Raw genomic sequence first — 121,896 nt, forward strand, 5'->3', positions numbered from 1 at the left:
TCCATAGGTGGTAAATATATTAAAATATAGTATGAAAAAGGCACATAACCAATTAATGACGGTGGTTTCCCTGGGGAGAGAGGAAGGGGAAATGAACTAGATAAGAATTTCAACTTTATATACAATGTTCTATTTCTTTATTATTTAAATGAGTGAGAAGCAAAAAATGAAAAGGCTTGCTACATTATTCTCTTACATCTTTATATGTTTTAAACTTCTTTATACATTAAAATAAGCTGGAAAAGAATGATATCTAAGGTCTCATTTAGCCCTAAATTTTACATGCAGAACATATTAGAAGGAAAGCATCTGTGGCTCAATCAGTTGGGCTCCCATCTACCATATGGGAGGACCTGGGTTCGCGTCCCAGGGCCTCCTTGTGCAGGCAGGCTCACCTGCACACTGTGGAGAGCTGCCTGGCCCACAGGTGCAGCAGAGCACCACCTGGCCCTCAAGGGCCACAGAGAGCCAACTCAGCAAGGTGACCCAACAAAAAGGGGAGACAAGCAAAGACAAAGAAGAGTGCACAGCAAATGGACACAGAAAGCAGAGAGCAAGCAAGTCGCAAGGGGGGAGGGGAAATAAAATAAATAAATACAGACACAGAACGCACAGGAATGGACACAGACAGCATGCAAAAAGCCACATAGGGGGGATAATAAAAATTTTTTTTTTAAAACCTATGAGAAGCATGGTACATCATCACTATATTCCATTTTACTATTAATGGAACCTGGCAATATATTGGGCTTCATTTTCAGGGAAGTTTTGGGCCACAGAGGGGTTCAATGGTGGTGGGAGAGGAATACTGGTGTGGGGAGGTTATTGGTGGGGGGCGCATGATTAGGAGGGAGTTCTCCAGGGCATATGTGCGGGCTGCATAAAAATGTTTGGATATTTTCAAAGTGGTTACAGTTGAAATGACAGCTGGGGGAATGCTGAGTTCCTGGCCAGGGGAGCTCTGTCACATTCCCTAACAGAACAGCAACAATCCTCTGAGTGCAATGGCTAAGACCAATAAGGAAGGATGGTCCAACAATGAACCCTTGATACTAATGACTATGCTTGTGACCCTGTGCGCCTGAAATAAGAACTAGGCCTAGAGCTGCAGGATGCCTAAGAATTACCTCCTGAGAGCTTCCATGTCACTCAAATGTAGCGAGTGTCGAAGCCAAACTCAGCATGTAAATGCATTGCCTTCCCCCCAGTGTGGGACATGACTCCCAGGGATGAGCCTCCCTGGCACCAAGGGATTACTACCAAGTACCAGCTGATGATGTGGCTGGAGAATGACCTTGAATAAAAGGGTCAACTCAGACCAGCAGAATATCTCAGCCTACATGTAATATCAGGAGTTAAAAATGCTTTTTGACCCTGAATAAAAGGGGGAAACGGAAAGGACAAATGAGTTTATATGGCTATGAGTCTCCAAAAAAAAAGCCAGGAGGTCATCAGAGGGTTGCCCTTATGCATACCTCAACAGAGTCCCAGAGACAGGTAAAGTAGATACAACCCCAGGTATTGGTTCTTGTGAGGGCTACAGAGACCCACAGGTTCTATGGTCATGGCAGATTGAGTTTGGTGCCATGTCAGTTGGCCCTCCCTACTTTGGAGTTTGTGTTCCTGAGTGTGATGGAGTTGGACTCAGGTGTGATCTTTGTTCACAAGCCTCTCTGTCACTTTTACCAGACCTGTGGTTGGCGCTGGGGTTTAGTGTATACTCAGGGGACCTGAGTCTCTGGACTGTCCATGTGATAGCCAGGCCCTGAGCCTCAACAGACTTGCAACTCCTATCCGCTGGTTTATTGGACTTACCCCAGCCAGCTAACAGGGAGGTGAAGGTCAACCACCATACCAGGGAGCCAAGAGTGCCTACAACTGCAAACAGGAGAACTGCATCCATCATCCAAGTGGAATCTAAGCACTCTCTTGATACAGAGGTGGAGTGGACATAGCCATCCCAAGGTCCACAGAATGGAGGAGTGGAGTATGGATTGGAGTGGACTTGGTGATGCTCTATTCTGGAATTGTTGTGATTAGTGATGGAAGTAAATGTGGCGTTGAGATGGAGAAAGTGGCCATGATGGCTGCAGGGGGTGGGGAGTGGGAAGAAGAGATGTGATGTGGGGGCATTTTCAGGACTTGGAGTTGTCCTGGGTGGTACTGCGGGGACAGTTACTGGACACTGTGTGTCCTCCCATGGCCCACTGGGTGGACTGGGGAAAGTGTAAACTTAAAAGTGGACCATTGACCATGTGGTGCAGCAGTGCTCAGAGATGTATTCACTGAGTAAAGTGAGTATCCCATGATGTTGGAGGAGGTTGTTGTTGTGGGAGGAGTGGGGTAAGGGGGGTGGGGGTATATGGGGACCTCATATTTTTTTAATGTAACATTAAAAAATAAATAAATAAAGACAAAAAAAAAAAAAGGAAAAAAAAAATAGAAGCATGGTACAGTAAAAAGATTTAGTTTCAAATCCAAGATCAGTTTGGAGACTTTCTGTTATGAGGACAAATACATATACAACAGCAGCAAAGAAGACAACTGTCCTGAGCATAAGGGAATTCACTGGCTCGTGCGCCTGAACAGACAAGGGGAGCATCAAGAAGGGTTTGAGCCAGGACCCGGCTGCTACCATCAGGTCCATTTCTCGGTTCTTCTTTCCTCTGGCTCCCCATATGGTTGCTTGATAGTTGCAGAGTGTTCAGCTTTACATGCTCCTACCTCCAAGCCTGGGATGAAACTGGGTCCCTGCATTCTTAGCAGAAGTGGTCAAGTTCCTTCTGTAGACTGGTTTAGGAGTCCTGCCATAACTGAACCAATTGCTGTGGCCAGGGCCATGGGATGTAGTGACTGGTTGAAGCCAGCTGGGGTCAAAAACTGAGACTGGGAATGGGCCTAATTCTGGCTGAACCACAGGGCTGGGATTTGGAGGAGAGACACCTGATGTAGGTAATAACAAGGTGCAACATTGAAAGTGATAAAAAAAAAAAATGTGTTTCCTTTCTAATTCATTTTCAATTCTTCTAGTTACAGCAAGAACACAGCCTCAGCTTAGTGCTATCTTTTTAGCCCTCCCTGCTTCTTAAGCTCTCTTAAACAGAAATGGGGCTTTAGGTTCAAAGCCTTTAGCAGGCAATAATATTGAGCTGTAGTTTAATAACAGTATTTTGTGTCATTATATTTATTCTTAGAGTTACTTCCTATTACAGCAAGTGATCCTGATTTTCTACATAGCAGCAATGTCAAGTTCCCATTTTAGATCATTTTAAATTTTAAAAAAGAACGTTGATTTAAACATAAATATTATGTGAATGCTATTATAGCTTGTTTGCAAATATGACAGGAATTGTGAAGTAGGAGGGCTAAGGATAAAGTCTAGAAAACTGTAGCTTAGTTCTCTTTTTACATATGTGGAAGCTAGTACCTAGAGTGGGTGCAAAACCTGCCCAAAGCCACAGAAGATTGCGCTAGAAGCAGGACTCACCGTCTCATGATTCATACCCAACCCATTTCTACCACAGTGTGCTGACAACATTTTTTTAAGTGTTGGGGACTTCTGGGAAGATGGCGGACTAGAAAGGCATGGAACTCTCTTTTCTGCCAGAAAGACCGCTAGAAGACAGGCTGAAACGGCCTAGAAAAAGATCTTCTAGGGTTTAGGACACCAGGTGTAAGCTGGAGACTGCCCAGAAGAGAGAGGGACAAAGGAGGGGAATTGTGAGGACAGCAAAACTGTGAGTTGAAACCAGCAGCAGCTGCTGCCAGCACCCTTTCCCAAACTAAAGACACTTTAGAATACTCAGGCCTCTGGGCCTGCAGCTACAGACAAAGGGGGCTCCAGGGATCCACTGCCCCAAGAATAGCGGGGAGAGAGGGACATAGCCTAAGGCTAACTCAGGTTCTGACCCACAAATTTGGTCTGCTGGGTCCTACAAGCCTTTCCAGGATGGGTGGGGCCATTGTTTGCAATGGGAGCAAGAAAGGGGCTAAAGAGATTTGACCCTCCCAATCTCCTTCTTTACCAACCGGGGAATGATTGTTGAGGAATCAGAGGAAAGTGGAATTATTTCCACTCTGGGAAAGGGGAGGGGGCTTCCAGAGAAGGCTGGAGAACTGTCTCTGAGAAAGTTTGAATTACAAGGCTCTTAGCCTCCAGGCAGGAACCTATATCACAGTGATCCCTTCAGTGTTGCAGCAAACACACTCTGACTAGGCACTGAACTGAGAGGGCTGCCAAGGAGCACCATCTGCTGGGAGACCAACACGTACATGTGAGAAAATTAAAAATAAATTAGGCTTTCCCGACCTTTAGAGCCTCCCTCCCTCCCGAAGGCCCTAGGAAGTGGGTCTGCAACCCATTACTGAGTCCAGAGTCCAGTTTTGAGCAACTAACATGGACAATCCTAATGATCCAGGTCAAGCCAAGAATCAAAGAGCAGCAGTAAAAATAAGCCGCCTGCCATTAAACCCCTACAAAAGAGAAAGAAATTAAGCATCTGAGTAAATTACCATCCTAATCAGATGCCTAGACATCAGCAAAAACTTCCAAGCCATACTAAGAAAATGGAAGACATGGTCCAAGAAAGGAATATATCAAAGCCCCAGAAGAGATGCAGGATTTGAGAGAATTTATTAACGAGATGTGTACAAATTTCCAAAATCAGATAAATGAGTTGAACGACAATATGGCTTAAGAGATAAACAACATCAAGAAGACATTGAGCAAGCACAAAGAATTTGAAATCCTGAATAGAAAAGTAACAGAGCTCATGGGAATGAAAGACACAATAGGTGAAATCAAAAACACATTAGAGGCATACAACAACAGACTTGAAATGACAGAAGAAAGAATAAGTGATAGCAAAGACAAAACAATTGAAACTGAGAGAAAAGAACAGAGAGAGAAAAGAATGGAAAAAATTGAGCAGGAGCTCAGAGAGTTGAATGACAACATGAAACACAACAATATGCATGTCATGGGGATTCCAGAAGGAGAATAGTAGGGAAAAGGGGCAGAAAGAATGTGTGAGGAAATAATAGCTGAAAATTTCCCAACTCTTGCTAAAGAAATGAACTTAAATGTTCAAAAAGAGCACCGTACCCCAATCAAAATAAATACAAATAGACTACTCCAAGACACATACTATTTAGAATGTTAAATGTCAAAGATAAAGAGAAAATTCTGAAAGCAGCAAGGGAGAAGCAAACCATCACATACAAGGGATGCCCAATAACACTTAGTGTGGATTTCTCATCAGAAACCATGTAGGCAAGAAGATAGTGGTATGATACAATTAAGATACTGAAAGAGGAAAACTGCCGGTGGAGAAGTCTTTATCCAGCAAAATTGTCCTTCAAATATGAAAGTGAGTATAAAATATTCACAAACAAACAGAAACTGAGAAACTTCATAAAAAAAGAATCCACCTTTGCAGAAAATTTTAAAGGAAGCCTTAGAGCCTGAAATAAAAAGACAGGATAGAAATACTTAGAGGAGAGTATAGAAGAAAGAATAGCAGAAAAGATAACCAGAAGAGTAAAAAGATGGATGAAATATGATATAATATATGAAAACCAAACAATAAAATGGTAGAAGTAAATAAACAATTTACAGTAATGTCATTGAATATAAATGGATTAAACTCCCCAATCAAAAGATATAGATTAACAGAATGGATAAAAAAACATGAGCCACCCATATGCTGTTTACAAGAGACTCACCTTAGACTCAGGGATACAAACCAGCTGAAAGTGAAAGGTTGTAAAAAGATGCTCCATGTCAAGAGCAACCAAAAAAGGGCAGGGGGTGGGGGGAAGTAGATGTAGCTCAAGCAGTTGGGAGCCTGCTTACCACTTGGGAGGTCCCGGGTTCAGTTTCTGGTGTCTTCTAAAAGAAGATGAGCTGATGTGATGGACTGATGCAGCAAGCTGACTCAATGAGCTGATTCATGAGGAGAGACAATGAGCAGGGAATGAAGGTGGCTCAAGTGATTGGGTGCCTCTCTCCCACATGGGAGGTCCCAGGTTCAGTTCCCAGTGCATCCTAAAGAGTGGACACAGAGAGCAAACAGACAGAGAGATCAGACAGTGAACCAAACAATGAGTGGGGCAGGAGGACAAATAAATAAATAAAATAAGAGGGAAAAAAGAGCAGGGATAGCTATACTATATTGGACAGATTTTAAATGCAAAAAAATTATAAGAGATACAGAAGCTCATTATATATTAATAAAAGGGACAATAAACCAGGAAGATATAACCATCATAAATATTTATGCAGCTAACTAGGGTGCCCCAAAATATATGACACAAACTGGCAAAACTGAAGGGAAAAAGAGACATCTATACAATAATCATTGGAGACATCAACACACCACTCACAGCATTAGATAGAACAACCAGGCAGAGATCAACAATGAAACAGAGAACTTGAACAATATGATAAAAGAGTTAGCACTAACAGACACGAACAGAACACTGCATCCAAACTCAGCAGGTTATACATTCTTCTCAAGGGCCCATGGATATTTCTAGGATAGGCTACATGTTAGGTCACAAGGCAGCTCTCAATAAATATGCAAAGATTACAATTATACAAAGCACTTTCTCAGATAATAATGGAATGAAACTGTAAATCAATAATAGACAGAAAAAAGGTAAATTCACAAATGTGTGGAGGCTATTCAGTACACTTCTAAATAATTAGTGGGTCAAAGAAGAAATTTCAAGTGAAATCAGTAAAAAAATTGAAACAAATGAAAATGAGAACACAACTTATCAAAACTTATGGGATATAGCAAAGGCAGTCTTGAGAGAGAAATTTATGGCCCTAAATGCCTGTATTAAAAAAGAAGAAAGAGCTAAACTCAAAAGATATAACTGAACAACTAGAGAAACTAGAAAAAGAACAGCAAACCCATTCCAAAGCAAGCAGAAGGAAAGAAATATTAGTAATAAAGATTAGAACAGAAATAAATGAAATTGAGAATTAACAACAAAACCAAAAGATGGTTCTTTGAGATCAATAAAATTGATAACCCCCTAGCTAGATTAACAAAAAAAAAAGAGAAGATGCAAATAAATACAATCAGAAATGAAAGGGGGGAAGTTACAACTAACTTAATAGAAATAAAAAGGATCATAAGGGAAGCAGATGTCATTTGACCGTTGGGCACCTGCCTACCACACAGAAGGTCCTGGGCTTGGGTCCCAGTGACTCCTAAAAGAGGATGAGCAGATGCTGCCCTCGCTGCAGTGAGCAGATGCCACAAGCCAGCAGACATCACAGCTTGCAAGGAGCAGAAGTGGCTCAGGCCGTTGGGCACTCACCTCTCATGTGGGGGGTCCCAGGTTGGGTTCCTGGTTCCTCCAGGAGGTAAGCAAACAATGAGCAGGCAGAAAAGAGAACCATCTGGGGCTGGGGATACATAAAGGAAACAAAAGTATTTCATAAGAGTATATTATGAGAAACTTTATGCCAACAAACTAGACAACCTAGATGAAATGGACAAATTTCTAGAAATGCACAAACAACCTACACTGATGCTACAAGAAATACAAGAAGTTAACAAACTAATCACATTTTTAAAAAGATTTCTTTTATTTATTTCTCTCCCCTTCCTCTCTGTAGTCTGCTCTGTGTCCATTTGCTGTGTGTTCTTCTGGGTCTGCTTGCATTATCAGGTGGCACTGGGAAAGTGCGTCTCTTTTTCGTTGTGTCATCTTGTTGCATCAGCTCTCCGTGTGTGCAACGTCACTCCTGGGCGGGTTGCGCTTTTATCACGTGGGGTGACTCTCCTTGCGGGGTGCACTACTTGCACATGGGGCATCCCTCCACGGGGGCGCCCTTGCATGACATGGCACTCCTTGTGCGCAGCAGCACTGTGTATGGGCCAGCTTACCACACAGGTCAGGAGACCCTGGACATCAAACCCTGGACCTCCTATATGGTAGGCAGATGCTGTATCAGTTGAGCCACATCTGCTTCCCAAAACTAATCACATTTAAAGAGATTGAATCTGTCATCAAAAATCTCCCAACAATACTGGTATGGGATACCAATGACAGGTGATATGTGGCTGACAGGGAGCTGTACAGAACATATGTCCAGGATGCATGGTAATGTTTGGATATACTCATAGTGGCAACAATTAAAAACCACAACAGGGGGGGTACTGGGTTCCTGGCCAGTGGTGCTCTGTCGTGGTCCCTAGGGGAGCAGCGACAGTCTCCCAGGAACAGCGGCGGGGACCGGGAGGGAGTGAGGGTTCAACAGTGAGCCCCTGATGCCAATGACTATGCTTGTGAGCTGATAAACCTAAAATAAGAACAAGGCCTAGAGCAACATTGTGCCTGGGAATTTCCTCCTGCCAGCCTTCATGTTACTCAAATGTGGCCAGTCTCGAAGCCAAACTCAACATGTAAATGCAATGCCTTCCCCCCAGCGTGGGACATGACACCCGGGGATGAGCCTCCCTGGCAACGAGGGACCACTATCAACTACCAACTGATGATGCAACTGGAAAATGACCTTATACGGAAGGTTCAATGCAGATCAGCAGAATATCCATGTCTACATAAAATACCATGACTTTAAAATGCTGTTTGACCTAAAGTAAGGGGGAAATGGAAAGGAGAAATGAGTTTATATGGCTACAAGTTTCTAAAAAAGAGTCTGGAGGCTGGCAGAAGGATTGCCCTTATGCACAACTGAGCAGAGTCAGAGAGACAGATAAAGCAGATACAACCCCCAGATATTGGTTCCTTTGAGGGCTAAAGAGACCCATGGGAGTTATGGTCATGGCCGATGGGGTTAACTACCAGGTCAGATGGCCCCTCTTTGGAAATGGTGTTTATGTGTGATGAATCTGGACTCAGATGGGATCTCCCTTCATAAGACTTTCATGCTAATGTGCTGGAGGTGCAGTTAATGTTGGGGTTTAAGATATATTTAGGGGATTTGAATCTCTGGACTGACAATGTGATAGCCAGGTCCTGAGCCTCAACAGACTCCAGCACCTACAATCTGATCTATTGGACTTACCACACTCAGCTAAGATGGAGTTGAAGGAGGACAACCACCACACCATGGAGCCTAGAGTGATTACAACTGAAAATGGGAGGATTGCATCCAGCATCCATGTGGAATCTGAGCCTCCTCTTGACATAGAGGTGCAATGGACACAACCAATCCAATGTCCACATAGAAGAGGTGGCATTGGAATGGGAAAAGTGGACATGGTGGACGATGGGTATGGGGAAAGGCAGGAAGAGATGAGAGGTGTAGGTGTCTTTGGGACATGGAGCTGCCCTGGATGGTGCTTCAGAGGTAATCACCGGACATTGTAAATCCTCACAGGGCCCACTGGATGGAATGGAGGAGAGTATGGGCCATGATGTGAACCATTGTCTATGAGGTGCAGAGGTGCCCAAAGATGTACTTACCAAATCCAATGGATGTGTCATGATGATGGGAACGAGTGTTGTTGGGGGGGGGAGGGGGGGGGTTTGAATGGGACCTCACATATATATTTTTAATGTAATATTATTACAAAGTCAATTAAAAAAAAAAAATCTCCCAACAGGGAAGGGGACGTGGTTCAACTGATTGGGCTCCCATCTACCATACGGGAGACCCTGGGTTTGCTTCCCAGGTGCTCCCTGTGAAGGCAAGCTGGCCAGCACCTGCAGAGAGATGACGGCCCGTGCCCGCGGAAAGCTGGCGCACCAAGATGCTGCAACAAAGGGAGACAAACAGACACAGAAGAACATGCAGCAAATGGACACAGAGAGCAGACAGCAAGCGAGTGGTAAGGCAGGAAGGGGATAAATAAATAAAATAAATCTTAAAAAAAAATCCCCAACAAAGAAAAGTCCAGGGCCAGATCACTTCACAGGTGAATTCTACCTGTTTAAACTTCCAAAAAATTGAAGAGGAGGGAAAATTACCCAAAACATTTTATTTTTAAATTTTTAAATTTATTTCTCCCCCCTCCCCCCCCCAGTTGTCTGTTCTCTGTGTCCATTTGCTGCGTGTTCTTCTTTGTCCGCTTCTGTTGTTGTCAGTGGCACAGGAATCTGTGTTTCTTTTTGTTGTGTCATCTTGCTGTGTCGGCTCTCCGTGTGTGTGGCGCTACTCCTGGGCAGGCTGAACTTTCTTTTGCACTGGGCGGCTCTCCTTACGGGACGCACTCCTTGCACGTGGGGCTCCCCTATGCGGGGACACCCCTGTGTGGCACGGCACTCCTTGCGTGCATCAACACCGCGCGTGGGTCAGCTCCACATGGGTCAAGGAGGCCCGGGGTTTGAACTGCAGACCTCCCATGTGGTAGGCGGATGCCCTATCCATTAGGCCAAGTCCGCTTCCCCCCAAAACATTTTATGAAGCCAATATCGCCCTAATACCAAAGTCAGATAAAGACTACAAAGAATCTCTAATGAACATAGATGGAAAAATTCTCAACAAAATTCTTGCAAATCGAATCCAACAGTATATCAAAAGACTTACACATTATAATGAAGTGGGATTTTATTCCTGGTATGCCAAGCTTATTCAACCTAAGAAAATCAATCAATGTAAAACACCACAGTAACAAGGTGAGGGGAAAAAAACCACTTGATCATCTTAATCGACACAGAAAAGGCATTTGACAAAATCCAGCATCCTTTCTTGATAAAAACACTTAAAAAGACAGGAATAGAAGGAAAATTCCCCAATATGATAAAGGGCATATATGAAAAACCCACAGCCAACATTGTACTCAATGGGGAAAGATCAAAAGCTTTCCCTCTAAGATCGGAAACAAGACAAGGATGCCCACATTACCACTGTTATTCAACATTGCACTAGAATTTCTAGCTAGAGCAATTAGACAGGAAAAAAAAATTTAAAGGCATCCAAATAGAAAAAAAGGAAGCAAAACTCTCACTGTTTGTGGATGAAATGATCCTATATTTAGAAAATTCTAAAATGTCTACAACAAAGCTACTTGAGCTAATAAGTAAGTTCAGCAAAATGGCAGGATACAAAATCAACAAGCAAAAATTAGTAATGTTTTTGTACACTAGTATTGACCAGTCTGAGGAGGAAATCAGGGGGAAAATTCCTTTTACAGTAATAACAAAAAGACTCAAATACCTAGGAATCAGTTTACAGTTTAACCAAGGAAGTACAGGACCTATCTGCAGAAAACTACAGAACAATGCTAAAATAAATCAATGAAGACCTAAACAAATGGAAAGACATTCTATGTTCATGAATTGGAATACTAAATATCATGAAGATGTCAATCCTACCCAAATTGATTTATAGATTCAATGCAATACAAATCAAAATTCCAACAAGGGAAGTGGATGTGGCTCAAGCAGTTGGGCACCCACCTACCACATGGGAGGTCCTGGGATCGGTTCCTGGTGTCTCCTAAAGATGAGCAAGACAGCGAGCTGATGTGACAGGCTGGCCTGACGAGCCTGATGCCACAAGATGACTCAACAAAGAGATACAACAAGGAAACATGAGAGACATAACAAGCAGGGAATAGAGGTGGCTCAAGTCATTTGGCATCTCCCTCCCACATGGGAGGTCCCAGGTTCTAATCCCAGTGCCTCCTGAAAAGAAGAGGAACACATAATAAACAGAGACAGAGAGCAGACAGCTGGCACAAACAACTAGGGGGAGGGGCGAAATAAATAAAATAAAAAATTTCCACAGCCTACTTTACAGAAATAGAAAAGTAATTACCAAATTCATTTGGAAGGGAAAGTGCACCAAACAGCCAAAAGCATTCCGAAAAAGAAGAGTGATGTGGGAGGAATTTCACTGCCTGACCTGGAAATAGGTTGCAAAGCTACAGTGGTCAAAACAGCATGGTCCTGGCATAAAGATAGACACATTGATCAGTGGAATAGAATTGAGAGTCCAGAAATAAACCCTCACCTCTATGGTCAACTAGTTTTTGAGAAACCTACCAAGTCCATGTCAACAGGACAAACCAGTCTCTTGAACAATTGGTGCTGGGAGAACTGGATATCTGTAACTAAAAGATTGAAAGAGGACTCCTTCTCACACCCTGAACAAGAATCAACTCAAAATGGATCAAAGACCTAAATATAAAAGGTAGGACCATAAAACTACTAAAAGAAAATGTAGGCAAACATCTTTAAGACCTTGTGGTAGGTGATGGTTTCTTGGACTTTACACTCAAAGCATTCACAACAAAAGAAAGCATAGAGGGAAGTGGACATGGCTCAACTGATAGAGTGGCCATCTACCATATAGGAGGTCCGAGTTTGATATCCAGGGCCTCCCGGCCCATATGGTAAGCTGGCCCATGCACAGTGCTACCATGTGCAAGGAGTGCTGCGCCACGCAGGAGCGTCCCCACGTAGGGGAGCCCCACACACAAGGAGTGCACCCTACAAGGAGAGCTGCCCCGCATGATAAAAACGCAGCCTGCCCAGGAGTGGCGCCACACACATGGATAGCTGACTTAGCAAGATGACACAACAAAAAGAGACACGGTTTCCCCAGCGCCGCCTGATAATACAGACAGGCACAGAAGAACACACAGTGAATGGACAAAGAGAGCAGACAATGGGGGGAGGGGGGAGGGGGAGAGAAATAAATAAAATAAACCTTTTTTAAAAAAAGAAAGCATAGATAAATGGTACCTCCACAAAATTAAATACTTTTGCACCTCACAGGATTTTGTCAAAAGGATGAAAAGGAGCCAACTCAGTGGGAGAAAATATTTGGAAATCACATATCTGATTAGGGTTTAATATCCAGAATATATATAGAGATGTTACAACTCAACAATAAAAATTCAAACCACCCAATAAAAAAATGGGCAAAAGGCTTGAATAGACATTTGTCCAAAGAAGAAATACAAATGGCAAAGGAACACATGAAGACATGCTCAACATCACTAATGATTAGGGAAATGCAAATCAAAACTACAATGAGATATCATTTCACACCTATCAGAATGGCCACTATTACAAAGACAGAGAACTACAAGTGTTGGAGGGGATGTGGAGAGACAGGAACACTTATCCACTGTTGGTGGGAATGCAGAATGGTACAGCCACTGTGGAGGACTGTTTGGAAGTTCGTAAAGAAGTTGAACATAGAGTTGCCATGTGACCCTGCAATACCACTAGTGGAAATAAACCCAGAAGAACAGAGACCAGTGACCAAACAGCCATCTGCATACCAATGTTCATAGCAGTGTTATTCACGATTGCCAAAAGTTAGAAACAACCCAGATGTCCATCAACTGATGAATGGATAAATGAACAGGGGTGTATTCACACAATAGAATACTATGCAGTTGTAAAAAGAAATGAAGTCGTAAAGCATATGACAACTTAGATGAACTGGAGGACATTATGTTGAGTGAAGCAAGCCAGACATAAAAGGACAAATATTTTATGACTGTGTTACTGTCAACTAAATGTATTATGTAACATATTGTATGATTCCATTTATATAAAGTATAATTATAAATCAATTTATAAAGATGAAATTTGATTAGTAGTTATAAAGGGCTAGAGAAGGCATGCTGAGGGTTGTGGAATTTTTCTTTCTGGAGTAATGAACTAATTCCAAAATTTTTTTATGATCATGAATGCACAACATTGTGATTATACTAACAGTCATAGATTATTAACTTTTTATTTTTTTAAAGATTTATTTTTTATTTATTTCCTTCCCTCCCCCCAAGTTGTCTGCTCTCTGTGTTCATTCGCCGTGTGTTCTTCTGTGTCCGCTTGTATTCTTGTCAGCAACACCAGGAATCTGTCTCTTTTTTGTGTGTCATCTTGCTGCATCAGCTCTCCGTGTGTGCAGCGCTACTCTGGGCAGGCTGCATTTTTTTTGCACGGGGTGCACTCCTTATATGTGGGGCTCCCCTACATGGGGGACACCCCTGCATGGCATGGCACTCCTTGCGCACATCAGTGCTGCATGTGGGCCAGCTCACCACGCAGGTCAGGAGACTCTGCATTTGAACCCTGGACCTCCCATGTAGTAGGTGGACGTTCTTATCAGTTGAGCCGAATCTGCTTCCCGATTGTTCACTTTAGGTAGATCATAAGTATGTGAATAGATCTCAATAAAACTGTTTAATAAATTAATAAATGTGCAAGAATAGCCAGAAATAGCAGCTATGTACAGCAGGGGAAACAGAGAGAGATAGAGAGGTGAAGAATTTTCTTGTTTGTTTATTATTATTATTATTATTATTATTAGGGAAATAATGAAAATGCTCTAATAATGATGAATGCACAACTATATGATTATACCAAATACCATTGATTTTGTACACTTTGGATGAATGGTATACTTTATTAATATGTATCAAAATAGATTTTTAAGGAAAAAAATGTTCAGAAGTTTTAGCATATTTTTGAAAGGCATTTATTTTATTGCCATTTTAGGAAGAAAACTAATCATAATCATAGCACTGTAAGACCCATTTCAGACTTCTTGCCTCCAGAACTGCAAAAGAATAAATTTACGTTTTTAAGACATACTCAGTTGGTGATAATTTGTTACAGCAGCAATAAAAAACTAATCCAAGGGTTGAATGAGTTAACACTAGCTGGTTTATTCAGACAGAGCTCTATTACAAGGTAGAATGTAGTTTGCGGAATCTGAAGAGGACCAAAATACCAGCCATGGAAGCTAACAATAAAATTCTGTCAGGAGCCACGCTCAGTCATAGCACACACTGTTACAGGGAAAACATCACTGTGATCATCCACTCCTGGCACTGATATGATGATGTTAGGAATGACTGATGGAATTTCTGCCCAGAAGAACAACACAACTCCACTATGACGATTACCAGAATCTCTCTATCCACACATTATTGCTTCCTGACATTGCTCACAACCCCAGCCATGTCTTGAGTGAGCCTATCTTCCAAGGGGTAAATCCTGCACTTTAGCTGCAAGGGAATCTGGGGAATGTAGTTTGTTTGTTTTTGAATCTATATTGGAAAGGTTAGAAGTACAAAATTCAGAAGGGAAGGGAGCAGATATGGCTCAAGCAAAATTCAGAAGGGAAGAAGAGCCAACACTGTTACTATATAAAGATAAAAATCCTTAAAACCCATGTAAAGCAACTGACAACTATTGGAACTAATAAGAGAGCTTAGCAAGTTGAAAAAACATGGAATAATCAAAATTTAAAAGTCATGAAACAAAATACCCTAGTTAAAATAACCATAAAAGGGAGCAGGCATAGCTCAGTGGTTGAGTGCCTGCTTCATATGTACAAGGTCTCAGGCTCAATTCCTAATATACCTCCTTTAAAAAAAAAAAGTTCCAGGATGCCATCCACCCACAGAATATTTGAATGACTAGCAAAAACCAGCAGAGCCATCTTCGAAATCCAGGAAAACTGTTAAAGGGTTGTCATAACTGGGCAAGTGCTGAATCAAGACAAAGCAGCCTGAAAAACAAGGCGTACCCTTGCTGCCCACTCCCCTGTGCCTTGTGGAGCCAGCCTGCAAGCCTATTGTGGGTCCCTGGCCCAGTTCCACAGGGAGCAGAGTGGCCTTGTGCACATCCTGGGGTGCCTGTATGCTCATACCAGTCTATCAGGTGGAATCCTAAAGACTGAACCAGGAAACTTGTCTGGGCAGCCTCCTGGGATTTGTCCTGAAGGCAGTGGAGCAGCTTGAAGACAGCTAAAGCAAAGGACTACCTGCATTAAGTAACACAATAGGGCATCCAGGAAGGAGTCAAAGTCTATTTCAAAGGGAGTAGAGAGGGTATTTGGAACCGTAAACTTTAAACAGGGGAGTTCTTAAGGCTAAGAGCAGTCACAAGCCCAGGGGCAAAAAGGGAAAAAAAAGCAGGCTCCACTGCTCCCCTGCAGGCTCAGAAAAAACGGAGAGGACCCTGCCCTTCACATTCATCTCAGCATGATCTTCTTGATAGGAGGGCTAAGTTCTGAAGGAGACCACCAGCCAAAGCAGAGCTTTGCAAAGACTGTGAAAGGTGCTCTTTGCTTTGGTTTGTTTGTTTATTTTAGCCCTTAACACTCAAGGAAATCTCTGTCATATCACTAGTTGGGTACAAATTTCAGGTACAGACAACTCAGGGACAAAATCCCAGAGTTAACACTTTAAAATATTAAAATGTGCAGTGTACAACAAAAGATAACAAGACAAATGAAGAAGCAGGAAGTGATGGCTCATCCAAAGGAACAGGTAGAAATCTAGAAACCATCAACAAAGAGGACCAGACTTTGGACATACCAGCCAAAGACTTCAAAATCATGACTGTATTAGAAAGAAATATAGAAAGATATATTGATCACCTGGGAGTAAGGGAGGCCCTCCTTAAACAAGATACACAAGACAAAAACATAAAGGAAAAGATTGGGTAAATTATTATGTCAAACTGTAAAACATTGGGAGGCAGATTTGGCTCAATGGATAGAGTGTTTGCCTACCACATGGAAGGTCCCCGGTTCAAGCCTGGGACCTCCTTGACCCATGTGGGACTAGCCCATGCACGGTGCTGATGCGCGCGGGGAGTGCCCTGCCACGCAGGGGTGTCCCCCGTGTAGGGGAGCCCCATGCGCGGGGAGTGTGCCCTGTAAGGAGAGCCGCCCAGCGGGAAAGAAGGTCCAGCCTGCCCAGAATGGCGCCGCACACATGGAGAGCTGATGCAGTAAGATGACGCAACAAAAGGAGATGCAGGTTCCCGTGCTGCTGACGGGAATGGGAACGGACACAGAGGAACGCATGGTGAATGGACATAGAGAGCAGACAACTTGGGGGGAGGGGGAAGGGGAGAGAAATAATTTTTTTTTAAAATCTTAAAAAAAAAAGTGAAACCTTAACACAAAACTAAGATTAAAGACAAGTGACATAGTGTGAGAGAAGATTTACAAAAGATTACTCTCCAGCTCATTAAGGAAAAAACAACTCAGTGAAAGAAAGGGGTGTGTGTATTAAAGTATATATATACCTCACATATATACTTTATATTTCTGTGTGTGCGTATATACAAAAGAGGAAATACAAATAGTCAATAAACATGAAAAATACTTACCTTCACTATGCAAATTAAGATAGTACCATTTTTCACATATGGGACTGGCAAAATAAGTTGTCATCTCCTCTACCGTGGGTGGGAGAGAGTGGTGGATAACTTCCACTTGCTCCCCCAGATCTGTTCTCTACCCTTCTCCCCCTCCTTTGCGCTTCGGGAAGTCAACCTGCATGGGTTGTATCAACAGGCTCCCTGGCCCTTCCTGGTTGAGGTGGGCTTAGTAGAGGACCAGAGGGGAAAGAGTGACATGAGTATTTATTCCTCTGCTCCCTCTCTATGGGACACTGCGGCGGCTTGCTCGGTCGGTAGAGGTGGGGTCTGGCTGCGGACGAGGGGTCGGTCCAGCTCTGGACGAGGGGTCGGTCCCGCTTGGGACGAGGGGTCGGTCCAGCAGCAGACGAGGGATCGGTCTCACAGGGGTTGCGCGGTTCGGCTGACGGGGTCGCCCGGAGAAGCAGGCGACGAAGGGGTCGCCCGGAGAAGCAGGCGACGAACTGGGGACAAGGGAGGCCAGGCCCTTGTCGGGGGCTCTCAGGACTGGAGGGCGCACGGCAGAAGAACTACCGCGGAGACAAGGTAAACACGCAAGTCCACTTTACTGAGGGAGAGGCAACAGTTTTATAGGGGCTGGGGAAGGCTGATTGGTCGAAGCCACGCCCTGTTCTGATTGGTTGCTGGCGAAAGGTCAGTGGGCGGTACTGGACGGGGGAGGGGTGGTGGTTAGGGATTGGCTGTCGCTGTTGCTGGGGGAAGTGGCAGGGTTTAGGGATTGGTGGCTGCTGTTGCTGGGGTGGAGGGCAGACTTGAGTTTCCCGCCCACGCCTGGCTGTTGCTGCTGTCGGGGGAGGGGAAAAGGGCAGACTGGAATTTTCCGCCCTGCGCCTGCGCAGGGAGAAAGAAGAAGAAGGGTGCCGCCCTACAGGCATTGTGTGGCGCCATCCGGGAGGAGGGGCGGCCGCGGAAGCATGGCTGCCGAGAAGGGGAGACCCGAGGGCACTCTGCGCCCATGCCGAGCTCCCTTCAGGGGTGGCAGTGAGTCCGACCAGCCACCCTATTATGGGGGCAGCGGCTTGGCCTGCCGCGGCTGCTCCCCCGCCAGGCCAGCAAACCACACTTCAGCCAGAGGGGTGACCGCAGGACACACATTGGGCTGGCTTCATCTAAGCCTCCCCATGACTTGCTTCTTCCTGTTCTAGAAACTGCTCTCTCCCCTTGCACCTTCAGTAATAGCCCCATTGTTGCCAGTCCTTGGGTACTGCACTATTCTTTGTAAACAGTCCCTTTATTAAACTCACCTTGAAATTATCCTAATGGGTATGCTATATTAGGATACAGAGAGAAAACTGGCACAGTTCCTATGGAGAACTATTCATCAGCAGTTCCACTTCTCTGTACTCACCTAGAGAAACACTTGCATATATGTCAAGGAGCAAACACAAGGATATTTGTTACAATATTATTTGCAATAATGAAAAATGAGAAACAATTTAAATGTCCTCAAACAGGGTAATAGTTAAATAAACTGTAGTGCATTTGTATTATGGCTTACTACACAGCTTTTTAAAAAGGAGATAGGTCTATTTATACAACATGAATAGATCTCTAAGACATGTATTTGCATGAAGGAAGTAAAATTCAGAACCACAACATGCAGTATAATAAATTATGTTAAATTATCTATTTGTATAGTTCCATGTACTCTATAAAGTATGGGAATATCTTCACTTCCTCTCTGTATGGAAAGATTAGACATCCCTACCCCCCTGAAGTTAGGCTCGGTCACATGATTTGCTTAGGTCAATGAAATGAGAATGAAAGGGACCTGAGATTTCCAAACCTAAGCTTTAAAAGTGTCCACTATTCTTTCTTTCCCCTTTGCCATGAGATCAGCCTCTCAGCTGCTTCTTCTAACTATGCCCAGAGCTGCAGCTGAAGTCAACCCATGACAAACATGAGAGACGATCAAGAAATAAATCTTTGTTATAGTAAACCACTGAAAATTTTAGGTTGTTTGTTACAGTGGCATAACCTCAGCTATCAGGACTAATACATGCTGGTACAAAATTGATACCTGGTTACTTATGGCAAAGAGAAATAGCACTGGGAGGGGGTGGTCATAGGAACTTTAGTGTTCATTTTTTAATATTTCTGTTTTCTTACAATAAAAATATATTCACGCATCACTATTAATAAAAATACATTACTTAAAATGAATACAGAAGGTATTTTCTTACTTAAAATTAAATGCTAAAAAAATCTCTCTTAAAATATACACACAAACACCCAATAAATTAATGGTTCTTTATGCCCAGCTGGCACTCTGAAGAAGGAGACTGGAGGCGGATAGCTCTGAGAACTTTCCAAGGCTAGAGGAAGCACTGGAGCGTGACAATGACTTGTCACTTTCTCTGCAGGTAGAAATCTGCAAAACCTGGATACCCTGTGAAACTTATTTCTGGCTCAACTATGATAAAATTGAAATGCAGATTCATAATCTTTTTTTTCGTTAATGATGCCTCCCAGTCTAGTGACCTTAATTACATGAGAACAAAGGAGATTAGCTGACCAAAATTCAATTCAGTGAGTCTAGGAAAACTCTGCTTCCCAATTCTGTCTACCCTTGTCTGGCAAAGTTAATAAGAGCTATGGAGCCTCTGTTTCTGATTACATCTGTAGACCTCTCTGAAACAGAATTTTACCCTTGTTCCATTAAAATGAGAAGTCAAAATTGGCTGGATGGTGTAGCAGTTTGATATAATTGATGGATTCCAAAAAAGAAATATTGGATTATATTTGTAAACTGGTCTGTACCTGGGCGTGATTAAATTATGATTAGGGCTTTGATTGGGCCGTGTCAGTAAGGTGCTGATACAATGTCACAGATAAAAGACACGGCAAAGGACAGAGTTGGAGTTTTGAATGTTAAGAGTTTGGATGCTAGAGTGTTAAGCTGGAGCCTGGGAAGTAAACACACAGGAGAAGAACACAGAGGAATAGAGATGGCTCCTTAGACATGGCAAAAGCTCCAGGGAAAGAGACAGAACCATTTGCCTGATAGTCTACAGCTGGCCTTGAGGAGCTGAGCCTGGAGAGAAATGAACACTGGGAAGAGAGGAACCCAGGAAGCCTGAATCCTGGCAGATGTTGGCAGCCATCTTGCTCCAATATGTGGCAAAAGAATTTGGTGAGGGAAGTAACTTATGCTTTATGGCCTAGTAACTGTAAGCGTCTACCCTAAATAAATATCTTTTACAAAAACCAATTGATTTCTGGTATTTCGCGTCAGGACCCCTTTGGCTGACTGTCAAAGACCTCATGTAAGTTGCCATGTCAAAGATTACCCTGCAATTTCAATTTCTTGTTCAAGCCAAACAGCAGCCCTCTTGTCTTGAAACCTAATTTTTGAGCAAAATGAGTGTGGCCAGACTCCCTGGTCCAGTGCCCAATCCCTAGCTTCATGTGCGTCAGGCAGGGATGATGGCAGCAGCAGCAGGAGTAGCAGTAGCAGCCCCTGACCTCTTAATCACAACTATACTGACTTTGAAACAAAAGTTCCCCCAACTTCTGCTACTCCAGCTCTTCAAAGCACTGAATTCTCTATATTAAATCCCTTTCTGCTTAAAACATATTAGAGTGGTTTCTGATTCCATTTCCTGCACAGAACCCTGACTGAATAAAATTTCAAAAATAATGTTCAGAAAGGAGAGTCAAGGATAAGAAGATTAAAAAAATAGGAGAAAGAAAAAATAAAATAAAATTAGAGAATCAATCCAGGAAGTCAAATATCTGAATAACTGGAATTCCAGAAAATGAAGACATAGTAAATGGAGAAGGGGAGGAAGTCTTCAAAGAAATAATTCACAGAACTATCCCAGAACAGAAGGAAATGCGGTGGCAGATGAGGCAAACTTCATAGCCTAATTCTTCAACTTCTGAAGCTTTGTCTGTATGATGTGCAGTTTGGCATTGTTGTGGAGAAGAATTGGGCCCTTTCTGCTGACCAATGCTGGCTGCAGGCATTGCTGTTTTCAGTGTTATCTCATTGATTTTGCTGAGCATACTTCTCAGATGTAGTGGTTTTGCTGGGATTCAGAAAGCTGTAGTGGATCAGACCAGCAGCAGACCACCAAACAGTGACCATGACTTTTTCTTTGGTGCAAGTTTGGCTTTGGGAAGTGCTTTGGAGCTTCGTCTCAGTCCAACCACTGAGCTGGTCATCACCAGTTGTTGTATAAAATCTACTTTTCATTGCACGTCACGATCCGACTGAGAAATGGTTCATTGAGTAGAATAATCAAAATGACGATTTTTAAAGTTTTCAGTCAGCTCATGAGGCACCCATTTATCGAGCTTCTTGACCTTTCCAATTTGCTTCAAATGCCAAATGACCACAGAATGGTCAACATTGAGTTCTTCAGCAACTTCTCATGTAGTTTAAGAGGATCAGCTTTGATAATTGCTCACAATTGGTCATTGTCAGCTTCCAATGGCAGGCCACTACGCTCCTCATCTTCAAGGCTCTCATCTCCTTTGCAAAAGTTTTTGAGCCACCACTGTATTTTACATTTGTTATCAGTTTCTGGGCCAAATGCTTTGTTGATGCCACAAGTTGTCTCCGCTGCTTTAAGACTCATTTTGAACTCAAATAAGAAAATCACTCAAATTTGCCTTTTTGTCTAACATCATTTCCATAGTCTAAAATAAATATAAAATAAACAGCAACTAACAAGTCATTAGCAAAAAGACATAAAGGGAAGTGGATTTGGGCCAATGGATAGGGCATCCACCTACCACATGGGAGGTCCAAGGTTCAAACCCAGGGCCTCCTGACCCGTGTGATGAGCTGGCCCATGCGCAGTGCTGATGTGCGCAAGGAGTGCCATGCCACGCAGGGGTGTCCCCCATGTAGGGGAGCCCCATGTACATGGAGTGCACCCCATAAAGAGAGCTGCCCAGCATGAAAAAAGTGCAGCCTGCCCAGGAATGGTGCTGCACACACGGAAAGCTGACGCAGCAAGATGACACAACAAAAAGAGACATGAATTCCAGATGCTGCTAGCAAGAATACAGGTGGACACAGAAGAACACACAGCAAATGGACACAGAGAGCAGACAACTGGGGGGAGGGGGGGGTGGGGAAGGGGAGAGAAATAAGTTTAAAAAATAAATCTTAAAAAAAAGACATAAAGCAAGAAATGCACATTAAAATAATGTATAACATAACCACATTTATTTAAGAATGTATATCAATATCAAATGGTAAATTTCAACAATGCAAGCTGCAATTACTTTTCCACCAACCTAATAGATATTATGTACCTCCTGATGCAATAGGAAATACACAGTCCTGTCTATTAGATATTCTTACCAAAAATATTGAACTAAAATCTAATCAAGTCTCTAGATCTAATTATCAGTTTAGAGGACATACAAAGATGGTGGCACATTTTAAAAGCACCACAAGGATCAACCAAATTCAGACTTTATGGGATAATTTATCCAGTTTCTTGAACAAATAAACTGTGTGAGAAAAGGAAGAGTAAGGGGAATTCTTACAGATTAAGAGATTTAAGAGATTTAGCAACTAAATGCAACATATAGACCTTGTTTGGATCCTGACTTGAATAAACCAAGATAAAAAGACATTTCTGAGACAATCAGGGAAAACTGAACCTGAACTGGGTTTTGTTTTGTTTTTTAACCAGGTTTTATAAAATAGTTAGGAAAGGCACCAGACTTCTCAAAAGTAGTATGGATGCTAGAAGTTCATGAGAACAATGACCTCAAAATTTGTTTTTTGCTTTACCCTCAAATTTTTGAAAAAATGATTTGCAACCTAGAATCTTATATATAGGCAAACTATCAATAAAGCATGAGAGTAGAATAAACATATTTTGAGATTGGGAAGGTTTCAAAAAAATTATCTCATAGATATTCTTTCTCGGGAAGCTGGAGAATGTTTTACACAAAGAAACAAAGTCAAGAAAGAGAAGTAGGGTCCAGGAAACAGGGTATCCAATCTAGGAGGAGAAGGAAATCCCCAGGATAGTACTGTCCTAAAACGAGGGCCTAAGCCAAATTGGAACACGTCGGATGCCTCCAGGGGAGATTTCTTCAATAAACTGAAATTGGTAGAAAATTTACTGAGTTTAGCATATTGAGAAGAGACTTACAGAAGATTTCACTGGAGTGTAAGCTCTGAGGAGATGAGGATTTTTGTCTGTCTTGTCACCTGCTGTAACACCAGGACCTAGAAGAGAGCTGTGCACATAAAAGATGCTTAGTAAATATTTGTTGAATGAATGTACTGAGAAACAGTATGTGCAGTAGGTAGAACAGCCCCTCAAATATGTTCATGCCCTAATCTCTGAAATCTGTGAATATGTTAAATGGCAGAAGGGATTTTGCCAATGGAATTGAGGTTATAAACCTTAAAACAGAAGGTTATCCTAGATTATCTGGTTGGGCCCAATCTAGTCACATGAGCTTTTAAAAGCAGAGAATGTTCTCCAGCTAGAGCAGAGGTTCTTACCCAGGGGTCCACGGACCTCCAAAAGGTCCATGGAAAGATTTCAGGGGATTTGTGAGCTTGAATTGGAAAAAAAACAACTTATTATCTGTATTTTCTCTGATCTCCTAACTGAAATCTAGCATATCCTTCACTTACGAATGCATGCTATAAATTACAATAGTATTCATTTCATATTACATTAGTTATTGCACATCTCAAAAAATCAGTTATGCCCATCCATACTTCGAAATTACAGTAGTTGACAGACCCAACGCTAGTTGAGTGTCATAGAACCATCTACTGCTACATTCTGAGAAGGGGTCCAAGGTTTTCACCTGACTGACAACGGGATCCGTGGAACAGAAAAGGTTAAGAATCCCTGGGCTAGAATGAGAGAGATATGACAGAAGGGGAAGTCAAAGAGATTAGAAGTGTAAGAGGACTTGATCCCCCACTGTGGAAGGGTGGGGGCAGGTGAAAAGCATGTAAAGGAAAGTGGGCAGCCTTTAGGAGCAAAGGCCAGAGCCTGGCTGACAGCCAGCAAGGAAATGGGGATCCCAGTCCTACAACAGCAAGAAACTGGATTTGGCCAATTACCTCAATGAGATTGGAAGTGAATTCATCCCCAGAATCTCCAGAAAAAGGGAAGCAGACGTGGTTCAACTGATAGAGCATCCACCTACCATATGGAGGGTCCAGGGTTCTATACCCAGGGCCTCCTGACTTGTGTGGTAAGCTGGCCCACATGCAGTGCTGCCATGCACAAGGAGTGCCGTGCCACGCAGGGCCCCCCCCCCCCCCGCCCCGTGTAGGGGCGCTCCATGCACAAGGAGTGCGCCCCGCAAGGAGAGCTGCCCCGTGTGAAAAAAAGCGCAGCCCACCCAGGAGTGGTGCCGCACAGAGAGCTGACGCAGCAAAATGATGCAACAACAACAAAAAAGAGACGCAGTTTCCTGGTGCCACCTGACAATGCAAGCAGACACGGAAGAACACAGAGCGAACTCTAGGCTTTGTCTCTCTCCCCACGTCTCCCTGGGCTCAGTGGCTCTGCTCTCGTCTGTGTGTTTATTTCCCAGGCTGCAGTTCAAAACTCTTACCTCCCTTCTCTGCGTTGCAGTTTATCTGTGGATCCCTGCCCAATAAGGGGGTGGGGACTCAACGTCCTACTGAGGTGGTCCAACCAAAGCTTTAATCATTATTTACTCAAGTAAAACTGAAACCTCTGAATTCAACATAATCTAATATGCCCAGAGGAACAAATCAGTTTACAAACATAATCCAATATCTATTTTTGGGTTCATAAACAATATCAAACAGCTACATATCCCCAAGCCAGGTTAGGTATACTTTGCCTAGACTCCCATTATGTGTTGCACATATACATTACTATGATTGCATTGGCCACATTAATATCTCTTTCTGTGTCTATCAGATAATATGCTTTCAACTGCAAATAAGAGAAACCTATCACAAGGTGACTTAAACTTTAAGGAAATTTATAATTTCACTAACTAAGAAGTCCAGAAAGAGGATAGCCTTTAGGATGGGTCATTTCCAAAGTTTATCAATGTCATCCAAGTCCCAGACTCTTTTTCTCTCTTCTCTGCCATCTACAGCATCAGCTTCATCATCAGACTGGTAACAAAATGGCAGTAGCATTTCTAGGCTTCAAGGTCATACATGATAATTTCCAAAGGCAGAGGAGAGACTTTTCATATAGTTCTCTCCATGGAGCTGTTTTAGTTTCCTCGGCTACTCAAGCAAATACCATGAAATGGGTTGACTTAAACAATGGGAATTTATTAGCTCATAGTTTTAAGTCTAGAAGCCCAAATCAAGGTATCATCAAGGTGATGCTTTTCTCTCAAAGACTGGCATTCTGGGGTTGGCAGCTGGTGATCCTTGTTCCTGTGCTCCTTTGTACATGGCAATGCACATGGCAACCTCTCCCTTCTCGTCCATGTACCAATGATGTTCAGCTTCTGGCTTCTCTCTCTGTTGCTTTCTATGTGTCTGAATTTCATTCTGCTTATAAAGGACTCCAGTAATAGGATTAAGACTCATTCCATTTGAGTTAGGCCATACCTTAACAGGACTAACTTCATCAAAAGGGCCTACTCACACACATAGGTATAGGTTAAGTTTAAGAACATGTTTTTTTTTCTGGGGTAAATATAATATCTCTAAATCACCACAGGAGAAAAGAGATTTCCCCGATTCTCCAAGCCAGTATACTTTTCTTCACATATTTATTAATCAGAATAAGGTCACAAACCCATTCCAAAAGCAATCACTGGCCAGGGAAACAGTATTGCCCTTGTACTGCCCCTAAAGCCATAGGTGGAACATGGGGTAACATGGGGAAAAGGCAAATATATGAACAAATTTGAGGTTCTGCTAGGATTTAAGAAGGGTGTAATGGAGCAACCAGTAGTGTCCATTCCAATGTCTATGTCACAATGGAAGACAATTTTGGACTCATCTCCGTATTTCTAGTCCAGATATATTTGTTGAAAAAAATAATTAAGTGAAGTCAAAGAAACAAGGATGGAGCAACATAGAAAAGCGAGTCCTCTGCTCAGAAGAGAATTTTGGAGAGGGAGGAGCACAGAAGATCCTCTCAAATGTCTAGAATAGGACTTGGCAAACTTTTTCCATAAAGGGCCAGATAGTAAATATTTTTGGCTTTGTGGGCCATATGGTCTCTGTTAGAACTATACAACTCTGCCACTATAGCTCAAACAAGCCACAGACAAGACATAAATGAATGGGTGTGGCTGCACTTTATTTATAAAACTAACGTGGGTAGGATTTGGACTGCTGGCTGCTGTTTGCTGACCACTGGCCTACAATCCAGAGATAGTGAAAGGGAGCTAGTCCATGCAGCCTGTTAGCAGACACCCAAACATGCCTTGCAAAGGTCACTTCTGTTCCCTCAATGCACTGATGATGTTATTTGTGGTGTAATCAATAGGAGCCTTTTGACCTACGGGGCTATTTTCTAGATGGGGGCGTGAGGCATAGCCATGTCACATTAGAGCTCAGAGACCTCAGCAGTCTGAATTACTGGTCTTCGGTCTGCCAAGGTCTGATCCCCATGGGGAAGATTTTGAACCTTACAGGGTTCAAATCCACAACACTCCCTCTCAATCTTGTTCAGGTTAAATGGTGATGTACTAGAGGGTTCAAACCATGTGGTGTAGTACAGAGGTCAATGACACAAATCCCTATAAGACAGATAACACAAATAAGGAAAGCAGGGCCAGGTTGGGAGGGGACCATTTCACTGTGGAAATCTAGAGTGGGCTGCCATTCCTTGGATCCAGCCAATTATTGCCACACAGAAATGTGAACACAGACATTTCTTGCCAGACAAGGCAGAAATGCAGATTTCTGGGTGAAATCTGCCCCTGCCCCCCAAGATGGCTCCCTTGTCAGTTTGCTTGTTGTTTTTGCTCATTGTCTGCTCGTTTCTTCTTTAGGAGTGACCAGGAACCAAATCCAGAACCTCCCATGTAGGGAACAGATTCCTAACTGCTTGAGACACATCCACTTCCTGCTTGTTTTGTTTTTGCCCATAGTCTGCTCATTATTTGCTTGTTGTCTACTCATTGTTTTTGCTCATTGTCTGTGCATTGTGTTTTCTCAATGTCTGCTCATTATTTGTCTTCTTTAGGAGGCACCAAGAACAGAACCTGGGACCTTCCATGTGGGAGGCAGGCACCTAATTGCCTGAGCCACATCCACCACCACCATCACCCCCTGGAAATGTTTTTTAAAAATGTTGGCAACTAATTCAAAATCTTTAGAACTACTGAACACAGCATGTTGGGGGAATAAAGAGTCATCCAACTGAATCTGGGTGTTTATGTAGGAGAGAAATAGGACATAAAGGCTGAAAGGTAAGGGCAGCTTCTGGAGAACCTGGAGAGTCACTCTAAAAGAGCTTATACATTGTCTTCTAGGTCTGAGCAATCCCCAACAATTTAAACCAGGAAGGGACAGATTAGAACAGCAATCTAAAAAGATCACTTAGGCAGTTGATGGGGGCAGGACTGAGGGTGAACACTTACTATTATTATAAATTCAGTAAAGATAAAGAAGACATGATAAAGGCCTCCTTACTTTTTCCTTTCTCCTACTAGACTACACTCCAAGACAAGACCTTGTCTGTCTGGTTCTTCTTTACTGTGTCTCCAGCACTAAGTGCAAAGCCTGGCAATATGGTTGATGCTCAATAAATATTTTTGGAAAGAATGTATGAGAGGGATAGAGTACGGAACTGAGGAGGCATTTTGAAGAACTGTGTTCGAGCATTAGTTGCCTTGGGAGGAGGAGAACGTTAATGGTGAGAGCAGTCATGGGGATGGGGCCATAGGAGGCCTGTTTCTTTCCCAGAAGCTTCCTCTGAGAGCCTTGGGAAGTAGCTCAGTGAAGACACAGGCTATGGTTTCAGTTTTTCTTTTTTGCGGTTGTATTATTACCATTACTACTATTATTTACACAGGCTTTTAAAAAGACCTCCTTGGAATTATGCTAAGTGAAATAAGCCAGACACAAAAGGACAAATATTGAATGGTCTCATTATTATGAATTAAATGTGAAGAATAAACACATGGAGTTAAAACTTAGACTACAGGTTACTAGGAGATAAGGTGAGGACTGAGAAGGGGTACTAATACTTTATATAGAATTTTCAATTAATTTGACTTAAAAGTATGGAAATAGAGTTGATGGTAACACATTATAGTGAGTATACCTAACACGGCTGGTTTATAAATGGGATTGTGGCTGAAAGGTGTATTCTAGGGACGTAAATGTTAATTTAAAGAAAACTAGAGAATAATCTAGGGACTGAATAATATGATGAACCCAGAGGTGGATGAGGATTGTGGCGAACAACACAAATACAAGAATGTTCTTCTATGAACTAGAACAAATGATGTCACTATTACAAGGTGGTAAGAATATTAGCAATGTGTGGGGAAAAATACAAAATGTAACTTATGGACTACAATTAAGAGCAATATTATAATATTCTTCCATCAGTGTCAAAGAAGGTGCTATTATCAATGTTAAGGGTAAAAAATATGGGGATATGGGATTTTTTTCTTTTGGACTAAGGAAAATGTTCAAAGGTTTATTGGGGCGATGACCATACATTCTGATGAAAGCGAGAGCCACTAAGTGTACACTTTGGATAGAATGTACAAGGCAAGGGACTGTATAACACAGTGATTCATGCGGTGGAAGATGGACTGTGGTAACAATACAAGTAAGTGCACGATCTCTCATGAACTATAACTAATGTAAATACTAATATTAATAATATTAACTAATGTTAACAATAGGAGGTATATGTTAAAAATATACCAAGTATAACCTAAGGACCAAAGTTAGTGGTGACAGTCTGATCATGTTCTCTCATAATCTGTAACAAACATTCCACAACAATGTAAGGTGTTAGTGGAGGGGTGATGTTATGGGAATTCTGTACATTATGCATAGTTTTTTGTAAGCTCACAAGTTCTCTGAAAAAAAAAAAAAGGGTCTTCACAGGTTCATATCCTGGCACTTCACGGGGCCTCTTCAGTCTACAAAACAAAGAAATAATAAGTAACTTGAAGGGCTGGAGGGAGGATTAAGTGAAAATTCAGAGATGAGCAAATTTGTCCTTTCCTGGATCTGTCTTCCCAGAGCACACAACATAAGAAGATGGACTTAAGCCCTCAACATCATGAGTATTACTTTTGGGGTAAGGTGGGAACCCACGATCCTCAGCGTCTCTGGACCTGCCCCCAGGGGAGTTCCATTTTGGAAGACAAGGCAACTCCTGCCCTCAGACCCACCCAACCCCAACTCCTCTTCTAGTGCTCCCAGTTCCCACAGATCTCATTTTTTGACCCCTGCCCCAAGTTCCGCCCTCTCCCCTCCCACCTCCTCTTCCCGCGCTCACCTTTCCCGTTCCTTTCGCCCGCTGCTCCCTCACCGCCCGGCCCTCACCTTCCCCCTCGCCCTTCCCCGCTCTCCCCTTTCCCGCTCGGCAGCATCCCTACCCTCGGCTCTTCTTCCTCCTCCCTCCTTCGACGCCCCTTTCGGGCTGCCGATGTAGCCCCGTGTCCCGCTTGCCCAATGAGAACACTGCGCAAGGCCGGGGCGGGGCTTGGGCCGAAGCGGAAGTGGTGATCGGAGCGGAAGTGGAGCCGCCGCCACCGCCGCCGCGGATTCCCAAGCCGAGGTAGCTGCTGCCGCCGCCGAGGCCACTAAAGCCGCCGCCGCCGCCGCCGCCGCTGCCGCCTGAGGAGCGGACTCGGAAAGGAAGCGGCCGCAGTCTCGGAGCTACGCTCAGAAGCGCCCTTGCCCCTTGCAGGCCTCCACGGTGAGTGCGGCGCGGGACCCGCCAGGGGCCCCCGGGGACCCAAGCCCGAGGCTTCCCTCCGGCGGCGGCCCCGTGGGTGGGCCTCGGGGGGAGCGGCGGCCTCCTCCTCAGGCCCTCGCGGCCGCCTGCGTCGCGGGCCCCGCTTTGCCTCGGCCCCTCCCTGTTTCCGGGGCCGGGCCCTTCGTCTTTAAAGGCTGGGGCTTCTCTGTCGACGCTGCGGCCCTGCCCGGCGGACGGGGTGCGGCTCCTTACTGGGCCGGAAAGGATGGCCGAGCCGTGGATCTCTGACCCTACCTCCGCAACTTCGATTCTCGCGCGACCCCTCCCTGGGCCTTGGACGGCGAGAACCGACCCTTTCGCCCTATCCTCTGTGTGCCCCTGTCCTTGCTTTCCGGTTTCCATAAATTAAAATTTAACCAAATGCGGATGGGTTGTGGAGCTCCGGAACCCTGCTAGACTTCCTCTGGATGAATAAGGGGTTTAACCACGGGAGACAGCAAGGAAGGGGTAAAACCCCCTCCCATTTTGCAGTGAAGCCATTTCATCCTCGTTCACTGGTTCCGGGGCCTGACCGGACCCTTGATGCCCTGGGAAGCACAGGGTTGAGGTTTGAATCAAGAAAATGCAATTGTTGGAACCGGTTATTGAATCAGGTCGGATCCCCAAGAAAAAAAAATCAGGGGCTGAGAATCAGAGTATTTTCCCACGGTATTTTAAATGGTCATTTAGTGCCAGGGTCTTTTGTGTCCTTCCTCAGTATTCTCCCATAATGTAGGCTAGCACTTTTGTTGGTCTGAAATTTGACTGGTGGCCTCCCTGGTGGTGGGGAAGCTGTGAAAGTTGATGTGGCCCCCTTTTCTATAGACGATGAGTTCGTGTATTTAGAAAGATGAGTATATTTTCTTCAGAAGATCAGTCTCTTGCAAATGGGGAACTCTCATGTAATGAGATTTTCAAAGGTGGCAGTGTTGGTAAGTCAGGTTGCCATCCTTCCTTTAAAAATGTGTGTCATTTGTCCTTTCCCTCTGCATTTCTCTTTGGTAGGGGTAGATAGCATAAGACTGATTTTATTTGCCCTGTGTTGGAAATAGAATTTGGCAAGATGATGCTCTGACCATATAAACCAGGCGACCCCAGGAGCCAAAACAGAAAGATGAAGCACCTGTAAGAATATGAAAATTGTCTGTACTTCTCAGTCTGTCTCAGTGGCTCACTCAGCCTTTTGCATTTTCCTGCTGGGAATTTTACTTGACTCATAGAGAATTTCTTCTTGATTGCTTCCAATGCACCCCATTTCTGGTTTGGAACATCTTAGTTTTCTCAGCCCCTTATTTTGTCTTTAGTCCATGCCCTTAGTAGGACACAGCACGATGAGGGTAAAATCTGTCAGTTTTACTGGACTCAAGTTAGAACTTTAAGTGTGGCCTTCAAAATGGAGGGCCAATAATCCAGTAGCAAATGCTGAATTATTTTCCTACCCTTTTCCTTCAGTGAGATAAGAAACCATTCATCCATCTTACAAATGAAGTCTTTATGAGAAATGAGGTGATTTGGCCTAGACCACACACCTAGTTTTTAGGTCGAATATCCTTATTCAGCACTAGCAAATATTTATGGACTGTCAGCCCCTGGAGTATAGCTCCTACCCTGTAATCCTCATATTTCCCATCCTGCATTGCTTGTGTTATGTTGAAGCCATTTTAGAATTGGAGCTCTGTAGATCAGGGAGGCAGTGTCCATAAAACTAGGCTGAGCAAATTCCCATGATCCTAGTTCCCTAGACAGAGTCTCCAGAGATTTGAGCCACTCTCAAAAAGTACATTTTGCCCATTTGGCTGTGTAGATTCAGAAGCAGAAAGAGCACTGGATTTAAAATCATATACATTGGATTCGGGTCTTCCCTGAATAACATCCCTGCTCTTCACCAAATTGCTTAATCTCTGATTCTTAGTTTCCCTATCTCCACAAACTGTCATGAGGCCTTTTTACAAACTGTAAATTGTTAAATATGAGCTTTTCATTTTTTTTTTTAATTAGAATTCAGAATTAATGGATTTTTCCTCCATTTGTACTCTGAGACCCAACCTTGCTTTTGCACACATGTTACTTTTTAAAATTGATATATTGTAGAATTTTATTTTGTGTATATCATTTGTAGTCATTCTGAGCCATTTTTCCCATCCATAAAATGGGCATGGTAACACTGTTTTTGTTGGGATGTTGTGACAAACTCTAATAAGCATCTGCCATGTAAGCTGTGTGTAGTATATGGTATTTGACCACATTCATGAACACTTGGATAGACATGGAATCCATGCTTTTGTGATTATTCACCAACTGATCAGCTTGAGACAATTAGTGTTCGAGAATAATAGCTACTATTTACATTGCTTCCTGTGTGGCAGACTTTGTTCTAAGCACTTTAAATATATTAACTCAGGTTTCCGTAACAGTCAACAATTATTAAGTACTGTTAATTCCATTTTACAGATAAGGAAACCGAGGCACTGAGAAGTTAAATAATTTTCCCCAAGTTCACACACCTGGTAAGTGCTGGAGCCAGGAATCAGACCCAGGCAGTCTGGTTTGCTCTCAGCACTCATGGTAGAAGAAGAGCACATGTATTTCTTCTATATGAACACCATTTAGTCCTTATTTTTTCTTTACATGTATCCTAATACTTAACTAGTAAGTGTGTTCTAACAGAAGTTTTTTAACTGTTTTGGAAGAGAGATATAATGTAATTTATTGGTGGTAGTGGGGATGATGGTGATATAGCTATTCCAGCCTGTAGGGATTGCAGAATACTGGTGTGCATCGAGAAACAACCTTGTGAAAAATCCAGTTTTTCTAATGCTCTCTTCACAGGTGGGAGAAAGTTCATTGATTACTTTGTGACACATTGTTCAACTTATTCATTCTTAGGTTCTTCATCTAATGAAAATTGGTTAGGATCAACATCCTTAATTTTTGTTGTAGTGCTTTCTCTGTAGATTTTTAGATTTTTTTTTTTTTGGAGGAGATGAGGGAATTTATGTACATAAGCAGAGAATAATTTCTTCATTGTAACATCTGTTGTGCCATCTGCTCTTTCAGTGGCATGAAACTAAGCACTTTTCCTTTAAATGAGGATACCTTAAAGAATGAGTTAAAATTTACTTGTAAAGACACTATAAGTTCCTTAGTTCCTTCATTTTTCTAGGGAGAGACAGCAATTCACAGAAGCTAGAAGTCAAGAAACTATGTAATAGCAACTTTCAAGCTTTAAAACCATTTTCTCTATAGGAATATGATCCTAGTAGTAATCTGCGTGTCATGATGGAGAAACTAGTGGTTAGGGCTGGATTTGGAGGGATTTTGTGAGGGGAATACTTAAGGAGGAAATAGAGACTACTGTGCTATCCATTTTGTGATATGTGTGTTAAAATCCAATCATCTTAATGCATTCTCTGCTAAAAGATCTATGTGGGCATAGTTATGTAATTCTAATATTTGTAATGACATGAAAATGATCAATGGCCTCTTTTGCCTCGAAAGAGTCATTCCCAGCAGGCTATAGGTTAGTGAGAAAAAAATTTTTTTTTAAACTAGCCAGTTCTGTTATGTAAGTTTTTTACCTGTAATGGTTAATTTATTTCACTGTTTTTCCTGAGTGCCCCAAGAAAAGTTATTTCTGAACTGCCTTGACTAGGACAAAAAAATTGGAGGCTACAATAAAGTAGATGAGCCCTGTCAGTTGTTGTTTGCCCTCAGACAAGAGCCTTACCTTAGAGTTTTGTTGACAAAACTGTCAACGACTGCCTTTTTTGGCTGATGTTGTTTTTAACTTTTGAATTTTATTTTGATTTTTAAAGCTAGATAAATTAGTGTAAGGCCAGTTCTAAAACATCACCGTAATCTTGCATTGCTCTTCAAAAAATTGTCCATTCTGTTTTTTCCTTAAGTATTGGGAATCATAATTGCTTAGAAGATAGGCTGCATAGAGGAAAGAGCATTGATTTTAAAATTAATTATTGATAATGATTGAAGCGATAAATGCACAGCTATGTGATTTTACCAGATACTATTGATTGTACACTTTGGATTAATTGTATGCTTTATTAATATGTATCATTAAAATCGATTTGTTTAAAGAAATTAATTATTGGTTTAGATCCCACCTCTGCTGTGTCTAGATGTATGACTCTGGGTGTTACTCTTGGCATCTGTAAAAGGGAACCTCATAGGATATTTAGGATGATAAATGAATTGATATAAACCCCTGACTGCTTTGCACATTTAGGTAGACCAGAAATGATGGATGTTGTTATTGTTGTTTACTAAGTCACTTAGCTGGTATGGCTTTTTGTATTGCTGATTGGACTTTTGAATGGAGTAGATAGGCAGGAAGTATTCCAGGGGGTGTTGAGACTCAGTTTGAATCTATAAATATAACTGGTACCTGAGAAATATTAGTTAAAAAGTATAGTGTTGTCTCTTGATTAGAACTGAGATGGCCCTTTTCAAAAGTAGTCTAAGAAGACTTAGAAATAGTTTGTATTTTGCAAGTCAAATGTGATATACTTACCTCTGTCCACACAGGAAATAACAGCCTCTTTCACCTTTGGAGGGGAAATGCTTCAGTTGATCAAATAAGTTTCATATTTCAGGTCATGTTCAGAGAGCCAGGCCTTATAATACACATTGGGTGGTCAAAGATAAAAGTCTAGGTCCCTACATTAAGTGCACATTCTAGTTTGGGAGCCAATAAAGATATTTACAGTAAATTATGATAAGTGCTATACTAGCAGTAGGTGTGGGTAAATTAACATGTGCCTTTCTTTTAAAAGCCTTAAAGGGAAGCAGACTTGGCCCAGTGGTTAGGGTATCCGTCTACCACATGGGAGGTCCGCGGTTCCAACCCTGGGCCTCCTTGACCTGTGTGGAGTTGGCCCATGCACAGTGCTGATCCGTGCAAGGAGTGCCCTGCCATGCAAGGTTGTCCCCCGGGTAGGGGAGCCCCACACGCAAGGAGTGCGCCCCTACGGAGAGCCACCCAGCGCGAAAGAAAGTGCAGCCTTCCCAGGAATGGCGCCGCCCACATGGAGAACAAGGACGCAGCAAGATGATGCAACTAAAAAAGAGACACATTCCCTTTCTGCTGACAACAACAGAAGCGGACAAAAAAGAACACGCAGCAAATGGACATAGAGAACAGACAACTGCGCGGGGGGGCAGGAAGGGGAGAGAAATAAATAAAAATAAATTTAATTTAAAAAAAAAAAGTCTTTAAAGAAAGTGGTCTGGATTTAAGAGAAATGAGGTATGTAGTGTCTCTTAACTGACCACTTGTTTTTTAGACTTTGTGTGGAATATACTCTGGCTGCCATTTAATTGAGTATTTCCAGTGTGCAGGCTGCTAAATGTTTGCATCTTTACAAGAACTCTGTTAACTAGATATGCTTGTTTTATGGATGAGAAAACTGAGGCTTACAAAGGTGATGTAATCTATGGAGTGAGCTGGACTAGCCTCATATATAAGTTGGTAAAGGTTAATCAGACTGGGTGGCTCCATTATGTTAATAGGCCCAAAACTTTTGAAACCCTTTTACGAGGTCAAAAGATAGGACTGTCTTTATGGATCACAATTAGCATAATGTCTTTTTTGGATTGATCATTCAAAGCCATGAGGGGAGTTTATTGTCATATCTGCTATTAATTCATATTGTTTTGACCTTGGGCAAATCACTTAACCACCTCCATTGTTGTAAGTTTAATGTTGACTATTTGGACATATGTTTAGCAATCTATGTTCAATATTCAACAACTGATGGGAGAGAGGACAAAGGATTTCCTAATAGAGATATAGTTTCCCTCCACAATTCTTCGTTCGCTGGATGTAAGTGCTAAGGACTTTATTTCAGATATCTTGGGCCTGCAATTGTTTGAATGGAATTAAATTTAATACAGGACTCTGAATTTTGTGTGTAGTATGAAACAAACATTTTTGAGAGTGGGTATTTTTCAGTGAGTAGTGTTCTTTGACAGCCAGAAGTACTTTACTTTTTCTGGATAACACCCACACCCACCTGGTTCCACTGACTTTCTTCGTTTCTCCTACAGTAGCTTGGCATCTGTTTTTTCTTCAGCAAAGTGACTCCAGAATTGTAATTTTATTTTATGGCACTGTGGATGCTCTGTCTGCAGCAGAATGGTACCTCTGTGAATGTTGTTGAGAATGTATTGTCAGTTCCTTATTCCATTGAAACTTTTGAACCTAGTTTTTGTTTGTTTGTTTGTTTGTTTTTCTCAGATGGCTCTGTGAGTTTCCTCTCTCCAGACTGGTATCTGTTCTCAATTATCTACTTTGGCCTTTGGTTTCTGTTGCATTGAGAAAAACACACATGTACTGTATCTGTTTTTCTTTCCCCATCTGTAGCTCCCCTTTTCTCTCTTGCACAGAGCCCTCCTTTCCCATAAAACTAGTCAAGACCCAGCACTTTTAAACTAAACCTCTTCCCTCTCATTCTAGCTGGTTGCTTCTCTAAGGAGCAACTTTGTCAACCTTAAATATGTGCTGTATTATGTTCCTATTACTAGAGTTTAAGTTCTCTGAGGGTAGGACCACACTGTTTTATTTGAATTTCTTTTTAACTTCTCTCAGTGAATAATCAAGAGTTCTTGGAAAATATTGGTAGCTTTCTCATTTGCAGTTATTTCCACACACATTGAATTATACAACGTTTTTGTGAAGTAGCTTAAGACAAGAAGAATATTTGCCTCTGGAGCCTTTACTCTCACCTGGCACTACATGGGCATTTTGTGTATGTTATCTTATTTGGTTTGGTAGCTCCCAGAGTCCCCTTTTAACATTTGAGGAAACTCAGGTTCAAATAAATTATTAAACTTAAAGTTCATTATTAATTGAGTTAAGCTTTTTTTTTTGCCCTTGGAAATAAAACATAGCTGAAGGGCCACAGCTGTCATTTTCAACACTTTTCCTTTTCAATACTTTTTTTTACATGGATTAGCAGTGGATAAGTTGTCTTCTGGATGTCTGCTAATGGTTAAAGGAAAGTAGCTTCTCAGAATCCTAAGCCCTGCTAGCAAAGAGCTCTTAAGCAAAAGAATTGAGAAAGAAGGTCCAGCTTGGTTCATAGATGCTTTTGTTACAGCATTTACTTTCTGACCTACAGTTTCACCTGTTTGAAGGAAATACTATTACTTTGGGGACATTTTTAGAATTATTTTTCATATAGCTTACAATGTGCAGCAGTGGCCTCTCCTTAAAAACTTCTTTTTAATTAAAAGAACAAAAAGTTTTATAAAAGTAATAGATACTTGCTGAAAATTTCAAAAGGAAAGGAAGAAAATGAAGATTACAGTATTTTACCAGAGTTAATACCATTGAGATAACCACTGTTAACCTTTCTGTTCTTGTTTCTAAGTTCTCTTGCGGTTTGTTTACAAGAATTAAATACTGTTGTGCAGTTTTAACAAATCTTTCTACTTTATTGTCTTTTCTTTTAATGACCATGTAATTTTGTTCTCTCCCACCTGTTGTTGAATATTTAGTTTCCAATTTTTCACTAAGCAGTTGCTGCTTTATCAGCAAAGACTTCACAGTTCTTTGACTTGGTACATCCAGTGGCTTAAAACAGATTGACACCCATCAAGTGGGTGTGCATGCATTGAATGTATATATGTATATACACGCATAAGTCCTATTCTCAACCCGTAAGCTGAGTCAGTGTCTTCCTGATGTGTGCCAGTCACAGAGAAAGTCTCTTGGCTCACTGGAGGATTAGACCCCTTGCTGCCTCCCCCTTTCCCCCCCTTTTTTTTTTTTACTACTATTCTTTAATTTTCTGTCCCCCATCTTCCCAGCAACTCCTCTGAGTTAGATACTTTTATCTCCATTTTATAGACTAGAAGACTGAGATTTCACAAGGTCATCTGATTAGGAAATGGAAGGTCATGCTCTTACACATACTCCTTTCTGTTCCACCACATATTGGTAGCCTGAATTCTTTTTGCTTTCCCAGTAATGACTTTCTGAATAGTTAACAGATACTTATTTGAACATTAGTTTTGTGCTTGGCACAGTTTTAGGTGTTAAATGAGAATTGTGAAGCTTTCCTTTGAAGGCACACACATGTAAAAAAAAAAATGGCAGATGGTACAAGACTCATCACCCGCACCACAGAATAGCATGAGGAAGCCCTAGACTGTGTAACAGGCTACAAGTGTATTTGGATTCATAGACAGAATGCATCAGTGGAGGCTGGAGTAGTCAAGGAAGGCTTTCCAGCCCTAGAAAGGTGGGTGGGTTTTGCAGGAGTGCATTCTGCGAAGGAGCTACAAAAGCAGACTTGGGCATTTTTGAGCATGGCATTTATAGGGTATGTGGTGGTGTCCAGCTGAGAGAAAAGTATATGTCGGAGAATAGTAGATGAGAAAGCCTAACAGGTGAGTGAGATAGAGTTTATATTTGATGGACTAGCCAAAAAGGAGTCATGATGTGGAGTGGAGATATGACTGTAGAGATAGTTGAGGAAGAATAATTTTGAAGTAGGGTGCAGAAGTACGAGGAAAGGTACAAATACAGTAGGTATTTAATGTTCTTTTGAAGAATAGGTGCTTTGAATTATTTGAGGAAAAAAGAGAACTACCAAATATGCACTTTTATTCTTTCATTTTGAGATCTGTTCATTCAGCAGATATTTGTTCCTGCTGATTATATATGGGAGGTATGCCCTACCAGAGCTTATGGTATAGTAAGGGATTTAAGAGCTAAATATAAATAATTTTACTTCTGAAGAAATGTGATGAGCTATTAGGAGAGGTATAGATGAAATTCTTTGTGAGATTATTTTCAGCTCAGAGCTGTGCTGTCCAGTATAAATAGAATGTGAGCTATGTGTAATTTAAATTTTTCTAATAGCTGCATTAAAAAAGTAAAAAGAAAAAGTGAATTTAGTTTTAATATTTTTTATTTAACCCAGCATATCCAAAACATGATTTCAACATGTGGGTAGTGTCTATCAGCACAGGTTTAGAAGATTAAGAAAGGGTCCATGGAAAGGATAGCCTGTGAGCCATGCTCTGACAAATTTTCTTTGCAGAGTAAATGAGAAAGGACATTCCAGATATGGGAAATGGCTCAATGAGCAAAGACATTGAGACAGAAGAAAACCATTTTGTCTGAAGCATTTACTGTATGGAAGGCATATTGTGTGAAAAAGTCTGTGAAGATAAGGTTGGAAAACCTTTACTGACGGGAAGAAATCTAACTCTCAGCTGTGGGCACCAGGGAATTTGAAAGAATTTTGAGCCGTAAGTGACTTGATCGGTTCTTCTGATATCCAAGAATTGAAAGGGGGCTGAACGCAGTTCAGTTCAGAGACTGAACACAGTGGGAATAGAGAAAATGTGGATGGAGATGTATTGTAGATGTAGAAATAGGAACAATTTCATTTCTTCTTTGTTTGCTGCCTTCCTCCAAACTGCTAGATGTTGTGTAACCATTTCCTGTTGAAATTGGTGTAGCTGCTTCAAAATCCGTGTTATATAAGTCAAAAGTTATGTAAGTAGTAGGCATCAGAATATTTAGCTATGAATTTTTTTGTTGTAAGTTGTGTGTGTGTGTAATTTTTAAAAAAATCAAACCAGTTATGGATACAGAATTTTAAGGTGTACATTCAGCCTTACTGTATCCTGATCATTCTTAAACTTCAAGCAGTTGGCACTGTACCAGAAAGACTGCGTTTTATTTTGGGAAATTGGAGTATACATTTGAGAGTCCTGAGGAGTAGTCAGAATTCTTTGGAGAAATATGATTTAACTTTTAATGCTAGGGAAAGAGTGAGAAAAAGGGGAAAGGATTTAATTTAGGAACTTAGTATGGCCAGAAAGTTTCTTGGCATCCTTTAGCAGTGTCGATCATTTATATTTCTCTGTTAGACTATTATGATACTGCATGAGCTAGCTTAGCTCTGAATTGGCATTTGGCCTGTACGTTATTGGACACTTTCATAGGTAGAGTTGTGCAGGTGCTGTTCTATGAACTTTGAGGTAAGCCACTAAGTTCCTGCTAAGTACGAATTAGTCTACAGACTGGAAATTTTCTAAAGTTCATTTGAGTCATTGGAAGTTGGATTTCTTCTTCTGTGCAGGAACAATGAAGTAGGATTATTTAATGATGGAGATACAGTCTTGATCTCAGAGACTTTATGGTTAAGAAAGTTACACATACTGAGAGTATATAATTTTAAAATAATAAACTTTTTTTAGATACATATCACAGTAAACTAGGTTGTTCCATGGTAACAATCTCAGTGGCTTAGCCCAACAAAGTTGGGTCTGTAGGAATCTTTGTACTACAGTAGCTCTGGGATTCAGACTGCAGAAACTCCAACTGTTTTCTTTTTAAAGATTTATTTTATTTATTTCTCTCCCCTCCCCCCCCACTCTCCCCCCCCCCCCCATTGTCTGCTCTCTGTGTCCTTTCACTGTGTGTTTTTCTGTGTCTGCTTGCATTATCCGGCAGCACTGGGAAACTGAGTCTCTTTTTTGTTGTTATGTCATCTTGCTGATTCAGCTCTCCATGTGTGCAGTGCCACCCCTGGGTGGGCTGCACTTTTTTTTTTCATGTGGGGTGGCTCTTGCCGGGCACACTCCTTTGCATGTGGGGCACACCTACACAGGGGCACCCCTGCGTGGCACAATACTCCTTGCATGCAGCAGCACTGTGCATGGGCCAGCTTACCACACAGGTCAGGAGACCCTGGAGATCAAACCCTGGACCCTCCATATGGTTGACAGATGCTCTATCAGTTGAGCCACGTCCGCTTCCTTCCAACTGTTTCCTGACTGCACCATCTAGAACACAACTGTTTTGTTTTTGTTTTTTTTTTAAGATTTACTTTATTTATGTCTCTCCCCTTCCCCCTGTTGTCTGCTCTCTGTGTCCATTTGCTGTGTGTGCTTCTGCGTCTGCTTTGCATTATTCGGCAGCACTGGGATCTGCGTCTCTTTTTTGTTGCATCATCTTGCTGCATCATCTCCGTGTGGGCAGTGCCTCTCCTGGATGGGCTGTGTTTTTTTCACGTGGGGCAACTCTCCTTGCAGGGTGCACTTCTTGCGCATAGGGCACCCCTACATGGGGCGCCCCTGCTAGGCATGGCACTCCATCCACGCGACAGCACTGTGCGTGGGCCAGCTCATCACACGGGTCAGGAGGCCCTGGGGATTAAACCCTCGATCTTCCATGTGGTAGACGTACACTATCAGTTGAGCCACATCTGCTTCCTACAACTATTTTCTGACTCCACTGTCTAGAACACATGGCTTTCTAGGTAGCTGCCATAGAAGAGAGACTAGAGGATTGTACATAGGCTTTTCACAATTTCAGCCTGGAAGTAGTATCATTTCTGCTTACATTTCATTAGACAGAGTTACCATATGGCACCTCCTAACTGCAGAGTGGTTGCTGGGAAATGTAGGGGAGCAAATGGAATATTTCATAAGAGTTAACTAACCCTGCAATAATCTCATTCTAGTGATGTGAGTGAAGATGTCAGATGGGTCAAAGTGAGACTTGCTTCATTGAATGTAAACTTAGCATTAGTGAGCCTTATAGAGGACATAGCTCTGAATATGAGTTAGATAATAAGCACTAAGAAGAAAATTTGTAGTTTTGAACTAGAGAACTACCTCTTCTGAATTGTTTAGATTTTGGGTGAATCTTACCTCTTATCATTTTGTTCCACCTAGTAAAACTGTTTTATGTGGTGGGGCCCTCTCTAGAATGTCTCCCTTGAACATCCAGAAATAACTTGAAGCAAAGCCATTTTGTGAGTAGAGAGTATACTTTTTTTTGTTGTTTTTAAATTGGTAATCATTTTTAGTCTTAAATTGTGATATAATAATGAAAAAAATTGTTCAAATAATACTAACATTCCTACTATTGTGTAAAGTGGTATTTCATCATATACCTTAGGATGTTAGCATACTTTATGCTGTGTACCAGATGGGTATATTGAAATTTAAACTGACAGCACATATAAACTAACTGATTATTGGTTAATATGTTTTTTTTAGCTTTGTGTATCTAAAAAAATTACTCTGTAAATAGCACCTATTAAATCAGGGAATTGATTATGGTGAGGTGAATAATTAAAGAGGTATTCAGTAATCAGTGTATAAAGGATTTGATAAAATGATATACTGAAGTCACAAAGATTTGTGTCTTGTTTCAGAAAAGCTTTTAAATGAGCTCAGTTATGGTTCAAGGCTGTTGCTGTGCATCTTGTTGAGTACATTTCCTATCTCTTGCAACCCCTACCCATATACAAAATTAGTTCCTGGTATTCATATAAATGGTTTAAACCTTTAAAAGTCTTCACTTATATTATGTTGTTTGTTCTCACAACAGCCCCAGAGAGTTGGTAGTCTTATTTTCCAGTAAGGTAACTGAAATTCCCAGAGGTTAAATGATTTAACCAAGGTCATCTATCACTAGTGGTGCTAGTTAGAACCCAGATCTGCCCATCATTAGTTTATGTTCTTCCCCTGTAGTGTGTCCTTGTAATAAATTTAGCAGATTGCAGAAGATCTCATAATAGCTCCCATTTTTCAGATGCCCTACTGCTTAATGGCCTATCAAAAATACCACTTAAAATCATATCATTTGCTTCAAGATTGATTGAAGCAACCATCATACTTGAAGTTTCTTTTTCTTTTATGGGAAAAATATAGGTTTGGTCAAAATCAGATAATTCTTGAAAAAGATCAAGTTTGAATCCTTGGTCCCTACTATTGTTGCCCTGGGCACATATCTTACCTTCTCTGACCCTCCATTTCCTCAACTCTGTAAAAAGAGGAAGAGATTGTTTTGAACACAGTTAATCCTGTAGGACTGTTGGGAAAATCATTTGACCAAAATAATATGAAGGCCTTAGCAAAGTGTCCAACCCTATAGGTGCTCAATATACAATCACTGTTGTTAATCGTATTTCACATTTAGGTATGCTTCTTTTTAGATGGATTGGAAGAAAATCCACACGTGTGTTTTCCTGGGTCCTGAAGACTGACACTTGATTGCTCTTGCTCTTGTTCTAGGGAATGACCATGGATAAAAGTGAACTAGTGCAGAAAGCCAAACTTGCCGAGCAGGCCGAGCGCTATGATGATATGGCTGCAGCCATGAAGGCAGTCACGGAACAGGGGCATGAACTTTCCAATGAAGAGAGAAATCTGCTCTCTGTTGCCTACAAGAATGTGGTAGGCGCCCGCCGCTCTTCCTGGCGTGTCATCTCCAGCATTGAACAGAAAACTGAGAGGAATGAGAAGAAGCAGCAGATGGGCAAAGAGTACCGTGAGAAGATAGAGGCAGAGCTGCAGGACATCTGCAATGATGTTCTGGTAAGAGGCCAGCATTTCCCTTTTAAATAATGATTTTTCACTAGTATTACTGTACAATGCAAATTCTCAAACAGCTAATGAGAGAGAGGTCTGAATATACTGGAAAGCTGCAGGCTATTTGCAACTAATTTTTAAGCATAGGATGTGATTTTTCTCACCTCCTGCTTGATCAGAGCTTGCTTATCACTTTGGGGTATTCTCTCCTATCAAAAAGGCCTTTAGTCAGCATCCCTCCATCTTTCTTTGAAATTGAGGCTAGATAGATAGGTTATTCTGTATATTGGTCTGAATAGTGATGTCATCTCAGTTGAGAGGAGACAGAATCAAGAAACTGAACTGCCTTTCAGCCTCAGTCATGTCTTCATGATATAAAGTCCTTTTTGTGCCTGAAAGTTAGTCACAGCCATCAGTTCAGGCATAATTTCAAAGCCAAATCAAAAATGGTTTGGGGATTCTCCTCTCCTGTGTTATATAAACTTTCGTCAGATGTTTGATCCTTTCTGCTTTCCCTCTGCCCGGTCTGGGGTTGGATGGGAGGGGTGTACATATCCTAGAGCAAATCATGATCATATTGTCTTTCCCTCACACCCTGAGCCCACTGGGAACTTTTTTTTTCTTCCAGGTGAAATCAGGTAAAAATGAACGGTGAGGGCTGCTTTGAAGGGAAAAGGAATTCACACTTGTGGATCTACCTCCTCCCCTGCTGGCTGCCTCTCCGAATTACTGCCCATGGCACCTTTCTTTTGAAAACCAGTACAAAGCTTGTCAGCCTTCATCCCTAAACCATAAGGAGTTACACACACCCTGCCTATCTGTAAAGAATATTAAAGTGACTACTGCCCCCTGCATCTTCTCACTTTGACTGACTAAATCCCTTTATAACTAAGCTTTTGCATTGAGCTACTCTCTTTATTAGATTCATGGTATAAGAGTGTCATGGCTAAATTTGTTTCCTGTTGGTAATTTGGGGGTTTGTTAATGGTGCACTAATTCCTGAATGTTAGGTACATCTGATATTCAGATGAAGTATGGCATGCATTCCAAAGGCAAGAAAGTTCCATAATTCCTGAAATGTAGACCAGCTTTTAAGAGCATCTGAAAGAATGTGAAGAAGAGCATGGTTCTTACTGCCTCTTAACCAGTTTTTCAGGATGCCACATTCTAAAACAACTCTTCGAAATATTGCTCTGTATACGAAGCGTGGACTCCTTCAGAACTACTTTTGTTGTAAGCATAAATGTTTAAAGGAATTTATTCTTAATAATAGTATTAGCTACTCTTTGAGTGCTTACTACATGCTAGGCACTATTTAAGTGCCTTTATGTACATTAGCTCATTTTTCCTCTTAAGTACCCTAAGAAATGGCTGTATACCCCATTGTATAGCTGAGGAAATCGAGGTTCAGGGCAATTAGGTAATATGTCCAGGGTCATACAGATAGTAAGTGGCAAAGGAAGGAGTTGAATCCAGGTCTGTTTGATTCTAAACTTAGTTCTAGGTAGTTTTGCTTTATTACCACCCTTTTTCTCTCAAAATGGAAATCTTTTTTTTTTTCTCATTACAGAAATAATAAATGATCTTTTTTAAAAAAAAAAAAAGAACAGGGAAGAAGAATATAAATAAGAAAGTAAAAGTCACTTCTAATCCTGTCACCCAGAGAACCGTTATTGGTATATTGTTTAAACTCAGATTCCTGTTAGATCCTTTGCATATCGTCAGTGTAGTTCTACATTGTCATTTTTAAGGCCTGCGTAGCATTTCATTGTATGGCTACATTTTAATCAACCTCTTATGGATGGTCGAAATGATTTAATCAACCTCTTATGGATGGAGGATCCATGCATCTACTGTTATGACCTGGGCTAGAACACATTTATAAACTTTGGATGAAAAATATCTTTTTTTTTTTATCTTCAAAACAATTATATAGAAGTGGTAGCACATATCTTGAGTACATAGTTTTAGCATCTTGTAAATAATATTTCCAAATTCTTAATAGAATGTGGATCATTTTTTTAGGAGCTGTTGGACAAATACCTTATTCCCAATGCTACACAACCAGAGAGTAAGGTGTTCTACTTGAAAATGAAAGGAGATTATTTTAGATACCTTTCTGAGGTGGCATCTGGAGACAATAAACAAAGTAAGTAACATTCTTTAAAGAAATTTGAGCAATTGAGAAACCAGTTTTCTGTCATGACTTGTAACAGTTTTTGCTTTGTTCACCGTAGACACTAACAGCACATTACTCAGAATTTTAAAGACCACAGCGTTGTGCTCACCTATGATGAATGAGGCTGTGGGAATTGACAAATCAGAATGAATCTAAGAGACAAAATATGGAAGGCATTAAAAGTGTGGTGGTGTAGTGCATTTAAAGAGAGCTTTATCCTGAGGATTATTTGGTAGCTCTTTTTTTAGAGGCAAAACTTTAAAATGTTGGTGATGTGAAATAGCCACAGTAATGTACTTCTTTTATCACATGTATTATGGTAATAATGATAATTACAGCTATGCTTTATTAGCGTCTGCTATCACCAGATAGTACAGAGTCTCATTTCTCACACAACCCTGTGCGTTTAGGTGGAAGTCTGCCATTTTCTGGAGGTTTTCTCTTGCTCTATGCCACAAACTTAGTGAATAAGAGGTGGGAATTAAAGTTTGAGTCCCTTGACTCCAAAGCCCATGATCTTTACACATTCTACCTGGTTAATGGTTTCATTTGTATTTCTTTACTACTGCTTAGTGCTTTAGTACTTGGCTTAGAATAAACATTTAACAAATGTTTGTTAAATGGTGGAGACACTGGTATCTGATTTGGGAGATCATTTGCACCAGTCCAAGTTTGGTAAAACAATTTGGTAGTAGATCCGGTGCATGATGCAACCTATGAAAGAACCCAGCCTTGAATATTTTTTCATCTTTCTTGTAGCCACTGTGTCGAACTCCCAGCAGGCTTACCAGGAAGCATTTGAAATTAGTAAGAAAGAAATGCAGCCTACACACCCAATTCGACTTGGCCTGGCACTTAATTTCTCAGTCTTTTATTATGAGATTCTAAATTCTCCTGAAAAGGCCTGCAGCCTGGCAAAAACGGTGAGCAAGACCCTCTCTGCTTTCTGATCAGAGTAAGACAGTGCTTGTGCTTTCTAATTACATCTGTTAATGTCTGAATGTAATTCATTATTTTAGACCCTTTTTTGAAGACTGTCTGGGCTGTAAGTATACTTTTATGAAATAAACATGGACCTATTACTTTTTTATTTCTTCTCCACCCCTTGCTGGTTTTGTTTGTTTGTTTTGTTGGATTACTGTTAAATTAAGGGTAAAGGTAGAGTAGTTTGCTGTTTCTTGTTAAACTTGTATCAAAATTTGAGGTTATGACTGTGTAAATGAAAGAAATCAGATCACATGTTTTTTCTTTGCTGTATTACCACCCATCTTTTTTTGGTAACTCAACTGCATCTTCTGCATATTTGTAGTTTTTCAACATACTCGCTGCTACTTTTAAATGTTTTAAATGGAAAAGTTCTTTGAAATGAATTTTCAAAGTTCCATCATTTAAATAAGATTTAATGATGTGAACGTCTCTGTTCTCCTTTTATCCTTCATAAACAGAGCCTTTGAGTTTTTGTTTTAAAACAGAGAAAAGGATTATTAGAAAAGTCTTTTGTGATAAAAAATTCAGGTAAATTTGCCTAGATTGAATGTGCTTGTTGAATTAAGAGTAAGTAAGACCTGTTCACTTATTAGGTACAGCCAAGTTCTTATCTAGGAATTTTTCATTGCTGGTGGGTGCTTTGTAAAACTGCAAGATTCGATGCTGAAACCATTAGAAAGCCAGGTAATAAGAGCTGACGATCCCCTAAGTACTACACAGGAAGAGAAGTTATGTTCACTTATTAGGAGAAAAAAATTGTACTAAACTAGCTCTAGAGAATCTTTGAATTTTGTGCTAATGTTTTAGGCATTTGATGAGGCGATTGCTGAGTTGGATACACTCAATGAAGAATCTTACAAAGACAGCACCCTGATCATGCAGTTACTTAGGGACAATCTCACTGTAAGTATTGTTTTAGTGACTACTTCTGGATGGTTTATAGTCTTGTTTTCTGTTCATCTATGTAATAATTCACTGTTATCGCAGATTTGAGAGGGGAATTGTACCCGGTTAAGTGTAGTTAAAATTGAAGTTGTTAAATAGCCTATAAGTGCTAAAGATTTGACCTTTGCACAGTCATTGCTGTCTGCGGTGATACAGGAAGACTTTTTTTAAACAGTTGAATGTGATAAGATTTTATTGACTGGGCCACCTCCCTGAGCAAATTTCAGTAGCCCTGCTTTGATTATAGTTTTATTTTTCTCTTGCAGCTGTGGACGTCAGAAAACCAGGGAGATGAAGGAGATGCTGGGGAGGGAGAGAACTAATGCCTCGCGTGCTTCGTGATCTATTCAGTGTCACTCTGTACCCTCCACGTATATTGCTTTGTGAGATGAAAAAAAAAAAAGGAATCTTATGTTGACTTTCGATTTTTCACAACCTCAGCCTAGCAAAAATGATCCATGGGATAAACAGTTGGTATTTGTACCTAAAACTCAGATTGGTTACATAAATGCCACGGCATTCTGAAAGTTTTGATTTTGATTAATATAGACAGGATTACTGTGTGTTTAGAAAAAAAAAACTGAACACTGTGATTATGGGGTTTTGTAATTTAGCAGAACTCTTATTGGTAGAAAAAGTAGGCCAGAATTATGTGTAACTTTTTGGAAAGTTTAATCTGATATCAAAATAGTCACTGAAATACAATTCCATTGTAAAGTTGTACAGAAAGTTATAGAAATTATATTGTGACGCTGGGACTTGGAGTGAGACCCTGTCATTTGGCATTTGAGTTGAACAGTAACTCACAGTAGTTCCTCCTGTTGTTCAGGGGTTATAGACACTTCACCAGTTTGGGCTGTTCTTTCAAAAGCTCATAACTGTAAATGTCCAATGTCTTCCTCTGAGGAAACTCGAGTCCTGAAATTGACATTCTTTGTGGCAGATAACTGGGTTATGACATCATGAAAAGGTCCAGTGCTCATATAACACACATGGCTAAACCCCCTTTCCTACACAGTGTGTTAACCAATTTGCATCTTGTGCTTAAGTAGTGGAATCTGTTTTCCTTGTAACCACTGAGCTAAAGAAAAAGAAAGATGTGCATCTTAAGAATGGCCTTATCTGCTTGCTGGATAATGCCTTTAAGAATAGTACTCTGCAGAGATTAGATTGCCTTTTCCTTGTGGAGTGCTCAAATCTTTTGGGCTCTTCCTAGCTTGGGGCTTTTAAATTTTGACATCTTAACATTCTTTCCCACTGTCTTTATGAATGTTGACTTCGGTTTTCTCTTCCCTCTCTAGATTTCCATCCTTCTGCCTCCTTACATTTTTTTTCTTTTTGAATTCTATCTTTGTCTTTTGTTCACTGTTTAATACTATATGGGCAAATAGGGGGCCTATATGGGGTGAAAGAAATTGGCAGGTACCTGGGAGAACAGGTCTTGCTGCAGAGTGGCGAAGAGCTGCCAGCACATAGCTCTGTCTTCCTCCAGTTCTCAGCATGGTTGTTGCTCTTCAGTTCCAAGATCTGAATAAAGAAAAAGTATTTTAAATATCCACAATTTCTCCCTGTAATGCAGCCAGCCCTGATAATGCTTGTTAGTACCTGTCACCAGATCTCCCAAGTGTATTCATCCACCTAGGTTCTCAGACACGTTTAAACAAGATGTAGGATGTTGCATGAACACAGACGGCAGTGGAGAGAATCAGGAGTAGCCAGGCCTGTTGTTCTCACAGTATCACCCTTCTACCTTTTAACATTCCATGTAGCTGTAAAATCCATCTGTTTGTCCATCTGCTGAAATGAGAAAAGAAAATTCATGCACTGATTTAAAACAAAAACAAAAAAAAACAAAAAAAAAAAATCCTCCTTTCTAGCTGAACAAAACATGCAGTTAATCCTTGGCGCTTGATAAATGCGGTAGTGAATGTGGAACTGAGCCTGTCTGTATATCTGGTAGCTCTTTCTTGCTTTGTTTTTTCCTTACCAGTGTTCTGCCTAATGTTTGCTTCTGTGATGGTTATATTGCCTAGCAAGTACCCGTGGTTGTGAAAATAGTATAGCAAAAAGAGAAAAATCCCTGGTTATTGATGTACTAGATTTGTGTATGTCTTTAAACTCTAGTTTCACCTTACACAGAATAATCAGGAAAAGTGTAAAAATTCAAAAGTGAAATAAAAAAATTTATGAGTTGGTTGCTTGTGAATTGTTGTGTCACGCCATCTCATCACTACTAGAACTAGATAGCTATTCTGATCACGCTTATTTTTGGCGGTACTTTCTTTAAAAGTAGGCAGTAGCTTTCTCTCACCCTTCAAACCAGAAGTCAAGGTGTTGTAAAGGGGGAGAAATTACCATTCATTAATACAAGCATCTTTCTATTACCTGATGCCTCTCCACCTTCCTCAAGAAACCATCCAGATGTTAGGTCCTCTTTTGTGGCATTCAAGCCCCCGTTCCCCACTTCCTACTTCCCAGCCCTTTAATCATGAGTTGTAATCAAGCAGTGAGGATGGTTGCGTAAGTCATCTTCAAGGTTATACCAAACTGTCTTGAGTCCTAATACTTTTATGATTAGTGTGCAGTATTCCTAAAAATATTCATGCTCCCCTAGAAAAGATTAGAATTGTTTAGTGCTTCCTTGCTACTATGAGGCTGGACTGCTAGATTAGCTCCTTCCCTGGTTCCACCTAGCTGGTGAAGTCATGCCCAACCAAAAGTCCCTGGGATCTACCTGCTTTGCTGCAGCAGGAAATTTAAGAGCATTCTCCATGAGAGAGGGGTTAGGGTTAAAATTGGTCTGGTGGATTGGAATTTTTTAAATGGCCCTATACCACAGGTAGTCTGAGGCTGCAGGCATCTCTGGTTGGTAGGGAGAGTCTTACTGCTCAGCTTGGGGTCATCACCTTGTACTTGCTTTTCTGTTAGGCCTTTTCTGTTCAAGAGGCTGGGTCACAAGTAACATGGTGAACCTTCTGGGCCCCCAGGTGGAGTGGCTTAGCCAAGAGAAAGCTGGGCAGGGAGTAGCCCTTGAAGAGGCCTTAGCAGTTGAAGAGCCAGCTTCAAGGAAGACCAGAGTGCTCTCCTATGCCCCTCACGGAGCTTTCTCCCCTTCAGGCCCAGGTTACAAGACCTTTACCACCCTCGGTTCAGAAGGGTAGAACTGTGTCCGGACCGTTTTGGGGCAAGATAAAATTCTCTACACACCTTTGAAACGGTATCCAGCTGGGCATTCTACTCCCATGTATATGTCAGACACGAAAGGCATGGTCTCATCTGATCCTCGCTAAAAAGGACTCATCATTTTACAGGGAAGGAAAACGGGTCAGCAAAGATGTATTCAAGGATTAGAACGCAGGTGTCCCGCCGGCATAGCACATGGCCCTTCCTGAATCCCACCCAGGTCTCCGCGGAGCTGCCCGGGGTTGGGGTGAGGGCTTTCCCGCCGGGCGGAGGCGGGGGCTGGGGCGGGGTAAGCGCCGCACCTGCGGCTTTTAGAACGTTCAAGGCCCCAGGTGCGCGGGCGGGAGGCGGGCGGGAGGCGGTGCCCCGGGGCCTGGGGCGGGGCGCCCCAGCGCGGCGGTGATTGGCCCACGGGGCCCCGGGGGTGGTTAAAGGAAGGGATCAGCCGCCCCTCGAGAAAGAGACTCGCGCCACTTGGAGTACTCCGCCTGCGACCGCTCAGACGGGGTGTCCCCACGTGGGCGCCGTCGGAGAGGGGGTGGCCCCGGAGCCGCAGTGCGACCTGCTCTTTCACTGACCGCAGCCCCCGCCTCCGGCCCACCATGAACGCCAGAGGATCAGGCTACCCGCTCGCTTCGCTCTACGTGGGCGACCTGCACGCCGATGTGACCGAGGCCATGCTCTACGAGAAGTTCTCGCCCGCCGGCCCCATCCTGTCCATCCGCGTGTGCCGCGACGTGGCCACCCGCCGCTCGCTGGGCTATGCCTACATCAACTTCCAGCAGCCAGCCGACGGTGAGTCTCAGAGAGGGGGAGGCCCTCGCGGACCGACAGACGGCGTTGGGGACTGGGCGCGCTTCTGGCTCGGTCCTCTCCCTGCTCCCTGTGCTTTCATCTCTGGCTGCTCTTGCATTGCCCATTTTGCAGCCTGGGAAACCGAAACCCAGAGGTGCAGGGACCTTATCTTTCTCCTGAGAAGCCCCGAAGACACCAACTAGTAATTAGTATGCGCTTGCTGTGTTTTACTGGTGTTGCTCCGTTTTACAGAGGAGAGACTATTAGGCCGCGTGAGAACAGCAAAGGGCTTTAAGGTTAGGCAGACCTGGGGCAGAAACTCAGCAGCTTTGTAACGTTGGGCAAGTTACTCCACCACTCCCAGCCTCTGTTTTCTCAGATATATGGGGGTGCTAAGTGCCTTACAGAGTGGTTGTGAGGATGGAAGATGGAAAGCAGCTGGTGAGGAAGATGCCCAAGACAACACAGGTGGGGAAGGGGAAGTCAGGAGGGCTGAGCCTGTGCGGGCCATTCCCCACAGCACCTGAGGTCTGTGCCCAGCGCCTTCAGCCTCCTGAGCCCAGGAAAGCACCCTCCACTCTTAGGTTCCAAAATCAGCTTCTCAGCGCTGACAGGAGAGGTTACAGCCTGTGACATAGGACAAGAGAAAGGTTAAGAGCACTGGTGTTGTCTGGAGGGTAAGATTTTGAGCAGGCTTTGCTTTCACACGTCAGTTTCATCTGTAAAATGGGGCTAAGACTTTCCTAAATAGCCTGGAAGGAGTGGGGAAACTGGTGTCCTTAAAGCATCTCCTGAATTGATTGTTACACTGTAAGCACTTAATAAAAGATGCCATAAGAAGAATAATCCAGAAACTTTACCAAGAAAAGGCCTGCGCCAGCAAGTCCAAAGAGTATGTCCTTATTCCAGGGCTCCTAGGTGGATGGGGGGTTCCGCTGAGCTGGCGGTTTGCTAGGAGAGGGGTCGTGTTCTGAGGAGCCTGTTCCAGCAGCTAACTGCACTGGACTCCAGAGAGCCTTTCCTTAGCTCTGCGTTTCCCCACCCACCATCTCCTCCTGTCTTCCTAAAGCCCTATGAGTGAAGCAGGGCCTGGCGTTTTTACCCTGCTTCACAGATGAAGACACTGAGCTCAGGAAGAAGGGATGTTACCATGGGGTGTTTATGGCAGGACCAGCAGAGAACCTAGATTTCCTGAAACTTGCTCCGCAGTGTTTCCCACAGTCTCCCTGTCCCTGAAGCCACAGGGGTCTCTGGAGCAGGGGACAGCGTATGTCCTGTGCTTGCAGGACAGAGGGGGAGAAGGGCCAGGCCGTATTAGTGGCAGGAGGATAGGCATAGGCAGCTGTTCTTAGACATGCTGCTATTTACCAAAAACCTACCTCGTGTTAGGAACAAAGTTTAAGGCACCTAGTAAATCTTATTTAACTTTTAAAAAATAAAAAAAATAAAAAAACACTTTCAGTCTGCCCAACATCCTGGGATGCCAATCTCCCATTGGCAGATGTGAAAAAGCACCCCCATTTTATCAGCAACGAAACAGGCTCAGAGAGACGATATTCACACCCCAAAGCTAGACTGTTTGCAATCTGACCTTTAATTTCCTCAAACTCCTGCCACCCAATGTCATGGATCCCTCCTTCGCATTCTTATCTACTCAGTGTGCTTTAGGGGCCAGAATGGACCTGGCTCAGCTGCTGACCTTTTCACCTTTCTGAGCCTCAGTTTTCCCATCTGTAAAATGAAATAGGAATCCATACTCATGTGGCCACAGTGGGGAGGTGAATGAGAGCTTAACTGGAAGGTGGGAGGAGCATCATACACATTAATATTTTTCTGCTTATCCCTCTGAAGCCTGCAGGCTGTTATCTCAGGTTGACCTAGACAGTGACTTTCTTGGCTCCCAGTAAAGAAGGATGGCTCACCTTGGGGCTCATGGAAAGAAAATCCCTTTAAGCTGTTTCTTATTCTCCTCATGTCCAGCGGAACGGGCGCTGGACACAATGAACTTTGAAGTGATCAAAGGCCGGCCCATCCGTATCATGTGGTCCCAGCGAGATCCAGGACTTCGCAAGTCAGGTGTGGGCAACATCTTCATCAAGAACCTGGAGGATTCCATTGACAACAAGGCCTTATATGATACCTTTTCTACCTTTGGAAACATCCTCTCTTGCAAGGTTAGTGCACGTCTTTAGGGGGAATCTGTGTCATATACCTGCATGGTAGAGAGATGCCAAAAAGCCACCTTATTTTATAGTTTACAGGGTCCTCTCTGCAAAGCTCCAGGTACAACAAACACTTGAGTGATAGCTGTTAATTTTCTCTTCATAGTATGGTCAGAGGTTGTCTGTATATCAGTTAGCTCTTGCTGTGTAACAAACCACCCCAAAACTTAGTGGCTGTAAACAATAGCCATTTATTTTGGGCATAATTCTGCACTTGACAATTTGGTCTGAGTTCAGCTGGAAGGTTCTTCTGGTCTTGGCTGGGCTCCCCCCATGTGCCCACTGAGGTTGGCTGGATAGTGCTACTTCTGGGGATTGGCTGGCAGGCATCTGGGCTTTCCTCCCTATGGTCTTTCATCCTCCAGCAGGTTAGCCCAGGCTAGTCTTACGGCAAATGCAGGGCTCCAGGAGACGAGTGGAAACTCATCAGCTTCTCGAGGTCTAAGCTTGGAACTTGCACACAGTTACTTCCTCTGCATTCTGTTGGCCAAATCAAGTCACAGGGCCAGCCCAAATTAAGAGTAAGGCCCCACCCCACTCAAGATGGCTGAGTGTGATGCATCAGGCCCCCCCAGAAGCTTTAAACAAGCAGCATGAACTGGCAGAAACATCTCTCAAAGCTCCAGAAGATAGATAAGGACTGTAGTAACAGGGTGAGCACCAAATCAAGATAAAGCTTACTTAAAAGCAGCTCCCCCATTCCTCACTGGCTTAGTGGAGCCAGTCTGTGCTTTCAGTGTGCATCCCTGTTCCCAATTCTGGAGGTAGCAGAGTAACCCTACTAGAGCATGTTTGGCCCAGTCTGTCTGGTAGTGACCTGTGGGACTCTGTCCCAGAATTTACCCTGCATGTAAAAGGCAGTTTATTGAAGTCTGCTACAGAAGAAATGCAGTAGGAGAGTAGTGAAGTGGCTGCCGAGGCCAAGGGATCACTGGCTGTGTAGTGTCCTGGACCATGAGGAAACTGTTTCCTAGGGAAGAGGGAACATTCAGGCCCTTGTAAACAGGGAAATTTCTGTGACTACTTGCCATGCCCAAGACAATATGCATGTGCAGCAAAACTCAGAGGCCCCTGTGCTTTGGCTTGGGGCTTTTCTCTAACCCATTGTGTAGATAAGCCCTGAAAGAGAGCACTTGCACAATTCTATCTCTGAAGACTGGGAAAGGTTTCCTTTATTATTTTTGTTAGTGCCTGGCAATCAAGGAAGGCTATGTCATAACAATAGGTGGATACAAACTTAGGAAACAGCCATCAACTATATAACACATTGAAATATCAAAATGTCCAGGAGTGGGTATAGCCCAGTGTTTGAGCACCTGTTTCCCATATACGAGGTCCCAGGTTCAATCCCCAGTACCTCCTTTAAAAAATAAAAAATAAAAATGGCCAGGTCTCAACAAAAGTTTATAGAACATAAAAAGCAACAGGAAGCTATGGCCTAGGCAAAGGAAAAGACTAAAACTATCAATGAGGTGGCCCATACTAGACATATATTCATACGAGGCATACATTCATACTAGGCATATATATATTTTAAAAGGCATTAAATATGGTCAAAGTGCTAAATGAAGACACTGATAAATAATAGAAATCAGAAAACAATAAGTGAACACAGATTATCAATAGAGATAAAAATTGTGAAAAGGAACCAGAGTTGAAGAACACAGTAACAGAAACTAAAAATTCCCTAGAGGGATTCAACAGCAGATTGGAGCTGGTAGAACAAAGAATCAGAACTTGAAATTCTGAGGAATAGAAAGAAGAAAGAATGAAGAAAAGTGAACAGTGTCTGGGGAACCATAGGATACTAACAAACTTATTAAAGTATTCAAATGTATTCAAAGAAATAATGGCTGAAAACTTCCCAAGTTTAATGAAAGACATGAATACATACATTCAAGATACCCAACAAATTCCAAATAGGATAAATCTGAATAGATCCATACTGCAACATAATATAGTCAAACTGTTGAATGCAAAAGATAGAATTCTAAAAGTCACAAAAGAAAAGCAATATGTCATGTAAAAGGGGCCCTCAATAAGATTAAGTGCTGATTTCCCATCAGAAACCACGGAGACAAGAAGGCAATGGGATGACATATTTAAAGTGCCAAAGACAAGGAAGTGTCAATAAAGAATTGTCTATCCAGCAAAATGCTCCTTCAAAAACAAGAGTGTGATTAAGGCATTCCTTGATAAACAAAAGCTGAGGGAGTTTACCACTAGACCAGATCTATAAGTGATGCTTAAGAGAGTTCTGCAGGTTGAAAGGAAAAGACAATAGACAATAGATTAAAGCTGTATGAGTGAAGTTCTCCAGTGAGGGTAATGACATGGGTGAATATAAATGCCAGTACTTTGTATTTTTGGCTTGTACCTACATTCTTGACTTCCTACAGGATTTAAAAGGCAAATGCATAAAATGTAATGGTAAATCAATGGTTTTACTTTACTCAGTGAATAAATATGTACCTGTGACAAGAACTATTGAAAGGTAGGGGACAGAGGGATATAGGAACATAGTTTGTGTATTCTGTTGACGTTAAGCTGGTATCAAAGCAAATAAGATGGTTAAAGACTTAGGATAAAAAAAAAAAAAGACAACAAAGATAGAACAGACATTTGAAAAAAAGAGAAGACTTAGGATGTTAAATGTAAGCCCCATGGTAACTACAAAGAAAATATTGGGGAATATGCAAGCTCATAGAGACAGAAATTAGAATATAGGTAGCCAGGAGCAGAGGGTAGGGCGTAGGGGGAAGGGGAGTTAATGCATAATGGGTTTCTGTTTGGAGTTTTAGTAGTGGAAGGTGGTGAGGGTATTGCGATATTGTGAAATGATTGATCGATCCTCTTGAATGGTATGCTTGGGAGTGGTTGAGATGGGAAAAACTTGTTATATATATATATGTTCCCACAATAAAAAAAAAAAGGAGAGAGAGAGAATAACTAAAGGGACATTGACAGTTAAATGCAATACATGATCCTGGATGGAACCTAGCAAGGAAGGAGTAAAGATACAAAGGGACATTAATGGGACAAATGAAAAAATTAAAACATAGATTCTAAGCTTTATATCAATATTATATTTCTTGGGCTTGTTAACTGTGCTAAAGGCAGTTACATAAGTGAATATTCTTATTAGGAAAGTACATGACATTATTAAGTGTTCAAGGAGCAGGACCTACACTCAAGTGTATGACCTACACTCAAGTGTTCAGAAAATGGATTGGTAAGTCAGGTAGTTAAATATGATAAATAGCAAAATGTTAAAATGGTGGATCTGGGTGTCTGAGGGTGGGATAGAGGTATGTTGGAGTTCTCTCTATGGGGTTTATATTATTTTTGTAACTGTCTGGTAAGTCTGAAAGTATTTCAAAGTAAAAAGTTAAAAAATAAAAAGATAGAGGCATTCTAGGGCAAAAGGTGTAGTATGGGCTGGCCATTAACTGGGCCATCACGGCAGTCAGATAGCCACACCTTGTTTTTCAGACTATTCCTTTTCTAGAATGGAAGCTCCCTTAAATCAGTGATGTTATTCTAATTCACCACTGTATCCTAATAGTACCTAGAATAAGACCTGGCATGTAGTAGGTGCTCAGTTAATATTTGCTGAATAGATGGATGTATTCTCATTTTGGAAGGACTCTGATTATTTCTTTTACTTTGAGAATGCAGCAGTTGAGGTCAGTGAGGTCAGTGAGGGCCTGACCAGAGGGCTTAAGCCTGGGTATTTGCCTCTAGATTTTATGAGGATAGTTGGCCAGTTCCCTGCAGCCTTTGGAGTGTCCACCCTTCTGGGGAGGATAAGGGGAGTGATGGTGGCCTTGGGTCAGGACTCGTATTTGAGCACTTATTATGTACCAGGCAGAGAATTCCTGAGTTCTTAGTTAGGATCACAACCCCTCTGTGAATGAGGGGACATCCCCATGATTCAGAAGAGCAAACTGAGATGTGGAGAGGTATGGAAACTTGCTGGTGGGTTTCAGTGGTAAAGAGACAGTGCTGTTTCCTGCCTTCAGCTGTGTGCTGAGTTCTTAAAATAGTAATAGCGGATTTAAGAAGTGCTCTCAGTGCACTAGGATTTCTGCATACATGGCTGCACTGAATTCCCCATATCAGCCCCTCAAGATGTAAATGGTAGGATCCCTGAGTTATATTTGAGGACACGTTGGTAGAAGAGGCGGGGGAAGGAAGGTAGTGGCAAAGCTAGGATTTGAACCAATGGATTTGCCAGCTTAGTTGAAGCTAGGTTAACAGGGAACAGTATGTCTTTCCTTCTCATTCAGGCCTTGAGGTTTCCTGTGGGCCACTGAAGATTGGACAGAAAGTTCTGCATGGCTCGGGCAAGTCTTTGCAGGCCTAATGAGGCTCCATCGTGGGCCTGGTTAGATCCAAGGTGAACTGTGCAGCCCCTACTCTCGAGGAGCTCCCATGCTTGGTTGGAGATAGACTTTTAGGAATACCAAGAAATGGCTCTGAGGGCAAAGCATAGTGATCTGAGTAGTCAGAGGCTCAGGAAGGAGAGAGCCCTGTGGCTGGTGGGAAAGGGTTTCTGTAGCACAGTGGGAAGAGGACTAGACCTGGAGCTGGGCCACCAGAGTACAGGTCCCAGCCCACGGACTTTTAGGCATATAATTTTTGGACCTTGGGGCCAAACTTCCTGGGTTCAAATCCTGCCTCCTGTACTTCCTGGCTATGGGTCCTTGGGCCAGTTGTTTAACCTCTCTGAACTTCAGTTTCCTCTAAAAGGTGGCAGTGATAGAACTTAACCTCATAAGGTTGTTGTGAAGATGGACTGAGTTAATCCATGTATAGCCTTTGAAAGGGTACCTGGCACACTATAATGCTTCTAAGTGGTAGCTATAATAATCATAAAAATAACCATATCTGCTGGCTGGCTGACCTTGGACAAGTCATTTATTCTTATTTTTTCCCAAATGGGCAGCTGGGCTCAGAAATTTAGAATTGCCTGGAAGGTTCTTATGGCAACTATAACAAGATGAGTGCAAATAGTCACTGAATAGTCACTGAAACAAGCTTAGTGGTCTTAGTCCTTGGTTTGGTAAGAGAGGAAGGAACTGTATGAACTAGAAAGTCCTTTCCTTTTCCTAAGTCTGTTCTTCTGACTTGAGTCAGGAGGGTTCCAAAATGAGAATAGGATGTTTGCATGTCTTTTTAAAAATTGAAACAATTTTTTTTTTGAATAACACATGAATTAGTAAAGTCTAAATGATGCACATGGGGGTAAAGTAAAAAAAAGAAAGCTCTATCCCTTTAATTTTCAGCCTTAGTCCCCCAAAATAATTGCTGTTTAAAAATATTTTAATTGATTATTAACAAATAATTTAATTGATTGTTAACAAAACAATTGTTAACAATTTGAAACAATTAACAATTGTTAACAAAACAATTTGAAATTGTTTCGAAACTCCCCATGTGTTAATGCCTATTTTATCCCAAATGGGCCTTTTTTTAAAAAAAAATTTTCCCCTCTTAAAATATACCTTATAGATAATTCCATGTCAGCCACAAAGTCTACCACTTTGTCTTCAGCCACAGGTATATAGTAGACTAGGGTAAAGCTACGGTAAACTTACTAGTCCCCTCTTGGAGGGTACTCAGGTTGTTTTTAATTTGCTGTTAGAAACTAGGAAGTGGGGGGGGTATATGGGGACCTCATATTTTTTTTAATGTAACATTTAAAAGAAAATAAAGAAGAAAAAAAAGTACACTGAAATAAAGGATTAAATAAAAAGGAAAAAAAAAACCCACTAGGATGTAGAAAAGAGTGTTTGAATCAAATAGTTTTGCCCATTGCTTTAGGAAGATAATTAAAAACTGGTCTCTGGTATAGATGAGACCTGTGTTCAGTCTGAAGGCTCTAGCCTTTCTTATTCTGTGATCTTAAGCAAGTGACTTAAACTCTCTGAGCTTGGGTTTCTCATCTGTAAAATGGGGCCACTGTAAGTGTGACGTAGGACTGACTTCACATGCACATGCGCTCAGATAAATAGTCACTATCACCTTTACTTTTTTTTTCTACGTGACGCCTCTGTTGGCTGCTCTCCCTTGTGGCCCAGGTGGTGTGTGACGAGCATGGCTCCCGAGGCTTCGGCTTTGTCCATTTTGAGACCCACGAGGCTGCACAGCAGGCTATCAGCACGATGAACGGGATGCTGCTGAACGACCGCAAAGTGTGAGTGGCCGGGCCCAGAGGAGGGGCCAAGGCTGAGGGACAGCATCATGGTACCTTCAGTGGAGAACTGGCATTGCCTGCCACTGTCAGATGGGCGCCAGGCCCTGAGCAACAGACAGTATGCTTCCTGGAAGCTCAGTCTTTCAGGACTTACTTCCTCATGTAAAAATTGGTTGATGCTGGGGAGAAGATGTAGCTCAGTTGGTTGAGCACCTGCTTCCCATGTATGAAGTTTTGGGTTCAATCCCTGGTGCCTCTTTTTAAAAAAAAAAAAAAATTCGATTGGTACTATACTTAGAGCAGGGATTCGTAACCTTTTTTGTTCCATCAACCCTTTCCCAGAATGTAGCGGCAGATAGTATTATGACACTCAGCTAGCATGGGGTCTAACAACTACTGTAATTTTGAAGTATGGATGAGTGTAAGCGATTTTTTTGAGATATGCACTAACAGTAATGTGATATGAAATGAATACTACTGTGGTTTATTGCATACATTCATAAGTAAAGGAAATGCTAGATTACAGATAGAGGTCAGAGAAAATAAAGATAAGTTGATTTCTTTAATTTTTAATTTTTTTTCAATTCAAGTTCACAGACCCCCTGAATGAGTTAGAACTACCCTGCCTTAGAGGATTGTTCTGAGTAGTAAATGAAGTGATGAGTTTGAAATTCTAGGGGGAATGACTAATGGCCAGGTCATCACTGGGCTTCGTGAATTCATTTCCAGCCTTTTCGGCCTGGCGTGACTTTTTTCCCCTTAAGCCTTTTGTGGTGTTTCATGGGATTTCGGATGGGAAGAAAAGTAGGCCTTCTACCTTCATTAAGTTTGGTATCATTCCCACTTCAGAGATGCAGATGCAGGAGAGAATCTGCTTCTGGCAGCTCCCTTCCCCCAGATTTGAGTCTGCCATCATAGCTGGGTGCTATGGGAGGAAGGAGGCTTTGAGTTGAGAGATACATTGAGTCTTTTTTTGCCTAGGGTTTCTTAGGGAAGGTTCCTCTCAACAACACTGAATCTTGGCAGGCTTTTCCCAATTATCAGAAGCATGGTATCTTTTTCAGTTAGCATTTACTCAAGTTTGCCCTTGCCTCTCAATGTTTTTAATTTTTAAAGCTTGGTACAATTTGTTTGTGCTAAATGTGCCACAGATAGAATATTTCTTATGCTTGATTCCCAACCCCACCCCCTCCTTATCTACAATACTTTCCTATATATGTTTATGAGAATTTGGAAGTTACAATTTTTTAAATTGTATTTAAGTGATTTTCAGTCCCTCCCCAATGGAACACTGGCATGAACCGTGTCTGGTTTGCTCACCACTGCTTCCCCAGTGCAATCCAATACATATTAAATAAATAAGTGAAGCCCCACGACCTGAATTGATCCCCAGTTTTGCAAGAATAAATACTGAGGCCCAGAGAAGTTAGGTAAATTTCCTAGGGTCATGCAGAGCCGGGATTCAGGCCCTCATCTGTCCAGTTCCCAAGTTCTTGCTCTTATCTCTTGAGCTCTCAGCTGCCTGATGTACAGTGGGAGTTCTGTGCAAGAATAGAACAAATTAAGTCTCCTTTACTTATATTGAGGTCACGCTCTGGAACATACCTTGGCTGCTGGAGGCAGCTGGGCTTGGATGTTCTCCATCTAAGGAATATTGCCCTACCTCTTTTCCTGATGAGGCATATGGAACCCTGGGAAGGGCATTGATTTCCCCAAGTGGCCCAGAGTTGCTGGGTGGGCTGGGGTTGGGATATCATGTGGCTGCCCACCCTGTTGGTATGTCCACAGCTTTGTTGGCCACTTCAAGTCCCGACGGGAGCGGGAGGCAGAGCTGGGGGCTCGGGCCTTGGAATTCACCAACATCTATGTGAAGAACCTCCAAGTGGACATGGACGAGCAGGGCCTGCAGGACCTCTTCTCCCAGTTTGGTGGGCGTGTTCCCCAAGGCTGGGGGGGGGAAGAGGTCCATCCTTTCTACCCCCACCTCCAGGTCTGACTGGGGCTCCCTGAGGCCTGATGGGAAGGGAGGGGAACATCCTGGGGCTTCCCATACTCCCCTCTGAGCCAGGTTGGCCCATTCCAGGGAAGATGCTAAGTGTGAAGGTGATGAGGGATGACAGCGGTCACTCCCGGGGCTTTGGTTTTGTCAACTTTGAGAAGCATGAGGAAGCCCAGAAGGTAAGAACTCTCTACCGCCCTGTTCCAGAGGGGAGGCACCAAGCCAGGACTAGGAAGAATGGAGAGCCAGCAGCAGGGGCTCAGCTGCCCATGGAGGGGGGAAGAAAGTCTCTCCCTAGCCTGGGCCTAGAGGAGTGGGACAGTCCCATAAGCAGCCAGAGCCCTTCCTGGTTGTGGTACAAAGCCAGGAGGCTTCATCTTCCTTTGGTTGTGATTTACCCCCTGCTCCTAAGGAGAGCTGGCTCCTTTTTATAGTGTCTTATTGCATGAGAGTTTGAAGAGGCCTTTGAGGCAGTCCAGTCTTTGAATTGATGTAGGGGACTGAAGCCAGGGAGGGAAAGTGCCATGTTATTTATTGCTTCCAGGCCTTTGTAATAAATAACATGAGTTTTCTTGGAATGCTTCCCAATTCCTATTTACCCCAGTGCTGTCTAAGAGAAATATCTTGTGAGCTACAAGGGTAACCTAGAATTTTCCAGAAGCCACAATAAAAAGGAAAAGTAAAAAAAGTAAAGTTAATTTTAATAATGTATTTTATTCAGCCTAATATATCCAAAGTATTATCACATCAACATATAATCAGTATAATTACTATTGAGATATTTTACATTCCTTTTTTGGTATTCTCTGAAAGCTGGTACTTACAGCACATGTCAATTTGGACTAGTCACAGTTCAAGTGTGGCTAGTGGTTGTGGCTGCATGTGGCTAGAGGCTGCCATTTTGGATGGTGTTGCTTCAAACTATTTAATTCTTGCTCTTTGGGTCTCAGCTTATACTTTACCTCCTCCAGGAAGCTGCCTCTTCTTCTTTTCACACACTTCTGATGAGGTGCCCTTTCTCTGCCTTGCTTGCCATCATTAGCACAGATAACTGTGTATAGAAATGGGGGGAGGGGCTGTGTCTCATTTCTCCATTAAATCTCTAATACCGTACCTACCAATATGGTCCAAATAAGTACTTGCTTAACAAGTGAATGGTCCCGGGTCACACAGTTAGTGACAAAGTTCGGATTAGAAAGTCATACATGGTCTCCCATCATAAGACCCTTTCCATGGCCACCACCTGTTAAGATCATTGGCTATGGAAGACCTCAGTTTAGGGTGGTTTTTTGCTAGAGTCCTGGATCCTGGTGCCAACCTGATAATAGCCACTCTTTATTCAGCACTTCCCATGGGCCGAGCACTGTGCTGAGTGTTTCACATACATTTTTATCAGTTTTCCCACCATTGTGGACTCTACTGCAATTAGCCCTATATCAAAGGTAAGACACTTGAGGCTCCACAAGGTGGCAACTAGTAAGAGAGAGAGACCTGGGATTAGAACCAGGTCTTTCTGAGTCTGGAGCTTTGCTCTTATTTAGATGGGTCCTTTGTGTGTGCCCTTAGACAGATCCCACCCTTTCTTTTCTTTTCTTTTTTTTTCATTTCTCTTCCCCCCTCCCCCCACCCTAGTTGTCTGCTCTCTGTGTCCATTTGCTGTGTGTTCCTCTGTGACTGCTTCTATCCTAATCAGCAGCACCTGGAATCTGTGTTTCTTTTTGTTGCGTCATCTTGCTGTGTCAGCTCTCAGTGTGGGCGGCGCTATTCCTGGGCAGGCTGCATTTTCTTTCATGCTGGGTGACTCCTTATGGGACGCACTCCTTGCGTGTGGGGTTCCCCTATGCGGGGGACGTCCCTGCATAGCAGGGCACTCCTTGCATGCATCAGCACTGAGCATGGGCCAGCTCCACACAGGTCAAGGAGGCCCGGGGTTTGAACCACAGACCTCCCATGTGGTAGGTGGTCCTACCTTGGAAGTGGCCAAGTCCACTTCCCCCCACCCTCTTTCTAGGTTTTAGTTTCCTCAGCTATAAAATGACAAGCTGGAGTAGATGGGCAAAGTTATGGAGGTCCATAGACTCCAAGATCTTAGAGACTTCGGTAATAGCCTTTAAAACTATTATAGAACAGTCAGTGTTGCATATTTGGGTAAAGAAGAAAAAGTCATCGTGCGAAAATAATTAGTAATGAACTGACCACTTTAGTGAGTCTCTCTTCAAACCTTTCCCCTAACTATCTAATCCTAACCAGTGACTCAATATTCACATGACTCTGCCTTTTGTTGAGTTTTGCACAAAAGTCATTGCATCTTCAGTCCATTGTAAACCAACTGTAGAAAGGTTGCCAAGTCTTGTAGAAGATGCTACTGACAATCATGCAATCATAGCCACTGACAGATTAGGATCTGGCAGAACTAGGCCAGTTAAATGAAGAAAAGAAAGATCAACAGGGGTTATGACACAAATGTTTCATTTAAAATTTTAAAAAAACAAGCCCTCACAGTTTAGCAAAAAGGATTCTTGGTGCTGTGAAATCAAATATGATGTGAAGGATGTCGATTATGCTGTCATGCAATTTTGAAAGAATTATGCTTGCCCTTTGTTTATTTAATGAGTGTGTGCTTGCAGTTAGAACCTAAATTTTAAATATGGGAAACTTTCCAAGTTTGTTTCACTTTTCAAGATGGAGCCCTAATTCCTTTTTTTAAAAATCGGCAATATACTCTCTTTTGTCCCTCCTCCCCATTTTTAAAAATTGGATTCACTTTAAGGGTCTCTTTCCTAGTACTAGTTATCCTCAGCTAACAAGGCCATCCTGGTTTCTGAGTGGCCCCTTCTAGGCACAGAAGATGGGACCAGAGGGCAGGGTGGCTCCCAAGCACTCCCTTTCCCCTTCTCCCGGCAGGCTGTGATAGACATGAACGGGAAGGAGGTGAGTGGGCGGCTGCTCTACGTGGGCCGGGCCCAGAAGCGGGTGGAGCGGCAGAGTGAGCTGAAGCGCAGGTTTGAGCAGATGAAGCAGGACCGGCTAAATCGTTACCAGGTGAGGGTCAGGCTCTTGATGCAAACATGTACGTCTACAGTGCTGAGAATGTGACTCTTTCCTCTAGCAGTTCCGTTTCCAGGAATTTGGCTCGTGGCAGGATCAAATGAGCACTGGGATGGTCTTCAATGCCTTATTTTTTAACAGTGGAAAAACTGGACACAACCTAATTGCCCATCTGTAGGGTTTTGGTTGGGGGTGCTATTGGCCTTTTGGTTGGGATTATCCTTTGTGTGGAATGATTTAGTAACCCTTAACCCCCGCTCAACCAATTCCAGTTATATCTTCCAGTCATGGACAACCAAAGTGCCCTACATAGTTCCAAATGCCCCTAGGGAAAGCACTACTCCCAGTTAGGATTATTAGGTCAGATATGTTACATCTAAAATGAAAATGTATAGCCAGTAAAATTAATAAATTGAAATTAATATTGTAGACCAGTGGTTTAACCTTTTTTGGGAAATGAACCCCTTTAAAAATTCAGATAGAAGCTATAGATATCTCACGGAGATGTGTGCATACGTACGTGTGTGTCACATATTGGTAGCTCTCAACAGGAGGGGTGGTGAGGATTGAATCTTATCCCTCTAACAGACACGTTCAGGTCCCAGCCCCTGTCCTGTGGGTGTAAATAGGTCAGTTTGTAAATAGGATCTTTGAAGACCTTGTTAGTAAAGGTGTGCCCAAACTGAATTAGGGTGGGCTTTAATCCAATATGGCTGAAGTCCTTATAAGCGCAGGAAATTGGACACAGAAAGAGAAGCCACAGGGAGCAGCCAGAAGCTGAAGTCAGTGAAGAGAAAGGGGAAGATGCCGCCATGTGCAGTGCTGTGTGACAAAAAAGCCAAGGAACCCCAGAGATTGCCAGCCGGCCAGAATTTACCAACCTCAGGAGGAAGCAAGCCTTCCGGCCTCTGAAACTGTGAGCAGTAACTTCTTGTTATTAAGCCAACTCACTGTATGGCATTTGTCTGAGCAGCTAAGAAACAAACAGTTTCTGGTACTGGAAGGTGGGACCCTATGACAACTGTATAAAAATTTTGGAAATGACTTTGGTATTGGGTAATGGGTAGAGACTGAAAGAAGTGTGAGGTGCTAAATAGAAAAAGCCAAGGTTGCCTTGAAGAGACTGTCAGTGAAAATAGAGATGTTAAAAGTACTTCAGATGAGGCCTTACAAAGAAACGATAGGTGTTATTGGAAACCAGAAGAAAGGTGATCCTTGTTATAAATATAGTGGCAGAGAACATGGTGAAATTGTGTTCTGATGTCCAATGGAAGGCAGAAATTGAAAGCGATTAATTTGGACATTTAGTTGAGGAGACTGCCAAGCATTGTTTGGAAGGTGCAGCCTGGTTTCTCTTGTGGCTTATAGTAAAATGTGACAGCTAAGAGAGAAGATGAGTACTGAACTCCTGATCATGAAGAAACCAGCAGTTAATGGCTTAAGATTCTGAGCCTATCCAGATAGTGTGCTCTGAGATGAGGGCCCAAAGCAGCTCTGTCAGGGACCTCCCTGAGCTTCTGGGACAGTCCTCGCATGAAGGTTTAACCAAACAACCCTTTGCTGAAGAGGGTGTGGCTGAACATGGATCCCGGCAGCCTTTTCAGGGGAAGTCAGGATTGGAAATGCAGTTACCCAGGAAGGATCTGGGGAAAGTTCTATGACTGATGGTTTGGACCCACTTGAACTGTAACTAAAGCCTACAAGATTTTTTTGTTTTTTGTGTTTTTTTGGTGCAAAAAAACCACTGCTGTGCAGCAGAACCACTGCCAGCCTGGAGTAAAAGGGACAGAAAAGGGAAGAATTGAAGGAAGGACTTCAGGTCAGAACCATGGAAGCAAAGGTCTGGCCTGAAAAGGTCCCCTTGGGCCAAGAGAACTGCCCACGTGTGTGAATAGGGCAGGTCGCCCCTGTGCTTGGAGGGGGTGGGCATTCAGGGAGAGCGCTGCCACCCCAGTGCTCGGAGATGGTAGGGCCCTGTATCCTGGCGTTTACAGAGAGCCCGCCTTAATTCCAGTGCTCAGAGAGGGTGGGGCCTTCAACCCCAGGTCTGGGGGGAGCATGGCCGCAGTGCATGCACTTGGAAGGGGTGGTGGGGCCCAAAGGACAAGACATTGATCCACAGTTGGCTCTCAGACCTTGAAATCTGATGGTGTTCGCCCTTCTGGATTTTGGACTTGTTTGGGACCCATGATCCCTGATTTCCTTCCAATTTCTCCCTTCTGGAATGGAAATATATATCCTATGCCTGTCCCTCCTTGTCTAATAGAAGCAGGTAACTTGATTTCTAGGTTTCACAGATCCATCCAACAGAGAAATTTTACCCTAGGAATATAGTTAAAAGGGAACATTTTAGGTCATATATGTTACTAGAATAAAAATCCATGGGACTGTATAACACAAACAGTGAACCCTAAGGTAAATCATGGACTATAGTTAAAACTATAGTATAATTATAGTTAATGGTAAAATAAAAAATGTGCTTTCAATTGTAACAAGTGTACCATTCTAATTCAAGGTATTGATAGAATGGTACATAGGACACCTGTATTTTATGCATGATTTTTCTGTAACTTATCTAATTAAAAAAATAATAGTGCTGAATACACACACACACATAGTTTTGCACATACAGCATTTTCAGGGGGTTTGTAGATTTAGAAGAAAAACATGTATGATATAATCTGTGGAAGCAGGATATTAAACTGTACAACTGTGTGATTCCCTATTCTGTTGTATATCTGCACATTTTTGTGTTTGGGTGATCTAGAAGGAGGAAAACACAGTACTGGAGGCAGCGATTGTGTGACGGTTAGGAGCACAGACTCTGAAGTTAGAATGTCTACATTAGTCTTGTGTCTGCCATGTATGAGCTCAGTGATCTCAGCACTTTACTTAATGTGTATGTACTTTAATTTTATCAGCTGTAAAATAGAGATAAAAGTTCCTCTCTCATAAGGTTGTTGTGAGAATTAATAATTAAAATGGAAAAGGCCTTAAAGTGATCCCTGGCACCAAATTTGAGTAACATGCCTAAGGTTACTCAGCTGGTCCACGGTGGAGTGGTAACATAAATATATATATTTATATATATATATATATATATATATTTTTATATATATATATATATATATATATATATATATAACAAGTTTCCTCTTTAACCATTTAGTGTATGTTTCAGTGGTATTATAGTCACATTGTTGTGCTATTGTCACCACTTATTACCAAAACTTATCACCCCAAACAGAAACTCTGTGCCCTTTGAGCTTTAACTCTCAATTATGCCCTCCCCCTTTAATCTTCCTGTCTTTGTGAATTTGCTATTCGAGATTATTCATGTAAGTGGAATCCGACAATATTTGTCCTTTTGTATCGTTTACTTCACTTAGCATAGTGTTTTCAAGGTTCAGCCATGTTGTAGCATGTATCAGGGCTTCCTTTTTTTCCCCCGCTATCTCTCCCCTTCCCCCGCACCCCCCACGGTTGTCTGCTCTCTGTGTCCATTTGCTGTGTGTTATTCTGTGTCTGCTGTATTCTCTTTAGGAGACTCCAGGAACCCATCCTGGGACCTTCTGGAGTGGGAGAGAGGTGATCATTCTCTTGCTCCACCTCAGCTCCCTAGTTTGCTGTGTCTCATATTGTCTCTTCTCTGTGTCTCTATTTTTGTTGTTGCGTCATCTTGCTGTGTCAGCTCTCTGTATGGGCAGCACCACTCCTGGGCAGTTTGCACTCCTGTGGGGGGCTACACTTCTTGCACGGAGGGCACCCCTGTGCGGGGTGACACTCCTTGCATGCAGCAGCACTCCATGTGGGCCAGCTCGCCATACAGGCCAGGAGGCCCTGGGTGTCGAACCCTGGATCCTCCTATATGGTAGGCGGAAGCGCTATCCTTTGAGCCATATCAGCTTCCCAACTTCCTTCCTTTTTTAGCTGATTAACATTCCATTGCATGTATATACCACATTTGTTTATCCATCCATCAGTTGATGGACACTGGATTGTTTCCACCTTTTGACTGTTGTGATTAATGCTGCTATGAACATTGGTGTACAATTATATGTTCTAGTCCCAGGATTCAATTATTTGGGGTATATACCTAGGAGTAGAATTATTGGATCTGATGTTAATTCTGTATTTAACTTTTTGAGGAACTGCCAAATTATTTTGTTCAGCAGCTGTACCATTTCACCTTCCCACCAACAGTGTACAAGAGTTCCAATTTTTCCACATACTAGCCAAAAGATGTTTTCTGGCTTTTTATAGTCATACTAGTGAGTGTGAGGTGGTATTTCATTATGGTTTTGATTTACAGTTCACTAATGACTATTAATGTTGAGCATCTTTTTATGTACTTATTGGCCATCTGTAGATCTTCTTTGGAGAGTGTGTATTCAGGTCCTTTGCTCACTTTTAAAGGTGGGTTGTCTTTTTTTTTTTTTTTAATTGAGTTGTAGGAGGTTTTTTCCCAACATATTCTGGATAATAAACACTTATGAATTTCAAATATTTTCTCTTATTGTGTTGGTCATCGTTTCACTTTCTTAGTGATGTCCTTTGCACAAAAGTTTTTAATTTTGATGAAGTCCAGTTTATTTTTTCTTTTGTTTTCCATGGTTTTGGTGTCATATCTAAAAACTCATTGCCAAATCTAAGGTCATGAAGATTTTCCCCTATGTTTTTTCCTAAGAGTATTAGCTTTTTATTTAGATCCTTAATCCATTTTGAATTTTTGTATATGGTCTTAGGGGTTCTTTTGTTTTTCTTCCATGAGGACAGTTTTCCCAGCACCATTTGTTGAAGAGGCTATTCTTTCCTCCATTGATTTTTACTTGCCACCCTTGTCAAATCAATTGGCCAGAGATGTTTTTTTCATGGACTCCCAGTTCTATTCCATGTCTGTATGTCTATCCATAAGGCAGTACCATACTGTTTTGATTACTGTAGTTTGAAGTAAGTCTTGAAATCAGAAAGTGAGTCCTCCAACTTTGTTCTTCATTTTCAAAATTATTTTGACTATTTAGGGCTCTTTGTAATTCCATATGAACTTCAGGATTGGCTTTGCATTTCTGCAAAAAAGGCTGCTGGGATTTTGATAGGTATTGCATTGAATCTGTAGATTGCTTTGGATAGTATTGACATATTTACAATATTAGGTTCTGGTCCATGTGCATGAGCTGTCTTTCCATTTATTTAGGTCTTAATTTCCTTCAGAGTGTTTTGTAGTTTTTAGTATACTAGTCTTCCACCTCCTTGGTTAAATTTCTTCCTAGGCATTTTATTTTTAGTTGCTATTGTGAGTGGAATTTTTTTTCTTAATTTCCTTTTTGGATTGTTCATTGCAGTTTGTATGTATAAATACAGTTTTTCAGTGTTTATCCTGTACCCTGCAGCTTTGCTAAATTCGGGTATTCTATTAATTTTCTTGTGGATTCTTTGGGACTTTCTGTGTACAGGGTCATGTCATCAGTGAATAGAAATAGTTCTTTCCAATTTGGGTGCCTTTTATTTCTTTCCCTTGCCCAACTGTTCTCGCTAGAATTTCCAGGACAGTGTTGAGTAGCAGTGGTGACAATTGGGCGTCCTTATCTTGAAAGTGAATGTAAGAGCTCTGCCTAGTATGGAGAGCTAGGTTCTGCCCTGGTTCTGTGCCTTTACATGCTGTGTACCTTGGGCTTCCCTCTTCGGGACCACCTATGAAATGGGTAAAAATTTGTGGGAATGCTGGGAGGAGTGCAGGTATATGCAAACTGCTGTGGGGTTTTGAAATTGTGAGGGCTGCAGCTTCCAAGAGATGGGCATACTGAGTGGTAAGGTGTCTGGGCTCTGTGGGAGACCGAAAGCAGGAGGCTCGGCTGGCAAGACTTCCATGTGTCCATGTCAGCCCCTCACTTTCCCCAAGACAGGCTGGGGCTAGGGAAGGGGACATCTAGCAGTACCCTTTCCTTCCAGGGTGTGAACCTGTATGTGAAGAACTTGGATGACTCCATCGATGATGAGAAACTGAGGAAAGAATTCTCTCCTTATGGAGTGATTACCAGTGCAAAGGTGAGGGCAGGTGTGCATCTCATGGGGACAGCCTTCCTCTCCCATCTTGTGACCACCACCATGTATCCAGGGGCTTCAGGGAGTCTGTCCCTTTGGGGTTGTCTGACCCAGATGGAGCCTGGTCCATTTGCAGCTTTATTCTGGGCTGGATGGGGAAAGGGTGGGAACATAGTCCCATTTATACAACAGACTTGTTGGGGCTTTCTATAACCTTTTCATTCATCATTCATTTAGTGAGTGCCTTCTGTATGCCAGATTCTAGAAATTCAGATCTCAGTATTTCCATTGACTTGTGTTGTCTGGCCTCGGCCAGTGACATAACTTCTTCTGAGCCTCAGTTTCCCCATCTGGAAAATGAAAGGATTGGGCTGCATTGTTCTTCATTAATTCTTCCCCATCTTTTGAACCCCTACCTACCCTACTAGGCATCTGAGATGTGGCTACTACTCAAAAGCTTTGTAACCTGGGGCAGGAGTCTTAACTTTTGAGCCTCATGTATAAAATGATGTGGTTGGACTTGATGGTTCTTAGTCCTGGCTGCTCATTGGAATCCTCTAGGAAGCTTCTAATATAGATGCCTGGGTCAAGCAAAATGAATGTTAAGTCTCTGGGGGTAAGGCTTAGGCATTTTATTTTTAAAAGCTATGTAGATGATATTTAGATGACCCAATGTTTGTTCATTTCATGCTTGAGCACCTGCAGTTTTTACCAGGCCTTCTGGAGGCATAAGGAACAAATCAGATGTGGTCTTGCCCTCAAGTAGCTTAATGTCTATTGGAGAAGTCAGACATATCACTAACAACTGTATTTTAAGAAAGAAGGGGTAAGAACTAGAGGCAGACTGTGAGAGCTTGGTAGAACAGGAAGGAAGCCTTGGAAGAAGAGGCAGTGGAGGCAACATTTGACTTGGCTGTGACTGTAAGAAGTAGGAAGCTGCAGGTGGGAATGGGGAACTTTCCAGAGAGTGCAGTGTGGGTGATAAGGCTGGGAAACCATGCATGTGATGTGCTGGCTGGGTTCTTAGGAAGTTGTCTGTAAGTTTTCTTTTTTGGAATCTAATTTTAAATGTCATTCAGGGAACCTGGTATTTGGAGAAGAGGTTATAATGTTTTTTGAGTTATGGACCTTTAGGAAAATATGACCAAAATCTGTGGGACATATAAATTAAGCATCAGTAAATTTGATTAAACAGAGAAGTGGTAGGCTCTTTCCAGGAAAATGCACACATCCTTGGTGTAGTGCTGTGGTTGAAAGCTGAGATTTTAAAGTTCATCAGACCTAGCTCTAAATCCCAGTTCTACCAGCTGTACAACCTCAGGCAGGTTACTTTGCCTTTCAGCCCATTTGACCCATTTGTAAAATGGAGCAATATAACCTACCTCTAGAACAGGGATTCTTAACCTTTTTGGCCCATGGACCCCTTACTAAGTCCACACTGTCTGTGTATTATTTAATAAATGTATCATACCTACACCAACACATTCCCACAAGAATGTTTTTTTGAATTTCAATTCAAGCTCATGGACCCCTTGTTAAGAACCCCTGCCCTAGAGATAGCCTTATCTCCACAATTCCTGTGGAGGCTGTATGGAGGCTGCACCACTGAGTGGTGAAACAATGATTGCTATAATTATTAGTCACACAAATTGCATGTAATTTCAGAAGATTCACTGACTTCCAAGTAAGCATTTCTTGAAGAGAATTTTATTAAGTCTGGATGTCTTAGAGTTGCAGAAAACCCGAGGGTGATTTGATAATGAAGATTTTATATAGTTTTCACAGATCTTTATATGTTTTTATTTATATAAAATAGGGCAGTTATGAAAACTAATTTTTTACTTTTTAAATTTTAAATTTTAAATTTATTTCTATTATGAAAATTAAATGTTAATGTGTGAGTGTTGAGAACACTATGAAATTCATCGTAAGTTCTGTTTAAGTGTGTGTTAGCTATATTAGTTGTAGCTATATATCTTCTTGTTTTCTTTTTTAATTATGTACTAACAAGCTCTGGATCATTTTTTTTGCCAAGGTCCCTTTGGCAGTCTGTGAAGCCTTCTGAGAGTATTTTTAAGTGCATAAAATAAAACTCATAGATTATTGAAACAATTATATTAAAATATCAAAATTAGTGTTAGCAATATAAGTACATAATTTATTAAATAGGATCTAGCAAAGTAGCAATTAGCATAAATATTTTGAGATCAATGTGATAGGAATATATGATTTCTCTCGGTGACAGAGTCACCGACATGGATAATACTATTATATTTTTTGTTGTCCACATCCATAATAGAAAGAAATGCTAAACTTGAGTTAGAGCTTAGTGAAAATAAAGATGTCATGTTTTTCCCATCCAAGTTATCAGACCCCAGAATTCTATCCATGGACCCCAATCCTAATGGATAGCAAACTGTAACTTAAATCACTGGTTTAGAGCATAGGCGCTAATAGGGCAGTTTTGTTGTTTTTTTTTACTATCTCATCTGTAGTCCTATGGCCAGTGCCTTAAGGCTTTAAAAACAAACAAACAAACAAATGCAGTGTGGATTGGCTCTTGGAACAGAAAAAGGACTAGTGGGAAAACCAGAGAAATCCAAATGAGGTCTGGAGTTTAGTTAATAGCAATGTCAGTGTCAGAGTTTTGACAGATGTACTGTTGCTAATATTAGGGGATGAGGGATGAAAGGTATAGCAGCTCTTGGCACACCCCCTTTGCAACTTTTCTATATGTCTAAAATTATTCCAAAATGGTCATGGGCGGGGGGTTAAGAGCCTCTTCCCCATCTTCCTGAAGAACCTGGCTCAGGGCCTTGTAGAGGCAGTAGCTTGATCAGAAAGGTGTATTGTGTTCAAGTCCTACCTGATGTACGACCTGCCAGCTGGCCCTGGACAAACAGCTCTCCTGAGCTTCCCTTCCCTCACCTGTGAAGTGGGAGTGGCAATACCGCACTCATCAGTGTTGTGTATAGGGTAGGGTGAGAAGGCATGAAAGCATCTGGCGTGCAGTAGGCCTCAGTAAATGTGGGGTTGATGGTACCTCCCTCCATCACAGATTTCCCTGGGAGCCTGCTGAGGGCCCCTGAGCTCTGCCCTGGGGGAGGAGGGGAGCACTGTCCCTGGGGTCTTTTTTCCCCACCCCCAGCAGCCCTTGTCTTGTCTTGCTTTTAGGTGATGACAGAGGGTGGCCACAGCAAGGGGTTTGGCTTTGTATGTTTTTCCTCTCCAGAAGAGGCGACCAAGGCCGTGACAGAGATGAACGGGCGCATCGTTGGCACCAAGCCGCTGTACGTGGCACTGGCCCAGCGCAAAGAGGAGCGGAAGGCTATCTTGACCAACCAGTACATGCAGCGCCTCTCCACTGTGCGGGCCCTTGGTGGCCCCCTCTTGGGCTCCTTCCAGCAGCCCACCAGCTACTTCCTGTCTGCAGTGCCCCAGGTGACCACCTGCCCACAACTGCTCCCCGCCCCCCATTGCTCCCCAACAGCCAGGTAGAGTGGCAGGCTGAGAGCTCCATGGGCGAACGGGGCTCCCCGGTGTGCCGCTCCTGGTCACTCATGAGGCAGGCCGCTTGACCCTCTTAAGTCTTAGTTCTCCCTCTGTAAAACGGGGTTAACGGTGTTGCTGTCAAACAGCATTTCCCAATCTGAGATTCATGGCTACTACTTGGAGAAGGTTTCTCTGTATTCAAATAAGTTTGGGGAGTTATTGTATTAAATGAAGCCTACTTTATATTTTAACATTATACATTATTCTACCCTAATATGCCATTGTGCACTCTGACTTTCCCAAGTGGGCATAACGTAGGCAGCATTTCTCCAACCTAGAGGGTCACTTTATGTGAGATGCCTGCTTCCTTTTCCCCTGGATGTTCATGCCCTGGTAAGCATGGTTTGGGAAAGGAGCTCTTGCAGTCTAGTGGGAGCCAAAGGCTATAAGCCACCTGCAGTGGGGTCTCTGAGTGGGTGCAAAGCCCTTCACACCGGGTCCTCTTCTCCCACACAGCCTCCAGCCCGGGCTACATACTATGGTGCTGGCCCCATGACACCCGTCCAGCCTGCCCCCAGGTGGACAGCCCAGCCACCTAGACCTTCATGTGAGTGAGCAGCCTGGCCCGTGGGTGTGGGCCCCCTGGGGCAGTGTGTAATGTAGCAATGAAGAACACAGGCACTGGGTCAAACCTGGCTCTGCCCCTTCCCAGAGCATGAATTTAGCTCTGGCTAATGTTACCTCTCTGAGCCTCAGTTTCCTCTGTGGGCTTGAAGCAGAAACACAGTACTGGGTCCCTAAAAGACACTAGAAGTAGATGGTATTGGCTTTATCCAAAGACTTGTCTGATTTGTGACTGAAAATTCTTACAAAGCTGATAAGGTGAAATCCCCTTGGCCATATTGTCAATGAATGGCCCCTCTCTGTAAAAGTGGAGTTCCCGCTGACTTGAAATGGTCTTGGAAGACGGAGAGGCATGGTCATGGTGCCAGTGCATCTTGGCACCCTGGGCAGATATGAGTTGGCCTTATAACTGCAGATTTCCACCTCCCCATCCCTGGCGTTGTGGGACTGCCCGACTAGACTATTTCACTCATCTTCCTGCTATTACCTTTTTAGTTCCCCTTCCCATCCTCTGGACCCTGCAGGGTGCTGAGTGCCGTTCTGCTTCTGCTGCCCTAACCTTTCTCTTCATATTCTCCCCACCACAAGCCACCTATCCTCCAGCTGCCTCAGTAGTCCGGCCCCCAGCCACGCCTCGGCGCCCGTTGGCCCACAGCAGCAGTGTCCGGCAGGCCTCCACCCAGGTGCCACACCCAGGGCCCCATAATCAAAGAGTGGGTGAGTGAGGGCAGGGCCAAGAGGGATGGGGTATGAGGAGGGTGGGGCAGGGGCTTGCAGCAGGTCCCTGTTGGGGCTAGTACTGGAGGGGAGTTGGAAGCAGCTTCCCTGGTGGCCTTGTCATATACCCTCTTGGTAAGCAAAGCCAACTTTGGAGGCATGAAGCGTAGTAGTTACCTTGGACTCCAGAGTCTGAACAGATATGGTTCCCGGGGCTCACTTATTCTTGTGGCCTTGCCAACTGCTGTGTCTGACTTATCCTTAAAACGGGATAAAACAGTACCCCCATTTTGTTGTGAGGATTAATGAGATCACAAATGCAAGAGCTTAGTATAGTACCTGACCTAGTAAATACTGCAGTGGCTTTGAACAAGGGCCTCTGTTCCATTGTCTGGCAAATGCTGATGTATCCGCTGTGTGCCAGTCCCATGCTTGGTGCTGGGGATTCTGCATGAATAAGGCAGACCCGGTCCCTGCCTTAGGTTGCTGCCAGTCCCTGACATCCCTGCTTATTTCTACAGCCAACATTGGTACCCAGACCACAGGACCCAGTGGGGCAGGATGTTCTGCCTTGAGCCGGCCCCTCCTGCAATACAAATATCCCTCGGCAGGACACAACACCCACCGGGTAATACGGCTGACCCTCCCTGCCCTCTCAGTCCAGGATCTGGGTGGCCCTTTTCAGAACCTCAGCTAAGGTGTAGGCCTTCTCCTGGCTGTAGTTTTTTTCTTTCTGGCTTTTCTTGGCTTGTGACACTTCATTTATCAACGTGTACAGTCAGTAACAGATCACCCATACTAATGGGGGAAAGAGGGCCAGAATTATATTTCATTAACTATGACTTGCTTTGCCTAGGTTATTAACAAAACTAACATGGATTTCCTTGGTATTTGGGTTGTGCAGCAAGGAAAGGTATTCTAAGAATCTACGAGTATAAAGGGATGTGATTAATCTGTAAAACAGAAAGCTGAAAATAACTACTGCAATGAAAAAGATGGAAATCTGTCTCACCTCCTTCACTCACCCCCTTCACTCTCCCCACCACCTGCCAAAAAAAAAGTGTCAAGTTCCCAGCATTATCATACTCTGTCTAGAATGTGTAAACTTCAAACAATATCTTGAAAAAATAACAAGCAGTCTTTAAAGAGCAAAACACTTTCAAAGTTACCAAGATGCAAAAGGGTCAGAAGTGTACTGGGGATGTGGCCATAAAGCTACTTGGTAAGAAAGTGCTTGATTTAGCACAAAGCAATTAGTGAAGAGTGTGGCTTTCATTTGGCAGTATTCATCAGGAGCTCTCGCACCATGAAATGCTTCTAAGAGTGTAGCTTTATCTTCTAATCCACCATGCCGTTAGGGACTCTACCCCACTTGAGCTTCCAGACCTTGCTCCTTGCTCCTTTCCTCCAGTGAGCCTTCCTGGAAGTCTGTTGTTTGCCTGTCAGGTAAGTGCTTCCAGCCCTTGCCCACCTGTGGTGGTGAAGGGCTGTGTCCCCGGCACCATGTCCAGGTCTTGGAGCCTGCCATGAACATCCTTGGACAGGAGCCCCTGACGGCATCCATTCTGGCTGCAGCACCACCGCACGAGCAAAAGCAGATGATTGGTGAGTGGCCAGTTCTCCTACTCTGGAGCAGCAAGAGGAGGGGCTGAGAGGTGGCTAGGCTGGTGGCAGACACCCTGAGTGAAGGTCAGGAGAAGAGGACAGGACAGGGTCCAGCTTTGTCATTGACCAACCTGCTGGGTGAACATGCATAAGTTGTCTTTGAGCCCCTGTTCTCTGATCTGAAAACACTGGTCAGACCAGATGGTTCCAGGGTTTCTTCCAGCTCTATTGTTCTCCGACCTTAACGTATTCTGAAAGAGACCCAGATGTGGGGAGATCAGGGGCCAGAAGGAGAAAGGAAAAGGTTTAGTCTTGGGTTCCTGCCACTCTGTGCACCTCTGAGTGGAAGGAAGCTGTGCCAAGGTTCATTAGTCTTCTAGTGCCCACTGCAGGGAGGTGAGGAATAAGTGTGTTAAGCGAATGCCATTCCCCACGGGGCTCTGAACTCCTTTTGAGTTCATTTCTATCCCCAGTGTCTGACAAGCCCTGGCTAAAAGTTGCCACTGACTGTTGAATGAATGAGCAAGGCCACTAAGATCTCCAGATCTTCCACTAAAGGCCCCCATTGTCACCACTCACTGTTCAATTTACCTGGGATGTTGCTATCAACCCCAAGAAAACTTCTAAGTGGGTTTAATGGAGACGGAAGGGTTAGCTGGTAGTTCTCTGTAAACATATTCTCCTCCTCAGGGGAAGATTCCCCCTCCCGCCCCCACCTAAGATCCCCTCTCCCAGCTGGAGCCCTCCACACATAGCTGAGATGGGCTGACCACCACCATTAGGCCCTGCCAGCAGCAATACCTCATGGTGGAAGGTGACTTTATCCTGATAGAGAAACTATCTTTGCTCAGACCCTATGTAGATCACTTCCTGTGTAGGGTCAAATCTGACTCTTCAAACTATCCTCTAAGGTGGGGTTAGTCCTTCCCCTTTATGGTTAGGAGAGAAGCTCCCAGTAAGTTTAAGTGATATAGCCTGGAAGAAGCAGTTCTGGACAATAACCCAGATGTTCTCACTGCCCCATGCTGGGGTTCCTGCCACACCAGGGGTGTGCGCAAGCCAGCCAAGGTTGTTCTGAACAGGTGAGCGTCTATACCCCCTTATCTTTGGTGTCCATGCCCAGCTGGCTGGCAAGATCACAGGCATGCTGCTTGAGATTGACAACTCGGAGCTGCTGCTCATGCTGGAGTCTCCAGAGTCCCTCCATGCCAAGGTAGGCCAGAGCCTGGGCAGCAGGGGACCTTGACAGGACTGAAGGGGACAGCCAAGGACGAAGGTATCTCCTAGGCAAGCTTAGTGGCCAGCTGGTCTGCCAGCTGAAGTTGAGCTTTTGGCTAATGCTTGACGGTCTGCTGAGTCTTGGAGTGGAGGGGGCCTTAGCTAAAGTCTGCTGCTTTCGCCCCTCAGCAGGTGGATTACCTCTGTGCAGCTCCATAGGCAAGGTCTGGCTGCAGGGAGCTGTGTTCAGACTCTGTAAGAGTGAAGTTTCTTTTAGCTCCCAGCAGCATACTTCTGTCTTGAAGGTGACACTGGATTTGTCATGAAAGCTTACAAACAGCAGGCAGATTACAGCCCTGCACAACTGCTGTGGAGGGAGGGGAAGCACTGTCTCTAGCATGCTCACTGATGCAGGGGGAGGACAAGGCTCTCCTGCCCCAAGCTCCTCCTACCTGTGCCCCACAGATAGAAGAGGCGGTGGCAGTGCTGCAGGCACACCAGGCCATAGAGCAGCCACGGGCGTACCTGCCTTGAGACCAGGTGGGTATGGTGGGGAGGAATGGCGACAGAAGCGGTTGTGCCCAGGAGAAGCTGTAAAGAACGGGCAGGGACTGGCCTCCACACACCCAGAATCTTAGCATGTCACTGGCTTTCTCTGGAGCACCAAGTGGGAGCTTGAGGGAAACTGTAAGGATCAAAGATCAAAGATGACAAACTGTGGGACTGGAATGGGTGCTCTGGTTAGAATGGGAGGGGAGTGAGGTGCCCTCTAGCCAGCTGCCCTGCCTGCCCTCACTCGGAATAAGCTGGGCTTTCCCTGGGCACTGCCCAGCTCCCTTTTGCCTGCCTGAAGGCCTGATCTGGTTCTATTAGTTTATGGTCTTAATTGAAGGCCAGGTGTCTGCTATACTTTAGAAATTTATTTTTTCATCTCCAGAAAATGGAATCTTCCCATGGCTGCCAAGAGAACAGCATCTCCTGCTCTTGGCTGCAAGGACTTGTAACTTGTAATTTATTCTTCTATATCTGTACTTGACTGCTGTATGTGGGATGAAGTCTGGTTGCCCAGTCAACTTATTTGTCTTTCACTCTGTGCATTAAAAATGTTGCAAAATGTCTTGCCTCCCAGGAGGCCTTCATGTGTCTGAAGGAGGTGGAGCACAGCAAAGGGTAGATTTCACTGGGTTGGGGCACTGCCTTAAGAGAAACCCAAATGAGGTCACATCTAAAGAGGGTATATAGAGGAAGCGGACTTGGCCCAACGGATAGGGCGTCTGCCTACCACATGGGAGGTCCATGGTTCAAACCCTGGGCCTCCTTGACCCGTGTGGAGCTGGCCCATGCTCAGTGTTGATGTGCGCAAGGAGTGCCCTGCCATGCAGGGGTGTTCCCCGCATAGGGGAACCCCACATGCAAGGAGTGCGCCCCATAAGGAGAGCTGCCCAGCGCTAAAGAAAGTGCAGCCTGCCCAAGAATGGCACCACACACACGGAGAGCTGACACAACAAGATAACACAACAAAAAGAAACAGATTCCTGGTGCCGCTAATGACGATAGAAGCCGTCACAGAAGAACACACAGCAAATGGATACAGAGAGCAGACAACGGGTGGGGGGGGGGATCTTTTTAAAAAAAAAAAAGAGGGTGTGCACACTAGAATGGGAAAAACTATCAGGAACTGATACAGCCAATCACCTGTTCTCAGAGCCTGCACATTCTTCTCTCCTTCAGCTTGGTCCACTCTTCTGCACTCCAGGCCCACACATCTCACTGCTTCATCATCACTTCTTGGCTATCTCAATACTTCAAACTGTGTTTGATGGTTTAATATTCACCCCCTGCCCTCAATTCTCTGCTCCTTTATTCCAGTGTCCTGTCTCAGTAAATGGCCCCATCATTCATAGTGTTGCAATAGCCAAAACCCAAGGCTGACCCCCCCCCCTTCGCTTTCCCTCGTCTTCTCTCCTTGTATGAAATCTATTACAATTCTACTTCCTACTTCTCCTTAAATTACTACCACCTCCTAGTCTGAGCTTAGCTGGTCTCTGGCAATACTCTCTCACTGGTTTAATTGCACCTGCAGTCAGAATGGCTTTTGCAAAAAGCAAATCCAATGCCTTGCCCTTGTATGAATCCTTCAGTAGCTTCCCATTATCGTTAGAACAAGGACAAAACTTACATGGCCTGTGAAACCTTGCACGATGTGGCCCCCACACGGGAGTCTCAGAAGACCCAGTCATTACCCTGTAATGACTTTTCACCTCTTCTGGGGGGGCAGGTGGAGATGGAATTCCATCATGACCATTAAGACAGTTACAGCAATATCTGTGCATCCCTCTCCTAGAAATGTTAACACTCATGAAATTTCTTCCTCAAATCTTGTTCAGAAATATCAGAATGGTGATAATTATGTTTCAAAGATGGGCAATAGGCACAAGGAAGCTTATCACACTATATTTTCTTTGTGTTTATCTTAAGTTTTAAAAGTTTTTAAGACTCTTCAAAGGTTGTGCAAGCTCGCCTTCTATGTTTTTGTCAGTAAACCAAGCTACTGGTTTTCTACAGCCTGAGAAAACAAGGTCAGTCAATTGTGACTTCATGTTACCAATAAACCTGCCTCAAGTAAGATAAGAGTCATGCTTGATGTCAGCACTTCTGCTAAGAGGAGGTAACAAAAGGGGTTCAGCTCCCTGCTTTGAAGCAGTCCCCTGGTGAATACCGTGGAGCCTGTGGACTGACTAAAATCCACTTTAGCTCAGAGGTGATTGCTCAGATTGCAAAAAGCCTCATCCTATACGAGGCTGGAAACACTGATTGACAGCTGAGTGCTGCTTACCACTGGGAACAAAAACTTTGTCCAGCCTACCTAATTAACTAGGACCCAGCCCAGGAAGAGGAGGCAGAGCTTAACTGTGGCCAGATCTAAAACCTCCAGTTTCACCCCACGCTCTTTTTCACCTTCTTTTGGTCCCTGCCCTTACCCTGTTCTCCTGACCAGGGCCTCTATTTGCACTGTTCTGTCTGCTTGGAATGCTTTTCCCTCCCCTCTTCTCTAGTTAAACTCACGTTCATTCTTTTAGAATTCAATTCATGCATCTTTTTCATCAGTGTACCTTTTCCTTCAACTGGGTCAATTCTTCCCATTTAGGCATGGAAAGCACTGTGTGATTCTTTTCTTCAAAAAACTTAAGCCAGCTGCAGTTTCATACTTTTATTTTTCTTCCCCTCCCTCACCCCACTGTTTTTGCTGTGTCTGTTCATTGTGTGATCTTCTATTATCTGTTTCTCTTTTTGTCTTGTCTTCTTGTCTGTCTTCTCTAGGATTCACCAGGATTCAATCCCAAGGACCTCTGATATGGAGAGAGGTTCCCTGTCAATTACGTTATCTCAGTTCCTGGTCTCTGCGCACTTCACCTTGACGCTCCCCTTCGTCTCTCTTTTGTTGCATCATCGTCTTGCTGCATGACTCACTTGTACGGGTACTGGCTCACCACATGGCACTCAGCTTGCTGCGTGGGCATTGGCTCACCACACAAGCACTCTCATGGGCACTCAGCTTGCCACACGGGTAGTTGCACGGGTACTCAGCTCACCACACAGGCACTTGGCTTGCCACAAGCTTTATACTTTTTGTGTGATTACCTGATTACCTTCCTGCTTCCCCAACAAGGGAACAGAGGCAGCGTCTATTAATTCACTGTTGTATCCCTGGCACTATACATAATGCCTGTCCCATGCAGACACGTCAGTAAATTTATTCAACTAATGGATGGATGCTCAGTAAGCAGTAGCTTTTATTATTACTACAAAGATTCAGGCACAAAGCTGAGAACAGCATAAATGAAAGTATAACGCATTTATGTACAGGAAAGACTTTTAATGCAACAGCTTAAAACACACAAAATCAGTTCAATTCAAAATAACTTCATATTACAAAGAACTAAGAGTCCGAGGGGGTGAGTACTGTCAGTCAGCAGGCAAGCCCCTGCCCCAAATGGAAGGGTACTGACCTCAAGGAGGCCTTTCTCCCAGCCCATCTCCAGGAGGAATGGCCACAACCACTGGGCTCTTGAAACAGCTTAGGGACCTCTGTCCAGGAGGCAGCAGCACAGAAAGGGTCAAACACCAAGCCATCCAAGGGTCAGGACTGCATCCCCAACAAATGAGGCCCAGACAAAAGATACTGAGACTCCAAACATAGGAGACTGTGCCAAGGACGAGGTGGGGAGAGCAGCTGTACAGGTGAAGTGACTGCAGCCCTGGAGAACCAGCTCAACAGGCTGCTTTGGGGGTGGTGGGCCAGGTTTTCTAGTGTTATTCCTCATGGCCCTCCACTCCTGCCCAGGAGCTAAACGTTGCTCAGGTTAACTGCAGTAAGAAGGGCTCTGGTGAAGCTTAAAGGTAGCACTCAGTCTGGAGCATGCCAGGAGCTTTGATAATGAGGAGCTGTTTTTGTGATCCACTAGCCCAGAGGCAGGTGGGAGAGGATGACAGGGCATGGACCTCACGCTTCAGCTCTCGTTGGGGGACCTTTCCAGCAAAAATAACGATGTGTTTGACTACACTGAGCTCAATTCGAACAAGCAAAGCCTCTTAAGAGGAAGAAAGGGTGGGAGGCCATGGCCTCTCTGAGGGGCAGAGGAGGGTACTTCACAGCTTACTCTGGGGCATGCTGGATCTCAGGAGCAGGCACAAAGGAAGGAGGTCCCTGGCTTCTCTTGGGGAAGGTCAAGCAGAGGTTCCCTGCCGCCCTTTTGGGTTTTTATTTTAAGCTCTGGTTAACTTCCTGCTGTAACTTCTGTGCAGGGCCGTTCCTGGGCTCAATTTGCAGAAGACTGCTGATGTCTGCAAGGCTGGATTTATAGTCCTATCAGAAGAGAGGAGAAGGGTGTGGGGAAGGTGCCCTGACTGAAGGTGTATGATCAATTGGGGTGAGGACAACTGCCGAGACAGCAGAAGGTTTTCAAACCCCAGCCGGTAGTCCTGCCCTGAGCAATCCTGAGGCCCCTGGATGGGAAGGAAAATGGCATATCCCTCTTTGCCTTGGCTATACTTTCAGAGTGCCACCACAGCGCAAATACCTGTTGCTACACTGGTACCTTTTAGTCAGGATCTTTTTACCTTCAGTGCCTTGTAAGCTTGAGCCCGTCTGTAAAATGCTTTCACATTCTTTCCATCCAGCTTGAGGGCATCTGTGCAATCCCTCACTGCTTCCTTGTACTGCTTCAAGACCAAATGGCAGAGTGCTCTGAAGGGGAAAAACCGTTTCAGAGTTTCATCACTTCCTAAGGGCCACGTGTAAGTCATGAGACAGTCTGAGGAGTGATCTAAGATTTGCTGAACACCTATTCTGTGCTAGTTGCTTTTATATCTACTTCAATCCTCACAATAACCCTAGCTCCTTTTCACAGATAAAAAATGCTCAAAAAAATTAAAAACAAAAACAAAAACGCTCAACTCGCAGGGGTAAAGGGACCTGCCCAAAGTACTCCCACTACTGAGAGGCAGAACTGGGATTCACACCAGGTCTGGATGACTCTAGATCCTGAATTTAGTTCTACCATTCTATCTATTTCTCTCCCATATTGTGTACTTTCAGCAAAGAAAAAGCTTCCTGAAACTTTGCCCTTGACAGATTAAAAAGATACCTAAAAAAAAAAAAAAAAGATACCAACCTAAACAAACACAGAAACAATGAACTCTTTAATGATATACAAGCTGATGTGTTTAGTGATGAAATGTAAAGATGTGTGCAACTTACTTTGAAATATATCAAAAATAATAAGGTGGCTTAAGAGATGGATAAATAGTGTTTTTAAAAAAGGCAAAATGTTATTTGTAAAATCTAGATGGTAGATTCAATGTATGGCTGTTCAGTGTACAATTCCTATAACTTTTGAAATTTTTTGTGATAAAATTTTGGAAAAAATAAGTTATGGTATATCCATATAACAATATTCTGCACATGTGGAGGAAAAAGGTATGTGTGTCTTTTCCATCCATTGACATCCAATGACGTCAAAACCAGTTGTCTTGGCAGAACGGGTATAGCTCAGTCACTGAGCACCTGCTTCGCATGTACAAGGTCTTGGGTTCAATCCCCAGTGCCTCCTTGAAAAAACAAACCAAAAAACCCCAGCTCCTTGTTTTCCATTCCATCTCCTTGTTTTCAATGGGTGCAGAATTATTCTCTGAGTTGGATCTGCCCTATTTATTTCACCAATTCCCTATTGGTAGATAATGTTCATTTTTTCCAGCTTGTAAATGATGCTGCCTTGAATGATGCCTGGGAAGTTCTGCTGGGTCAAAAGACTGCACGCCTACCTACAGAGAAGGACAAAGCCAGCCTAGAGTCTCAAAATTTAATTTCTGCCAATATGAAAGAAAATAGTATCTCTTTTTTTTTTTTTAGGAGGTACCAGGGATTGAACCTGGGACCTCATACATGGGAAGCAGGAGCTCAACTGCTGAGCTACACCCATCAGTTCACTGTTTTACCTTAAACTTTATTCCCTACCACACCCCCTAGATGTGGCTCTTTTGTCTGTTGGCTCATTGTTTTTGTTTCGTTGCTTGTGCTTATTGTATGCTCCTTGTCTGTCTGTTCTTTCTTTAGGAGACACTGGGAACTGAACCCGGGACCTCCCATGTGGGAGGAGGGTGCTCAGTTGCTTGAGCCATATCCATTCCCATCATTGTTTTAATTTAGTTGCTTTAAATCAATGGGGAAAGCTGACTATAACTTTACATAAGGTTTTTTAATCTTATGAAATCAAATTTATTCAACTTTTTCTTTAATGGTTTCTGTCGGTTTCCCACCCCCCACACCATCCTGCTATATAAAAATACCTGCCTGTTGCAAGATAATTAACCTGTGAGCTCTGATGAAATTTATAGTTTCATCTTTTACATTTAAAACTGTTATCCACTTAGAATTTATTTTAAAACAAATCATGAGGTAGGGATTCAGGTTTACTTTTTAGCTGCTATCCAGCCAAAGCAACACCATTTTTATACATAATCACTCTTCCCCACACTTTCACTTTATCATACACTAGATTCTCGCATGTTGTTGTTCTCATTTTTCCCTGACAAACTTTGGAATCATTACCCTGAACTTAAAGAAAAAATTCTAGTACTTTAATTGTGATTGCATGGGGTTTATAAATTTTCTTAAAGAGAAACCATCCTCTTTTGTGGCAATTTAAAGAGTGACAAATCCTTTGGCACTCCTCCTTTTGAAAGGAGACGGTCTACATGGCCTCCCCTTGAATCTGGGCAGACTCTGTGACTACTCTGACCAACACAGTAGAGAGGAAGGGACACAAAGCAATTTCTGAGGATAGGTCAGAAAAGGTCTTGTAGCTTCTGCCTTGATCTCCGGAACACTTGCTCTTGGAGCCTGACGTGGAAGAAGCCAAACTACCCTGTGGCATCCATGCTGGGAGGAAGCTCAAACCAGCACATACAAAAAGGCTGCAAAGGAGAGGAAAAAGGTGCCAGCCTGCCCCAGCAGTTCCACCCCCCTAGCCATCTGAGTCATCCCAGCCCTGGCACCAGACATGCAAGTAAAGAAGCCTTTAGATGACTCCTGCCCCAGCTACCATCTTGCCGAACTGAATGAGAGACCCCAAATGAGAAATGCTGTTCCCAAATGCCTAACTCATAAATCATAAGAAAAATGAAATGGCTGTTATAAGCCACTAAGTTTTAGAGTAGTAGCTTCTTGATTTAAACTTTGAACATCCAGGAATTCTAAAGAAAACTAAAGTTGTCTCCCAGGTGTAGGCTCTCGCAATTTGAAGGCTTAGCTAAGTTTTGGGAAGAAAAAGAATCATGGTAAAAGTGTTGTGTAATAAAAAGAAACTTCAGAATGTCTATGTTTATATATGACCTCTAAAGATTATGTTTAAGATTACAAAGATACGTAACTTTGGCCTATAAAATAAACACCCTTTAACTTTTGGTAAACAGAAGGATTTTGTATCCAGTCAGGAAGGTTTTAATTTCTAATTTAAAGGTTTTAATTTTTAATTTAAAGAGTCTGGAAATAACCTGAGTGAGCAGCAGACTGTAACAGTGAAAAGGACAGAAGGTTTGGAGTCATAAAGACCTAGCTTAGGGAAGCGGATTTGGATCAACTGATAAGAGTGTCCGCCTACCACACAGGAGGTCCAGGGTTCAAACTCAGGGCCTACTGACCTATGTGGTGAGCTGGCCCACGCTCAGTGCTGATGTGCACAAGGAGTGCCGTGCCACGCAGGAGTGCCCTCGTGTAAGGGAGCCCCATGCACAAGAAGTGCACCTGTAAGGAGAGCCGCCCTACATGAAAAAAGTGCAGCCTGTCAAGGAGTGGTGCTACACACACGGAGAGCTGATACAGGAAGATAACTCAACAAAAGAGAGACAGATTTCTGGTGCTGCTGACAAGAATACAAGCGGACACAGAAGAACACACAGTGAATAGACAGAGAGCAGACAACTGGGGGGGCGGGGGAAGTGGAGAGAAATAAATGAAAAATAAATCTTAAAAAAAAAAAAAAAAGACCTAGCTTAAATCCTAGCTCTGTCATGTATTAGTTGTTTAAGCTTGTATCCATTAATTCATCTTTCTGAGCTGGTTTTCTCACAGGTAAAATGGCACCATGACCTGACTTGAAGAACTACTGTGGGTACTAAATAAGATTGTTTCAGGATGCTCACTCAGGGCCTGGCACATTTTAGGTGCCAACACCTGAGTGGTTATCCAGGGCACAGAGACTTGAAGTAAGCCAAAAACTAAGCATTGTGCCATAATATACACAAACAAGATAGAACATTAAAACAGTGTCCAGGATATGGTATAATTTCAGCCACAATGGATAAAGTTTGTATGAAATTATCACCCCCCTAAATTTATAAATTCAATGCTATCAAAACCCCAGCATAGTATTTTATGGAACTTGTCAAAATGATCATAAGGGGGGAGCAGATATTGCTCAAGTAGTTGAGCACCCACCACTCACATGGGAGGTCCCAGATTTGGTTCCTGGTGCCTCTTAAAGAAAAAACAAACAACAAACAGACAACAAGCAAAACTAAAGAGTAGACAATGAGTGCAAACAACAAGCAAACAGACAAGGGAGCCATGGGCAGGGGGGATTATCCTAAGGTTTAACTAGAAGAGTAAACAGAAAATAGTCAGGTATGCTCTGATAAAGAGGAAAAGACCAGCCCTACAAGATAGTAATTAAAAGTGTGGCACAAGCACATATGACTCAAGAACAGTATCTTAAAAAAAAAAAAAAAAAATTCCACATGTGGAAAAGTCCAGGAAAATGGTCTAATAGAGATTTCCAGCAGAATGAAGTAAATGAAGCCAAAGGAGACCCAGAGAAAGAAAAATCAGAAGATGGTGTCACACAAAGATGGAACAAAATGGGCTGCAGCTCTCTTTTTCAAGTTAGCCTGGCAGAGTGAGGTACCCCAGCTATAACCAGCCAGTAAAACCAACAGGTCCAAAATTCCTTAATCAAGATTCTGAAATCTAAAAAGCTTCGGAATGTAAATGTTCTTCTTCATTTACTTTGGTGGCAAAATCTGACCTGAAGTGACATGGAAACTACTTAATCTGTCTTTATTCCACCCTACATGAACATGAAATTTCCATGTTTTACTGCAAAATATTAATATTTGACTTTAAGAAGCTGCTCCCTCCAAAACATAAATAAACATTAAGAGGTTAAAAAGAGGAAAAAAAAAAAAAAACACAGCCAAAAAGAAAGACCATATTACCTTTCTACAACTTGAAACATTCTGAAACATTTTATCCCAAGGGTCTTGGATAAGGAAAGGTGAATCTATGGAAGATTTTTGAACTGGCAAGGGATATGTGCTCAAGAAAGAGAAATCTTTTATAATAAACACTTTAAAATAAATGTTTGGATCAGATATGGTCCCTTGCTGAATGGTTCAAGTTTCTCTAACAATAAAACTATCAGAAAGATCTCACTGAAATCAGATTCCAGTTCCAGCTCCATCATTTATTGGCTGGGTGAGCTTAGGCAAAGCCCTTTCTTCCTTGAGCCTGTTTTCTCAACTTGAAAAGGGGAAGACTCCCTACCACCTAAGTCTTGCAGGCTGCTGCCAAGCGGTGACTTTCAATAATCAAAGGGCCCATTGTCTCACTCCAAGCCCTCGTCCTGTTGGTGGAAAGAAGTCTTGACCACTGGCAGCAGCTCCTGGTGCAGGGCCTTTTACCGTCCCCAAGTGTAACCCCTCACACTAGACTGGCCAGACAACAGCTCCCGAATACCCTGATTCTGGGCCAGTGCCCAGATTTTTACAGAAGGGAGTTGTGGTAAGCTGCAGGGTAGGGGTAAAGAGGTAAAGTGGGTACAGCAGTTAAGAGATAGTGTTAAGGAAACAGATGTGGCTCAACCAACTGGGCTCCCGCCTACCATGTAGGAGGCCCAGGCTTCGATACCCAGGGCCTCCTGGTGAGGGCGGTTGGCCCGCACGGTGAGCTGGCCCACACAGAGTGCTGGCCCACTCAGGAATGCGGTCCTGTGCAGGAGTGCCACCCTGTGTGGGAAAGCCGCCCCACACAGGAGTGCCGGCTGATGTAGAGAGCTGGCGCAGCAATATGATGCAACAAGAGACACAGAGGAGAGAAAATAAGACGTAGCAGGACGGAAGCTGAGGTGGCGCAAATTGCCTCTTTCCTACTTGGGACGGTCCCAGGATCGCCTAGTGAGAATACAAGCACAAGCAGACACAGAAGAACACACAGCAAATCAAATGGACACAGCAGACAACAGGGGGGTGGGGTGGGGGATGGGGGGGGTGATAAATAAAATGAATCTAAAAAAAAAAGAGAGAGATATTGTTAAGGTTGCCTTTCCCTACATTGTGTGCTTCTTTGGAGTGGTTGATAAAAATTCTGGGGAGGGAGGCTGACAAAGCCCCAGGCTTCCCTTTGGCATCCCTTTGTTTCCATCTCTTTAAGAGCAAATGCCACTGGCACTGCCTACCTCACAGTGACCAAACTAGGTGTGAATTCATGTTCTTGAGCTGCCACATACTGAATAAATACCAGGGATGAAGACCCCATCAAGGTCCAAGTGAAGACGGGGACAAAACGCCCAATGCCCTGCAATCCCCTAGGCTAGCTGTGTAGAACATACCTGTTGGTGTACGTGGCAGACTCCAGGTTACTGAATGAAAGGCTTTCGCTGTACTTCTCGATGGCTTTCTTATGGTTTCCCTTCTTTACAAGTTCATTGCCTTCTTCCTTCAGAACTTTGGCTCTCTCTATATTCCCAGAAGGCACTAGATACAAATTCAGAAGAGGAAAAATCCATGAACAGGTACCCAAATGAGATTAATGAGGTCTCTTCAGCATTGTCTCTTCCGAATTGTCTACAGCCCTCTGTCCCCCAGAGATCTCCTACACAGTAAAGCTTCCTTCCTGATTAATGATTCCCAACCTGTCCATTTAATTGCTTCTGGGAAATTAAACATAGTTTCTTATTCAAGAGGTTGGGGGCTACTGAAACAAACATTTATACATGCACATAATAATATATACATAATAAAAAGGAACCCAGGCTCTAACCTTGGTACTGCCACTTAGCAGCTAGAAGATCCTGTGTGCCCTACCTCTTTTGGACCTCAATTCCCTCACGAATACAGTGGGGACACTATCAGGATCAAATCTGAGAATATACAAGGAAGAACAGAACAGCCTGTACAACTGAAGCAGGAGAAGTAAATGCATTTTAATTAATAAGCATCTGGAACAGAAAGGGTATAGTTCCTGAGCTCCCAGAAAGGGGCAGAAAAGTCTGCTATTCCTAAACTCTGGTTTGGTCTAAGATTGTGCCTATCTACCGTCACCTAACACAGGCAGCTCTGCCCCAGCCTGCCTGGAGAGAACAAGGTGAAATCTGAGCTACTCAACCAGTTTTTAGACACTTCTCTGCTGGGTCCCAATTAACTGCTCTAGCCTCAATTCCCACATTACCTGCTTTCTCTCTCTCTCTCTATTTTTCAGGAGGTACCAGGGATTGAACCAGGAAGCAGGGGTTCAACCACTGAGCTACATCCTCTCCCCAGTGAGAGTTGGGGTTTTTTGTTTGCTTTTTGTTTGTTTTTAGGAGGTACCGGGGACCAAACCCTGAACCCTGTAAATGGGAAGCAGGCACTCAACCACTTGAGCTACATCCACTCCCCTGCTTTCCATTTTTAAAATTACCTTTATAAAACCCCAAATATTTGTGACAAGGGTAACTAACACCCTTGAACTCATCCCCCAGTTTAAGAAACGGAACATTACTAGGACTTTTGAAACTCCATGACTCTCCTCTTCCCCAGTTCAATCCTCCTCTGGGGGAAAACAGTGCCCCAAATTCTGTGCATTCTCTCCTTGCCCTTTTTTTTTTTTGGTGGTGGTTGTAGTTTAACTACATATGATATTACCCATAAATTTGTTTACTTTGCTTTTGAATTTCATATAATGTGTGTATATACATACATACACAAACACAAAATACATGGAATTGCATTCTATGTATTCTTCTATGACTTGGTTTCCTTTATCTTCCCTCAAGATTATATTCCTGAGATTCATTTGTATTGATGCACACAGCTGTAGTTCCCCAAGCAAATTTAGTGCCTATTTTGAATTCCCCAAACACTAAGGAGTCTAGAGCACTTGTTACTCCTACTGTATTTTGGACTGGGAGCTTCCTGCAGGCCAAGACTGCCTCTGACCTCTCTGAGTCATAATGTTTAGCCTGGGGCCTAAAGCACAATGACTGAGAGAATGGAATAAATGCGAGATGCAGTGAAGCTATCAAGTTCATCAGCACTGCATGCTCACTTTAGAGGAGAATGGAGGACAATGAGCAGGCTCCCACAAACCAGAGTGAATACTGTCCATGACCAGTCAGGAGAGGGACTAACATAACTTCTGCCCTCCCCTAACATTCAAAGGTCATTTGCACCCTCAGGGCTCCAGCTGGGATCCTTCTGCACCTCCCTAGCGATAAACTAGCTTGCTGGTTTGGAATCATTCCTTTGGATACTTTTAAGAGCTTTTCAGTTCATCTCTGCCTACAGAAGGGTTCCTCTTCAATCCATTTTACACAATTGAGGTGGAGAGGCTCAATTGTGGCTACCTAGCTTTTACCTCCCTTTTCTTATCCATCATCCTCCAGCGATTCTCCCTTCCTCACACTGTGCATATACTTCTTGGGAAACATCAACCTCTAGCTCTTGAAGTGGGGCAGATGGCTGAGTCAATCACAAAATCTCACCCCCTAGTTCAGGGAATGGCCAGTGACCAAATGTAGGCCAGAATAAATGGAGAAAATTGTAAACCAGGCGTTTTGAAGAAATCAATCTTTCCTTTTCCTAGAGAGCTGTCAGAGAAAGATTCTCTATCTGGGGCATGACACATGGTCTATGGATCTGAAGCCAAGAACTGCTACAGCCATTTTACTACTGCCTGAGGAAAGAGCTGACACAGACCAGGAAAAAAGAGCTGAGAGAAGTGTAAAGAATGGAGTCAGAGCCTGATAATGTAGAACTACTGGAGCAAATCTTGCCTAAACTTGAACCCCTGGACTTTTCAGTTATATAAGCCAATTTAATTCCTACAGCCTGGGGTAGGTTTTTACTGTCACCCTCATTACACAACTAAGGAAACAGTGTCTAAGAGATTAAGATGGTTTCTGTTTTGATTTTTCACTTTCTTTATAGTATTATTTTTATAACTTAGCTTACATGAGGCTAATCTTTACAGTACCACACCAAAGAAAGTGATTATGGGGAAACTGCAAGACTGGGGCACACAGTCACAGCTCACCTTTGTTCTTTGTACTTGTGGTTTCTTTGGATTTGGTTTTAGCATTCTCTTTGTGATTCTCCAAATCCCATCTCTTCTGAGCTGAAACAGGCACTGAGGGGATAGGGGGCAGCTTCAGACGCCACTCAGGCCCAAGTGAGTCCTTGAGAGCTCTGGTCATTCTGGAAAGGAAGGCAGGATTGCAAAGAGGTTTTCAGCTGGGTCAAGAAGATAATTCTCCTCTCACACACTCGAAGGAGGTAGGCCATTCCAGAAAGAGCCAGAGGTACCATCTTCCCTCTGGCCTGAACCATCTCTTTATACTTTTCCCAATATTTCAGGGAAGGAATAGAAATCTGCTACCCATACACCTTCTCTGAGCAGCCTCCATCACACTCCTTTCCTGAGGGTCCCACTATGTTAACTTCTAGTGGCAATCTGTTGCTTTTTAAGAGGAAATTAAACTTTGTCCCAAAAGGACTACATTTTTCCCAAGAAAGTATCTCTAACATTTTAATTATTTTATTTCCTCAGTGGATCTAATATGAGGCCAGAAGTGCCTAACATTTGATCAATGGTTAGAGATTTTTAACAAATGCAAGCAAATTGCATCTCATTCTCAAAGCTTAAAATATTTCAGTGGCTCCCATCTCCCTAGGCTAACATGGCCTGTGAGATCTGGCTCCCTCCCTTCTCTTCATCTTTACTCAAACCACATTATGTTCTAGTCTGTGTACATGTGTCTTCCTTGTGATAGTTTGAGTTTTGGGAATTCCAGAAAAAGATTATGATCTAAACTACTCTAATCCTGTCAATATGGTATCCTTTGATTGCATTAGATTCATTTTAGATCACTTGATTAGACTGGCTTTGATTGGATTACACCAATGAGGTATGACTCAGGTTTAGCCTCTGCTCTCTTGCAGGTTTGACAAAGAGAAACACACAGGAAAAGGGAGCTCTGCCATTTTTGACCCTGCAATGTGAAAGGAGGACTCAAGAATAGCTAGCAGCAAAGCTTAAGCACAAAGGTCCCCAAAAGGCTGGGCCCACAGAGTAGCTCAAGGCTGAAGAGACAAGCCTGACAGCTCACAGCTGAACTAGGAAAGAAAATGGAGCAGCTGAGACTGAAAGGAGGCCCAGTAAGAGACAAGCCCTATGCCTGGCTACCCAAGCTGAGCTCCAGGAGATGGCAGATTCTGGAGGGGAAGGAAGGAACTAAGCAGAGAACCACAGCCATCTTGCTTCGCCACATGGCAGAACCTCAAGAAAAGTGTCTCTATTGGTGCCTTGATTTGGACATTTAATGGCTTTGCAAATAAAAGCTTTTACACCAAATCCCCTTTATAAAAGCCAACCCATTTCTGGTACTTTGCATTGACAGCCCTGTGACAAACTAAGACATTCCTCTACCTGGAACAATCTCTTCCACATTCCATTCCCCATTCCCACCTTCTAAGTCCAGCTAATTCCTACTTGCTCAGGATTGAAAAAAAAAATAGTGAGACTCAATGAAACCAAAAGTTGGTTTTTTGAAAAGATCAATAAAATTGACAAACCTTTAGCTAAAGAGACAAATATATGGAAATAACTAAAATCAGTAATGAAAGAGGGGACAATATTACCAACCATTTAAGATATAAGATAATACTATGAACAACTGTATATAAACAAATTAGATAACTGAGATGAAATGGACAAATTCCTAGAAGCATGCAAACTACGCAAACTGACTCAAGAAGAAACAGAAGATCTCAATAGACCAATAACAAGTGAAGAAATTGAATCCGTCATCAAAAACCTCCCAACAAAGAAAAGCCCAGACCAGACTGCTTCACTGGTGAACTTCATCAAACATTTTAAAAAGAATTAACATCAATTCTTCTCAAATGCTTCCAAAAAATTAAAGAGGAGGGAACACTTCTCAACTCATTCTGTAAGGCAAGCATCACCCTAATATGAAAGCTAGATAAAGATATCGCAAGAAAAGAAAACTACAGACCAAACATGGATAGAGATACAACACTCATCAACAAAATACAGGCAAAATGAATCCAACAGCACATTCAAATAATTATATATCATAATCTAGTGGTATTTATCCCAGGTATGAAAGGGAGATTCAACGTAAGAAAATCAATTAATATAACATACCACATTAATAGAAAAAGGGAAAAAAGAAACATAATCCTCTCGATTTGACATAAAAGACAATGGACAAAATTCAGCACCCCTTCCTAATAAAAACACTTATGAAACTAGAAAAAGAAGGAAACTTCCTCCACATGATTAAAGGCATAAATGAAAAACTCATAGCTACCATCATACTCAATGGTGAAAGACTGAAAGCCTTCCCTCTAATATCAGGAATAAGACAAGGATGCCCACTGTCATCACAGTTATTCAGCACTGTATCAGAAGTTCTAACCAGAGCAAGTACGCAAGAAAAAGAAACAAAAAGGCATCCTAATAGGAAAGGAAGAATAAAACTCACTCTATTTGCAGATGGCATGATCCTATACAAACAGAATCCTGAAAAAATCCACAATAAAGCTACTAGAGCTAATAAATTCAACAAAGTGGTGGAGCATAAGATCAACATGCAAAAATCAGTAGGATTTTTATATATTAGTAATGAACAATCTGAAGAGCAAATCAAAAAACAAATTTCATTTACAACAGCAACTAAAATAATTAAATAGCTAGGAATAAGTGTAACCAAGGATGTAAAGGATGTGTACATAGATAAAATTGCTGAAAGAAATTAAAGACCTAAAAATAAATGGAAGAACATTCCATATTCATGGGTTGAAAGAATAAATAAGGTTAAGATGTCAGTTCTACCCAAAATGATACACAGATTCAATTCAATTTCAATCAAAATTCCAAACAACTTTTTCACAGAAATGGAAAAGCCAATCTTCAAATTTATATGGAAGAGCTAAGCAACCCCAAATAGCCAAAACCATCTTGAAAAAGAACAACAAAAGTTGGAGGACTCACACTTTCTGATTCTAAAACTTATCACAAAGTTTAGAGTATTCAAAACAGCATGGTGTGGAGTGGGTGTAGTTCAATGGTGTTCAATCCCCTCCCTGGTACCTCCAAACAAACAAAAACAGTATGGTACTGACACAAGGACAGATTTATAGACCAATGGAATCAAACTGAGAGTTCAGAAATAAACCCTCACACCTTTGGCCAACTATTTTTGATAAGTCCCTTCAGTGGGGAAAGAACAATCTCTTCCACAAATGGTGCTAGGATAAATAGACAGTCATATGCAAAAGAATGAGGATGGACCCCTACCTCACACCATATATAAAAATTAACTCAAAATAGATCAAGGATCCAAACATAAGAACTAAAACTATGAAACTCCTAGAAGAAAGAGCAGGGAAATATCTTCAGGACCTTGTGTTAGGCAATAATTTCTTAGACTTTAAACAAAAGGCATGAGCACAAAAGGAAAAATTGATAAATGGGACTTCATCAAAATTAGAAACTTCTGTGCATCAAAGGACACTGTAAATAAAGTGAAAAAAATACAACCTACTGAATGGGAGATAATATCTGGAAACCATATATCTGATAAGGGCTTAACATAAAGAATATGTAAAGAACTCCTATAACTCAACAACAACAAAACAACACAATCATAATTCAAAAATGGGAAAAAGACTTGAATAGAAATTTCTTCCAAAGAAGATAAACAAATGGCTAATAAATACATGAAAACATGTTCAATGTCATCAGCCAGCAGGGAAATGTAAATCAAAACCACAATGAGATACCATCTCACACCCAGCAGAATGGCTACTATTAAAAAAATGGATGATAACAAGTGTTGGAGAGGATGTGGAGAAATGGAAATACTTGTTCACTATTAATGGGAATGTAAAATGGTACAGCTGCTGTGGAAAGAATTTGGTATTTCCTCAAAAAGTTAAGTATAGAATTACCACATGACATGGCAACCCCACTTCTAGGTGTATACCCAAAAGAATTGAAAGTAGGGACTCAGGATATTTGCACACCAATGTTCATAGCGGCATTATGCACAATTGCCTAAAGGTAGAAGCAATGAAGTGTGCGTCAACTGATGAATGGATAAACAAAATGTGGTATATATATACAATGGAATATTATTTGGCCATAAAAAGGAATGAAGTTCTGATGTATGCTAAAAGGTGCACAAACGTTGAAGATGCCATATTGAGTGAAATAAGCCAGACACAAAAAGACAAATACTGTATGATATCACAGATATGAAATAAGCAGAATATGTATATTCATAAAATCAGAAACTAGAATATAGGTTTCCAGGGGCTGGGTAGGGGAGGGAAATGGGAAATTAATGTTTAAGTGTTTAGAGTTTCTGTCCGGAATGATGGGAAAATTTTGGCAATGGATGACGTTGATGGAGGCACAACTTTGCATATGTAATTAAGACAACTGAATTGTATATTTGAAAACGGATAAAAAGGGAAATTTTTGGTTGTATATAAGTTATTTCCCATTCCAACACACAAAGGCATAGAATTGTACAACACAGAGAGTGCACCCTAATGAAAACAGTAGGCTAAAGTTAATAGCATATTTATAATATTGTTTCATCAATAGTAACAAAGGTCCCACACAGATGCAAAATGTTAATAAAAAGGAATACTGTGTCTGAGAGCAGGGTATGTGGGAATTCTGTACTTTCTGCATGGTTTTTTTGTAGCCCTACAACTGCTCTGATTAAAAAAAAAAAATGTTGGTCAGTGACCATGCTCATTAACAATCTCCAGTACCTAGCGCATCACCTTATACCTAGCAGGGCCCAATAAACCAATAAATACGTGTTGTATAAGCAAATTAAGCCAACTGTACCCTTCTTCTGCTCCACAGCCAGGTTCATATACACTACTAGAATGAAAACCCTACAGACTGAAATCACTACAAATTTCTATTGTCTCTGACTAGGTCCTCCCAAGCTGTTTTCCTAAGTAGCCCAGTTATTTCAATCCTCTACTCTCTTCAAACCTTTTCCCATTCCACTTTCTTTTTCAAAGCAACTTTCTCATACCCCAAATATAAATCCAAATGCATGGGTACCTACCTTTTCTTATTCTCTCCCAATCACAATAGAAGAGATGATCAAGGCCAATCCCACCACCTAAGTTAGGGATCCCATCTCCTCTTGCCTCTCTCAGGGACCTGCTTAGCCAGCTTCTATACCTCTCCTATATATCTTCATCCTTTCTCTCTAATGACTCCATCCATCCACATTTAAATCCCCTTAACTCTTTCCTCTCTTAAAAAAACCTTCCTGGATATCCCTCTGCCTCCCTTCACAGACATTTGCTTTCTGACGCCTGCTGAACCACTTATCTCAGAATCACCAAGGACTTCACTGGTAAACCCTTCATCCACAAAAACTTGCAGAATACCTGATACTGACATCTCCATCCTTCTTGAAACACTTCCATTCCTTGTGACACTAAATGTGCCAAGTTTCCTCCCATCTCTCTGGCTGCTGCTCCTCTTTCTTGAGCTCTTCTTCCTCTGTAAGTCCCTCAAATGTTGGAATTTCCCAAAGTTCCATCCTCTCATTACACATTTGACAAGGTGTTTTTCTTTCCTCAAACAGCCTTAAGCCACTTCTATGCTGATGACCCTCAAATCTGTCTAGCCTATATTTTTCTCCTTAGCTCCAAACCCATGTAAATACCCAACAACCTTCTTTACACCTCTACTTTCATTTCCCATAGTCACTTCCAACTCAGCATGTCAATAACCTGGGTACTTTCTCTCCATTCCTCCCCACCAGCCCTCAACCAGCAAATTTTGTTGATATACTTCCTGAACGTCCCTTTATTTGGTCTCACTGTTCTCTCTTACCACTTTTTCCATCCTCTCTCCTGGATTAGTTCATACCCCTACTTGCTGTTCTGTTCGCCTTCATGCCATCCCTCATCTTGACAGCCAGTGAGCTCTAAGATACAAATCTGGTCATGTTGGCCCCACTGCTAAGGACCCTTTCATGATACCTCACTGTGCCCAGGATTAAGGCTAAGCCCCTGAATGCCAGGCCCTTTGTGCTTTGGCCTTACCAGGCTGACCTGAGCTCCCCATCGTAACATCATGTAAAATGATCTTCCTACAATTCCTATAAGATATCACACTTATCCACCCTTGCACATGCTGCCCTTTCTCCTTGCCTCCCTTGCCCACCTCTACTCATCAGTCAATCAATCTCAGTTACCACTGAAAAACCCCCCTCCTATCAGCTGGGTGGGTGCCTCCTTTCTGTCCTTAGAGCTCCTTGTGCTTCCTTTTTCCATGGCACTTATTGCATGGTATTTTAACTACTTACTGGTAAACTGTCTTCTGGCAACAGACTACTGGCAAATAGTCTTCTCCATGAGACCATGAACGGACAGAGCTGGAAGAGGGATGTCCTGTTCATCAGCCAGACCCTAGTACAAAGTCTAGCACACAACTGGCACTCAAAAAATATTTGTTGAATGATAGAAAATTAAAAGGTGGTAAAGCAGAAACAAAGGACATTGACAAACAAACAAATCGAGCCAGAAATAAAGTGCTAAATCATGTATGAAGTCTTATAAAGGATTTGCTCTTAGTTTGGTGCTTGGCTTTCTAGCAACCCGTGCAGAAGGGAAACATGATTAGTTACACAATTGAGGTATCCATGAGATAAAACCAAACAATTGCTCAGAAGATGCAGAACTCACCTAATACTAAAACCAGAAAGAAATTTCTCCTTAGGGGCCTTGCGAAGGAGTCACAGTACAATAAAACTGAACAATTTCAAACAATATTCCTATTGCCTTGTGTCAGAGTTGCTTGCACATGTGTGACTCTCCCCACTAGTTAGCACTTTGAAGACAAGTGGGATCTGTGCTATCCCTCACATACACATCAAGTGTTTTCTAAGCATACCCCAAAGGGATCCTGCCAGAATACAACCCAAGAGATGGCCCAAAACCAGTGGGAGAAGAAAAGGGTCTTTATGGAGACTGCTGACAGTGAATGGGCTCACCTGTTAATGCCTTCCAGGGCTGATGTCACAGTACAATCAATCTGCAGCACAGTCATATAGTCAACATAGGCCAGAGGATACTTCTCCAGAGTCTCATAGGCAGTCGCACGCCGCAGCAGGGGCTTAATGCCAAAGGGAACCAAAGCCAGCGAGCTACAGGAAGAAGAAAAATGTTATCTGGCTGCAGAGCCACCCCAGCTTCTCCACAGTTCCTTCCAGGCAGGGTCATTTGTAGTACTCAGTCTATAAGAGGTTATTTCTGGTTGAGAGACACTGCTAAAAATGCCTAAGCTTAGAACGAGAAATGAAACTGGAGGAGGGTGGGGGCAGATGGAAGAGGACCACTACTGTGAAATTGGTGTTCATATGAATAAAGTCTCAATCCTCCACCAAATTCAAGGGCAAGTACCTCATGGTTTTCATGCTCTATGTGTTTCTAGTGTTGTGGCCTGGTGGAAATAACAAACTCTGGAGTCTGAGCAAGTGGTGTTTGAATTCCACCTCTGCCACCTGTGACCCCAGATCAATGTACTGCCTCAATCCTTGGCTTCCCAGTTCTAGCATGGGAAGGATAGTAAACTTACCCCACAGAATGGTCCAGAACATTCACGGATGCAAAACTAATACAAGGCCTGGTATAAACCAACCTAGCACAGCCTCCACAGGTGTGCTCACCTTCCTCCCCTTCCCCATCTATCACCAGTGCATGACTTCAAGGTGATGTCACAGGCTATCAGAATTGAGAACACTCTTCAGGATGTGTGCTAGTTCAGTGATGATGAGAGAAGGCAATATTAGACTGACTTGGGAAGAAAGAGGTATGAAAAAATTGTGTAATGTACTCTACAGCTAGTCACTGATGGATACCATTTTCTCCTTTTTCCCTGTTTCTTTTCATACCATTCATTAACCATTATCTTCCCTTCCTCCCTCTCACTCACACCCACATACCCCAAAAACACTAGAACAAGCCAGGCCCTCGTCTGCAACTCAACCTCATGCCCAGATCCCAAATCTCACAAATATTTTAAGGTCTACCTCCAACTGTCCACCCTACTCTTTTTTTAGCAGCAGAATCACGACTCCAAAAACACAACTCAGGGCCCACAAGGCCAAGGGGGGCTTCCCATTTCCAGTGACCTGGGATAAGCTATTTCCTAATTTCCGTCACAGACATAACTGGGAGGATCAGTCCAGAAAAGAAAGAGGCCAGATAAGCCCAGCCTACTCCTCTGAGGCCTTCAAGCATCCTCAAAATCACTCTTGCCCACTTACGAAGTACAGTCTTTGATGCAGTCTGTACAGTTTCCATCTTTCAAGTGGCATGCTGCTCGGTTGGAGAAGAGAACACTTTCTTCTTCGGGGTCTGAAGAACCTGCAGAAGTGGAGGCAGAAAGTACAGGAAGTGTATCAGGTTGAGAAATGGACACCTTGGGACACCAGGGTGCATTTCACACCCTAAGCTCTCTCTGGGCTCTGATGAAAGGAGGCAGAGACACTGTAACCTGATCAGGCCTGTTGGTCTGATAGGCTGGCATGCTTGTCGTTCTTACATGAGAATGAGGACACCAGGCTTTTTGCTATTCACAGGGAATCAAGCATCTTCTCACTGACTCACTCCAGCATTAAATATGGTAATAGGCAAAAGAAAAACATGAAATAGCTGACTCCTGTCTTGAAGAAATCCTGGCTGTAACTATTTAGTGCATGTATTTTAATTTTGTTACAAAAAGCATGTAAATCCAATAAAGAAAAAATAATAATCTAAGAACACTGCAATAAGTGCTGTAATACATGAAACGACCAAGTTTTGTAGGGCACATGAAAGACAGAGATTAACTCTACCTGCCAAGCCAGACAGGACTTAGCCAAGGAAGTGATATGGGGGCCAGGTCTTTCAGGACTAGAGAGAACTTAATCAAGGAAAGGACTCAGGCTACCCAGTACGGAGGAGAATTATAAGAGGGTAAATATTTCTCTTAAATGCAGTCCTTACTTTTGGGAAGCTCAGAAGCTCAAGTCAACTACAAAACAGAACTCCAAGGCCAGGCACCACCTACTGGCTCCCATAGTCCACAATCCTATCTGACACTACCATAGATGTGCAAAGCACTTCCTGCCTTTGTTTTCCATCTCAACTCCATACAGGAAATAGGAATCTACCTGACAATGTCGCCATCGACATTTTCAGACTCTCTTGAAAATTCTGAAACATACAGAAAACATACTCAGTGTCTGCCACTAGATTTAGCACACATCACATTTGCTTCCAAGCTTTTAATTTTTTGTTATGGCTAAAATTCCCACTATCCCCATCCTTTTCCCTTTGTTCCCTCCCAGATTCCCAAAGGCCAGCACGATCCTAAAGTTGGTGTATAACATTCTCACGCATGTTTGCAGACCTTTACTACATGTGTATTCACAGGTGAGATACATCATTTTAATCTTCGAAAGCACTTCCTAAGTGGCATATCACCTGTTCTTCTGCAACTTGTTGTTTTTCACCAAGTACCCTGTTACCATGTTGATACAGGATTATCTTCCAATATCCACAATAAAAAAACATAATAAATAACTTTTCTTCCTTTATTTTGCCAGGCCCTGATAAGATAACAAAATACAGAGATTAAAAAATACACCCTTTCCCTTAAGGATCAGGTAAAAGTCCTCAAAGCTTGTACTCCATCTCAAGTCACCAGGATACAATAGCACAGGTATGTAGTAGAAAGGGTATCAAAACCTACAATCCAGCCTGGGACCCTGTATAAGTCATTCAACCCCTGCAATTGCATGCATTCACCTATCACATGAAGATATCCCCACTTCACAGACTTGCTGGAAAGGTTAAGAGTATTAGGTTGCTATGGCTCTCCTTTCCAGATCAGGAAAACTGATCAGAAAACAATCAAGGGACTTGCCCACACAGTACCTAAAAAATGAGTTGCAGGATCAGAGCCAAACTTTGTTCCCCTGCCTAATCTAGACACGAGGTCAGGTCTTCTTGGGACTCAGAATAAACCCACGAGAAAGTACAAGCTTTTCCATATCATCCTCTACAGCTGCGGTGAGACGAAAGAGCAGAAACATCAATACCTTAGATTCCTCAGTGACAAAAGAATATAGGATCCTTAAGAGAAAAGACCTTCTCAGTCTTGTTATACATTCAGTACACAGCAAGTGGTTTACAAATATCAATTTAACTGAAGAAACGAATGGATGCGAGGAAGAAGACTGAGCCGTGTCTTCAGGGATCAGAACGAGAGGCCGGAATAACTCAGGATGAGAGACAAAAGGGTAGTTAGGAAACAGTTGGCAGGTGAGAGCCAAGGAAGTTTCTCGCAGGATGCCGAGGCCGGTAAAGACGAGGAGAGAGGAGGAAGGTGGTGGGAGGGCCTTGGGGACGGTGGGCCACGGGCAAAGGCCGGCCCAGGAAGACAGAGTAGAGAGGTCTGCGTGGGTGGGAGGTGGGAGTAAGCCTGGGGGAGACACGGGGGCCCGGGCCGAGGTCCGCCAGGCCGGGGTCGTACCTCGCGCCCGCAGCATCCGCAGCGCGCGGCTGTAGAGCGCGGAGGCCTCGGAGTACTGGCCGTTGCGGAAGCTCTGGTTGCCGGCGACGCGGAGGCCCTCCACGGAGTCTGGAGGTTTGGGGGCCATCCCGGAGCCAGGCCGCCACGCACGGAGCCCTCCGTCCCCCACGAGTCGTGAGGAACCACGTCCGGGTTGGAGCACCGGCTGCCAGCCCTCCCGTCAACGGGCCGCGAGGGGCGGGGCCGAGCGGGGCGGGGGCGGGGCCTGCGCCGACGGCAGCGCGCAGCGCCAGGGCCTCTGCGCTTGCTCAGTTCGGCATCTAGGGTTCCAAAGCGCGGCAGGTGTCTGGTGCTGCGCTGCGCCCCTTGGGGTGACAGACACGGGGGAGGAAGCAGTGGCAGGGCCGGGTCCCTGCTCTCCTGGAACCTACACTCTAGTGGGGCCTGATCGGAAATTAACTCATGAGCAGATAAGGACCATAATTTCAAAATGTGATTGGTGCTATAAGGAAAACAAAACCGAGTAATGCAATAGAAAGTGATCACGGGAACGGCCTCTTTGATATGAGGGGGGGAGGGGGGATAACTGAGATGATACCTGGGAAGCTCTAGGGAAGAGCTGAGGGAGCCGCAAGTGCAAAGGCCCTGGGGCTGGAAAGTACCGGGTACCTAGTGCTGAGAGGTATTAAGTGAATGAACTGACTGATGGAAGATCTTTCACCGAGGGTGGCTTCAGCTCATTTCCAGCCTCATCTGACTTCACCTTCCATTTTCCACTTATTACTCCAGTTTTTTTCAACCGTCTGTTGCTATCTGTACACTTTAAGCTATTTCTCATACCTCCTAACCTTTGGTTATGTGGTCTTCTCCTCCTAGAATTCCTTCCTTTCCACACACTTTTTCCTGCTTAATAATCTATAATTATCACTACCACATGGGAAGTCCTGGGTTGGGTTCCTGGTGCCTCCTAAAGAAAAGGAGCAAGACAGCAAGCTGATGCCATGGGCTGGCGTGACAAGCTGGAGCAACCAAATGATGCAACAGGAAAACACAATGAGAGACACAACAAGCCATTAAGGCCCTGGGTTCTTCCCCAGGCCTCCTAAAAAGAAGATGAGCAGACAGCAAGTGCAAACAACAAGGGGGGGGGGGTGCGGAGAAATAAATAAATTAAATAAATATATATTTTTTAAAAGCGTCTCCTTTTTTGACTCTCCAAGACTAAGTAGAGTCTGGTACCCAGAATGCACTTTATAAGGTTTCATGACAAAGACCTGGTCTTTGCATTCCAGAATTTCCTATTGCAGTATTTGTGTAAACTCTTAAACCCACCAGACTATAAACTTTGAGAGTTGGGTAGCTCTTCCATCCGAATTCTCTCAGTCCAGTGTGGAACCCACAGAAGAGGAATGGGGAATCCTGCATCTTTGCCTTCACAGGTGCCTGAATTTTACCTGAGATTCTCCCAGGCCTGAGAGATGAATCAGAATTGCTCTAAACCAACTACAATAATCTCATTTTCTCTCTCTCCTACTCCCTATTCCTCCCTCTCCCCCTCCCCTCCCCTCCTCCTCCCCCTCCCCTAGGGAGCTAGGAAAGGGGCTGCTCTTGGTTTGCATCTCCTTGCACATGGGGCAGGGACACCCTGAGTGGCCTGGTCCATGACCATTGATGGTCAAAGACTGACCTTTGTTGGAATAACGTCTCTTTGGGCTTGCTTTGGCAAAGACCAGTGCTCAGCTGGAATTGTCCTTCTTCAGTCCATTTTGCCAAAAGAGTCTTGAGGTCTCAGTGGGGGACTTGGAGCCAGGGGAGAGTGTCCTGTTGCCTTGGGGTCAAGGGATCTTGTGGCACCGTCCCTTGACTGTCCACTCATTCATTCTGTGCTCCTCACTGGAAATGCTGGCGTGGTTGTGAGCAGCCTGATGCACTCGCCTTCTGTCGGGTAGGTGAGAGCACCAACTCGCCCAAAGCAGTGATCCCAAGGAAACTGCAGCCTGGGAGTTCTTCCTTCTCTTTTCAAATAGAGAAGTTCCTGAAGGTCCCTTGGGACCTGGAGCAGGAAGGAGAGGAACAGAAGCTCCTGCTTCTAGGAGAAGCCCTGGCCCAGGAATCTTCCCAGACTGCGCTCCACCAGGGAAGTGGTCCGAGGCTGCCCTTGGCTCCTCGCCCTGGGACAAGCCCTGGAGGTTTCTGGCTGGGTAGGAAACCCTGTGGGGGTGGGGGGGTGGAGCCCTGGCTTGGAGGCTGCAACCCCTCCTTACACTCGGGACTCTCCCCAGCCCTGTGCCCCAGGCCCTTGCTCCCTCTCTCTCCGTGTCAGTTTCCCAATTTTATACGGAAGAGCTGGACATAAAGTGTGTGAGCGTGTGCTCAGAGACCACGCGTCAGCTCGCCTCCCGTGCATGGGGTGTGGGCGTATGGCTGGCACGCCTACCGCCCACACCCCGGGAGAGGCCAGGACAGGGCTCTCATCTGGGAAACTGCCCTCAGCCTCGGGCTTGGCCACTCCTCTCCTGCCCACGGCTCTCCAGGCGGCTCCCGACTGCTGGCCTGCTCCCGGGCTCCAGGCAGGGACGTCCTCCCCCAGCCGCCCCCGGGTTGGGGCTCGTCACACCAGCCACTGCCTGGCAGCCTCCCCAGCCGACACACCTCCCGTCGGCAGGGCAGTGCCACGCTGCTGAATGTTCCCTCCTTGCTGCCCGGTTTCACTTCTGATATGGTGCTCGGGTAGCAGTGAGCGGGGAGAGTCTCTGGCAAGACCAAGCTCTACCCAGGGACCCACAGTTGTGAGCGGCGGGCTCCAGAGCTCTGCTCCCACCACAGGATCAGGGAGCACGTGCGCCCACAGGCCCTGGACGACTAGGTCGGCCAGGGGGACTCTGCGCGCAGAGCAGTGATGCCCGCTGGTCACTGGAGGGCACACATGGGTGATGCATCCATGGCTCTGCTCACAGGCGCCGGCCAACGCCGTGTGCCACCAGCCCTCCCTGTGCTTCCCTGGTCCCGTGGACCTTGGGGGTACCTGGAACACTGCCGGGTGGGGGGGCCATGCTGCTGATGGGCTTGGTGGGCTTGGAGAGCCTGGAGAAGCTGGGGGTGAGGAGGGTGGGGGGAGGCTACCTGATATCTGGCCACCTCCCCAGTCAAGGTGCCCAGGTGCCACACACAGAGGACAGCCAGGAGCAGGGCACCTGGGGGCAGGCAGGGGAGTGTGGCCGACGACAAGGCCAGGCGGCCCCCTCCTCTTCCTCTTCGGCCACCCGGCCCCTGTGTTTGCAGACGGGATCCCTGAACTGGATGTCCAGCCTGTCCCCAGCTGGTGTATGAGAGGACGTGAGGGAGGCCAGGGAACCGAGACCCACTCCCAGGGCGGAACGAGTGTTGTGGGACTATGACTGGTATCACAGCAACCCTGTGACAATCAGTGAACCTTTCCCTTTTAGAGGTGAGCATCCAGCATCAACAGCTCACAGTGACCGCTGGAGCTAGAGACTCTGTGAACGACAGAGAAAGTGCATTCGAGAGCAATATTTCCTCATGAAAGGGTACGATGAGAGTGTTGGACTTCCCTGACCACCTAGACGGAAGGGGCCTCTCAGCCCTCACCTGGGGCAGGCGGGAGGCTGGTGCAGGCTCCTGGGCTCTGTGCTGAGCCAGGGTGTCACCCTTTAGCTCCCGGTCATGGGGAAGCCAGGCTGGAGCCCACGGGAAGCTCAGGACAGGGCCTGCCACCCCCCGGACAGGGAGCAACTCAGCGACCGAACGTGCCATGAGGGAAATTGGGGCAAGACTGTGGTCATAAGTCCCAGCAGGCCGTGACTTGCGCCCCCTCCCGACAGGACCTGTCAACACCCCCGTGACATCAGCAGAGCCCGAGTTGTGGACCGATGGACGTAGCCCTCCCAGGGTCCCGCCAGCTCGAAGCACTCAGAGCCAAACTCCTCCTGAGGCCAGTCAGCAGCCACATGGCAGGGAGTGTGGACCTCAAAGCGCTTGGCCCAACTTCCCCTCGACCCGCAGAAAAGGGTGCATGGGGTCTCTGGCCGACAGGAAGGAGCACTCTTGTCTTGGCATCGAGAGCTCCCGCGTGCTGCCACCGGCCCCGGCCAGCAAGGAGAGCCCACCGGGGAGCCCGCGCAGAGGCGGGGCCTGCGGGGATTTTCGGGAGAAGGACGTGCACAGGGAATGGCACGGCAGTGGAAGCACTCGTTCACAGGGAGCAGTGGTGTGGACACCAAGGAGGCCCAGCTGGAGCCCGGGGTCCTGCAGCTCAAACCCCTGTCCCCGCCTGAGGAAAAGGAATTCTGGTGCCAGGGATGAGGATCGCAAAGCAGGAACTCCAAGGTCAAGTGTGGACCATGAGGCCCTGAGGGGCACTGAGGAGGCGGGGTCTGCCTCCCTTGTACTGGAGCCAAGAATCCTCCTCGTTTGCTCCTCTGGCCCTTTCCATTCCACATTCTCAGCTATGTTCTCGTTCTTGCCCTACCTACTGCTGGTGTCACCCTATCGTTTGCCCTTGAAAATGACAAGTTCCTATTTGGTGTGCAAGCAAAGCCTCAGGCAAGAAGCGGGAAAGGTTCCTTCTTCCTCCAAAGTGGTAGAAAGGCAGCCGCTGCCCTGCCCGGGCTCAGGAAACGGTCTTTGTGAATGGCCTAAAGCCCGACAGTCCTCCTGGGTGCTCTCGGCTCCCCTGGGTGGAACCCTGAAACACACCGAAATGCTCTCTGCTGTGGGTCCCCGTGTTGGCTTCAGGAACCCGGGCAGGGGCAGCTGGCTCTTGTCGCTTCTCCCTTCTAAAATAAACAGGTGACTCTGCAGGATTTCTCCTTTGATTGAGCACTGTGAGAGCCTTTATCTCATTTCGATTAACACAGGAAATGCAAGAACCAAACTCAACTCCCAGGTTACAGTGGAAACAAGAATTTAATAATAAAACCTTCACATCGAACATCTATTAAGGACAAAGGTAGATGTTGCCCCTCCCCTTTAGATTGATAGTCTTTGTTGCTGTTGATTCTCAATTCAGTTCTTTGACAATCTCGCGCAGATCCTCCCTCTGACTAGCCATGTTTCGAGCGGCAGGACAGGCCCAGGGGTGTGAATGGAGTCTGGAGGTGGCCTAGACTGGCTGCTGGAGAGGGAAGCACCTGCCTGGCCTGGCCCCCGGTGCTTGGGGTCAGCAGAAGGACTTGGCCAGGCGGACCTGGAAGGGAAGGGGCTCTGAGCCTGGGTGGGGGGCAGCTGGGGCCAGTTACAGTTTCCCCTTTCGGAACCTGGGTCCCTTCTGCCGACTCCCCCGAAGGGCTGAGAGAGCTCTCTCCTTGACCTCGGCATCCAGGGCGTGGTCTTCCTCAGGAGAAGAAACCCATAATCGGGCGAGGGCGCCATAGCGTAATACACGTTGGCACCGTCTATGATCTGCAGTGCTGGGGGGTGGGGCAGAGGGGTGGTCAGCCGTGCTGCGGGGCATGCACGAACCCCACCCTCTGTGTCCCCACAAGAGCTGGCCTCGCCCGGACACCCGACTTCCCCAGTCCAACTCCAGGACCACAGAGGAGCCGCCTGAACGACACCCTGAACGACCAGGGAAGACTCTGCAGAGGCACAGCTGAAAGCGGGGGACCCTTGTTCCAAAAGTGACTCTGACTCCCACTGCCAGCCTCAGAGTGGAGCTGCCATGAGGTGGTCTCGTCCCCCAAGCACCCCTGCCGCCTGCTTTCCCTGCTGGGGATGGCGGCGCTGAAACTGGCCTTCTCCAACCCAGCGCACGCCCCTGAGCCCAGCGCTCCCCGGGCAGCCTGCCGAGCCTGCCGAGGGCAGCCCCGCACCGGGCCTCCTGAGCGGGGCCTCGCACCTTAGGTCCGGGGCCGTACTGCCCCCACCCACCCCTGCACCCCCGCCCTCTCCACTCGCCCCCGACTCACTGCCATCTCCTGAGATGATCTGCACTAGTTGGTAGTCCTTGGGCTGCTCCCTAGCCAGCTCGTGCTCTTCCAGGACCTTGTGGATCACGGCTGGAGCCCTGTCTTGGTCGGTCACCTGCAGTAGGTCAACAACAGGCCTCAGGGCGTGGGTCCTGGAGCCAGCTCCCCATGGCGCAGCTGCCAGAGATCCCAAGGAGGCCCCTCTGCTCGGGGCTGGGTCTACAGGGGCCTCCCTGTCTTCTCTTGCTCCCCCGGGGACACTCCACGCACTGAGGGCTCTTTTCCAGTCATTCCTCACCCCATCTCCTACAAGAACCTGCACCTCTGTCTTGAGGGTGTTTCCAAGGGAGGGTCCAAATCCCCTGCCCTGCAGGCTGACCCCCATCCCCTGGCTCCTCGGCCTACACACTGCTAGGGGCTCCCAGAGCCCTGGGACAAAGGGTGGCCTCGCAGCAGAGGGTGGGGACTGTGGAGAGACCTCGGGGTCTCTCTCTGTCCCTCCTCCCTCTCCATCACAGGAGAGGGCTCACCCTCGGGGAGGGCCCCTGCCCTGCCCCTGCCCCTCCAGGAGGCCTCTGTGGAGCACTGAACCCCAGGCAGAACACACACATCCAGTCCAAGCTCAGATGTTTGTCCGAGAGGAGGCTGGAAGACACCTTACGGCCCCTCAGGATGCCCTGGGCTCCAGGAGGCAGCTGTGCTCAGCAAGGTCTAGAGCACAGCTGCCTTGATCACGAGGGCCTGGGTGCAGGCAGGGCTCAGGCCAAGGGCCACTCAGTGACAGCTTAGAACAAGCACGCCAGCTCCTGGCCACAAGAGAAGTGCAGCCCGTTCAGTGGGGCACCACCGCAGCGCTGCAGCCTCTGGGCCGTGGGGCAGGGGTGGCTCCATCTACACGTCCATCTGGGATCTGGGCCCTGCTCACACCTTCACGGCCACCGCCCTGGGGCAGACCCCATCCTCCCCTTTGGGTCATGGCAGCAGCGCCTCACTGGCTGGTGTCTCCACCCACCACCTTACCATCCACTCTGAGGCCAAAGCTCTCCTGCTGTCCCTGCTCTGCTCTGACCCTTCATCTGTCCTTCCCCAGCCACTGGCAAGTCTGCTTCAGGGCGGCAGGCAGGGACCACGGCACCGCTCAGGTGTCTCCGGCCTGAGCCACCATGGCCTGGGGGGCGGCCGCTCGCCTGGCTCACCAGGATGCTCTGGACCTTGTGGCCGCTGTCCTCGGCCAGGGTGACACGGACAAAGCAGCGGTCGCCCATGTGCCGTTTGTGGCGCGGCCGTGATTCATGGTGCTTTTGGCTGGTCCGGGTGGCCCTGGCTTGGATGGAGGAGGAAGAGGACGTTCCTCCCGACGCTGACGGGATGGTGGAGCCGATCGGAGATGATGCGCAGGTGGGCTGCCCTAGCTGTGGGGGATGGGAGGTCAGCAGAAGGCTGGGAGCCTCGGGGCAGCCCGGGCTGCTCAAGAAGCTCCAGGAGGCTCTAGAAGGTCTGGACGAGTCAATGAGGCTCCACCCCTGGTGGACATGGGGAGGGCCCAGCAGGCACAGGAGGGGCGGCGGGAGGGCAAGGACCCCCAGGGAGCAGGAGTGGGCAGTCACGTTTGCTTCCTGGCTGTCCTGGGCCTCCGGGACGTGGTCCAGGTGGATTTCCACTGCAGAGCCGGAGGAGCCAGCCACGCGTGGGTGAGGAGAATCCGCGGCATCCCCGCCGCTGAGGTCAGGGCCACCCTGGAGCTGGACGCTGGAGTGGGCGGTGCTGCTGCCACTGGACTCAGCGTCGGGGCCCTGGTGGCTGGATGGAGGCTGGTTACCTTGGGGGCCTCCCCTGGCATGCCTGCCCACCTCTGCCTTGCTAAATCTGCACACGGCTAATCCTAGGTCCATCAAGAGGAGCCAGCGGGGCCCCGACTGCCCCAGAGCTCATGCCGCACCACCCCGTTACCCAGAGGAGGAAACAGGCCCAGGGAGGGGGCGACTCTCCCAGGCCCAGGGCTGGTCGGGAGTGGAGCTGGGATCCCGGCGCTCAGTGGCAGGCAGGCCCCCCAGCCCACGCTCAACCCGGAGCTCCCGAGCCCACCCTCGCCTGCCCTGCAGGGGGAACTCACTCTCCGCTCCAAGGCTCGCTGCCTTCCGGGGTGTGTTGGGCCTGGAAGCTCTCACTGGCCGCCTCGGGTGGCGGCTTCCACTCACGAGACAGGAGGAGGCTACAGGACAGGTGGCGGCCATCAGGCTCCCGGGGTCCGCACAGCATTTGGCGTCCGCGTGTCCCGGCCTTCTCGGGCAGCAGGGCCTACGTGGGCCCAGGAGCCACCAGGGTGTTCCCGCCCACACCGGGGCCTGGTGCCCCCCTGGCCTCACCTGTCCTTCTGGCCGAGCTGCTCCACGGCCTCAAACCAGGCCCTGAAGCACCCATCCGGCACAAGGCAGTCGTAGCAGCAGCGCGCCTGCAGCTGCTGCAGCTCGGACACCAGCTGGTCTTCCTGGGGTCAGACGGAGGAGGAGGCACTGCTGAAGCCCTGGTGGGCTGGCCCGGTGGGCCGGGGCCCGGGGTCCCTGGGTTCCCCAGCCCTGCCCTGCCTTCCGGGCTCTACCTGCCCTCAAGGCTGAGTTCACACAGCTTCTCCTCCAGGAAGTCGACCTTCCACCAGGTGAACCCCCACCCTCCCGAGGGAGGGGTCAGCCCTGTCTTTTCTCCTCCAACTCCCCAGCAGTCTTCCAGGAAGCTGCCTGCAGCCCGGGGGTGCCCTGCCAGGAGGCTCTCTCTTGTCCAGCCCCAACCTCAGCCCCACCCCCGCACTGCTGGCCGCAGCTGCTCACCTTCCTCCTTTTATCAAAATTCACCATGGTCCCCTGGAAGGCAGAGAGGTCACATCCATCACCAGGGGGCCCCCAGCCATTGCCGTGCGCATCGCCCCTGAGCCCTTGTCGTGCAGCACAACTGCGAGTTCCACGGGCACAGGGCAGCCCACACCGGGCATGGACCCAGGCACGCTTGTGGGCGCAGGAGTGGGGCCTGCCAGGGGAGCCCCAGGGCCCCCCAGCCCAGCCTCTGACCACAGTAGAGAGATGCCCCGGGACCAGCCTGCGCTCACTCTGCTGCCACAAGTCCACGGTACCCAGCTCCAGGGTGCCCAGGAGGCTCTCGGGAGATTCAGTGTGCCCACTGCTCAGCGCTCAGGGCTTGGGCCGGCCTCTCCTCCCAAGCCTCAGGGACCCTTTCCCATGTGGCCTCGGCCCCCCGGCTCACTCACATCCAGAAACTCCTGCATGACATAGTCCACCAGCGAAAACTGAAGTGAGGAATGTCCCCAGCCATGGGACAGTGCCCTGGATGGCACCCTGTGGCGTGGAGTGGGTGGGGATGAGCGCAGGCGCTTGGGGGCCCCCGACACCCTGCCCTGACCACCACGCAGGCTCAGACTCCTAGGACCACCCAGCATCACCCAGGCACATGCTCGGGCACCCAGCTGTCACCCCGAAGTTCCCCGCCCAGCCTCCAAAGACCCCAAACTCCCCTGCAGCCACCTCCCAGCAACGTCGTTTCTTCCATCCCAAGCCCACACCCCACCCCACCCAGTCCACCAGCCTCGGCTCTTCCAGGCTCTTGCTCTGACTTGCTGCCACTAGGCCCCGAGGATTCCCTCGGCTCCCAGCCCTCAAGCTTCCAGGGGAACAGACATGGAAGGGAGGCTCCCCGGGCTCAGAGGCCCAGGAGGGATGGCTGGGAGGAAGGCCCCACCCTGACTTGGAGGCCACCCACCCTGGCCCCCTGGCAGGAGTCACCCCCACCCCCTCCTGCTGCTGCTGCTGCTGCTTCTGGCCTCTGTTGGGGTTCGCGTCCAGAGTGGCAAACTGAGGGTTCCCCTCCTGTCAGGATTGAGCAGCTCAGGGTCAGTGAGGCCCTCCGTCTCTCCCCGTTGTCCCTGGGGCCTTGGATCCCTGGACGAAGTGGGCAGGTGGAAATCTGCTGCCACCACGTGCAGGAGGTGCCCTGGGGGCCTGGTGCAAGCGGCCTGGCCTCCCTGAGCCTGTTTGGACATCTGGGATGTGACCACAAAGACCTGACCCCTTCTCGGGCGTCCAGAGGCCTCAGGGGTGCACGCCAGCGGCACAGACGCTCTGGCCATCTCACTCTCCCGCTCGGAGTCTTGGGAATGCTCCGCCACGTTCCTTTTCTCCCGTCAACCCCGCCAGCTGGCCATGAGGGCGGCGCCACTGGAGGCTCGTGCTTCCATTCAGCTGGAGGCTCAAGGAAGGATGTGCTCGGGGTGCCGAGGATGGGTGTCTCCCTCTGGCCGGAGGCCTAGTCTGCTCTGACGTCACCCCACAGCCCGCCACTGCCAACAGCTGTCTGCTTTTCCTGGCCTCTGCGCGTGCATGTGCGAGGGGCCTCTTGTCGTCCCAGCCATGGACTGGAGGATGGGGTGTCCCGGAGGCCTAGTTGAGCAGATCCTGCCTGTCCCAGCCCACACGACTGAAAACCCAAAGCTGCCCAAGGCCCACACACAGGCGCCCCCTCCTGGGGGTCCACTCAGGATGTTCTGCCTGCAGGGGTGCCCCGTCCTCCAGCTGCACGGCTGGACATTGCAGTACTGGACATCGAAGTTGTGCTGCGTCTTCTAGGTGGAAGCTTCTAGTTTCAGTCAGAAAGGACCTACCGTGGTTTCCCGTCTCCCAAAGACTTCTCCTAGCTCTCTGACACAAGCCATTCATAATGAGGCACAGTTCTGAGACCCCCACGTGGATGGAGACTTCTCTTCCTGCTGGTTCATCATCTCCTCCTGGAACATCCCAGCGCCCCCGACCGTGTCTGAGCACCAACCCCGGCCTATGGCCCAGCAGCTGCCCCCCACCTGCCCACGAACCAGGCAGATCCCTCTTCATCTTCCTCCAGAAGAGGCCAGACAGGATGTTTGCAAAGAAACACCCAGGGAAACACTCATAAGCCCCCCTCCTGAGCCCTGGCCCCCTGCCTGCTCTTCACCTGGGAGATCAGCTCGCTGCCCTGGGAGGAGTCGCTCTCAGTGGAGAAAATCTCAGACAGTGTCTGAAAGAGGCGGAAGCTGTCCCTGGGGAAGGGCAAGAAGGAAGGAGAAAGGTGGGAGTGGGTGAGAGCGTCCAGGGGACGACCCACTTCGTCGTAGCCGGGTCCTGGGACCCGGACTGTCTGGCTGGGTGGTGCTGAAACTGGGCAGCTGCAAGCACTGCAGGACAGCGTGGGCTTGGGAGCTGCGCTCTCAGGCAGGCACCGCGGGGACCCCCACTCCTAGTTGACGAGCGGCTGGTGTTGACACGGGGAGCTGTCCCCTGGACAGAGCGGGCTGCTGACCAGCACACCCTGGACGTGCTCTCATCTGGCTGGACTCTGTGCCTGACCAGGGCCGGCACCAGTGTTGACATCCAACAGCTGACCTCAGGTCCTGGCGAGACCTGGCGCCCCAGCCCACCCGGCCCCTGCCCGGGTCCCGCTGCCTCCAGGCTCCCTGCAGGGTGATGCCCAGCCTCCTGTGGGGCCCCTGGTCCCCTCCGGCATCCCCTGGAGAGAAGCCTGCCCACCTGGAAACTTCCCCCCATGTCCTCTTCTGACGGCCAATCACATGCCTTTCGAGAGCAGAGAGGATGGCGTGGCCTGAGGAGAAGTTGCAGAGGGTTTGGCACTCCTGGGGAGGGAGAAAGAATGGGCCGTGAGGGGTGGTCTGAGCGTGCCCTGCTCCCGCTCCAGCCCCCTCGGCTGACCTCCCCCTCTGGATGACAGACCCCCACGGAGCCCCTGAGGGCGAGCCAGGGCCCCAGAGTGGGACCCTCATGCTGCACCTGAGGGAAGAGTCTGGGGGGGGAGAACGTGAGGAGGAAGGAGGGCTGTGCTCCAGGCAGGGCAGGGCCCAGAGGCCGAGAACCCACCAGCACGTAGGGGGGTCCAGGAATCCAGAGAGGGCCCCGGCACGCACCCTGGTCACCTCGATCCAGTGCTCCACCACCCTGGCCCTGTCTGCGGCCTTCATGCTGCGGTCCCCAAGGCAAGTGGCCATGACACAGTCGGCCACACAGTTGAACTGGCTGATGACGGCACGCACGGTGGGCGCCACATGCTCCTTGCCCTTCTGGTGGCGCTGGGACCAGATGGAGCCCAGGCAGTGGTAGGGCACCACCTTCTTGAACAGCTCCTGGGGAGGAGGGCAAGTCAGCTGGCCACACCCACCCCCAGCTCAGATCCCGTGGGCCCTCAGGACGCTGGCCGGGGTCATCGTCACAGCAGTGCGTGTGGCAGGGCCGGCTAGTGTCCTGGGTCTCCTCTCCAGAGGCCCAAGTGCGGGCTTGGGTTCAAGAAACTCGCCCAGGGAACAAGGCTGGCAGTGGACCAGGGTTTGGACCCAGATCCCAGAATTCGGGATCAGGGTGGGGAAGGCTGGGGTGGCAGGTCCTGGGAGGAAGTCCCCCCCAGCTCCACCCTGCCGAGCCCAGCTGCTCACCGCATCCATGAGCGACAGCTGCTCTGCCACCAGCTCGGGAGGGAAAGCCAGGAGCTCAGGCTTCTGCTCACGCAGACCATCCTGGCAGGGCCCGGGCCAGGGGCAGGAAGGCTGTGGGGGGGCAGCCTGCCCTGCTGCTGAGCTGAGCTCTGGCCATGGCTCAGGTGCTGCTGCCCGCCTTGCCTCCCCCTTGAGAGCCGTTGCTCCTGAAGTTGCCTGAACCGGCTGGAGCTGCAGAGTGGGCACTGGAGCGACCTGTGCAGGCGGAACTGGAGGTGGCGGTGGGACCACCTCCCCCTCACCAACTGGTGGTTCGGATGGGGCTACCCCTGCAGATGGGGCCGGCTCTGCCTCCGTAGGGGGTACTGGCGCTCACTCCACAGGTGGCTGTGCAGGTGGCCCCGAGGCATCTTCCACCTCGCAAGCCAGTGCTTCTGCTGCTGGAGGAGCAGACTCTCCCTCGAGAGCGGGCAGTGCTGATCCGTGGAGCGGGGGTGAGGCAGGTGGAGCTAGACTTGCCCCCGGCTCTGCAGCTCCTGCTCCTGATGGTGCTGCAGCTGCCCGTGGCTCCTGAGCAGGTGCTCCGGCTGACCAGGTCGGATGGTCAAGCTCCAGGGAGGGCACGGGCCCCATCTCTGAAGGGGGCAGCTGTGGTGGTGCTGGAGCCACCTGCAGCTCAGGAGCTGGCGCCACGGTGCGGAATGCCTCAGGCTCTATTTGCAGGGCAGGTGCTGGCACCACCTCGCCAGCTGGCAGTCCGGGTGGTGATGGAGCCGACTCTGGCTCTGGACATATGTTGGCTGCAGGGGGTGGAACTGGCACTGGTGGTCGCACTGGAGGTATCGGTGGCTCTGGAGCTGACAAAGGAGCTGGACAAGAGGCAGTTTCCCCACTATGAATGGCTCTGAGTGTCATTCCAAAATAGAGAAAATCCCACTACCTCTAGGGGAAGATCCTGCCCAGGAAAGTGCTCCCCACCTGCAGGCTCCCAGGAGACATGTCTGGGGCTCTGCCTTGCTGGAGGGCAGCCTCTGCTGGCTCCTGCCTCTGCGGTGCAATCCCGGGCCCCGGCCCACAAGCTCATGTGCTCCCACCCCGAGGCCCCCTCACCCTCCAGCTCTGCCTCCATGGGCTCCGGGTGTCTCATCTGTGCAAGCAGAAGTGCGACGCGGCACTGCGGACCAGAGCCCGGCAGGTGCTCCTGGGCATGGGCCATCAGCAGCTGGAGGCAGGGAGAGTCCGGAGGCTGCAGGAAGTCCTCCCAGTACTGATCCATCCAGGTGCCCAGCAGGGCACAGAGGGTGCTGAGGGCAGGGGGGACAGCACGGTCAGATGCCGGCCTTGCCCTCCACGCTGCCCCCAGGGACCCTGCCACTCAACACAAAGTCCATGAGGACAGCAAGGGCTCTGACTGTCCTGGCCACAGCCCAGTGCTGACACACAGTAGGAGCTTCAGCAGCGGCTGAGTGCGGAGGGGGCAGGGCCCGTCCTCCTGCCCCAGGCCCTCATGGCCCCCACCCAGTAGCGTCTGCCCGAGTTGCTGCCCCATCTTCCGCCTGGTGTCATGTGTGTCTCCCCTTCCCACGGACACTGCTCCCCCCCCCCCGCCGCCACACCTGTAGGAGGCAGACAGGACTGAGGCCCCCGGCAGATTGGCAGCAGGCCACTCACCACCTCCCATTGGGGGTCTGCGTGAGGTGGTATTTGGGGGCCTGGGGGCTGGGAGAGGGCAGAGGATGGGTGGGCTTCTCTGGGGAATGAGCCCCCTGGCCTCCTGTGCAGACAGTGCCCCAGGACCCCACCTCAGCTTCCTTACTCCTTGTCAAGGGGAGGGGGAAGCCCTCTGCACTCAGCTTCCAGGGGACCAGGGGATGGAGGATGCCTGGCCCCAGACCCTGCCCAGTCCTACCCGGCCACCCACCACCCAACTCCCCACAATGGGGTCTGGCCACAAGAGCCCCTCGCCCTCACCCAAAGTGCACCTACGTTTTCACGTCAAGGTGTCCATGAGGCTCACCCCTCCCACCGAGGTCATCTCCATACCTAGGGGAGACCATGAGGCTGTCACAGCTGCTTGCTGAGTGTCCCCCCTGCTGAAGACGGCTCGGCCTATTGCCAGCGGCCCCCCCTCCAAAGGCCCCCAGAAGGCATGATCTTTGGTCTGCCGTGTCCGCTGCATGAAGCCAGGTGCCAAAGGGAGCGCGTGCACCGAGTAGACACGTGCCATCTACCAGGGGAAGGGGGAGCCCTCAGCGGCACCGCCTCAGACCCGGGGTGGGCCTGGAGCCCTCTGGCAGTCCACAGGGATCCCTGCTCTGACCACTCCAAGGTCGGAGGTCTGAAAGGGCTAGCAAACCTCCCTGAGAAATGAGAAAACTGGGTCCAAAGGGGGCGAGGCCGAGAGCCTCTTCCCTGGGCAGAGTGAAGTCCTGCCCAGGGGCAGCCCTGCACCTCCAGCCGCCCTGTCCAGGAGCCAGGCTCGGGGTGGCCCTTCCCACGGACCCTCCCAGTCTGTCCTACAATCAGCCCTGTGGGCTGGTCCTCAGGGCGCCCCCTTCCCAAGGAGGAAACTGAGGCCAGTGGGTGCAGTGGCGTTTCTGAGACGCCCAGCGCGTGGGGGGCACAGCATCCCAGGGGGCAGGTGGGGGCTGGTGCTCACCGGTGGAACAGCCGTTCCAGGACCTGCTCGGTGGAGGCGAACATGCGGTAGGTCCCCAGGAAGGTGCGGACGTAGTCGAGGTCGCCCTCCTGCAAGGCGAGCACCAGGTGCTCTGCCAGGTCCTCCCAGCGGCCGGCCTTGACCATGCGCACGGTGCGGCTCTCCCCCCTCACGAGGGAACCCTCGTTCTTCCTCTGGGGTGGGACAGAGGGGGCAGGGTGGTCAGACACAGCACCTGGAGCCAGCCGGGCGGGGCCAGGGCCCACCTGCTGCCCCGAGCCCTGAGCCACGTTGGACCAAGGGGCTGTGTGGGCCCTAGTGGAGAAAGGTCCTCGGCCTTCCCACGGAACCGCAGGGGAGCCAACACCTGAAAGGCGAGGCCCCTGACCTGAAAGGGCGGGTGCCTGGAGGGTCCTTGGGGGAGAAAGGCCCCTGCAGGGCCGAGGGTCTGAGCAGACCCTGGGCAACTGCAGACCCTCCTGGTCAGGAGACCACCTTCTGGACTGCACTGTCCCGGGGCCAGAGGAACAAGGGGATGCCGTTGGCCACCCCGACCCCACCTCAGGACAAGGAAGGGAAATGCCAGGCCAGGGCCAGGGGCTGCACGGACGCTCCCCCCAAAGACAGCCGGTGGTCCCCCGCCGCTGCCCCTCCACAAGGTCAGCTGGCTGCTGCTGGAGAAAGGGAGCTCTGCGTGTCCTCTGCCCAGCCGGCCCTGTCCTGCGGCCTCTGCTGCGGCCGGGAGGACCAGTGCCTGGGGGCCTGTGGGTGGTGTCCAGGGCAGCAGAGTCGTCAGGGCCCCGGGACAGGACCTTCAGCTCCAGCAGCCCCGAAGGCCGAAAGGCTGCTCCAAGCCGCCACCCTCCTGGAATCCTGGGCAGCCAAGGCAGGCCCCAGCTCCTACCCGGGAAGGTCAAGGGGGCGATTCTGGGAGATGGTGAGAACCCCCCTCAGCAGGAGAGCTGGACGGCTCGGAGCAGATGGGCAAGGACAGTCACGGAGATGCTGCCAGGGACGTGGGGCCGAGGAGGGGACTCGCAAACACAGCAGCACGACGCGCACGTGTCTGAGGCGCGCCCACCCTCCAGCCGGCCCTGACTGGAATCCTGCGCTAAACACCCTCTCCTGCCCCTCTCCACATGTGCAGTGACCTTCCCCCATCTGTGGAGTGGCCATGTGCTGGGTGACTGGTGGAGTCCCAGGTTCCTCGGGAAGCAGGATATGGGGTCACTCAGGTGGGAAAGCCCTGAAGAGCGCACAGCGGGGGTCAGGGTGGAACACGGCCCTGGGGTGCTCCACAGCTGCCTTGGGTGCCCCCCTCGGTGCCTGCTCTCACCTGGAACCAGCGCCGGCCCTGGCCGGGGCCCCGATGGACCGGCACCTTCCTCAGAGAGACGGTGTAGACCAGCCCCTCCTCCAGCTCCTCACCGACCACCTGCATGGAGCTCTGCGAACACAGTGCCCGGCGGCCGGGCCGAGGGGCGTCAGCGAGGGGCGTGTCCTCCCCCACAGGGGAAGCTGGCATCCATCTGGCTGGAACCCAGGGCAGGCCCAGGTGGGCTCTGCCTTCCCCCGAAGCTGGTGGAGAGAACAGGGGAGCTCGAGGCTCCGGAAAGACATGGTACACATGGATGTCCCCAAGCTGCCTCTTCCCACCCCCGCCCGTGACCTGGCAGGGGACAGGGAAGGCCCTCTGGGTCCCCAATCCTGACAGCCGCTCCTGCCCGTGGTTGTCCCCCTGTCCACGCCCCCACACCCTGGGAAGACGATGGACGTGGGGCTGCCCAGGAGGAGCACAGCCATGGCCTGTGCTCAACTGGCTCCCCCGGGCCACCCCGTGTCACCTCTGGGTGCCTCCTGGGTGCCGATGGCCAGCGGCTCCATGGCTGAGGCCTGAGCCAAAGTTGGAAGTGATGGCAAGGTGGTTCATTCCCGCTTTGGTTGAGGCTGGAGCCTTGCGGTCGTGCAATGCAGCAGGGGAACATGTTGCTCTCTCAAGCGTCTCCTGCCAAGTGAGCTGGGAAGGGGCTGCCTGTGGAATCTGGGTGCCTAGTTACCAGGGTTCCAAGTTCTGTCACCAAGGAAGTGAGGTCACCTCCTGAGGTCATTTCCCCTGGGACCTTCCACTGTCAGAACCCCGCCAAAGTCCCTCTGCATGGCTGTCTGTCCATCCCCTCTCCTGGATCGCCTTGTTTCCTGGACGCCATTCTGCCAACATATCCCCCCCACAGCTCCCTGGGAAGGCTGCGGGCAGCTCGGGCCCCAGCTCAGGGGAAACCCAGCTGGGTTCAGAGCCTGCCTCTCTGTCCTTTCCATTTTGGGGAGCCCAGGCTAGTCACTGGGGCCCATCCCCAGTCTCCTCACCAAACAGTGGGATCCATTCTAGCATTGGCTTCCCGGGAGAGTGTCATGTCCACGGCAGGCGGACACTGTGAGCCCCAGAGTCTGGTTTCATACGGAACGAATGCACACACTCAGACACGGGAGAAGCAGGAAGGGGACGGGCGGAACCCCGAGTCCAACTCCACACAGGGCTGGGGGAGGGCCGTGTGGTCTGAGGAGACCCACTTGCACTCCTGGGTTGCTGTCTCCATCTGGCCCATGACAAGGTGCAAATGAGACGAAAGTCAGACATGGCGGCTGTGCCACCAATCCTGCCAGAGGCTTCCCATTGCCTTGATTATTTCTAACTCTATCTTGTCCACTTAAGAATTGCAGATAGAAGCAATCATTGAAAAAGAAAAAGCAAGCACAAGTGAATAAAACTGTAGAAATCTCAATTAAATGGACTGGCTACATAGAAACTGTTGTTTATCGTACAGTATGTTACACAGTCTATTTGGTTCATCATAACACAATCCTGTGGTATTGGCCCTTCTGTGTCTGGCCGGCTTCACTTAAAAGAATCTCCTCCAGGGTCATTCTCGCTGTCTTCTTCTTGACAATTCGTTTCTTCTTACTGCTGCAGAACTTTACCTCCAGTGAATTCACCAGCTTGTTTTTCCGCTCATCCATCGATGAACACCTGGGTTGTTTCCAGCTTCTGGCAATTGTGAAGAATGCCTCTGCGAAAATCGACGTGCAGATGTCTGTTCATGTCACTGCTCTCGGTTCTTCTGTCTATATACCCAGTTGTGGTACTGCAGGGTTGCATGGTGAGTCTATTTTCAACTTCTTGAGGGAATGCCAAACAGTCCTCCACAGTGGCTCGACCGTCCTGCATTGCCACCAGCCAACCAGGAAGAAGTGTTCCTATCTCTCCACAGCCTCTCCAGCACTTGGAGTTCTCTGTCTTTGGGAATAGTGGCCATTCTGATAGGTGGGAAATGATAAGTCCTTGTGGGTTTTGATTTGCATTGCCCTAATCAGGAGAGATCTTGAGCATTTTTTCCATGTGTTTTTTTGTCATTTGTATTTCTTCTTTGGACAAACGTCTAATCAAGTCTGTTGCTGAGTTTTAAATTGGATTGTTTCTCCTTTTATTGTTTTTTTTTCTTTTTTTTAATTGACTTTGTAAAAATATTACATTAAAAATATATATGTGAGGTCCCATTCAACCCCACCCCCCCCCACCGTTCCCCCCCCCCCCCCCCAGCAACACTCGTTCCCATCATCATGACACATCCATTGGATTTGGTAAGTACATCTTTGGGCACCTCTGCACCTCATAGTCAATGGTCCACATCATGGCCCATACTCTCCCCCATTCCATCCAGTGGGCCCTGTGAGGATTTACAATGTCCGGTGATTGCCTCTGAAGCACCATCCAGGGCAGCTCCATGTCCCGAAGACGCCTCCACCTCTCATCTCTTC

At 45.8% G+C, this 121,896-nt stretch overlaps 4 protein-coding genes across 8 annotated transcripts; 2 read left to right on the top strand and 2 right to left on the bottom strand.

Moving 5' to 3' along the window:
• Positions 1-29,715: 29,715 nt before the first annotated feature.
• Positions 29,716-49,666, top strand: YWHAB (tyrosine 3-monooxygenase/tryptophan 5-monooxygenase activation protein beta). The gene is made up of 6 exons (XM_004463709.4): positions 29,716-29,963; positions 43,065-43,367; positions 45,387-45,510; positions 46,300-46,463; positions 47,335-47,430; positions 47,739-49,666. The coding sequence occupies exons 2-6, from the start codon at positions 43,068-43,070 to the stop codon at positions 47,793-47,795; spliced, it is 741 nt and encodes a 246-aa protein (XP_004463766.1). The 5' UTR covers positions 29,716-29,963; positions 43,065-43,067; the 3' UTR covers positions 47,796-49,666.
• On the bottom strand, positions 49,254-103,273 carry TOMM34 (translocase of outer mitochondrial membrane 34). 5 transcript variants are annotated; one of them, XR_009183243.2, is made up of 8 exons: positions 103,020-103,259; positions 100,768-100,867; positions 99,493-99,645; positions 92,466-92,626; positions 89,782-89,926; positions 83,738-83,864; positions 53,373-53,552; positions 49,254-52,077 (listed from the first exon to the last, which is right to left on the bottom strand). XR_009183243.2 is itself a non-coding variant. In XM_004463705.4 (7 exons), exons 1-7 carry the CDS (start codon positions 103,144-103,146, stop codon positions 77,518-77,520), a joined length of 945 nt encoding a protein of 314 aa, XP_004463762.2. In that variant the 5' UTR covers positions 103,147-103,268; the 3' UTR covers positions 73,092-77,517. The 5 variants fall into 5 exon arrangements, 4 of the variants coding, with proteins under 4 accessions (XP_004463762.2, XP_058143118.1, XP_004463763.2 ...); XM_004463705.4 differs by lacking the exons at positions 49,254-52,077; positions 53,373-53,552 and adding an exon at positions 73,092-77,649 and having other exon boundaries at positions 103,020-103,268; XM_058287135.2 differs by lacking the exons at positions 49,254-52,077; positions 53,373-53,552 and adding an exon at positions 81,836-81,966.
• On the top strand, positions 51,258-97,206 carry PABPC1L (poly(A) binding protein cytoplasmic 1 like). The gene is made up of 16 exons (XM_012527266.4): positions 51,258-51,450; positions 53,431-53,624; positions 59,756-59,871; positions 61,660-61,799; positions 61,955-62,049; positions 64,775-64,912; positions 70,868-70,963; positions 74,135-74,401; positions 74,969-75,059; positions 75,665-75,793; positions 76,315-76,421; positions 77,305-77,398; positions 78,481-78,611; positions 79,082-79,156; positions 79,554-92,265; positions 93,371-97,206. Exons 1-14 carry the CDS (start codon positions 51,258-51,260, stop codon positions 79,148-79,150), a joined length of 1,860 nt encoding a protein of 619 aa, XP_012382720.3. The 3' UTR covers positions 79,151-79,156; positions 79,554-92,265; positions 93,371-97,206.
• Positions 103,274-105,970: 2,697 nt separating the features above from the next.
• LOC101420394 (ral guanine nucleotide dissociation stimulator-like) lies at positions 105,971-110,838 on the bottom strand. The gene is made up of 4 exons (XM_071211824.1): positions 110,143-110,838; positions 108,947-109,061; positions 108,349-108,448; positions 105,971-106,112 (listed from the first exon to the last, which is right to left on the bottom strand). The coding sequence occupies exons 1-4, from the start codon at positions 110,836-110,838 to the stop codon at positions 105,971-105,973; spliced, it is 1,053 nt and encodes a 350-aa protein (XP_071067925.1).
• Positions 110,839-121,896: the final 11,058 nt, after the last annotated feature.

This window comes from Dasypus novemcinctus, chromosome 24 (genome assembly GCF_030445035.2).
Source record: "Dasypus novemcinctus isolate mDasNov1 chromosome 24, mDasNov1.1.hap2, whole genome shotgun sequence".
In the NCBI taxonomy this organism is placed as follows: Eukaryota; Metazoa; Chordata; class Mammalia; order Cingulata; family Dasypodidae; genus Dasypus; species Dasypus novemcinctus.

Excerpts from the sequence above, each read along its gene's own strand:
- YWHAB (XM_004463709.4), top strand. The coding sequence starts at position 43,068 with ATGACCATGGATAAAAGTGAACTAGTGCAGAAAGCCAAACTTGCCGAG. Across the intron at positions 45,511-46,299 it reads ATCTGGAGACAATAAACAAA|CCACTGTGTCGAACTCCCAG; the intron begins GTAAGTAACATT and ends TCTTTCTTGTAG. Across the intron at positions 47,431-47,738 it reads TACTTAGGGACAATCTCACT|CTGTGGACGTCAGAAAACCA; the intron begins GTAAGTATTGTT and ends TTTCTCTTGCAG.
- PABPC1L (XM_012527266.4), top strand. The coding sequence starts at position 51,258 with ATGAACGCCAGAGGATCAGGCTACCCGCTCGCTTCGCTCTACGTGGGC. Across the intron at positions 76,422-77,304 it reads CAGGACACAACACCCACCGG|GTCTTGGAGCCTGCCATGAA; the intron begins GTAATACGGCTG and ends CACCATGTCCAG. Across the intron at positions 78,612-79,081 it reads CAGAGTCCCTCCATGCCAAG|ATAGAAGAGGCGGTGGCAGT; the intron begins GTAGGCCAGAGC and ends TGTGCCCCACAG.
- TOMM34 (XM_004463705.4), bottom strand. The coding sequence starts at position 103,146 with ATGGCCCCCAAACCTCCAGACTCCGTGGAGGGCCTCCGCGTCGCCGGC. Across the intron at positions 100,868-103,019 it reads GCGGATGCTGCGGGCGCGAG|GTTCTTCAGACCCCGAAGAA; the intron begins GTACGACCCCGG and ends CCACTTCTGCAG. Across the intron at positions 77,650-83,737 it reads AAGCTTACAAGGCACTGAAG|AATACGTTAAGGTCGGAGAA; the intron begins GTAAAAAGATCC and ends GGTCTCTTTCAG.
- LOC101420394 (XM_071211824.1), bottom strand. The coding sequence starts at position 110,838 with ATGGACCTAGGATTAGCCGTGTGCAGATTTAGCAAGGCAGAGGTGGGC. Across the intron at positions 109,062-110,142 it reads ACAAGGTCCAGAGCATCCTG|GTGACCGACCAAGACAGGGC; the intron begins GTGAGCCAGGCG and ends GACCTACTGCAG. Across the intron at positions 108,449-108,946 it reads GATCATCTCAGGAGATGGCA|CACTGCAGATCATAGACGGT; the intron begins GTGAGTCGGGGG and ends CCCACCCCCCAG.